At 38.5% G+C, this 144,179-nt stretch overlaps 2 protein-coding genes across 6 annotated transcripts in view; one reads left to right on the top strand and one right to left on the bottom strand.

Annotated features, from left to right (window-relative positions):
* The window catches only part of LOC121872821 (glutamate receptor ionotropic, delta-2-like), a 10,004-nt gene extending 9,931 nt beyond the window's left edge, over positions 1 to 73 (top strand). The window contains exon 6 of the mRNA XM_042375871.1: positions 1 to 73. This exon is cut by the window's left edge and continues 787 nt beyond it. The gene's annotated coding sequence lies outside the window, so the exon portion shown is untranslated.
* A 61,957-nt stretch (positions 74 to 62,030) lies between these two features.
* LOC121872920 (polyamine-transporting ATPase 13A3-like) lies at positions 62,031 to 138,434 on the bottom strand. 5 transcript variants are annotated; one of them, XM_042376035.1, is made up of 25 exons: positions 138,332 to 138,434; positions 135,599 to 135,658; positions 125,228 to 125,496; positions 120,319 to 120,479; positions 119,525 to 119,677; positions 117,810 to 118,014; positions 114,116 to 114,200; positions 113,132 to 113,263; positions 112,645 to 112,781; positions 111,213 to 111,395; positions 104,106 to 104,294; positions 102,749 to 102,958; positions 96,236 to 96,655; positions 90,926 to 91,054; positions 90,113 to 90,266; positions 89,060 to 89,187; positions 83,066 to 83,183; positions 82,013 to 82,185; positions 79,753 to 79,983; positions 79,218 to 79,424; positions 77,297 to 77,391; positions 75,082 to 75,210; positions 66,163 to 66,317; positions 65,425 to 65,603; positions 62,031 to 64,042 (listed from the first exon to the last, which is right to left on the bottom strand). In XM_042376035.1, exons 2-25 carry the CDS (start codon positions 135,630 to 135,632, stop codon positions 63,884 to 63,886), a joined length of 4,035 nt encoding a protein of 1,344 aa, XP_042231969.1. In that variant the 5' UTR covers positions 135,633 to 135,658; positions 138,332 to 138,434; the 3' UTR covers positions 62,031 to 63,883. The 5 variants fall into 5 exon arrangements, with proteins under 5 accessions (XP_042231969.1, XP_042231971.1, XP_042231970.1 ...); XM_042376037.1 differs by lacking the exon at positions 138,332 to 138,434 and adding an exon at positions 138,262 to 138,323; XM_042376036.1 differs by lacking the exon at positions 138,332 to 138,434 and adding an exon at positions 138,060 to 138,235.
* Positions 138,435 to 144,179: the final 5,745 nt, after the last annotated feature.

Here is a 144,179-nt window from a genome sequence, read left to right as displayed (position 1 = left end):
TCAGTTGGTCGAAAATGTTCAAAGGAGGGCCACCAGACTGGTGCCTGCACTTCGGCACCTCAGCTACCCTGAGAGATTGGAGCGCCTGAACTTGCCTAGCTTATACTACAGACAGGCAAGGGGTGACCTAATTGAGGTGTACAAACATCTCAAGGGGCACTACTCAGTCGAGTGTCCTTACTTGGAGCTGGCGGACGCTCGCACCAGAAGGGGTCACAGCTCAAGATTGAAGAAGCCGTAAGTCCAGATAACTGTGAGGGCAAACTTTTTCGGAGTGAGGGTTGTGAACTCTTGGAACAATCTACCAGAAAGTGTTGTGACTGCACCGAGTGTGAGCTCTTTCAAGACAAGACTTGACCAACACTGGAGCGGGTTCAGGTACATTCAGGAGCCGGTGCATGCCCAGTACTTGCCAAGAGCGCGTAACAGAGACGTGACCGATCGCCCAAGCGGCTAACGAGCCGATCATTTGGTGAAGAAGATAAAAAAAAAAAATATGGGCTTAGTCACGTCGGTTGCTGGGCAAAGCTATCGTCGTGGCATCTGATACAGGCCTACATCACCAAGACAACGTTACCAACCATTTAACCAAGACAGCGTTACTAACATCTTCACCAAGCTGCATTACTAGAGCACGTCACCAAACCAGTGTTAATAACATTACCAACTTACGTCGCCAAGCCCAACCAGAGCCAAATCACCAAGACAGCGTTGCCAGCTCACGCCATCAGGTCACACAGATCATGGAATTAGATCACCAAGAGAAGCATCACCAATCCACGTCATCAAGGCAGCTCAAGTTATCAGTCACCAAGCCAGTGTTACCAATCGTGTCACCAACCCAGCGTTACCAACAGTTTTAAGATTATTTTTATGTCTATCTGTCTGTCTGTCTCCATTATGCTTAACTGTATTTCAGCACTTAATAAAGAAAGGCATAGCTGAGTATTTTAAGACCTTCTTCATACATACATACATACATACAATACATACATACATACACACGTACATACATACATACATACATACACACACACATACATACATACATACATACATACATACATACATACATACATACATACATACATACATACATACATATACAATTGAATTGAATTGAAACAGTTTATTTAGCCAGAAAAACACAGATACAGGGTGGATAATAATAACAATATTAACATGGCTGAGCCAGTTGAGAACCTGAGCTCTCTTTGAGGCACCTGATATATACTATACATTTATCTCAAGGAAGTATTATGCAACATTTAGTAACATCTGGAATAGTACAATAGCATGGTGGTAATAAGATCATCTCATAATGTTACCACGGTTATCACTTCAATATATATTTATTTTATTTATTTATTATTTATTTATTTATTTTTTATTTATATTATACGTATATAAATAAATTACAGTGGAATTGAAAAACATAAGTATAATGGGGGAGCAGTACAACCTGGGTGATACAGTATTAAGGTGGAACAAGAGGACAGAGCTGTCAGGATTATGTCTAGTTGGCAATTATGTTTATTGCAATGGTAATTTCTTATCTATTTACATGATAATTTCCGATAAAACGGTTTTGATGGTACAATAATAGCAGGTACTGTAAATATAGTAGGTGTTACAAGAAATATTAATACTTAGACACTAGATATTTTTTAAGAGATGATTTAAAGGAATGGAGCGTAGTCTTTGCATACATACAGTACATAAATGCTAAGAGATCGATAGCACTTAAACAAACTTCACTCATTAAACTATATATTCAGACACTCGACGGCGTAAGCAGAGGACCAAAACAGAGCCATCTGACACCCTGCACCCCCACCAGAAGCCCAGAACCCCCTACAGCACCTCTACCATTGTTGGAACAGATAAGTCACTATATTTAAGACTAAGCCTATTTATACCCAGTAGCCGTATAAAAATCTTAACTCAGAGAAAATAGTTTCCCTCTCCCAAGAAAGCTATAGAGTCGGGTGACACAAGCACAGACATTAACTATAAGCTGCAGCAATCATAATACCCGCTGCGGCGAGACCAAGTATCGGTCGGCATGCTACACACGATAGTTAAGGCAATACGAACAAAGTGACTCGACGAACTTGCATGGTTCCCGCAATGAGCCTTCAGACAGCAAATGAGGGATCCTTATATGTCAACGCTGTAAGGCAGAGTAAATGAATCTCAGGTTCTGACAACAAGCATGACATGTTTCTTTGAGCGAGATGTAGGAAAAAGGTTAAGGAAGATTAAACAACTTGAGACATTATGGGTAAATCATCACTCACAGTGGTTCAGACTGATAGAGTGACACGGGCTACGTAACTCAAAATCTCTTTAAGATGAGATGAAACAACAATTAGATGAACAAACGCAAGGACAATCAAATTATAAAGAACCTGGAGAGGAAGGGGGGTGGGACAAACGATCAAGCAGTCAGATGGATGCTGAGATATGTATTCGACTTTGAAAACGAGTTGCACATCCCAATGTGTAAAGATTAATAAACGTACAGTGCAGTCTGTGAAGATCACCATCCCTAAACACAAGTACTGTACAGAAGGGATGTCTTGAAGAAGGCACAGAACCTCAAGCAATTAACGGAGTACTGTACTGTACAACAATGTATACGCAATTCCCCACCAGACAATTCGCAAAACAAAAAAACCATAGAGCTCATAAGTGTGACAATTCAAAATAAAAGCAAACTGATAGTAGGTGTGTGCTATAGGGCTGACTCAGCGTGAGGGAGGTTGGGGGGCAGCAGATCTCCATAGTCATCCAGACAGCTTCCAGACCACAAGCCCTCGTCAAGAGAGATTTTATTAACGCGGCAAGAGACTGGGTAAATCTCACCTCACATGCTGAAGGGTATCATTAAAGATTCATTTCTTTCCCAACACCTTTTTGATTGGTTGAAACAGTTTATTTAGCCAGACAAAATACAGATACAGAGTCGATAATAATAACAATATTAACATGGCAGAGCCAGTTGAGAGCCAGAGCTCTCTATACCTCAAGTACTATACTGGATGTTTATATATATATATATATATATATATATATATATATATATATATATATATATATATATATATATATATATATATATATATATACACTTGACTCGTGAGGACGGAGTACACTTGTCTCGTGAGGGGGTAAAGACGTTGTCTGCATCCCTGGAGCGTGAAATTGTCACTCCAAAGGGGGGGTTTCGCCAGTAGAGAGAGGTCGGGGAAAGTGGGAGTCAAAAAACAAGTAGGTCCTGGGAAGTAAAATTAGTTACTCAGGACATGGGGTAAAACAGGACCAGGGAAGGGTAGGTTTAAATGTATACTATACAAAGAGTAGGAGGGTTAGAAATAAAATAGACTTGCTGAGAGCGGTTGTATGTACCGAGAATGTAGACGTCATAGCAATCACCGAAACTTGGATGAATCTGGCGAGCAAAATTTTTTTATCAGAGTACCACATAGAAGGGTACAACCTTTTTCACAAGGACAGGGAAGGTAAGAAGGGGGGAGGGGTCGCACTCTTCGTCAAGGGTACATTAAAATGTTGTATCAATAATTCAATAAAGGGTGAAATAGGAACCGAGTCTGTATGGGTAGAAATCACGGAAGGAAGAGAAAAACTAATTATGGGAGTGATTTACAGGCCCCCAAGTCTTGGGAAAGAAGCAGCTCAGCCTATATGGCAGGAAATGAGTAGGGCAGCAAAATATAAAAACCTGTGCATTATGGGGGATTTCAACTTCAGAAATATTGACTAGGACAACATTGTAGGTGACTATGAATCTGAAGACTTCCTAGACGCAGTACAGGACAATTTTTTGAAACAACTAATTACAGAACCTACTAGAGTTGACAATATATTAGACCTAGTATTAACAAATAAAGAAAATATTATCAGAGATATCACAGTAGGGGAAGAACTAGGTAACAGTGATCACAGAGAAATCAGGTTCACCCTAAATTGGGAAACAAAAAACAATGACAATATGGTCAGAGTCCCAAACTTTCGGTTGGCGGATTATCAGGGGTTAAGAAGGTACCTAGGTGAGGTTACCTGGGAACAGTCACGTCAGTCCCCAGTAGGAAGGGGTGAGGTCATAGATGACACAACAATTGATCATGACTATAATATATTCACTAGTATACTACATAAAGCACAAGAACAAAATATACCATACAGAAAAATTAGGTCAAATAAGAATGAGCCAAGGTGGATGACCAGAAAACTTAAACATGATATAGAAATAAAGAAAGGAATATATAAGAAATTAAAGGGAGGGGAGGAGCAGTTCAGAAATAGGTATAATGAACTATCTAGGAATGCTAAGAAAAATGTAAGGAAAGCAAAGAGAGACTATGAAATCAAAATAGCAAGAGAATCCAAGGCGAATCCCAAGGGATTTTTCCAGGTATATAGGACAAAGGTCAAGGACAAAGTTGGGCCTTTAAAGTCAGGGAGGGGAGAAGTGATAAATGGCAGTGAAGAAATAAGCAAAGCATTGAACAGCTACTTCTTATCAGTTTTCACAGAAGAAATTTGAGATGAAATTCCAGAGGTGGAACTGATATTTAAGGGAAAGGAAGAAGAGAAATTAAAGAATATCACTACCAGAAAAGAGGATGTTCTTAAGAAGATAAATAAACTAAAGAAAACAAAATCCCCAGGGCAGGATGAAATTTTCCCTCGAGTCTTGAAAGAGTGTAGGGAACAGATTAGCGGACAGCTCGTAAACTTATTTACAAAATCATTAGACACCAGAGTTGTGCCAGACTTGTGGAAACAGGCAAATGTAGTACCAATATTCAAAAAGGGAGACAGAGCATCAGCGTCAAATTACCGGCGGATCAGTTTGACCCTCAGTAGTGGGGAAATTTCTTGAATCAAATATAGCAGATAGCACCCGATCGCATCTAGAGAAAAGCAAATTAATCTACGACTCTCAACATGGGTTTACAAAGGGAAAATCTTGTCTAACAAATCTGCTGACGTTTTTTAGGAAAGTCTTCGAGGTAGTAGATAATAACGAAAATTACGATGTTATTTACTTAGACTTTAGCAAAGCATTTGACAGAGTACCGCATCAGAGGCTTCTCAGAAAAATTAAGGCTCATGGTATCGAGGGGAACGTTTTAAATTGGATAAAATCCTGGCTCACCGATAGAACGCAGAGGGTCAGCGTAGATGGTGTTAAATCTGAATGGGGTCGTGTAACCAGTGGGGTTCCCCAGGGGTCAGTACTAGGCCCACTCTTATTCATAATCTACATAAACGATCTAGATACTGGGATCAGTAGTGACATAAGCAAGTTTGCGAATGACACCAAAATAGGGCGGCAGATAAATTCAGGGCAGGATGCAAATGCATTACAGGAGGATCTAAATAAACTGCAGGGGTGGTCTGAAAAATGGCAAATGAAATTCAACACCAGCAAGTGCAGCGTACTTAATATTGGAAGAACAAATACTGATAATGTATACAGCCTTAACAACATCAACCTAGAGAAGTCGACTTGTGAAAGAGACCTAGGGGTACTTGTAAGCCCGGACCTACGGCCTAGAAAACAGTGCGTTAATGTTCGAAATAAGGCAAACAGAGTATTGGGTTTTATATCTAGACGTGTAAGTAACAAGAGTGCAGAGGTCTTATTGCAACTATATCTTGCGCTAGTCAGGCCGCACCTCGATTATGTGGTTCGGTTCTGGTGCCCCTATTATAGAATGGATACAAATTCACTCGAGTCGGTGCAGCGAAGAATGACAAAAATGATTCCGGGACTTAGAAACCTTCCATATCAGGATAGGTTAAAGAAACTTAACTTGCATTCCCTAGAAAGACGAAGAGTGCGGGGAGATATGATAAAAGTATTTAAGTGGGTGAAAAGAATCAATAAAGGGGCTATAAATAAAGTTCTTATAATATCCGAGCAGGATAGGACTCGGAGCAACGGATTCAAGTTGGATAAGTTTAGGTTTAGGAGGGAGATAGGAAGGAACTGGTTCACAAATAGGGTGGTGGACGAGTGGAACAAGCTTAGCAACTACCTTAACTTACCTAACCTAAACTAACCTAGCCTTACCTGACCTAACCTAACCTTACTTAAACTAACCTAAACCTAAGCCACCCAAATTAATCTAACCTAACCATATATATATATATATATATATATATATATATATATATATATATATATATATATATATATATATATATATATATATATATATATATATATGTGTGTGTGTGTGTGTGTGTGTGTGTGTGTAGAGAGAGAGAGAGAGAGAATTTCTTTTTACAGACACGAAAACAACACACTATTATTTTTTATATAGAATCTCACATAAAAATGACCTTCGTGATACTTCACAATAAACCTGTCGGGATGTCACATTCCTGGAGCCTCGCGCAATGATTGTTGTGAAGCCTTGCCTCGTGGATGATGTGAAGCTTCGCCTCATGGTTGTCGTGAAGCTTCTACCATGGTTGTTGTGAAGCCCCTCCCCATAGTTGTTGTGAAGCCTCGCCCCATGATTGCTATGAAGCCTTACCCTACAATTCTCGCGGCGACTTGACCCCACAATCCTCCTTGAGGTGTTGAACGGCTGACTTGTACCGTGTCGCAATGATCTCTTTATTTATAGATGATCCTGGGAAGCACCCACCTGTCTTCACCTCCACACTACCTTCCATCACCACCACCACCACCTACCACCACCTACCACCACCACCACCACCACCTACCACCACCACCACCACCACCACCACCACCACCACCACCACCACCACCACCACCACCACCACCACCACCACCACCACCACCACCATCACCACACACCACCTACCATCACCACCACCACACTACCTACCATCACCACTACACCATGTACCATCACCATCACACTATCTACCATCACCACCACACACCACCACTACCACATCACCTACCATCACCACCTAAAATCACCACACACCATCACCACCACCACACACCTTAAACCAAGAGTTAATAGTCCAAGTTTATAAGAGAATATGCTTACTTAACTTTACTTACTTAACATACTTACTTATGTCTTGTATTCTTATTTACGGTACTTAATTATTTCTCGCTTACATTACTACTTACTAACTACTTACTTATCTTCTTACTTATTTACTTATTTATTTAATACTGTTAAACTGATCTAGTGCGGAGAGAAACCACGTGCCAATTGGTGGCAAACTTTACGAGTATTTTTTTTTTTTTGGGGGGGGCACTCCCCTACAGCAGAAGCGTTTACAACGCCCAACAGGGAAGTATGCTAAGTTCATGCTTGCCTTTATGTCTCATGAGTTAAGGGCGTAGAAGCCTGAAGAGTCAAGGGCGTAGAAGCCTGAAGAGTCAATGGTGTATGTCATCAAGTTATTGGAAGCTCCAACAACTTGTCCCTGAATACGAATTCGCAACTTTCGACTTACAACAGGTACCTACTTTACTGCTAGGTGAACAGGGACTAATGGGGGCTAGGAAGTATGTCCAAACAACTTCCACCGGCCCGGGTTTACGAGTATTACATAATTGTTGTTTTTCTTTTCAAATTGGCGTATAAAATGATAATTCGGCCATACATACATACAAACGCCCACACACACACATACAGATCATTGTAGCTAGTTCCATGGCCACTTGACATGTACACATAACAGTGTACAAATACCATCCTCTCATATATCCAAAAATCCCTAAGCAGATTCACTTTTTTTTTACCCACCAACATTAAAAAAAAAATTGAATAACAATCCTATATCTATTGATTTATTTAATAGACTTGCGGAAATGTGGTGTTTAAGATTGAGTCTTCTTAATTGTTAGTGTTAGTAGTCACGAGGAACATTAACATAGTATTAAAATATTTATGCGTTGGTGTGGTTTGGGGTTATCTGTCCTAAGGCAAGGCAGTGGTCTTGTTTTATCATTACTGTCATACTTACTTAGGTGTCAATATATCAGATACTGTATATAACTTAATGTAGCATAACCTAATCTAACCTACCATAGCCTAACCTAACCTAATTTAGCCTAACCAAAGTTAAACGAACCTAATCTAACTAATTCCAACCAAATCTAACTAAATATAACCTAATCTAACTAAACCCAAGTTAATTTAATTTGACCTAACCTAACCTAACTTAACCTAACCTCCATCAGATACGGGTCACCCTGGAACTTAAATGAGTAAGGGGTAGTAGGTATGTCCTCCAAGCCAGGGTGTCGTGAAGAAAACTACCTTTGTATGTGTGTGCGTGATGTTTGGTGCGTGCCCTGGGTGACAGGAGTCATTGGGTAGGTTGTGAAATCCTGCTCCTGTTGAATGATGAATGAACACAGGAGGAATCGACGTCACCACCACCTCACCCCATCACCACGACATGCGTATTCCCTAGCTGGTATACTAACACAGGCAATATTATTCTCTATATGCTTTAACCTCCCTATGACGAACTGTAGAGCAACGCTAACCACGAACAAGACAGACTCCCCCCATCATCCACTTACACCGGTCAACACAATTTTTCTGGCACAAGGTTTTTAAACGGATTTTAAGTAAATTTGGGGTGCAGAATCCAAATATGACTTTGGTTTTGTCTATCACATCCATCAGGTTTTTGAGATATACCATATTGCACTTTTGCTGTGAAACGTAAACTTTTGGATCAAAATTGACGGTTTAAACATGTATACATAAATTTTTTCAGCATTATAATTTGTATTTTTCTATAACCAAAAATTTTTAATATCAAATTGGAAAGTTAATGCACATATAATATTTAAATGTAACATTGAAGGGTGAAAAAACAATTAATGTACGGTAGAAATAGTGCAAGTATTAAGATCAAGTTACAGTTACATAAACTTCCTCTTTTTGGCCGATCTCTTATGTACAGCTTCTGGAATGTCTCTCATCAAACTCCAGCAGTAGTCCGCCATCATGTTCGAGTCCCATCGACCTTGGTAACGTTCTTCCATTACTTTAATGCCTTGATGAAAGCGCTCCCCTTGCTCCTCGCTCACTTCTCCCAGATTTTCTGGAAACTCGTCCAAGTGACTGTGTAAGTAGTAAACCTTGATACTCATTCTGCATCCAAGTGCTTGTAAACTCAAGAGCAGCTCTTCCACAATTTCTTGATAGTTGTCCGCTTTTTTGTTCCCTAAGAAGTTCCGCACCACATTAGAGAAAGCATTCCAAGTTCTTGCCTGTGCCTCAGTCATTGTTACAAGGAAGTGTGGATCTCTGAGTAGTGTTCTTATTTGAGGTCCATCAAAAATCCCTGCCTTTTTCTTCTCGTCGCTAAGACTTGGAAAGGTTGAGCATATATATCTGAAACACTCTCCACTATGATCAAGAGCCTTGACGAATTGCTTCATGATACCAAGTTTTATGTGCAGAGGAGGAAGGACAATGTTTTTCCTGTCAACCAGAGGATCGTTAATGATATTCTTGTCACCAGGCGTCAAACTATGTCTTGGTGGCCAATTCTTTTTCACCCAATGGTCTGCTGTAGCCCTGCTGTCCCAGTAGCACAGAAAACAGGGGTATTTTGCGTACCCTCCTTGCTGGCCCAATAGAAAGTTTACCATTTTCAAGTCCACACAAATTAACCATTCATGAGCATGGTATTGCAACCTCTCTAGAGCAGTCTTAATGTTTTCATACTCTTCTTTAATTTGTACAGAATGTCCGATTGGAATTGAACCATACTTGTTTCCGTTATGAAGAAGAACACATTTCAAGCTCCTTTTAGAACTGTCAACAAAAAGTCTCCAATCCTTACTATCATATGCTGGTAGTCCCATGGAGAGAAGAAGTCCTTCTACATCATTACAAAAAACAAGCTGGTCATATGAATGAAAGTACTTCCGCAGTTGCTCTTCTCTGTTGCGATAAAAGGAGACACTCGTGCCAGGTTTTAAGAGTCGTTTCTCTTGAAGCCTGGAAGCTAACAATTCAGCAGACTGTTTTGGCAAATTTAGATCTCTGACCAGATCATTCAATTCTGACTGAGTAAACAACGTTGGCTTTTCACAATCTTCACCAGATGGCTTGAAAAGATCAGTCTCTTCATCTTCATCAGTAGAAACAGGTGAATTCCGGTCTATATCCTCAATCTCTGGTAGCTCAGTAAATTCTGGCACGTTACGTGATGGAGCAAATCTGAGATCAGATTTGGATTCAGCACCTTAAAGTTAGTAAAAAACAGTTAAAAGGTTTCATGCCAGAAAAAAATATATTTTTTTGTAGACCAGTGTTATCAATCCATCTCTCTAACTGCTTTAACTTATTTGTGCAATTATAGTGCTCTTCTTCCATAACAAAGCCACAATGATATCCCTCAGGTGTTAAGCCGAAGCCACTATCACCCATGACTACCACCATACCACATAAACCACCAAACACATCACTGTCCTAGGCCCTTAACCGCGTATCTGGAGGTGGTGTTTCACGTGAATACTAAAAAAAAAACTGTACGACTATCCACATGGACTACGGTAGATATAATCACCCTTAATGATGACTGATGGTCATGTGCCAAATACTAATCGTCAAGGGTATATTTTCTGACTTTTTTTTGGGGGGGGGGGTTATTTCTCATATTTCTCCACGTATTTTCTCTTATATTTTTTTATTTATTCGTGGTTATTATTATTATTATTATCATTACTATTATTAACTTCTACCGCCAGCTTCTTGCATTCGATCTTGGTGACTTGCGTTATTTTAGAACATAGACACCAAGTCAAAGGTAAGTGAAACGTACAAATGCAACCGAAAACTCTATTGCATGAAGAATTACAACTAGATCTCTCTCTCTCTCTCTCTCTCTCTCTCTCTCTCTTTCTCTCTGACACGCACATCACCATCTAATTGTAATCACCCTCTCTACCCATTACCAATCATTACTCCCCATCACCACTCATTTCGACCTATTACCACCCATTAATACCCACCACCCATCAATTCCCATTTCCACCTCACCTCGTACCCATTACCACCGTCTCCCACTAATGTATACCCATTTCAAACCTCCCTACACCCATTACAACCTTTCCAATCCATTCCCATTTCTCCCCACGCCTCTATTACCCATTACTAACTGAAGCTAGTCATATGGTGTAGTGATTATAGGCTAGAAGGCCATTAGTCCAGTGATTCTTGCCCTTGCCCTGATGTATTCTCTGCGTAGGGGACATATAGAGGAGATATATCAAGGTATATCGTGGTTTTCTAGTATACAACTCTAATCTGTATGTGTGTATGTATGTATGTATGTATGCAGGGTATGTATGTATGGGATTAAGTTCTCACATCCCTTCCAAAAATAAGTTTTCTTTCTTACTAGTGATTCGGGCGGTACATTCAAAAGCACTTTGTTAACGCGTCCGAATTACTAGGAAAGTAATCAATTTAATAATCTATTGCTTTATCTAAAGAAATATTTACATCAATATTGACATTTATCGCATCATTTCTCGCGACAATCGTTATTATTGTTATTATTACAGGTATATCTTGATAACCGAGGCATATAGGGGACTGTGGAAAGTCGTTGGTTAGAGAATCAACAGTTGTCGAAGCAATTAATCCCCCCAAAATATAATAAATTCAGGGGGTTAAGGACCGGCCAACCCCAAAAAACTCTCATCCACCTTTGATATATCTCTGTCGTGCATAATGTCACGCAAGAAAATAAAGCAGACATATAAAGCAAGCATAAGAAGTATTAAATAAGGAATGTAAAGCATAAATTGAGACTTATTTACCTGACCTGACCTGACCTACTCTAACCTGGTGATGACATCACAACCGTTGGTGATGACGTCACAGCTGTTGGTGATGACGTCATTGCCTTTGGTGATGACGTCACTGCTGTTGGTGCAGACGTCACAGCCGTTGGTGATGACCTCAGCCGTTGGTGATGACGTCACAGCCATTATTTATGTGAAAAATAGTAGTAGCAGTAGTAACTTTTGTTGTTGTTGTATTCAATACTTTTACTTTTATCCTCTTCGCCACTGATCGGCTTGTTAGCCGCTTGGGCGATCGGTCACGTCTCTTTTCCTTTTGTTTTACCAGTAGCAACACTTCCACATCCACACACCTGTTTTAACAGGTGAAGCGATATGCCATTCTCACTTAATAAACAACGTACAGTTCCTGTGATTATTGGTTGGTGAGTTCAAGTGAGTATCTTGGGCGGTATTAACCTCTTTATCAGTTATTGGCCTCCACTTATTTTCTTTATTTCTTAATAAAAAATGTATTTAATATCTATTTATTATCTTTACATTAGATTCTCTTCACATACTAAGGCTTTGATATATTATGATTCTTTCCATAATTTATATAATATAATTATCTTTACACTAATCGGTCATTATCAATTTATAGTTTTCTTAGTTATCAAAACTGTTTACACTAATCTAACTTTATATTGGCCATTCAATTTTTTTTTGTTTTTCGTATCGCGATAAAAATAATAAAATTATATATATATATATATATATATATATATATATATATATATATATATATATATATATATATATATATATATATATATATATATATATATATATATATATATATATATATATATATATCACAGGAGTTAAAAAGTGTAGTATAGTCCGTAGTAGACATGAGTGATGAAAGGAGAGCGTCAACGTGTGTGTGTATATGTACAGTATGTGTAAAGTGAGAGAGAAAGGAGAGAGGTGTCGCTAGTTTGTTGCGAAAATTAACTTCTATAATGTTAAAATCAATGTGAGCAAATAGTGGAGAGACGGGGGGGGGGCAGAATGGTGCAAGAGGCAGTGAAAGGTATGTTGAAAGAGAGAGAGAGAGAGAGAGAGAGAGAGAGAGAGAGAGAGAGAGAGAGAGAGAGAGAGAGCAAACTCTAAAGAAAATCAGATAATAGAAATTCTTTCAATATTTTCTTAATTTTTAACAAACTCTTATACAGAACATTTTAATAACCCATTTATTTTTAACATAAAGTAAACTAAAACGCAAATCTCTGAAAGTTATTAATTTAGAGAGCCGTTAATTGCCTTCAGTAGCTAAAATTGTACTATTCTCAATTTGTTTTACTTATTCTCAAATACACTAAAATTCTTATCCATAAAGTTCTTGTCGGTATGGACACGCATATTGAAATAAGTAACTTAAGTATTGGGAATCACCCTTTTGTTTAAATTCTTCGAATTTCACTTAAATTTGTCACAGTTTGCAGCGACTTTTTGGGAAGCATGGACGTGCAGCTGTTCTTCGTCCATTGAGGAACCCGTGCCAAATATAGGCGCTCCGGTGTCAATAACGCATGTGTCGTGAACATGCAGTAGATTGTGACATCTTAAACAATGTGACAGTGTAAACAGATTGTGACGCCATAAACATAGTCTGCGAGATTTAAACACAGATTGCGATATAGTGCAAATAGAATATGCTATCGTTAGTGCCGGATTTAGACCTGTGGAGGCCCATGGGCAGCCTCTTTGTGGAGGCCCCCCTCATTATAACTACCCAAGAGGGTGGGGTGGCGAGTGAAGCGAGCCTAAACATCTGGGAGTTCCGGGGGGCGCTGTAAGCCCCCCGGGAAAATTTTGAAATTAGAACACTTCTTTGGAGAATTTTGAAGCCATATGCAGTTATATTGAGGAAATTAGAACACTGAGAAATTTTTAATTAACTGTATATTTATTGATAGTGTACACATTCCCAACACACACACACACAAAAGTGAGACATGACCGGAATTATTCATGTGGTTTCAAGTCGTGGTTTCCATTCGTAATGGAAGTGATAATGAAAAAATATTTTATTTGTTTTTTTTAATCTCAATTTCGTTATTCCATGTAGTTCATTTTTTATCAATATATGTTTGTGGAATTATAAATATATTATTAGCAACACAAACAATAGCATTCATTAAAATATACGGTTCACAGGAAAACCAGGTATTCATGAATTTCAAGGAGTAGCTAGCCTAATTTCTATCACGCGTCTTGCTGAACATAGTTTTACGTGATGGAATAGATAAACATGAATTTTAAAAAATGAAAATAAAAATAATCCAAATGAATAAACAAATAAATAAAATATTGTAATATGTGGAGGCCCCTGGGCAGCTGACCACTCCTGAATCCGGCCCTGGCTATCGTATCGCAGATTGTGACATTGTAAACAGTTAGTACACAGGACGCCGAAGCACCGGTAATCGTCATAAACATTAGCACTTTTCTTTGTGGGACAGTCATTAACTAGGCCTAAATAACTCAGACCAATTATGGAATGAGACATTAAATGGGGGAGGAATTAAAAAATGAGATAATCAATAGCACGATAACACAGAACGTAGCTACTATTTTTATTCCTGCTCGGGCGGTTGGCCTTCAACTGAGCTATACTGTACATATATTAGCTAGTCGAATGTTTATTTATTCATTTCGTTTTTCTGTATCGCCAGGGTCACCAGGAACCAAAAAAAATATATACGCTTCCATAGTCACGAGTTTCTGAAAGAGTATAATGAATGATACATGCCTTAGGGTGGCTTGTGAAGAGCTACAGGGATTAATATTCTCAGTGACTTATTGAAGCCGCTAAACACAGCTCTGAAAACAATAATTTAGCACCTTCGATCACTTCCTTCCACTTCGTCTATAGCACCTGACAAAAATGACTTATTCGTTAATTACTGGTAAATGTTCTCTTAATTGGTTCCCTTTTGCCGGAATCTTGACTCAAAGCGACAAAGTGAAGCAGAAAAATATAAATAAATTATGTGGATGGCAGAGATGTGAGCTACGTCTGGCAGTAGCATCAACAAAGTCTGCTCGCTGATTGGTCGAGGCGGCAAGTATGACTGGCCACCTCTTCATCAATACACGAAATAAATCTCTGTAGTTCTTTCATTACTAATATCTGACTGATTTTTTTTTTAATTGTAGGACGAAATCCCATTCAATCGAACTTATCCTAATCTATTATTAATTAACTATGGAACGATTTTTTTCAGCTGACAGACTTAACAACACATGTTAACCTAACTAACACTTACAACCAAAACTGACGATCTAATCTATTCTAACCAAACCAGTTTAACCTAATCTAACAACCCATATTAACCCAATTTACTTTAAATTAGTCTACCTGACAAACTGACCTAATCTAACTTAACTAACCCAGTTTAACCTAATCGAAAAATCTAAATTAAAGGAATAAATCGTAGTACACAAAGGGATTTTCGTAATCAAGGGTTTAAGTTATCGAACTCTAAAGGTTAGCACATTGAAGAGGTAAACGGATAACAGGAAGGAGAACCATACAGACGGGCAAATGGACGGACAGAAAGACATACAAAAGGACGGACGGGTAGAGATATGGACGGAGGGACGGATTTCGATCAACCTTCACTCATCGTCAGGCAACGCAAAGCCAAACTATGTGATGATGACCACTACCTACCTCCCTGCATGCCTGAGAAGGGTACCTATATTGACTGACGGAGGGGGGGAGGTGAGAATCCGGAGGGGAAAGGAATGGCGGTAAGGTTAACGTTAGGGGGTGAGGTTGACCTTGGGTGAGGGAGGTGAAAAACAAATGAGTGTCCTGTCAATCGCTCATATCCCTTCTAGAAATGCTTCAAATAACGGTGAGAATAACGTTAGGCTCACGCGGCCACTGTACACATGAATCGTCACCGTTTAGACTCATACGTTGGTATTCTTAAAACATTCTTTCCATTGACAGACGCTGAGAAAGAATTATTTAGCGAAATTTATATACCATTATGAGGCTTCGACTGTAGATACACTGCTTCTCGCGGCGGAACAGGGATACGAATAATAATAATAACAATAATATAACGACATTCCAAAAGTATCTCCAGTGATAACTGTAAACGGTATTTAAGATACACATTAAAGCCATTTCAATTTAGTATTCATGAAAAATATAGAAATTCAATAGTATGACAGTCGTACCTAAGAGCCCAGTGGTATTCCAATGATATCAACCCCAAAATACACCCGGATAACAATAACTTTACTCCCCTCTTTCACTCTTCTAACCTCTCCCTCCCTCCTCCCCTCTCTTCCCCCCTATCTCTCCTTCCTCCCTACCCCCACACCCCTCCCTTCTTCCAATATGCATAGTGTAAAACGCCACGGTATTACAATGCTCACAAAGGGGTACTTCAGGGTCTCGTATAAACCTTTGAGGAGAGAGAAAATGGCCACCCATCTAGAAATCACGGTAGTTCGTGACAATAATTATATTTTATTCATAGATATTCCCACGAGAAAAGAAGCTTTTTTTACATATAATTTAAGGTCGTACTGGGATAGTACACATGTGTGTGTGTGTGTGTATGAGAACCAGAGAGAGAGAGAGAGAGAAATTACTTGTCTGTTCTATTATTAATCAGGTGTTGACCGTCACTGATCAAGTAATCATTAAAATGATGGGCCATTTGTCTACGGATTTCCTCACATTAATATCAATTAACTTTAAATGGTCTGTCATCTAGCAATCATAATTAGCGCCCCTAATTTTTTTTCACCTTGTGATTAAACAATTATACGTTTTTTTCTTGTGAAAAAGAAGTGGAGACAGTAGAACACGTTTTATCGCAAACAAGAAATATTACAAATTGAATCGAGTAGTTTCGTCCCGATCGCCAGTTGAATAGTTCCTTCCTGGAGACAAAATCCCCCAGGCAACTAATCTACCCAAGACCCCAACCCAACCGTGTGTTACTTTTTTGTTTTTTGTTTTTTTGTTTTTGTTTTTTACGGGGAATAGCCCACCCGGGCACAGGTCATCGACCCACAACGGAGCCTAGAGGGCGAAAAAAATAAGAACTAAAATAAATTAAAACTAGAAAAGGAAAAGGTTATATTAATCTACTCCACGAAGATGCCGGAAAACCAGCTTTTTAAAGTCAATGAATAACAAATTGGTTTCTTATTTGTCATACACACATATGGACAAGTTTGTGATGGCCTAGTTGGGCATTATGATGGATAAAATACATATTTTGGTCGCTATAAACATTAAAATATTCTCTAATATATAGATGGTCAGGTAATATTGCAGATCTTATCACGTCCACGAGGGAAAAAGGTTGTGTGTGAGAACGTCTCTGCCACCAGAAGCGGTTGCTCGATTTCGTTCATTTTTCAACAGATTTTCTTATCATTAAAATAAGTATTTTAAATTTGGCGACATTTACTAGAACCTAATAGAACCTGACCTAACCAACCAAGGAAACCTACCTAACTTCTCAGCCGAAGGTCTCCGTCCCCCGGACCTCCTGCCATATTAAACAGTACTTATATTGATATCTGGTATCAATAATGAAAGTAGCATTGTTGAATCGTCATGGTGTAATTTTACGTTTTTTTTTGTGGACGTAAGAGTACCCCGGACCAAGCGGATCGATTATTAAACACTAACAAGCACTGACTCGCAGATTTTTCAAAGGAACATTTACGGTAAATAATTAATTTCTTCGTGTACAAGGCACATAGACACATCATTTAAGTGTCACATGATCAGTTTTTCACCGAGTTTTACCCCGCAATTTCCCTCATCCTTCATGCCCTGCCCGCTACAGATGATTTATGATCGTAGACAGAGAAAAGCTAATAAGAAATATAATAAAATAAAAATAAATGCTTAAAGTAGAATTAAAATAAAAAGTTGTCGCCTTTAAAATACTTACCGTGGAAAAAATGGACGAAATCGAACAACTTGTGGTGGTAGTGCTGTTCTCTAAAATTACCGCGAATAATCATAATTGGTGTAAATATCTGATAAGAAATGTATTTACTGGGGTGTCCCCCTGACCGACAGTTTCTCATTTGAATAATCAATGTAAAGGTTTACCAAGAAAACTATGTCCTTGCTTAAAATTTAGGTAATTATTTGGATCTTGACTGTTGCTACTTTGGCGGACAATTTTGGTCTCATTTTGCTCAATATTTAATGCAATGTAGATAGTCTTTTTTGTGGAAACGCAAAAAAAAAAAAAAATTACTTCAGAGTTGAGAATCACGAAGTAAAAAAAAAGACGTTTCTCTACGTTACTACGACCGTTTTCCATTTAAAGGCAACAGACCCGTAATGCTTGGTAGTGAGGGTCACACTTGATAACACCCTTCTCTCATGTCTCCGGGTCAAACAGGACTCAAACCCTTGACGTAATGGTGAGAGATACGCGCGTTACCGCTGTACCAATTTCTACATTGCTAGAAGAAGTACTCCACATTGCTGGGAGAAGTGTTACATGTTGCTAGGAGGAGTGTTCGACGTTGTTAGGAGTGTTCCAAGTTGCTAGGATTGTTCGACGTTGTTAGGAGTATTCCAAGTTGCTAAGAGGATTGTTCGACGTTGCGAGGAGGATTGTTCCAGGTTGCTAAGAGTTCTAAGAGGAGGACTACCACGGAGAGAGCTAGTCCCAGCCCCCACAGCATGAAGGCTCCCAGCATCTGTCCCACTTGTAGGCCGCTACCACCAGACACCTGCATCAATACACCTGCATCAACACATCTGCATCACCTACACACCACACCTGCAACGTCAGCACACCACACCTGTATCACCATCACACCACATCTGTATCACCAACACACCACACCTGTATCACCAACACACCACATCTGTATCACCAACACACCACACCTGTATCACCAACACACCACATCTGTATCACCAACACACCACATCTGTATCACCAACACACCCACCCATCACCAACACACCACACCTGTATACACCACACCAACACACCACATCTGTATCACCAACACACCACACTGTATCACCAACACACCACATCACCAACACACCACACCTGTATCAACACACCACACCAACACCAACACACCACATCTGTATCACCAACACACCACACCTGACCACACACCACCTGTATCACCAACACACCACACCCAATCACCAACACACCACACCTGTACACCACATCTATCACCACCACCCACCACACCACATCTGTATCACCAACACACCACATCTGTATCACCCATCACACCACACCTGTATCACCAACACACCACACCTGTATCACCAACACACCACACCATCACCAACACACCACACCTGTATCACCAACACACCACACCTGTATCACCACACACACCACATCTGTATCACCACACACACCAAACCACCAATCTGTATCACCAACACACCACACCTGTATCACCAACACACCACACCTGTATCACCAACACACCACATCACACCAACACACCACATCTGTATCACCAACACACCACACCTGTATCACCAACACACCACATCTGTATCACCAACACACCACATCTGTATCACCAACACACCACATCTGTATCACCAACACACCACACCTGTATCAGCACACCACACCTGTATCAGCACACCACACCTGTATCAGCACACCACACCTGTATCAACAACACACTACACCCAAACTGCATCATTAGCATCACGAAACCTCAAGAACATATTTTATTCAAGACGACACACATCTTATCAAAGTCACTGCTAGGGGTGCCTGACGCCTTCCTTATTTGGCAACTACAGTATCTACTATGTCCAGAATCCTTCAGAGTTTGTACCATAAGGTGAGGGAGGTGTTCAACAGAAGCGTGACTCACCTTATGTCTATTGTAACCGTGTGTGCCGCTGCCCTGAGACTTCTCCATGTGGTCGAAGTAGAGGCGGTCGACAAGACCCGCCTCCAAAAGGCGGGTGAGTACCTCAGCGAGGCGGGTCGTGTAAGGACAGTTCCTCCTCAGAATCCAAGACAGATAGCCGGGATACACCTGTAAGAGCCACAGACGAAAGTGATGGATGTCCAGATACGAGACAACACTGTCAGCAAAGTCGAATTATGGAAACATGAATCTCTGGGAGCTTTGGAGCTTTGGACACACATCCTTGACCACCGAAGGGTCAAGACGTACCTGGCGCTCCTCTCGGAGCAGCCAGGTCAACTGTTAAGTTGGCCCATACCAACCCCCTCCCCTGAACCCTCCTCCCCACCGGAATATCAACAAGTTCTCGCCAGAAGTTACAATTTCATTTAGGAAAGGAACGGAACCAGTGTTAAACAGAGGTGAACAGTGCTTAATTAAGTCAGTGAGAACAACTCAACAATAACAGTCGTACCCAAGTTAACCTTCACACAGTGAGGTCCCAGGTACCCAGTGATAACGGCCCGTGAGACCCAACAACAACCAGCGATGTGTTAATCCGTCTATGATAGGAAGGCCTAAGACCAAACCTCACTCATATAACACCATCTGTGAGGGAATTACTACACCACATGTCCCTCATAACACCATATGTGAGGGAATTACTACACCACGTCAAGTCCCTCATCACACTATCTGTGGGGGAATTACTACACCACGTGAGGTCCCTTATAACACCATCCGTGAGGGAATTACTACACCACGTCAGGACCCTCATAACACCATCTGTGAGGGAATTACTACACCACGTGATGCCCCTCATAACACCATCTGTGAGGTAATTACTACACCACGTGAGGTCCCTCATAACACCATCTGTGAGGTAATTACTACACCACGTGAGGTCCCTCATAACACCATCTGTGAGGGAATTACTACAAAACATGAGGCCCCTCATAACATCATCTGCGAGGGAATTGCTACACCACGCCAGGTCCCTCATAACACCATCTGAGGGAACTACTACACCACGTGAGTTCCTCCTAACACCATCTGGGAGGGAGTTACTACACTACGAGTTTGCTGTTCAACACCTACATTAATCTGTATGTTCCTTTACCTTTCTCTAATGAAGGCTTTTGTTAAACCACCACTGTATGTAATAAGTCATTTATGTCCAATGTATATTTTCAGCCTTCGGGCTGCAGAATTTTTTCAATAAACCGTTAATTATTATTATTATTATTATTATTATGGACTCGAGCTCTCAAAGGTCTTCTCGTATATGTAAAATTATCACCTTACCTGTAGATTTAACTGTATCATATGGACACGAAGTAGTACCTTAAGCTGTGTATCCTTATATTACTCTTATTAATTATGTATAGTAAAGTATTACAGAACATGTATTAATCCTACTCACTGCGCCATCTATGTTCGTCTTTGGTACCCCCAAAATGTTCTACACTACTGAGGGTATACACAAACACGTGTTATCTTAAAAATAGGTTCTTATTCTCGTACGGGAGATATACAGAGGTGGACAAAGAGACTCGCTTCCACACCATAAGGACTGGTGGTCTCCACTCCATGTATCACTGCACGCTAGCATGTACAGATGTCAGCATTCACAAGCTGAATACATAAAATATAAATATGATAATTCATATACATAAAATGGTGCATAATAAATGGAAATATTACATAGGATTAATACATGTTCTGTAATACTTTACTATACATAATTAATAAGAGTAATATAAGGATACACAGCTTAAGGTACTACTTCGTGTCCATATTATACATTAACACTCGCCTATTTCACTCAATATAGTAATGTCTTCTGTCATCATCTTCTATCCCTGTATTAAACTTTCCCTAAACTATACCTTCCAGGGGTGAACACATTCCACCCCCTCCCCACCTCTCACCGTCTCCTTCATGATATAGGTGTTGGGGGTGATGCCATAAAGCCCCACCAGATACGCCAGGTAGGAGTAGGTCTCAACAAGGGCGTGGGTGCCGTTGGTCACCCAGTTGAAGCCGACGTCGTACTGCAGGTAGGCGTACGGGAACAGATCCAGGTTGTTTCCTAACTTGAAGAGGGATGGATCCTTGGATACCTTAAGAGTGTCCGGCACGAAGCTTCCGTAATCTTGCATGCATAACCTTAGGATAAAGGATAGGATGATGGCTTTAAACCGAGACCAAGGGTATAGAGTACAATAGGATTATATACCTTTTAAAACATGACTAAGAAAGGGAGGGATATATTACTCAATCTTTATGTAAATGAAGACCTACTATTGTGCTTCTAATTAACAGCAGGTGATTCCATTATGACGGCCGTTCAGTGTTTTATGGCCGTAAGTAACTATGTCGAAATAATGGTTTACTGTCAAGAGTCGCTGGAGAATGAATTACACACACTCAAAACTTACAGTAATTACTTTCTATGATGATAAATATTGATCAGCTCTCAGTGTAACTCAACACCCGGTGCTTATGTGAGGACCTTGTCGCATCATTATGGAAGGTTACTGTCTGGGTGAGCAAATACTGGCAACGGTGGTGATATAACAAGATCAATTGGAGTTTTAGGACAGACAGACAGAGAGACAGGCAGACAGATAGTAAAATCGTCATACAAGTTTACAATTGGTTCATCATTTGTACAGACAATGCAAGTATCCGTGAATGTAGATAGTTCAGCAGGTGTGTAAATATTGCAGGTATACATTTCAGCATGTATACAGACAATACAGGCATGCATATAGACAATGCAGGTCTCCACCTCCTCCGCCGACTCAAGTCCCTCGGAGTTCCCGCACACGAGCTCCTCAGTGTATACACAACATTCATACTTCCCAAGCTCACCTATGCCTCCCCCACCTGGTCTTCCTCCCTAAATGCCACACAACGTAAACACCTAGAAAAAGTGCAAAAGAGGGCATGCAAGATTATTCTCTCCCCTTCCTACTCCACATATCAAGAAGCGCTCAACACACTGACCCTTTCGACTCTCACTGACCATCACCACGGCCTCATCTGCAAATTTGGTAAGAAGCTTCTACACCATCCCCGACACCGGCCCCTACTACCACCTGAGATCCCCTGTCCGAGAATTGCTGTTCGACACCACAACCGCATCCAGCCCATACGTGCACGAACTGATCGCTATAAGAACAGCCCAGTCCCAACCATTGTAAAAATTATCAATAACATGTAATAAATCAGTGTATTCACTCCCAGTAAACACTGCTCCCTACACTGTCACTATGTTGAAATGAACTGTAGTTTGAGCTGATCCCCATCTAAGTTACTATATGTCTTATTTGTGTCACTTATGTCACTTGTATATTATTTGTAATTCGTAACCCATTCCCCAAATATGTAACTGTATATTTTCAGCCTTCTGGCTGCCAAGCTCTTTCAATAAACTGTTAATTATTATTATTATTATTATGCAGGTATACAGTGTCCATAGATCATACACACATTGCAAACACCAAGACGAAATCAACAACGACAATAAAAAAAACTAATATGTTTGACAAGCAGTAGAGACGACACAAAGTTAAACCACACCTAAGAAAAAGTTAACCCACACCTAATAAAGAGTTAAACCACACCTAATAAAAAGTTAAACCACATCTAAGAAAAATTTAAACCACATCAAAGAAAAAGATAAACCACATTTAAGAAAAAGTTAAACCACACCTAATAAAAAGTAAATGACAGGCGAGTGGCATAGCATGTTTCACCAACTTACTTTACGTAAAAAAAAAATAACAGGGTTTACAATACAAGTCAATATTTAGGATTATTTACGATCCTGTTAAGTCTATAATCTCTGGTGTATTAGACTTGGAAGGTAACGCAACGATTCTGGGTTTAATCTGACGGAGTCTTGTATAAGATAGTCACTAACGAATGGATGTTGGATTATCTTAGTGAAGAGTAATATACAGATACAGGTGAATACATAATTATACAGGACAACTCATAACTACAGAAGTGAACTCGTGATTATAGAGGTTCATACACTCAAAACTCTCACATACTATCAAGGAAGTGTTCGCACTGTACAGGGTATGTGAATAACCTGAGGCCAGATGCTGCCAGCTGCTCCACCGTCTCTATACGTGTCGGGTAGACGGGCACGGTGAGGAAGGCGACTAAGTTACTGGTGTAGGCGGTGGTGATGATAACACAGGCTAGCCACCACCACCCAACCCATAGTCTGGTCCACGACGCCCACAGATTGTGCTTTACACCTTGGCGTGCCGCTCCGCTTATGATCTGCAAGGCATATAGTGTAAGGCAGCAAATTCTGGTATGTATACGGTGTGGGGTGTATACGGTGTGGGGTGTATACGGTGTGGGGTGTATACGGTGTGGGGTGTATACGGTGTGGGGTGTATACGATGTGGGGTGTATACGGTGTGGGGTGTATACGGTGTGGGGTGTATACGGTGTGGGGTGTATACGGTGTGGGGTGTATTGGGTGTATACGGGTGTATACGGTGGGTGTATACGGTGTGGGGTGTATACGGTGTGGGGTACGGTGTGGGGGGGTGTATACGGTGTGGGGTGTATACGGTGTGGGGTGGGTGTATACGGTGTGGTGTACGGTATACGGTGTGGGTGTATACGGTGTGGTGGGTGTGTATACGGTGTGTGGGTGTATACGGTGTGGGGTGTATACGGTGTGGGTGTGTGTATACGGTGTGTGGGGTGTATACGGTGGGGTGTATACGGTGTGGGTACGGTGTGTATACGGTGTGTGGTGTGGGTGTATACGGTGTATGTGGGGTGTATACGGTGTGGGGTGTATAGGTGGGGTGTATAATGTGGGGTGGGGTGTATACGGTGTGGGGTGTATACGGTGTGGGGTGGTGGGGTGTATACGTGTGGGGTGTATGGGGTGTATACGGTGTGTATACGTGGGGTGGGGTGGGTGTATACGGTGTGGGGTGTATACGTGTGGGTGTAGGTGTACGGTGTATGGGGTGTATACGTGTACGGTGGGGTGTATACGTGTGGGTATACGTATACGGGTGTATATGGGGTGTATACGGGTGTATACGGTGGGTGTATATGGGGTGTATACGTGGGGTGTATTCAGTGTGTGGTGTATACGGTGGGGTGGTGTGGGGTGTATACGATGTGGGGTGTATACGATGTGGGGTGTATTCAGTGTGTGGGGTGTATACGGTGTGGGGTGTATACGATGTGGGGTGTATACGATGTGGGGTGTATTCAGTGTGGGATGTATACTAGGGTGTGTCATACGGAGGCGAATTTTTTTTTGTTTAGTTTGAAAAATAGGCCCATGGTATTAATGATGTAGTTCTATGTGCAGAATCATGTGATATCTTCAGATTTGAAAAGTTTTCATATTTTGCTAGGTAAATTTTAACTTGAAATCTTATGAAAATTCAGTATTCCCACCCTTTTACCAACACCACTAAATAGCTTATTTAAAGTAAAGTAAATGTATCAAGTAAATTTATTAGGATGAAAATGATCCAGAATAGTGAAACGAATGATCTTGACACATTTATTAAATTTAATATTCCTTTAGAAAACAAAATCATCAAATACAAAAACCGGTTTTACTACTACGACCCGGTGTTGCTGCACACCATAGAGAACATGTCTTTCTTTCTTCTGTTTCTACTCATCACCTCCCTGCTGACCACCTGAGCTCGGATGTAGCCTTCCCTCCTCTCCTGGCTGTACACGTGACTGCTGGCCTCGCTCACTTGCTGTACACAACGCTCTATACTCTGGGTGTGCGAGGGCCAGGCAGGGACATGCATGGGGTTGTCCAGGAAAGCTCTGACTTGAACATTGGTGAGGCTGCAGGTAAGAGGGGCTCACTGCCAGCCTGGATGTTATCCAGATCTATGAGATCAGTGAGGGTCTTGGCACCTAGATTGACTTCAGGAGTCTTCCTGACCCTGAAGGAATCATCACCAACTGATTCGTCATGCCCAGATCCTCTCATAAGTCTCATATCCAAGATCTTTTTGACTGCCACTCTTCTCTCCTCCTCATCCTTACTGCAGAGCATTGTCTGCAGAACTGCCTCGGGATGAGCATACCAGGAAGATCTCCTCACAGTCTGCTCCACAATCTGAACAACCTTCCTTGGCTGACTCCTCAGGAGCTCAAGCTGGAAGAGAACATGCCTCGGACCTTCGGAGAACGATGACTTGACCTTGGTGTTGAACCAATTTGGCAAGTAGACACTCACGATGAATTGGACAATAAGTCTCAGGTTGTGAAGCTGGTTCCCTTTCAGTTTATGATGAGCGACCCAAATTCTGCAGAACCTGAGAGCCGTTGTGAGCCACCTAGAATGTGAGACTGGACCTATCTGCAGGTAAGCAAGTCTATCAGGCATGACCCCAGTTTTGATGGCACTGCAAATCATGTAACCATAGTACTGGTCAGTACTCAGGTCGTCAATGACAGTATGTGCAAGCTCAACGAGTGGAGGGCTAACTGTGATTTTTTCAAAGCTCGGATTCATTTCTAACTCAGTGGCAGAGTCCAGCATCTTGCCAAGAGGACCAGACCATCTGTTGTTTGAAAGAGTCTTGCCATCCAGCTCCTGGATCAGATGTCTGAGTGGCAACTCGTTGGTGTGGAGGTCACAAACAATCCAGACCAGCTTCCTCCCAATCTTCCGCTCTATCCATTGTATGACCCCCCCTTGCCACCCTGTGTTCGTGTTGGTGCTGTCCCCTCCAATGGCCTGCAGGGTCTGGTTTACGTTCCTCTCTCTGAGCCAGTTCACAATGTTATCTGCCACTATCTCAGCTGGTTTCCTGATGTCATCTTTCTCTGGAGTGAAATGCCACAAATACTTCCCTCCTGGTTCACTGCAGCAGGAGTAGTGTTCCTCCTTCACCATGGCAGGGAACAACTTGTCAGAATCTCCAACTTTCATGAACACTTTAGTGTCATCCCTTCTCCCATCAAAGAACAAACAATTGATTCCATTTTCTCTTATCCCCTTATCAAACTCCTCTTCTAGGTTACTGACAAGTTTCTCCTGAGCTCTCCTTACTTTGTTATGATCTATCACCAGGTGAACATCATCAGGTGTTATCAAACTACCGTCAATCCAGGCAGCTGTTGCTATCTCTGCAGTTTCTCTGAGACCAGTGTGGTGTCGCATGCTGGCCAGAGCTATGCTCGGGATATCTTTCCTATTTCGAATCTTATGCCTGGAAGGTTTGGGATCATTATTTTCTGGGTTAGGGACAAAGTCACCATTTTCCTGGTCAGCACTCGGATCAGCCATGGGGAAGTCATTAAACTCTGAATCAGCTTGACTCCAATCATCGGCCTTTTTTACCTCACCCTGGGCCTTCTCAAGTCTCTTTTCCTCGGCAACTCTTCTCCTCTTCTGTCTCTCTGTGGCAGCCTCCTGTCTCTTGGACTCCGGAATATCTTGGCTAGAAATCATGAGAGCCCCCATACTGCCAGTCTTCTCTCTCTGTGCTTTGACAAATGCCAGTTCGATCACAGGAATCTTCAGTTCACGCTTGCAAATACAGGAGATGTGGGCCTCGGATTTACAGTCACGATCGCATCCAAACTCAGGACAGAGAACAATTGGACACTTGCAAGTAATTATGTCAAATAACTGGTCCAGTTGCTTGGCAAAGCTGTCCTTAACTGCAAGTTTTCCTCTCCCAAGAGAGATATTTCTTGCCTTTTCCCAACTGGCTAGCAGTCTCTCACTAATCTTCTTCTGACTTGTTATGACTGGAGGCTTGAACTGAGCGTTAGCCAGAGTGTACTGTGCCAAGACAGCTTTGGTCATATCACTGGCAATGTCTTTGTTTGTGTAAGTTCTTTGGTTCTTTTCACTGATTTGCCTGATTAAAACACCGTATCTCAAAGCATCTCTCAATGTAGGCAACTCCGACTTCAGGAGCTCTCTCCCAGACCCAAGATAGTGACTGAGATGGCTGGATTTTTGGTTCCTCGTCCTGACACAAGCAGCCATCGCAAATATTATCAACTTATAAATGCATCAGAATCTGAAACAGAAAAAAATATTGTTAGTTGGGTTGTTAAAGAATGAAGTCAGAAAGCAATGTTCACTATTTAATTGTAATGCACTAATGCAGCTGTACGTTAGATTTTCGATAAATTTCACGCTAAAATTTACCTAGCAAAAGGTTGCAAAATATTGAAACTGAAATTATTTTCTGTTTATATACACTAAAATCTACCAAAAAAGTGATGGGCCATTAGTTTTAGCTGATCTTCCCTCCTATGACACACCCTAATGTATACGGTGTAGGGTGTATACGGTGTAGGGTGTATACGGTGTGGGGTGTATACGATGTGGGGTGTATTCAGTGTGTGGGGTGTATACGGTGTGGGGTGTATACGATGTGGGGTGTATACAGCGTGGGGTGTATACGGTGTGGGGTGTATACGATGTGGGGTGTATACGGTGTGGGGTGTATACAGTGTGGGGTGTATACGGTGTGGGGTGTATGTATACGGTGTGTGTGTGGGGTGTATACAGTGTGGGGTGTATTGTGTATTCAGTGCGTGTGTGGTGTAGTGTGGGGTGTATACAGTGTGTGGTGTATACAGTGTGTGGTGTATACAGTGTGGGGTGTATACAAAGTGTGATGTATACGGTGTGGGGTGTATAGTGTGGGGTGTATACAGTGTGGGGTGTATACAGTGTGTGGTGTATACAGTGTGTGGTGTATACAGTGTGTGGTGTATACAGTGTGGGGTGTATACAGTGTGGGGTGTATACAAAGTGTGGTGTATACGGTGTGGGGTGTATAGTGTGGGGTGTATACAGTGTGGGGTGTATACAGTGTGTGGTGTATACAGTGTGTGGTGTATACAGTGTGTGGTGTATACAGTGTGGGGTGTATACAGTGTGGGGTGTATACAGTGTGGGGTGTACGAGTATAATAGCTGGCGTCACCTGTTCAATACGTATAGAGATATTAGCATTTTTCCCTTGTGTGCTTGAATATTTGTGACCTAAATGTTTGTTTTTAAAACTAATGGTTACTAGGGATCACCTGAAGATTAGACACCCGCAGGTTATTCCATTTGATGATTAGAAACACGCTATCTGTAGGGGTGTTTAGTTAGTCTAGGTTAGATTAAGCTATTACCTTGGGTTAGGTCAAGTTAGTTTAGCGTTAGGTTAAGTTAGTTTAGCGTTAGGTTAAGTTAGTTTAGCGTCAGGTTAAGTTAGTTTAGCGTTAGGTTAAGTTAGTTTAGCGTCAGGTTAAGTTAGTTTACGTTAGGTTAAGTTAGTTTAGCGTTAGGTTGAGTAAATTCAGCTAACCTAGCTTAGCGCTAGGTTAGCTTAGATTAAGTTAGATTAAGGTGTGTGTCATCATCAGGTGAAATAAGCTGGGTGTGTGGAATCAGGTAAAAAAAATAAGCTGGGTGTGTTTAATCATCAAGTAAAAGATAAGCTGGGTGTACGCAATCATCAGGTAAAAAATAAGCTGGGTGTGTATAATCATCAGGTACAAAAAATAAGCTGGGTGTACGCAATCATCAGGTAAAAAATAAGCTGGGTGTATGTAATCATCAGGTGCAATAAGCTGAGTGTGTGTAATCAGGTAAAAATTAAGCTGGGTGTTAAATTTTGAGTGGATTCATAGCGAGTAAATAAGTGCCACTAATAAGAGCTTTTAAGTCAATGGTCGGAATCTACATGAACTTGGCGTGTGTGCGTTTAGTTTTTCAGCATTATTATATCAAACACTATTGTTCTGTGTACAGACCATTAAATTTGTACAACACGGCCACAGAGGAAAATGCACGTTCACCACAGATCAGTATATTACCTGTTAATACCTGTAAGTGTTAATACCTGTACCTGTTTAATACCAGTACCAGTTAATACCTGTACCTGTTTAATACCAGTACCAGTTAATACCTGTAACTGTTAATACCTGCACCTGTTAATACCAGTACCAGTTAATACCTGTAACTGTTAATACCTGCACCTGTTAATACCTGTACTTGTTAATGGCTTTACCTGTTACTAGCTGTATTTAGTAATAATGGTCCTATAATAATAATAACAACAACAATTATAATAATAAATAATAATAAAGTACTTAGTGGGCATTGAAAAAAATAGAGAGAGAACAAAGGACTGACGGCAGCGTAATAAAATGGCCTTAAAAGACGTGATACACAAAAATGATGGCGGTAATTTCACAAGGTATACTAAATTTACCACTGGGAGAGTAAACACACACATATATCTCAAGAGGTGTCAGAGGGTAACGAGTAAAATTAGGTCCGAGTGTTTGGGGTGAACTAAAATTGTGATCATAAGTTGATGTTGTTGACATGCTTAGTTGACGGCGGCTTATCGGGGCTGACATTCACAGAGCTAATGACGCAGAGGAGATGTTGGGCAAACGAGAAGAAAATATTTGCTGTATTAGGAACATGGAGATGGTGGCATACGCAGGCTTGAGTGAGTTGAAATGAGAATGATGAAATGGATGTGGAATGTGACAATGAAAGGCAGGAAACCCTGCTCAGAGCTACGAAAGCAGCTGGATATTGAGAGAATCGGCAAAAGCTTATTTACAGGGTGGGTTCAGATGGTTTGGGCATGTGAAGAGCTTGGGGGTGATAACTGGGCCAGGAATTGCATGAAAATGAATGTGGAGGAGGAGAGCCAAGCTTAGACGAATAATGACATAGTAGAAGTTGAAAGAAATGACTTCAGAGATAAGAACCCGACGAGAGAGGGTGCAAGAGACCGTGCAGCACAGAGATCTACCATCAGCTTCATGGCTGACGCACGCAAGTGTGGAAAATGGCTGTAAAATGATAGTGATGAAGCATGCCGTGCAGATTAATCAATGCTCGGAACCGAGACTTGCCCAGGCTAGGGACCGGGTAAGTGATTTTTCATTTCCACGTGACCGACACTTGCCCGGCGTACAAGCTAATATTTTGAGAGGAAAAAACTAAATGGAAATTTGTCAGATGCTGCTACACCCCACCTTCCCGTACATGTCATCAGTGACCTATATCAGGTGCAGGTAATTCACCTCTACATTAAGCCGCCAACCCGCCTCTAGTCAGTCGGTGTCAAGTGTCAACATTTCAGAGGAACCACCAAGCTGACAAGTTGTAGACGTGTGGTGACAAGAGTTATGACTTCACAACTGTTACCACCACTGACACCATTTAGATAGATAGATAGTGGAGCCTCTACCAAAATGTCAATAACAAGGGAAGATTTACCAGGAGGAAGACCATGGAGGGGTCCTGTTGGTCGGGCACCAGCAGGAGGCAAACAGTGAGGAGGACAGTCACCAAGACGATGGTAAGGATGATGGCCAGCCATACCGTCGCCGTGAATGAGTAGCTAAGACCCCGCCACTGAGGTACAGGCGGCGGCACCACCAGGAGGAACACATAGCTCTCCACGTGGTAGGGGTACGAGATGTCGAATTCGGCGAAGATTTCCTCCGTCAGCTGGAATACGTTGATCACCAGGTCTGCGTCATTATAGATGAGATCCCCCAACATACCCGTCCACGTGCCATTTTCCTTGGACCCCCAGTTGTGGTCGGCAGGTTCCATCTGAACATTGTAGGTAAAGTTCAGTTTGGTGGCCATGATATGGAGGAGGTCGAGGCTGGAGCCCACACATACACCCTTCTCCGGGTACAGGAAAGGGAAGTCGTCGCACCAGGAGCCGAGGTGGAGCTGCGTGCCATCGAAAGTGGTGAATCTCTCGGGGAAAAGGTCAGGCTTAAGAGCAAAGTTACGCTCACTCCAGAGGCCGAGGGGGAACTTAACAGCTGGCCCCTGCCCTAGTGACTTGTAAGGCATACTCGTGAACACTTGAAACCTCGGGGGAATAAATCGCTTCGCAGGTTCAATCAGCGCAATGTGTCGACACCTTTGAATCCTTTCGTCTTGGAGGAGCACCTTTGAGTCGAGGGTTGCGTTGAGGTTAAAAAGAAGGAGAAACTGGGGGTTCCAGCGGTGGTCGAGACTATTCAGGAGTTGTTGTGGACTGGCGGTGAGGACCAAGACAGCAACAAGAAGGTTGCCTCTCAGGAACTGTGGGGAAGTCTTAAGAAAAAAGTCTTCAGCATCGTCAGAAACCACTATTACAACACTCCGCTCCGCTGTGCCGCGCCTGGCCATGATGGCATCAGTGTTCAAGGTATTACGAGCACCAGAATCGAGCGCGAGGAGGATGTGGTCCTTGGCCAGTGGTCCTTGTAGCAGACTGTGGAGGACGACTTCGGCTTTATTATGAAGCTGGACATCGACCGCCGCTACCAGAGGACACAGCCACACCCAACCCCTGTAGTGGAGATCAACACATCACTGTACCCAGCCTGAGAGATTAAGCTTTCGTTAAAACGTAATAAGAGTAGCTCACCTTAGGAAAATTAATGTTCGCTTACTTTATCCCTTTTCGGGTGAATCATATGAAATCAACTAAGATATCAGAGAAATTAACAACTGAAAAAGAAAAAAAAACATGAATTTTACTACAGTATGGTGTGCGACCCATGGGCCAGCCTTATTTACAACAAACAATTTGAATGATCTAAAATAATTTATATTAAAACGCTTTATCCAACAAGACTTACCAAACCAATCCTGTCATCAAACTTAAGTAAACTTTACACTTTTTTTAGTAATCTTCATAAGTCTTGAGTGCTCGTAGATCTTAACGTAGGAAAAACATTAAAAAAAAAAACTGGCCCTTAACCACACATCATAAAGTACAACTTACATCAACTGTTTAGTGATTTACATATAGATACAGAGGATATACGTCTTTGTATACTAGCGGTCATGGTTATACTGACGGTCATAGTATGCTGAGTCATAGGTATACTGACGGTCATAGCTATACTGACAGTTATAGGTATACTGAGTCAGGTATACTGCGTCTCTGGTATAATGAGTCATAGGTATACTGAGTCAGGCATACTGACAGTTGTAGGTATACTGAGCCACATGTATACTGGCGGACATAGGTATACTGACAGTCATACGTATACTGACGATCATTGGTATATTGACGGTCATAGATATACTGACGGTCATAGGTATACTGAATCATAGGTATACTGGCAGTCATATGTATACTGAGACATAGGTATACTGGTAGTCATAGGTATACTGGTAGTCATAGGTATACTGAGCCATAGGTATACTGATAGCCATAGGTACGCTGACAATCTCTAGGAATACTGACACCACTCATAGGAACTCTGACAGTCATAGGTATACTAACACTAGCTATACTAACATGCATTAGTATACTGGCGTTTTTATAACTTCATTATTATACAACAACCTATAATGGCGTTTACTGATTACTAGTCTACCTACAGTCGCTAGGTGTAACGGTAACCCTACAGTCGCTAGGTGTAACGGTAACCCTACAGTCACTAGGTGTAACGGTAACCCTACAGTCGCTAGGTGTAACGGTAACCCTACACTCGCTAGGTGTAACGGTAACCCTACAGTCACTAGGTGTAACGGTAACCCTACAGTCGCTAGGTGTAACGGTAACCCTACAGTCGCTAGGTGTAACGGTAACCCTACAGTCGCTAGGTGTAACGGTAACCCTACAGTCGCTAGGTGTAACCCTACAGTCGCTAGGTGTAACCCTACAGTAACCCTACAGTCGCTAGGTGTAAGGGTAACCCAACAGTCGCTAGGTGTAACGGTAACCCTACAGTTGCTTGGTGTAACGGTAACCCAACAGTCGCTAGGTGTAACGGTAACTCTACAGTCGCTAGGTGTAACGGTAACCCTACAGTCGCTAGGTGTAACGGTAACCCTACAGTCGCTAGGTGTAACGGCAACCCTACAGTCGCTAGGTGTAACGGTAACCCTACAGTCGCTAGGTGTAACGGTAACCCTACAGTCGCTAGGTGTAACTTGGTAACCCCTACAGTCGCTAGGTGTAACAGTAACCTACAGTTTGCTAGGTGTAACGGTAACTTAACCAGTCGCTGAGTGTAACATTAACCCTACAGTGCTAGGTGTAACAGTAACCTACAGTCGCTAGGTGTAACAGTAACCCAACAGTCGCTAGGTGTAACAATATTAACCCTACAGTCGCTAGGTGTAACAGTAACCCTACAGTCCTTTAAGTGTAACGGTAACCCTACAGTCGCTAGGTGTAACGGTAACCCTAGTCGCTAGGTGTAACGGTAACCCTACGGTCGCTAGGTGCGGTAATCCTACAGTCGCTGGAACAGCGGTAACCCTACGGTCGCTGGGTGTAACGGTAACCCTACGGTCGCTGGGTGTAACGGTAACCCTACGGTCGCTAGATTAACGAAACAGTAACACTACGGTCATGGAGTGTAGCGGTAACCCTACAGTCGCTAGGTGTAACGCGGTAGCCCTACAATCGCTAGAATGTAACAGCCAACCTACAGTCTCGCTAAATTGTAACAGTAACCCCCGGTCGCTAGGTGTAACGGTAACCCTACAGTCGCTAGGTGTAACGGTAACCCTACGGTCGCCAGAGTGTAACAGTAACCCTACAGTCGCTAGGTGTAACGGTAACCCTACAGTCGCTAGGTGTAACGGTAACCCAACAGTCGCTAGGTGTAACGGTAACCCTACAATCGCTAGGTGTAACGGTAACCCTACAGTCGCTAGGTGTAACAGTAACCCTACAGTCGCTAGGTGTAACTAGTTGTAACAGTAACCCTACAGTCGCTAGGTGTAACGGTAACCCAACAGTCGCTAGGTGTAACGGTAACCCTACAGTCGCTAGGTGTAACGGTAACCCTACAGTCGCTAGGTGTAACAGTAACCCTACAGTCGCTAGGTGTAACAGTAACCCTACAGTCGCTAGGTGTAACGGTAACCCAACAGTCGCTAGGTGTAACGGTAACCCTACAGTCGCTTGGTGTAACGGTAACCCTACAGTCGCTGGGTGTAACGGTAACCCTACAGTCACTAGGTGTAACGGTAACCCTACAGTCGCTAGGTGTAACAGTAACCCTACAGTCGCTAGGTGTAACGGTAACCCTACAGTCGCTAGGTGTAACGGTAATCCTACAGTCGCTAGGTGTAACGGTAACCCTACAGTCGCTAGGTGTAACGGTAACCCTACAGTCACTAGGTGTAACGGTAAACCTACAGTCGCTAGGTGTAACAGTAACCCTACAGTCGCTAGGTGTAACGGTAACCCTACAGTCGCTAGGTGTAACGGTAACCCTACAGTCACTAGGTGTAACGGTAACCCTACAGTCACTAGGTGTAACGGTAACCCTACAGTCGCTAGGTGTAACATTAACCCTACAGTCGCTAGGTGTAACGGTAACCCTACAGTCGCTAGGTGTAACGGTAACCTACAGTCGCTAGGTGTAACGGTAACCCTACAGTCGCTAGGTGTAACGGTAACCCTACAGTCACTAGGTGTAACGGTAAACCTACAGTCGCTAGGTGTAACAGTAACCCTACAGTCGCTAGGTGTAACGGTAACCCTACAGTCGCTAGGTGTAACGGTAACCCTACAGTCACTAGGTGTAACGGTAACCCTACAGTCACTAGGTGTAACGGTAACCCTACAGTCGCTAGGTGTAACATTAACCCTACAGTCGCTAGGTGTAACAGTAACCCTACAGTCGCTAGGTGTAACGGTAACCCTACAGTTGCTAGGTGTAACGGTAACCCTACAGTCGCTAGGTGTAACGGTAACCCTACAGTCGCTAGGTGTAACGGTAACCCTACAGTCTTTTCTTGTTTTATGTCATCATGACTCAAGTGTAACAGTTAGTAACTCACCAAAGGATAGTGGTGGTGATGGTGGAGGCTGATGACGCTAACATCACTACGTCTTGTCAAGGTGGTTACTACGCCACCACTGAGTGTGCTTAGCAACCAGGGCTGACGTGTCCGACTCTTGTTTACCGAACACGCTGATTGGTTCAACTGCTCGCGTTGTGGTTGGTTGCGAGAACGTGACGTAATATTACGATTTTATACAATAGAATGTGTGGTGAGGGTAACGAAGATCCCAGATACAGTAATTATATCAGAGTAGTCCTCATACTCAGTGAATTTCGTTGTTCCTGTCATTAGTTTTATAAATTTCTGAATATTAAACACTGCATTATACACCATTCAGAGTGTTATATGAGATCACATTAGATTTGTATTTTATCATTGTAATTTGTATTACTTTTCGATAATACTGAATAAAAAAATAACCAAAACATTCCAACAATTTTATTTTGATAATACATAAAAAATACAAATATATAAACATTTAGAATCATAACTAAGCACAAGAAATATATACATGACCTTATTTTACACATTGTAACTCTGCAGCGGAAGTCATGGAAAAGCTCTGAAGACCAACATGGAGCAGACCGTTGGCTGCCTTGTCTCGACTCTCGATATTGCTTCGTGTGTGACTCAGCAGAATATATTTCTGCTAAAATATCGCTAGTAAAGTGTAGGTAAGGCAATTAAATACATCTACAATTTATTTATGTGTATTCTATATGGTATTTTAGCCATGAAAAAGCATATTTCCTAAAGTCGGTAATTTACCGACAGTCGGAGCAGTGACGTCACGGCTTACCGACTACGTCATCAATTTACCGATTAGCAGACAACGTACCGGATTTGAACCAATCAGCGTGTTCGGTAAACAAGAGTCGGAAATTTCGACAGCCCTGTTGGCAACCCTCTTGTCATTTGACTTCTTGCTCACTTGAGGGGATTATGGAGGTGAGGTGGGGGGGGGGGTTGGAGGAAATTCAGGTGGAGGGCAGGAAGTGGAGGCCGGTTGGTGTTGTAAGGAAAGGGAAGGACAATATGATTTGATGTTTCTTATCAATAATTCCACCTAAAATAATTACTATTTTTTAGCAGCCGACTTTGTTTTATGGCTTAATCTAAATATGCAACTCACATCTTTAGTCTCAACACCATTCACATCTATAAGCAAGAGGAAAACAAATTCAATATTTTTCCTAAATTATATGAAAATTTAGACATCGATCTCACCTTTAAGAGCTAATTGTTGTAGCGTTAATATTTGAACCGACAAATGTACAGAACTACCAATATACCTGTCTAAACACTCCTTATACGCTAACGGGAGTCAGTCAACCATAACAGAGTATTTGTACTTGCATTACGTCACACACACACACACACACACACACTGCGTCTATCAGCCAATCAGAAATTATAGTGTATGTGTGTGTGTGTGTGTGTGTGTCAATATATTTTACTAAGGTATACCGACTGTGTTTGTGTATAAATTATGTGTAATGCATGTAACATATACCCATGTATTATGAACATGACCTCAAAATCTATATTCATGTTCAGTATATATGTTTTACTATAAATAAGAGAAACACCTTTATTGTATTCACTTGTATATCCTCATAATTTCTGCCCAAGTAAGTCAACATGAAGAGCAAAATACTTGGCGAAAATACAACTACAACAATCTAGTACCTCTTTTATATCCACTACCGGTAATAATTCATAAGAACAAGGGTGATTTCTACAGCATAGTGTAAAATGAAGGTAGTAAATAAAAGAAACAAAAAATCTATAACATTAATAATTTTATCAAGTTGACAAATGTTTACCAAGTACATGTTTATGGTGTAATTGACAGGCATTATTTTAAAGGGTCCCGCACTTTATACACAAACTGCCGTGTTGCTCTTGTTATGCCCCAAACTGATCAATTTTAATGTGTTTTTTATTAATTGAACTGCAATTAGTGAAAGTGTGTGTGTGTGTGTGTAGTCTTTAAGTTGCACGGGTGTGGACAAGATTCCCTGAACATTTTTTTTAATGGGGATTAGCCCACCCGGGCACAGGTCACTGACCCACATCAAGGCCTGGGGGGGGGGCAAAATATAATAATAATAATAATAATAATAATAATAATAATAATAATAATAATAATAATAATAATAATAATAATAATAATAATAATAATAATAATAGCTATTATTATTATTATTATAATTAATAAAAAATGATAACCAAATAATAAAAATAAAATAATATTAATAATAATAATAATAATAATTACAAAAACGAAAAAATAAATCAGGAGTGAGAAACGATATACATTATGTATGTTGTGTTGTCAAAGTAAGAGAAACAATTGTGTGTAAATGAGGCCGAAAGTCAGATCAGCAACCTGGGACTTGGTCACAATTTTTGTGCCATATGGCAGCAGGGTCTACCATTAGACAATACATTTTGCTTCCAATATCTTCCCAGGCGGTAGTACCTCCCTGTTTGATAGCCGCCTACAACCTACTACCTTGGGTAATATTTGTCATTTAATTGTGAGTCATATAATTATTAGATGATTTTCATAATAAATTCTATAAAAATAACAAAACCAAACTATAATACAAAAAAATATCGACTAGAGTGCCAAAAACACACCTCACCTACATGACTCTCAAGCTGATGCCAGATAATGCCAAGTGTCCATTGATTTTTGTCGACAAATGAGCTTGATAAACGGTCAGGACAGAAACAGCCTACAGGAACTCATTTATAGTGTGGGTTTTTTTTTACTAATTAATTCCCAGCACCCTACAAACCCCACAATGGAAATACGATTATAATGGCTATCTTGAGCTATGCTAGGTTGAGTTGACTTTGTTTATCAGTTTGTATATACTTTTATTGTCTATGTACATTGTTTGTATACCTGCATTGTCTATGTACATTGTTTGTATACCTGTATTGTCTATGTACATTGTTTGTATATCTGTATTGTCTATGTACATTGTTTGTATACTTGTTTGTATACCTGAATTGTCTATGTACATAAGGTTAAGTAAGTTGTTCGGTTAGGTTAGGACCCTCCTGGAAATAAGCACCTGACAGCTTTGTCAGCTATCCTTGGTCAAGCTGCCTTACTGTTTACCATTGTTGTTTACCTGTACTGTTTCGGCACACAGGAAACTGTATACTCCCACGGCCTACCTGCACCGTATACCTACGCTGTCTATATTCAAGCTGCACTGCATAACTGCATAGTTTATAAACATGATTATTCAATTGTAAACCTGTATGACAATTTTACTGAATCATTATTATTATTATTATTATTATTGTTGTTAATATTATCATTATTATTATTATTTAGGTTCTTATGTTAGGTTGTTTGGCAATGTCAGGGAAGATAAAGTTAGTGGTAGGGTGGTTAGGTTAGGAAAGAGTAGTTAGGTTAAACTTGGTTGGATTATGATAGCATTAGGTTAGGTTGGGTTAGGCTTGTGTTCGATTGTTAGCTTAGCTAAGGGTAGATTAGGTTAGGGTACTTAATCTTAATGTGAAATAAGTTGGAGTTTAATCTTTAGGTGAATTGTTACTCTGTAAGTAACAAAATGCAGACATATTGCTGTCTACGCAACCACTGAAAAAAATGGTCACAAAATATACCACAGGCACTTAGTGGACGAAAAAGTCAGAAATAAATAAAAGTTATTGATTAAAAATTGCAGGTATTACAGTGATGTGTAAGACTCGTAAAACACCTGTCGCTGTGGCGGCTGGTAGAGTGCTGAGAACTGTAAATCTTTCATATATTGTTCAGTTGGTGACCCTGACGGGCTTAATACACTATCATTGAAAGAAAATGAGGTGCAGTAAGAGCAAACCTACTTACAGTAAAGTAAGAACTAACATAACTTAAGAATAAATGTAGGAACTCACTTACTGTAAGAGCTCAGAAAGCACTCGACACCATTAACTTACACATTAGACCCATTAACCTACACAGCACTAATTCCATTAACTCACATTTGACCCATTAACCCACACAACACTAGACACTTTAGCCCACACAAAACTCTATCCATTTATCCACACAACACTCGACCCATTTAACCACACACTAGACCCACTAACCCACACAACACCCGACCCATTAACCAACACAACACCAGACCCATTAACCCATACAACACCCGACTCATTTATCCACACAACACTTGAACCATTAACCTACGGAAAATACAAGGTGAGCTAGAATCAACTGACACACAAGTGTCTCGTCAGCACTGTGTTTGTGACAACAATAAATGGCCCGCCCTGTATTACCCTGTGAGGCAGGGTCGTTTGTCAGGGTAAAACGCCACAACTGTGATAATTTATTGTGCAAACGACGTAAAACGTGTGGACACCGGCATCCATCCTATATATTTAGTTTATGTACTAGTTAGTATAACCCAAATAAAACGAGCTTTCGTCTTTATTCAAGACATCTTCAGAGGCAACTGGATTACATGGACAGAGAGAGGCTTAAATATACAGTGTGACCTAAAAAACATGAGGTCAGGTCATAATGATGTCATCAACTAATCCCCACACCAACACACACGTAGAGGAGCTAAAGAGAAGGGGGGTGACGTGACTAGTCAGGTCAGGTCAAAAATAAGGGACCCACTAAATAACTACCATGTCTTGAATAAAGACGAAAGCTAAGGTGCTCCGTTGTTTCCCTTTTCCCGTGTGATTTTATAAAGATTTATCTTATCCACGTTTTCATTGTGGATCTACATGAAATATATATATATATATATATATATATATATATATATATATATATATATATATATATATATATATATATATATATATATATATATGTGTAATATTCAGAAATTTCAGTGTAATTTCAAACGCCGCGCCATTGGAGAGACTGAGTTCAAGGTCGTCCGAGGGAAGACCGCGCTCTGCACGTAGCGAGAGTTTGTGGAACTAGGCCTATGTGATACTTAATGTAATTTACCGAATTAATATGGAGGCAAATTATGAAACTAAATATCAGTTATTAAATTAAAAGTAATGATAGATCGTTTATCAGTCTGAATAATGTTACGGGTGTCCCAAGAAAGTTATTAGTTAGGCGGAAAATATGTCACGTAGGCCTAAGCTAACGCCTTGAGAGGACACAAGGCTGGCTAGTCCTCAGTCACGCGAAAGCATTCGGACCAACAAGACGTCCCTGTGCGTCCGTCCACAGAAATAGTCACGTGGCCTAGTCACCTGTGTTGCGCTATTGCAGAATAACAAGTAAGTCTCATTCGATCTCAGATAGGGGTTAGATAGGGCAGTGATAGAGTTATCAAGAGCTAACAGTGAGTTAATTTCAGGGTTTCCGTCAGAACCCACTAGACTGCGAGAATGATGACTGTGAGAGATTGACTGCCGATGATGATTGAGGATTGGCGATTGTCGCCGTTGGACCGATCAGTGTAGGTCTGTCACTGTTTAGCAGGGTAGCAAAGGATCTCTTGAGGGAATCTAGCCGTCTGGGTGCCCAGCTGACGATGGGACGATCGTTGGGGTCATCAGCTCTCCTCTACCTCGGCTCACAATACCACATATCTCAAGCAGCTTAGTGAAACCCTTTTGCTAACGGGAAGCTAAAGCTTCTCTCAACTGTACAAGGTCTGATTGGCTCACTCCCTTCCGCTCCATGGATGTACTGGGGTAAAGTGAAGCCAGCTGAGTGATACAGGGTCGCACACTGGGGCCAAGAGTCAGTGGAGTTTAGAGGAACACTTTCCAAGGTGGAGAAAGGCTGATTTGGGCCTTAAACTACGGGTGCCTGTTGGTTGTGCCTTAAACGACTACGGAGTGCAGGTGGAATCTGTGTGTGTGTTAGGTTTGGAAGCATGGTTCACGGGTATTGGTGGACTCAGTAACTTCCTTATAATAGTGACAATATTTTTGTGTGTAGTTAATACTATTTTTTCAGTTACTAATGTATGCTGTGTGCATTTAATATTTCTTTATAATCTCAATCTCAGGTATAACCTTTGTTCCCCAGAGTAGTGTTTAAGTTAGGTTAGGAGGTGTGCATCTGTTGGGTAATATAATTTTGTTGAGCGCCCTGAAGGCCTATTCAGGGTGGAGTTAATAAGCTCTGATTTTTATACCATTTTCTCAGTGCTGGATATAATTTTTGAGAGTGCCCTTAAGGCCTATTCATTGTAGAGTTATTACTTTCTTATTTTTTTAATAGCCTACCATTTTCTTAGTGATTGATATTTTGTTGAAAGCCCTTAAGGCCTGGTTCATGTGTGCAAGCAACATTTCTTAATACTTTAAACTTATTATCCTCTAATGAGGCATTGCCTGAGTTTCTAATAATTTCAACATCATGTATAACTTTTATTCCCCAGAGTAGTATTTTAAGTTCAGGTTAAGAAGTGTGCATATTGGTGTACCATTATTTGGTTGTGTTTGTAGTGTTGGAGGGAATATAAGTGTAAATTTTACAGTGTGTCTCATTCATCCCAGTCACAGACGCTATCCTTCCACGGGTCACGGACAATTCATTTTGTTTAGTAGATTTAAGTGTTCTTGTGCTAGTTCGGGATTTTTCTCAAAGAGGCGCTTCCACTGCAATTACCATCTAATAATCTTTAATAAACCCCAAGTCAAGTGAGAAATTAAAAGTCCAGTAAATTCCGACCGGTTACACACACACACACATATATATATATATATATATATATATATATATATATATATATATATATATATATATATATATATATATATATATATATATATATATATATATATATATATATATACTAAGTCCAAATGCATGCGGCCCTCACCAGGACTGAAATACTAGACCTCCACATGAGGACAGTGTACGCTATCACAACGCCACAAGGTCGTTGAAATCTAACCTATACTTCGTTGTTTTCCACACAAAGTCTGCTCCTTCGTCTTATTAAACAACGGAAGCCTCCCCCGGGATTTTCCCGAATCATGTACTGTATAAGGCCATAGTAGCAATTTACAGAAACCAGCTAGAAAGGGCCAATCTACCGAGGGCTGGTACTGAACTCCATAATCCACTGAGGATTGATACAGTCCATGCCACTTATAATCCAAACAGACTGGCGACCTCAAAATTCCTAAAAAGCAACTTCCAGAAACACACAAATCAGGCAATTAATCGGTTTTCAGCCTAAGTGTAAAGTCAAAGCTTATTCCCGAACTATCTACACGTCCAGTACTGCCCCCTAAGTCCCTGCCACAATTTATGCTCTCACACTAATATTGAAATTAATCCAACGCGCCTGTGGCGAGTTACCAAGTGAATACGAAATCACGAAGGGACGGACAACATCATTGCTATATATCCCCAAACTCTTGGTCCGGGAGGAATACTGAGGGAAAGAAATTTAACGCCCGTCAGCAAGGAACGGCGCTCCCAGTTCAGTAAAACGAATGACTTTTTTCTTCATAAAACTTAAAAAATTGGTGTTTGATGCAATCTTAGAAAAAAGTAGCATCCCTAAAAATTATATGGATAAATACTTTGATGTTCTTGAAACAAAAGGTGGTGGTCAAATGCTCCCGAGGTTTGAGGACGCTCCCACATATCTAAAACGGGAGGACACCCAACTCACCGAAAACTTTGGTCTCTGATGCTGAGCTGTGTCAGGGTCAACACTGAAAATTTCAAGCTCAAATGGTTCTGTGCCCAAAAAAGACCTTAATCTTAATCGTCTCTGAGGCATTACGGTCCTGAGCATTTCGGTTGGAGCCCATTAAAATTGGGATCCATTGGAATTCATACTTACTGGGATTGGGACCCATTAACACTAAGCTCCAATCCCAATGGTTAGGTTAGGTTGTTACCAATTAGGGCTGGGACCTGTCTGACGAATCAACAACTGATAGAAAGGACATGATGCCTCCAAAACACGGAGCCGATTAGCTAAAAGCCTGTAAAGCAGGATAGTAAAACCATAACAGCATGGCGATGGACATTTTATTTTAGTGTAACAAGAGGTTTCCAGGAGATATAAGGATGCCTCTAAAACAAGTCAAGGGCGGATCCAGGGAGGTCCTGGGGGTCCGGACCCCTCCTTTTCACCAGGAAATTCCAGTACTTTTTCTCTAATGCAGTATTGTATTCAGGCGTTTTTGTATAGTAAAAAGTATTTGCAATTGACTATAGAATATCTCCTAATATCAAGTACTCATGGCTTCAAAATGGCCTCACTGCGCTCGCCAGGTTCCTGCGCCTACAACTTCTTGGACCCCCTGCGCCTACAACTTCTTGGACCCCCTGCGCCTACAACTTGGACCCCCCCCCACTTTGATATTCCTAGATCCACCCCTGCAGGTGAGTGTGATCACTGAGCCCACTTGAATGGAAGAGGTGAGGCTATGACGGGAAGAAGGTGGGAGGGGAAGGACTCTGATACCCCTCACAGACGGCGTGAGGGAAGGGGAAGATGTTCATATAGATATTTAAGGGACCACAAAGACGGTGAACGAGTAGGGTCTTCACGTTGACTCATTGATAAGGAAGGGACACCAACGTCCTCAAAGATAGAAAGGAAAAGTGTAATGTTCCTTTAAAACTGTTGTGGTTTGCGAAGGACTTCAGACTTAGCTAATGAATAAAGCGATAAAATCAATGAATACGATAACTTGGATGTACCTGAGATATGGTGTGTCAATGTCCCTCGAAGAGCTTTTTTAACTCACACGTACCTGGAAAAAGAAAAGGAAAATCTAGTTAAGGTTACCTGCCGTCTATCCCACACGCACACACCTATATGATTATTCACACTCAACTTACAGGTTACAGGAATAACTAAGGCAGAACCAATGATCTTAAGCAATAGCTTATGCCAAATGGATTACTAAGAGAACTTGTTCAATATGTCAAGAACACTACAGTACGTAGCGGGAAAGGTGAATGAGTGGGTTAGTGAAATCCAAGCTCTGTCTGAGATTGCTAACACAGAGCCACATGCGGCCTTTGCTGCATTCACCCATGGAGTCAAGCATCGTTGGAACTACCTGATGCGTACTATCCCTGATATCGGACCCCTCTGGAAGCTATCAGTGTCAAGTTCATTCCCAAATTAGTGAAACACCCTGACTTAACCCCAGCAGAAAGAGCACTTCTTGCACTTCCACCAAGACTGGGAGGGATGGGACTAACAAATCCAGAGGAGATTGCTGCCACTGAACATCAAAATTCACTTAAGCTCACGGCAGCCCTCACAGACCACATAATAGCCCAGAATGCAACAGGGGAAGTGGATACCAGCGAAGTAAATAAGATTCGTAGGTCCATTACGACAGATCGACAGCACTGCCAAAATGATAAGTTGCAGCAACTATTGCTGCAGGTACCAGAAAATCTGAAAAAAGTAGCTATAGCACAGGAGGTGGGCGCCTCGAACTGGTTAACTATGTTACCGATAAGGGCAAATAGTTTCAGTCTTAATAAACAAGAATTTACAGATGCCATTGCTCTAAGGTACGGTGGGCCAGTAGAAGGTTTGTCCTCCCAATGCATGTGTGGCTCTTCCTATGATAGCGATCACGCCATGGTGTGCAAGAAGGGGGGCTTCATGTGCATGAGGCATGACGAGGTAAGGAATCTCACAGAAAATATGTTGAAGGAAATCTGCCGGGATGTCATGGTAGAACCGACCCTCCTTCCATTGGATGGTGAGATCTTCCAACACAGGACTTCAAACACATTTAACGAAGCCCGTGTGGACGTCAGTGCTCGAGGATTCTGGACGCGGGGACAGCGAGCTTTCTTCGACATCAGGATTTTTGATCCCATGGCTGCATGTCACCGTAACCTAGCTCTCCATGCTGCACATAGGAGGAACGAGAACGACAAGAGAAGGGCATATGGGGAGAGAATTCAAAACGTTGATCAAGGCAGCTTCACTCCTCTAGTGTTCACAACCTCTGGTGGGATGGGACCAAGTGCAAGATGTTTCTACGCCAGACTCGCGGAGTTGATCTCCGAACAGAAGCAGCAGCCCAGAAGTTATGTTACAGCCTGGATGAGATGTCGACTGTCTTTCTTTCTCCTTTGGTCGGCTTTGCTCTGCCTCAGGGGAACGAGAGCTTCTGCCCCAACTCAGACAACTGCTGCAGATATTGACTATGAGGCTACTGTCACTGAATGCCGCATAGATCTGCGGCTCAACTAATTTAACACAGATAGGATAGCTACTTATGTATTAGGATATTTAATATTAAGGTAATTAAATGGTGGCGAAGGTGTGGCTATTGCGGGAGGCTGGAGGCCAAAAATTAAAAAAAAAAAAAAAAAAAAAGTTGTCGTAGTAGTTACCTTGTGCTGGTGGTCGCGGAAGCCGTGGCGCTGTACAGGGTCACCTCCTGGCACCAACTTGACACTTTTATGACACCTCATGGCACTTGACGATCCTTGCTGTACTCCATGACACACTTTACACATTGCAATAGTTCAAAACACCTTGCAACACTTTGTGACATGAATGGCACTTTATTGAAACTTTACTACAATTTGAGAGACTTCACAGCATCTTACAACACTTTTCGACACCGTATGACACAATTGCATGTTGCTTGGACACTTTATAACTATTTGAGAATTTATGCCACTTTATGACACTATGAAACTATATGCCATTTTACAGCAATTTTGAACACTGACACTTTAGGGCACTGATACTTTAGGACACTTCATGACACTTTAGGACACTTCAGAACACTCCATGACACTTCAGAACACTTCATGACACTTCAGAACACTTCATGACACTTTAAGGACATATCATGACAATTTAGAACACTTCAGAACACTTTAGGATACTGCATGACACTTTAGGACACTTCATGACACTTTAGGAAACCCAAGGATATTTTGACACAAGGACACTTCATTGAACCTTTTTCATTGTTTTTAGTTTTACTTCACCACTGATCAGCTCGTTAGCCGCTTGGGTGATCGGTCACGTCTGTCACGCAATGTTGGCAAGTACTAGTCATGTACTGGCACCACATCTTACGACATTATACGTTACAGTACTTGTTAGACTTAATGGCACTTTATCAGACCTAATGACACTTAAAAGCACTTTCAAAACTTTTTGAATATTACATGAATCTTTGTGACATAGCGTGACACTTTATGGGAGTCTAACACCTTTTTAACTTTACAACGCTTTATATCATTATTACGACACGTATGGGTGCTTTGGCGCTCACAATTACTTAGTGTCGCTTACAAGTCTCCACGACACAAACACTTTACATCACTTATAAATCTTCATAACCACAACACTTTACAACAATTATAAACACTTTATATACGAACACGTGATCACTTCACAATACTTATGAAAACTTTACGACACTTAAAAGCATTTTTTTTAACTTAAGACCACTTTAAGGCACTTATATTACTCATTTACGACACTGTGACACTTGCAAACACTTTACTACACTGACGAACGCTTTACGATGGTTGCAGACCTCGTCAATTTCAGTCTCGTCACCGGCTATTTGTTTTTCTGTAAACCTTCGTCTACTTCCCTACCGGTCTTGCTGGCACTAAGGCAGAGACAGAACTACGTAAGACGTGTCTTCTTAGAGGCCTCTGTTGAAAATTAATCCGAAACCGCGAAGCGAGGCAGATAGGACTAGAGCGAACTGGACAAACCTCATTCAGTGCTATTAACGAATGAGTATGGTCATGTTATATTCATTCGTTTCTCCGCACAAATAGTTTTAGAGATCTGTGTCTTTATCTTTATATGTTATAATTATAAAATATAGAGCAATGTATTGCACAAGATTATATGCTAATACTTTAGTTCATATAATGGCTCGTTTTGGGATGATTGTGTGGTGACAAAAAGTATCCTTAATTGTTTATATTGTTTATCCAGCTTTATTTGATTATTAAGACAAACAAACAACAAACGAACGGGAAACAAACGGAAATAAGATGAAACTGTAATAACATAGTAAATAATGGTAGAACGCATTTAAAATTATTTTCTTATTTCGAAAAGTCAACGCTTTCGAAGACGTGTGTTTTGTCTCAGGACGAACAACCACTATTAACAGTCTCCACGCATGTCGCATGTCTGGAATATTGTGTAGTGTAATATTTTAGACAGACTACAGACAAACCAAAGAAAGCCATCACCCCGAAACTTAATTCATGAAAGGTGTTTCTTAATTTACCTGTGTAATTAACCAAACTATTGACTACTGGATGGCAGTTTGTAGCAGTAGTTTACCTTGTGATTGTCAGTAATGTAATATTATTATATTGTCATTATCATAATCATTAGTCATTACCAATATTGTTAAGTTACTATCAATACATCATTATTATTATTATTATTATTATTATTATTATTATTATTATATCACTACCAGTCTACTATTGTTATCGTTCCTATTGATTCTCGTTATGACCACTATCAATGTCAATTAATCATCATCAATGTCATTATGATTAACATTATCATGTTATTATTATGAATATTATCCTCAAGAAAGTAACCACCATCATCACCGTTATAATAATTAGACTTGTGGTTAAAAGTTGTCGTACTCAAGGGGTTTGAACAGTCACCGCCAGAATTTTGCATCCAGACACCCTGTGGCACCGAAAATGGTCAAGGGTAATTTTAAAGGATATGCCATTAGGTTATTTGCGTGTCTCTGGAGGTGGGGTGAGGGCGTAGACTGTGCCTCCCCAATCCACTGAGGGCTGGCAACTCATTAAAATTAAGTACGTAGAACAGTAGAGGGATGATTATCGATGTGGGAAAATTACGACGAACACAACACTTTTTCTAACCAAATGACCCAAATCATTTCTAACCACACATAGCCACACATAATAATTCTTTAATAATTTTTTATTAATTCTGTATATGTTTGGTCAGCTAGTATTACTTCAGAATTTCAATAATTTCGTGTACCGATTTTTACGATTCGTGGCACTTTTTTGACATCAAGCATGCCTCATAAACATGGACTTATCAAGATAATGCAGTATTACACAAAAAAGTACACATAACGCTGTCCAAAATGGGATTACCGTCTGATGACATTTAGTTCATTTTCGTTTTATGACAAATTTGCAACTATATAAGTATATCAATAGCTGAGAAGGTTGTCCCCAGAGTGTAATTATCATACGATTAACATCATTACCACAGGCAGGAATAATTTACAAAAATGAAGACGTAAAGATGCGTCTACCTTGAGCTGGTCTGCTTGACATGACCTTTAATTCTCAAGCAAGGGTTTGACAGCACAAAAGTGGGTCACATAGGCCTGGCAGTGAAGAAACGGCCTTTGGTAAACAAAGAGGCTGCTTGGTTGAAACTGTACTCTACTGCCTTCACTTCCTCAATTGTAAAGTTAAATGCCCATTTACAGCTGGGTGGACTGGGTGTGCCCTGGGATCGGCCTAGTGTGTGTGTGTGTGTTACACGTGATTAAGGTATAATTACCGCTATTGGCGGCCATTAATCTTAAAGGAAGAAGACAATGTCAGGTAACCAGGCCAAATTAAGGTTGTGGGGGCCTAAGGGTGGTAAAAGGGAAGGGCCGATATATGAACTACCGTATATTATATGCATAAAAGGGGGTATTTAATCTATTATATATTAACCTAAGGGCCGAATAAAAACATAAAAGTAATTTACTTTGCCACCTTGTGAAGTTGTGAACTTGTGACAAAGATTTAAGAAACGCAAATTAATGCCCTAAACTCGAAGACCGAAATATCACGAGGGCTACAGCCCTATTAGCCTTCTGGGGTTAATCCAGCCCTGTAGATAACACGTTCGCCGCCAGCAGGGCCGGCGCTACCCACTAGGCGAACTAGGCGATCGCCTAGGGCGCCAACATCTGGGGGCGCCACAAATTCAGGGCAAACTTGGGTAAAATTAAAAATGAAGGGAAAACTGTGGTGGACACTGTGGTGGAGCCGTGGAGGGTCGGAGCAGGATGTTAGAAGGGGGGGGGTCGGAGGGAGGCGAGGGTAGGTAGACGGTAGCCGACTGTGTTTTCTTTTTTAATATTATTCGTTAACCCCCCGGAGGGACTAACCCGGGTCCTTATCTTTGGCGGCCTGGAGAACTGTCGAGCAGTGACCTGAAGGCTGACATCTGAGGAACCCTTCACCCAACCCCACCATCCCCTCCCCTCCCTTACTGCCAGGGCGGCTGAGCCGCCCCTTCCCTGCCTTTGTCGGGATGAGGCAAGGTTAACTGACCTCTGAAGTTTGACCTCGCATAACATAATCCCACTGAGACTGGCCAGCGGCCAGAGCCGCCAGCCGCCAGGCAAATAGTAACCTGGAACAACTTGATTAGTTGGCGATCAAGATTCAAGCTGTCCAGACTACTCACAGACACCAGTGACCAGGCCACTTCAGTCCGAGTCCGTCATCTCCAAAAGAGTGGTGCAGTGGCAACAACTTCAACAGCTGGCTATCCTGCTAAACAGTAAGTTGAAACTGTCTTATTATTTTTATAATGTATGTAGTTATTTGATTTCTCTTGTACTCTGTCTATAATGCTGTATACCTTAGCGAGTCTTTGTTTATATCTTAGTGCTTCTCGTCATTTCGTCAAGTTTTATCATACGTGTGTTACGATGTGTACTAGTGGACGTATGTACTGCGTGAGTGTGTACTAGTGGACGTATGTACTGCGTGAGTGTGTACTAGTGGACGTATGTACTGCGTGAGTGTGTACTAGTGGACGTATGTACTGCGTGAGTGTGTACTAGTGATTGTATTTTTTTCAACAATAATTTGATATATGTTTTGTAGAATATATTTGGTTATGTATCCATTACAGTAAAAGCTAATCTCCAGTTTCACGATTGTCAACATTACAAATAATTGTCCACTAAATTTTTATTACAATAAAAGACTTATTTATTTATATACTTATTTGTTTGTCATATAATATCGTCTACAATAAGCTCCTATATAATGTAATTTCAACACATACACTAAATAAAATTCACCTAACAAATTAATATGTTTTATATAGGTAGTAATGGCGTACAATAGGAGCTCAAAACCAAATACCAAGAAACAAACCAAATGTATTAAAAAAAATTTTACATCATTAAATATAAAATGGGTGAACGCTTATTGTACACGACGTAAATGTAAATAATTTTTTAATGTGGCTTGGTCAGAGTTGCAATTATTTTTATTCATAACTGTTACATCTCTCCATTAAGCTTTTTCTATTTATACTTAAGATGTCAATTTAATATATTGTCCGACCAATGACTGGTCACAACTCACAAGTATCTTATTTTGCACTACATGTATATAATAATGATGTAATAATAGTAGGTTATAACTCGCAGGAGGCTGGAGCGAGCTAAATGCTTATATGTTATTATTTTTTAAAGATTACCCTAAAATAAAAAAAATAACTAAAAATTGTTTCATTGACATTTACGTCAAGGATTTATTGACTTAATGTAATAACAATAATTGGTTATTTGCATGGATGAAGTAATAAAGCCACAAGATGAAAATTATGTTATCAGTGGTGTTTGGAGAGTTAGAAACAATGTACCTACATTAGCTTATCAAAACTTTCAAGGGGGAGCACATCTAAAGGCTTGCCTAGGGCGCCAAATCATCTTGCACCGGCCCTGGCCGCCAGGATTCTCTGTACACACTTGTTGTAGAATCACTGATAGTTTTATTTCTTGCCAGCAAAGATTTAAAGGGTGGAAGTATATCTGAAGGCAATATTTACATCGAGATCCTGGCTTATTGAATTAATAACACTAAGGTTTAATACTTAGAGCAAAGCTATATACAAGTACAGTATATGGTTTACTTACAGTATATCCAAGGCTGATTTAGCAAAAACCAACGAAAGTGTTACCTGACATTGTCAAATGTGACCGCTGCCGGGCGAGGTGAAGCCAGATGGAGTTCATATGATGCAAGTGTAAACCTCTGTGAGGTGACGTCTTGTGTACTGGATATAAGTTGTTTTTGTAGTGATGATTGTGCCAGTCCTTTGCTGTAACTCATCTGAGGAGAGCGACAATGAGTTTTTTCCCTAACATCTAATTAGTTTTATGTGTGGTGAAGAGTCTGCTTTTCAAAATGCTTTGTGGTTACTGGATTAAAAAATTTTGTGTTGGCTGTCAAGCAGAAAAACCAGGCTGCTGGTCACGATATACCAAGTGACATCTGACACTCTCTCCAGAGCATTGACCCAGAGCCCAGCTCTACGCTTTTAGGGGGCCCTAGGCCAGATATGACCTTCCGGCCAACCCACAAAAAAAAACATTAAAAATCCGCATGCCCCACCCCTATGTGTAACTGACAGCCTTACTTAATATTTTTTTTTTTCTCATTTTTTGGAGATATTTCCATTTTGTTATTTTTGCTTGTGTTTTGATTTTCATGGAAATATAACTTGTTAACAATCTCTTAATTTCTTATTTGTATCTATCCTTTACTGTCATAAAATGCACGAATAAGATTACTGTATTCTACAATTTTCTTATGGTGTACCCTTTTTGCATTTATCAAGTGTTCTTTTATTACACAATTAGATGCCCTTTGGACTTTTGCCCCAGTAGTGAAAAATCCTTAAAAAAAATGGACTGAATATTAATTAAGCATCAAATGATGCCACATAAATGCTTATATTGTCATGGAAATGGTGCCACACCTATCAACAAGTGATGATAGGTGTAAAGATCCATGTAAAGATTCTCGAGAAGCACTATAGATACGACCATCATCACATCTATAGGTTATGAGGAGGCATGCAGTGGATACCTCACCTGTAACACCTGGGGGCAGGGCTCCATCCATGGTGTGGGCAACATGACATAGAATGTGTTCCTTTCATCACTTCGAGAAAGGCATAAGAAACAGTAAAAGACGTTCAAAATTATGTGGATCGTTTTAGGCTCTATCATGAGTGGTTTAAGTGAGGGATTGCAATGGTGGTATCTGTGGGCACAGTCACATAACACCTCAGAGCCAACAGGTGTCTGTCATTCATACAGATTTCGAGCTTTGTATTAATCAATAAAATTATAGATACCTACTTTATTAGGTCATCTTGGAGGTGGGTTAAGAGAACATATGGAATCTATCCATGTCATTATACCCATCCTACTCACATTTAATATAATAATGCCTCAAAATCTGAGCCAATATCCAGTGTGTGGGCAACCAATTTTTTTTCTCGCCATATTGCCGCTTTGCCATACAGTATATGACTTTGGCAATAATATTGTATAATCTCTTCTCAATACCCTCATATCATTTCATCTGGCAGATGATATAATGTAAGTTGCATTCTAGCATACAACAACTTCATACAAATGCCCCAGATATTGCCAAAGACAGGTTGCAATAATGTGTTATTATTGTTTCCCAACTAAAACAAACACTACTAATTATAAAGTATCTTCTTAACCCTTTCCTACCCTTCAAAACCCCTCACACTCTGATTCTCCTCAATCGCCCTTTTATCCTGTCACCCACTCACACACCAGCCCCATCATAAGTAAATGCTTTGGATCCACATGTCAATACCCCCAGGGTTCACACTGGACAGGGAGGGAAGATTGATAACTCTGACTGTACAAGGTGGAAGTGGAGGGGGCTGTCCATGTGCAAGAGACGCCAGAGGATATGAAGGTAAAGAAAATGTACAGAGGCAGAGTAACAGATTTGGTAGGGGAAGGAGAAACAATACCTTAAGTAGAAAGTGAAGGAGAGGAGGAGGGCAGAGGAGATAATGTAGTGATAAGGATGGCCAGAACATTTTATGTCTTTACTGCTCTGTCAGAGGTGAGCTAGGCAGTGCAGATAAGAGCTGCTAAATACACAATATATGCAAAGTCTCTTTTTAAGAACTTCAGTCATATCCCAAGTCAGCTAATCTTAGGTTTCTGATAGATATTAGGAAAAACAATTTCATGGATAGAAAACATACTCAAGCTTCCCTTAACTTGATAATAATTTTATTATTTATTATTACATTCAAAAAATATATATGCTGCAGTATGTCCAATTAAATTTTTATGCATAATAAAAGTAATCTCTATAGGTTTCTGGGCATTATGATAAGAGGTAACCCATCAAGATCCAGCTCTCAATTAATTTTTGCTCCAATCAGGTATGCATAAACCCTGTACACAAAATAAACAACCTTTGCACACTGAGGCTAGTTTGGCTAGTCCTTAAAATGTTGAGGCTGATAATGGTGATGCATGCACAATGATCTCCAGCCATGGGTCTGATTGGCTCATCTCTACTGTCATTAAGTTATTTTGTATACAGGTTATGTACACCCACTAAAAAATTATTCGGCACCCTTACGTCATGATACAATATGACACGGGTGCCGAATAATTTTTTAGTGGGTGTACACAGGTACCCTCATCTATAGGAAAGATATATTGAGCAGACTTGAGTCTGTCACAAGAGAGTTCTTTAAAATGCAGGTTCTACTCAGGCTAGAAACTGTATGAGTCTTGTCATTCTCTTAATCTTTTCAGCCATAATACATCCTAAAATATCTTTAGAGGTGTTTTACAAGAAGTAAAAAAAAAAATCATATACAGGTATTAACAATGCAGTATTTCATTGTAGAGTACAGTACAGGTATATGAGTACAGTAAGTCCCTAAGTTAGGAACAGGTTGTGTTTCAAAAAAAATTTTCGAGATGTTTGTTTGGAACGTCTCATAGACACAACGTTATAAACAGTAGTTAAGTTCCAAAGGCAGACCACAAAAGCCTATTTAACCCAAAATTATGCAGAAATATTGTATAGGTATTTGCACTGAATAATATTTGATGAAAATTGCTGTAATATACTTTAAAAAACAAGAGAGAAAAATAATAAAAATTTATAAAAAATACTTCGTTGCCCTGAGTGATTCTAGCCAATCACACGGCAGATCTGTCGGTGTTTCTCCCTTCCCTGAATTTTTATGGTGTCCTCTTTCCTCTAATATTGCAGCTTTTCTTTAATAGCACAAGCACCACGTTTAATCTTGTCACCCATGACTTGCGTCCATTTTTAGTTCACTTAATATCAACAATAGAACTCTTGTCTTGCCAGGAAGATAAAGAACAGGTAAATAGGTGTGGCACTACCAAGGTCCACAACTAAGGGGGCCAGGGAGGGCTTGGCCCTCTTAAGACATTATGAAAAAGTTAAAGTGGGTCCCATAAACATGACTACCCATTAGTGACATTGTGAACACAGTACAGTACACTGTATGAGTATACTAAGCTTTTGGTACACAAGGAGGCAGCATGGCCAGTACTGCACTCGACCACATTCACTTCCGGAATCATAAACTTAGGAACCTATTTAAAGCTGGGTGAACTGGGATTGATCCACCAACCCATGGAACATGAGGAGGCATTGTATCCACTCGACCAAAAAAAAAAAAATACTTACTGTATATATATTTGGGGACATTAAATTAATAACCAGTTTAACCAGAATTTAACCGTTTGCCCCCAAGACCATAGATAAAGAAAAAAAAGGGGGGGGAAGGTTGATGGAGAATTCATTAGCCAGACATTGGTAACTGAGGGACTCCCTGTATAGGCACTAAGACATCAACTATCTCGGTGATATCCTCCACACCATCAAAGTTTTATAAATGGAAGGCAGTATCCTAGGCACATGATTCTTCCAAACTTAGACATAATATCATAACCAAGTTACTTACAATTAAAGTTCATAGGTTTATTCTCCAAACTGTGACACAACATTTATACTTACTGGTAACAATATCTCCTGCAGTCATATATGCTGGACCTCAGGGCAAGAAGGACAATTGTAAAGAAAATGCAATTTTTTCAGGTGAGGGGAAAACAGATTGTGTATAATCAAAATTGATCCAGAAAAGGAGAATTTTTTTAAATTTCAGAGTGTAAACATGCTTGTCTGGGACATAGCTTGTAGCACTCACACCTGTTCACCTGTTCATAATAACATATTGAGGCAAGAAGCTGATCTGAACTCACTGATATTAGTAATCTAAAAAAAATATATATAAATTCATATTAGCCTTTGTAACAGTCTAGATATAGTATGTGTTTTGCCTAAACATCATATATGCCATTATAAATAATAACATTGTGACATCCCACAAATAGAGTCAGTCACATTCTTTTCACAGATGAACTTTAGGGAGGAAGTACAGTACCATAGTTCAAAAAGTTATGTAGGGTTTAAACTGTAGTTTTGAGATGAATGGTTAACACTTAACCCCTGGGTTAGGGTGCCACTGGCAGTATCCACCACCCAGGGGTAAATAGAGAAAAATCAACTTTTCCAAAAATAATGTTTAACCTTTTTAAATGATAAAACCATAAAAAAATGTAAGAAAAAATATATATTGACCCTTTGGAAACTTCCCTGGCAGTACGGAGGGAGGGAGATACGGGGACAGCTTGTTGTGATGGCGAGCTCTCGTGGTCACCAACTCACTTAGCAGCTATTTTTAGCTTGCCTTTGTGTCCGTGATGGCCAATATATTTACAGATCATAATACTTATGTGCTATAAATAATTCATTTAGAATATTTTATTTGCATTATTTTTCATTAAAATTGCTTGGCAACACACACGCAGTCGATTGCCAGGCTGTCTTTGTGTTTGGTAGCATAAGTAATGCAGAGAAATAATTACTGGAATAATAATTCCACAAATAAATACATTAATAATAACATAATCATAGCATTATTTTCCAGTAATACCCATACTACACTACTTTTAGCAATACAGTACACTATAACTTTGATACAACATGATAAAATGGACAAACAATGAAAATGTAACAAACAAAAGTAGGTACAGTAATTACATTCAGGAAGCTTCCCTGTGGCTGAGCATGTAACGTGACAGAAAAAAAGTCACACTGGAACCTGATAACCCGCGCTGGGCATTTAAACAGTGGTGGGAAAGGGTGCGCATGCTGGAACGTCACCCGGAGCGCACTAGTCAGGTGTTCTGGAACGTTATCCAGGGCGTAAGGGTTAATAGTCATTCATACCATCTTTACCCTTTATGATCTCTGGTTCTCATTACTGTACTGGGTTTAATATTATTATTTGTGGTATAGTATGATGGATGTACTATATCAAGATATCTTTGACAATAATGGAGTACGTACATGTAATTAAAAAAATTTCTTGTGTACACACATAATAGGAATGGAAAAAGTCATAAGAAACATTTGGACCACAGTTATGATCATAAGTCAATGTAGCACCACTAGGAATTCCCTCAATACAGTTGTAGTTATATAATTTAGATCCTTTAATGACAAGTCTAGCCAGTAACTGCAGGAGTTTACATAGCAACTGTACTGCTTAATACACTACACTTATAATCACTTTAAATATTGATAAGAATTAAGACACCTGAAACTTCTACCCATTTAACACTTACAATGTAACACTTTTTACCCTTAAAAGCTGGATCAATATATACTGATTACTATGCACAGGATACATGATGGTAATCAAGCTAAAGTCTCACCACTTTCCATAAGTGTATAGTAATTCTATTACAGTATTGTATTAAACATATCTTAACCTGAAGTTCTCGGATACAATCTCATCAGTTTGCATTAATTAATTATCTTTAATACTTCATTCGTCAGTTTCTTGACCAAATTGAAAGGTTTATATCTTTTCCAAATGTTCTAAGTCATCATTATAAACTGGTCAAAGAATACCTACTTTAAAACAGTTATTTTTTCTTTGAAGATTCTTACACCTATGGAGTCTCCCTGTCATCTATCTAACTCTCCTAACAAACATTAGTAGTGGGACATACTAATGGTGTGGGAGGAACTCCATAATTTTCTAAGGCTTCACAGTTGGCCACCCAAGCACCATACTAGCTCAACACCATAACCAAAGTCCACCACCACCATTCACTGTAATCTCTTACAGTACTGTACTGTATTTAAAAGCTGAAATATTTTTGGTGTGAATTTTGTTATTTTATACAACTATTAATGTTCACCTGCCTTTAAAACACTGGCAGCACTAATAGTGGATTGCTGGACACATGAAGAGTTGCCATAGTTATTTAAAAAAAATACATAAAATATAATTCAGTGATATGTGTTAGAAACTAAACAGTTAACATATACTGTAAAGGTAGAACCCAGGCAACATGTAAAAATATAAATAAAGTCATCTTAACACTGCCAGGAGATGGAAAGAGGAAAACAGTAAACAAGTGGGTTAAGAGTACTGAGATACATACAACCAGGAAGTGAGACAATACTCTGGACAAAATGTGAAATCAGATATTGAAAAGAAAAAAAATGAAACATGTTCCTCATGAATATTAAACTCTTCATAGATTTACTTTGCCTAGGATGATAAAGGCCAGCTAATTCACTATAGTGATCCCTCACAAGTGTATGATTCAATGGTTAATGATTGATAAATATCCAATAAATTAATCAGTATCCTTATTTCAAATAAATGTGAGTTTTAAAAGTAAAGTATCCAAAAGATTTCCATCGGTGTAAAAATTAGGAAAAGTTTTCTGCCAGTCACCTACAATGTGCCCACCTGCTCAAGACCAGAGCAACAAACATCTCCCACCTCTGAGCCACACCACTTTGATCTTCCAGTCTCTGAGCCACAGCAACAAGATTCTCCAGTCTCTTAGCCACACCACCATGATCCTCCAGGCTCTGTGACACACCATGATCCTTCACCCCAATCTCCAGAGCTGAATATACTTGTCTGTAATGTATATCATTTTACTTAATATTGAATGGGAAAGTTTACCAACTTGTAAAAGCCTGTAGTTTTGTTTAATAACTTGTATTGTGGGAAGAACTGTGCATGTTTCTAAGGTATCACAGCTGGCCACCTAAGTACCACATTCACTGGACACCTTAATCACAGTGCAATTAAGAGTTGAAATATTTCTGGTGTAAATTGGATTATTTTATACTGAATATTAATGTTTACCTGACTTTAGAAGCATATGTTTTTGTTAATAACTCATACTGAGGGTGGCACTGCATGTTTTCAAAGTGCCTGTAACTAATCTTCTTTTCTCTAAGGTAACTTTACTAATACCTGTCCCGGTATTTCTATTTTGAACAAACTTTAATCATCTATGAGTGACAATTGTACCTACTGAACAAATATAATACAATAAATTAAATCTCTACTGTAAATAAAGCAACTTACACTAAATATCTGTATATAAACATCACATAATATAAAAATACTGATGAAAAAAAGATTTGATTTCATAAATAAAAGCAACAGATCACAATAAAAATTCTAAACTTAATATGGTTGGATCAAAGTATTCCTGCCAAGTCAACAATAAATAAGACCTGCCTTCTTATGTGATAACTCCTGCTGTTTATTTTACAAGGTGATCAAAAAGTCCTTGTGCACCTACAATAATTATCAATGTAATTGTTCTCTGTTATAATGTACTGGACCTACATGTATATTGTCATGCACTTTATTCTACTTAGAGTAAATACTGTACTAGAAATGGTATCAGCTTCCTACATTTACTGTGACCATTTCCAATATTTACCATAAGTAGAACAAGGTAAATAACTTTTTGCTCACCCTGTACTTAAAGGTGAATAAATCACACGGGTAGATTCACATTATGGTAATGTATAAAAATTTACTGCTGATGAAAGAGCCCATTTATAACAGTATGTCCCATCTTTATGAACTTGTGCCACAATAAAGAGGCTTAACTTTAATATTCCCTTTATTTTCATTCGTCATCATCTCCACCACTTATCACCTTACTAGCCATTTGGGCAGTTGGTCTGTTTTTTGTCACTTTGTTACAACCTTCATTGTCCAGTGTTAGTATAGGAGGAAACCAAAGTACCCAGAGAAAACCTGCCATGTTAGGGTCACAACGGAAAACAACATTCTCACATTTGACTCAGTGATTTGAACCCAGAACATAGTTGTGAGAGGCAAGTATACTACTGCTGTACCACTAATACCCACACCATGATGCTATTTGATTCAGTATTAAACAACTGTACTTATAAAATGGCACAAATTTATACCCTGTACTTCACCAACACATCATTGCCAAATCTGTGGCCCCTTTCCAAAGTACTATTAAATTGTATATGACTAATACTATACAATTACCTTCTTGTTTAAATAAAAGAATTAGTTCTCTAACTTGACATCTGGGAAACATCTAACGGTATCCCTGGCCAAGGAATTTGCAGACACTATTTGTACCAGTCACTGGACACCATCAGTGAAGTTAAAACATTATTCCTTATTTTACTTTTTAATGTAAACCATCTCCATAATTCACAGAATTCCTGTACAAACTACTTACAGTAAGCCCTCCTCCAACACATGGTTAGTTTTCTTAAAAACAGTGTGTTGGAGAAATCTGCATTGGAGGAATTTATTATCTTATGAGATTAATCGGATTTGGGGAGTGTGGCCACGTAAATTCTCAAATACAGCTAGACCCCGACTTACGACGGGGTTAGGGACCCAAATCCAGGTCGTAAGTCCGAATGGTCGTAAGTCCGACATAGATAAAAAAAGAAAAAAAAATTCTATTTTTTTTTAATAGAAAATCTACAATGAAATACAGTACAGTAAAAGTAATAAATAATGAGGAATGGATACAGTACAGTGAAAGTAATAAATAATGAGGAATGGATACAGTGTGACTGAGCACTTACCTTTAATGTAGTCAGCTGAATGCACATGAGGCCCCCATAATTTTCTAATTATACATGGAGACTACATTAACTGGAAACGTTTCGGTATAGAAAATGCGTGTGTCATTTGAAGAAAAAACAAAAAATTTTGAAAAAAAAAAAAAAATTGGTCACAACTGCGGCGGTCGTAAGTCCCGACAGTCGTAAGTCCAAGCAGTCGTAAGTCGGGGACTACCTGTAGTTATATTGATAAGTACATCTTTATATAAACAGTACCCCTAAATAAAAAGCCCAACATATACGTACTGTGTTGTATATGAACTAAAAATATAATAAAACCAAACAAAAGATATTCCCACACGATAAAAAGAAAATATATACATACGTACATGAAATTCATTTTGTCCTTGGAAACTTAGTTATCATAGACAGACTACAGGTATTTAATATGAAGCAAATGAGAATAGTTTCCAGTCCTAACTAATTTTGTATTTTGTAAATGCCAAAAAATTAACAAAATATACTATAATAAACAATAAAAATGATACATGGCAAAACAAAATTAAATATTGTATAACTTATGTACAAAAACTATCTCCTTTCGCTCTCAAACCACCCTCCAGGTGATGCCAAGAGTAGGTGACAGTTCAGCCAGGCAGCCAGAGATGTGTGTGTGTGTATGCCATGACGTCACATTGGGGGAGGCAGGCAGCTGGACTGGCGACACTGGTTATTTTTAGCTTAGCTTAAATTTAAATAAATTTAACTTGACAATCAATAGTGAAGAGGAAAAAGTAAAATTATATCCAAGGTGAGGTGCTCGTGTTTAAACTGAAATAAACTTAATTAGCTAAGTTGCCAGGTGCACTATTGACAAATTGCCCACTGACTTCACACAGAATACACACCCAAGCTCTTTATTTTTCTTATTTTATAGTTTTATATTATATTTTTTATGTCATATTAGAGCAGTGGCATATACAGAGTATAAGTTTCTGGAAAGGAGGGGGGAGAAGATTTGAAGATTGGGAATTATTTAATTTCCGTTCAGTGGTGCAAGTAGGGACATATTTTATGATCAATATTAGCAATTTATCCCATTGACATATAATTCAATCACTCCAAGACCCGCACACGTACTATATTCTAGATTGCCGTCTGTGGATCCGGTGAGGGGAAGCTTAAGCATAATTTACCTCTAGCCATACTAAGTTTTGTGTGTGTGTGAAACAATGAACAATATATTGCAATCTGATCAATGCAGAAATATTATGCCGGTGGAAATCTCTGTTCTGGTGGAGGCTTTCCTCTATGACTATGGGCCTAAATTAATTTCCAAGTACTTACGTCCTCATGAAATGATTGCGTTGAGTTGAACGAGTTAAGGGCAGTAGCAAAAGGGGGGCCATGGCCACATACCCCCCTCCATATAAGCCACTGTATTCATGTTGGATTCCACTTTTTTTCTGAACTTCAATAAAAAATAACAGGGGGAAATGAACTTCATAATAAAGAGGCTGCACTCATTCTTCTTTGTAGCTTATCTAGAACTACATTTTTCTCTTCTACTGTCATTACTTCAGGCTTTACTTTACTGCACCACCACTTGAAGTTGTTTTATATTTAAAATCCATACTGTTTAAGAGTTAGTTCACCAAAAAAAAAAAAACAGTACAAAGTAGATAAATACAGAAAAAGAGTATTAGTGCGATTACAGCTTACAAGGGAGGGAGAAAGTGTGTAGGATGCTAAGTGAGAAAAAGGCATGGGAGAGTGATAGATTTAGAAAGTACAAGAACATGCACAGTGTACCAAGGGTAATGTCCCTGGGATCCCCACATAAGTAGCAAAAGATGCTTGTGTGAGAGCGAGACCCAAGTGTAAGGGTGGTTCAGAGGGTCTGCCACATGTAAGCAGGGTTGTGTACTATGGATACACATACTGTGAGACCATACTGTACAAGTGAATCTGAGCTGGAGAAATATGCATTGGAAGAGGGCTTACTGTATCGAAAACAAATTGAAAAAATCTTAAAATATTGTATTTTATATTAACCTGTACCTTGAGTAACATAGGAAAAAAAAGTGGTACTTTAGGGAATGGAAAATCACATACTGTATTTTGTTAGATGTAGCTAACTCTGATAACATACAATGTAACTGTCTACTGCCCAAGATATATGTGGAAAGTCAGCACTTATGAAGAGGCAAAATGAGAGAGAGCAGGATAAGTACAAGTAAAATATAATGTGCCAAAATTAGACTAATTTGTAACTGGTCAGATCTGTTGGTCAAAATGGGGTGTCTGTAGAGGGTGTTGAATCCCCTGATCTTTATCATATTTTTGGGCTGTTGGTGTTAGGCACCATTAGGATGGACTGTACACTAAACCTTTTTACAAATTTGTATCCCTAAACAATGATGCTACATTGTCATAATCAGTGTTGTACGTTGACGCCGTTAATTTAACGCCATCAATGGACGGCGGCAACTTTTTGTTAATGCTGACGCCATCAATTTTTTTGGGCAGGTGACGCTACAGGTGACGTAGTCAACTTTTCACCCGAGCGGAGCGTCAAGCATCAATTTGTTCGCCAACTTTAAAAATGTTTATTTTTCCAAGTTCGATTTTCAATAACAGTATCTTGTTATAAAGACAAAGGGGAAAAATTTTGCCGTGCCCGCCGCCAGCGCAGCTTTCTACAAGCATTTTGAGATGCTCGTACTCTTGCAGGGGAACAAATGAATTAAAATGATATAATATAAATCATAATAACTGATTAAAAATGAATGAATATTTTTTATTTTGCATATGTTACTCCCATACACAGGAGAATACGCATTTCAGGGCTGCATTTGTATGTCACTGAAAACTCGTTGCCGCAAGGTGTTGACGCTGACGTTAATGGTGTCAATTTATGAAATCGTTTACGCCGACGCTGACAGCATCAAATTTATCGGCCGTTTACACTGACGCTGGCGCCGCCACTTTTTTCGTTGACGCGTACAACGCTGATCATAACTAATGATCATCAATTTAGTATACATGTAATAATGTTTTGTAATGTTACATCAGGTACAATAAGTATTAAAAAATATCATAATGCATAAACCATTAAGTTTTAGCTCGTAATAAAGTGTAGATGTCCACCATATGTTGTATATCAATAACACATACAGAGGTCAAATAGTTCCCATCCACTTTCACTTCAAAATATAATACTATAAATATTTTCATGTTTGCATCTTTATAATAAAAACATCTTTATTTGAAACTACTTTTAAAAAAATATTATTTTTAAATGCTATACATTTCTATATATCATATGTGCCTTTGGCTACAATAATAACAAGTTTGCTACCATACATTAATTTGTAAAAAAGTAAATTTGAATTATTTTGATTAAAAAAGAGATTAGCACTACAACCACTGATCACATAAAAAATAATGTACGAAACCTTACCCACAACCTATTTAACATAGAAACTACAAGTACTTCACTTAAACTGTCATGTTCCCTGAAAACTAAATACAGGTGTTCCTATAGGGGGCCAGCTGGGGTCCTCGTCCATGTCCCGCAACACAGTCTTATACTTATTCTTGGGTTCACGCTTACACATCAACCACTGGAAACATTTCTTCAGGCTGCGACTACTTGCTAGAAAATACTGTTGATAAGAAAATTAATAACTATGTTAACAGCGCTGAGAAAAATTGTGTAACAGCTATGAATATAATTAATCAATAATAAATGTTTATGTGAATGTACTTCAATACACATCTCCAATGCCATCTGCTTCCTTTAAATGTAGACATTATCAGCAACATCTCTTGATACCATTTCTTCCTTATGTCTTACGGAGTTATTAGACAAACCCACTCACTCTGACGTATAAGGAGTTTTCTTCCTTCTTTACTACTGTATAAAGTTAAACATTTTACCCATCTTTCATCAACTACTATAAGTTCTGCCTTTTTTCTCAAATTTCTTATTTTCCTAACAAGTAAGATGAAACAGTATCACTGAGCTTCTCAAGGAATTAAATGAAACCAATCACTGTATCCTCAAATTTGGAAACTTTTATGTTATTACACTTTGGACTAAAATCCTACCCCTCCAGTACCTCATACAGTACATTCAGTAGTTCTGTAAATTATTATTATTTTTTAATAATCTATTATATAAAATGATACATTCAAGAGTCGTATATGTATTCCTCGCCACTATTTGTGTTTCCTCTACACAGTTTCTTTTGTTGATTCTGTTCAAACTCTCACTAAAAAATCATAACCTACTATGAATCACATGAAGACTAGTCCCCAGCATATTTCATGTGAAGATTAACCACCCTAATGCTAGCCAAGCCAAGAAAATCTAACCTAATCTAACCCTTCCCACAGTAATGCTAGGGTGTTTAATCATCAGGTGAAATAAGCAGGGAGCTAATCTTCATTTGATTTGCTCCTACAAAAATTTCCAGCAGAACTACAGCCATAACTTTGGCGATATAAAGGTGGGAAAACATTAATAACTGAATTCTGCCTGAGTATATTAATATTTCTGATTTTCCATCTTTACTTGTCTTAGTTTCCACAACAGGCCAATATGTGTGAAAAGTTTCCACCCCAATGACAATAAAATCAGATATTTTAATATGATTGTTTGGGCATCATGGTGTGCTTCACATCATTCATTTTATTAACAACACAACTAGATACTGTATATGTTGGGCTCAGAAACCAAAAAGCGACCACAACGCATTGTGGTTGTTTGGAAAATAACCAGAAGCGAGATTTTGCTATAGGTTAGGTTAAGTTAGTTTGGATTGAGTTAGGTTAGTTTGAATTGGGTTAGGTTAGTTTAGATTGGGTTAGGTTAGGGGTAAAACCATGATGCAAAATTTCGCTTTCTTGTTATTTTGAAAACAACCAAAATGCGTTGTGGTCACTTTTCAGTTTCTGAGCTCAACATATGTACTGTACTGATTACTGCATTTTTCATTGGACAGATAACTTTTCAGACAACTGGTACATACAAGCTATACTGTACCTCTGCGCTGATGGAGACGACAAAGTGTGTAGCAACAATGAGGAGAAGAGCAATCCTAAACATCATGTATTTATCTGACGAGTACTTTATCTTCATTAAGGTCATCAGCCATGACCACGGACACAGCAGCATCAATAGGGTCGTCACTGTCAGTATTAACAGTGATACTGTCAGCCAAACTGTAAAGACCAAATAAATCATTATCTATTAAAGATTAAATTTATATACCCTGTACTGTACCGGTAATGCAATGAAAGAAAGTGAGATAATAAGGCAGTAACAATGATCTTTCACATGAGGGGCCCTAATTTGTGTTAAAATCCCTGGGGATATATCTTATAGGAACACCAGGTCATCACTCACTCCAGAGAGGATGGCAGGTCCTTAATGAATTTTATAATTATTACAAAGAGTGATTGTAATCTTGTTAGTTTAATTTTGAGCATTTGGCCTAGACCTGGACAGACTGGTACTCTGTCCATCTGCTAAGTTTTAGCTTTTAATCAAAATATCTAAAGGAGGATTTGAAATCCCCCCTCAAGTTCACACCATGGATGGATAGCTTCATCTAATGAAACTCTCAGATGTGTTTATTTTTAAATTACCTTGCCAGACACACTGCAGCTACACTCCCTCAGCAAATGCCTTCTGTGCCAACAACATATGTGGCCAAACTTTTCAGAGTCAGAGGTGAAATTTAATAAAAAGAAAAAATATATATTTCTCTTGTGTACTCACCATTAGTGACAAGTGGTTTCCTAAAAGGTCGTCCAGGGGAGTATGTAATACAGAGTGTCAGATACTGGAAACTTGAAACATAGAAGATGGTGGCTGTCTCCCAGCTCACTACGTTATCCACCTCTCCAATCTCAGTAGGTTTGTTAGGCACAAACCTTCCATTGTGAAAAAAAAAATAGATTAACCAAATGTTCAAAGTAAAAGTATTTAGTGAATTGAATTAAAAACTATCCTCTTTTTTCACTCTTTCAAGCATTTTCCTGCATTAATACATAATATTCATTTTCAAGAGCAATTGGTGCTCTTCATTCATGATTGGATTAAAAAACAATTGCAGTTCCCCTCAAACACTGTTTTTCATTCATTTTTGCTGCTAAAACAAGATGCTCAGTGTTATAGTATTCTTCTATAATAAGTCCCACCAACATATATATCTGGTTTGTTGCAGCATCACCAGCATCTTCATCCCCAGACAATTACTCAGTGTCAAACTCCCCAAACATCACTGTAGCCTGGGTTTTCCTCTCTCCTTCCTGCCACTTTCCTCTGAACTACAGTATACATCATTTTAATAATCTTTCACTTCATGTCCTTTTAACTTATACATATTAATTATTATGCACATAAAATTATATATTTTGTTGTATATATAAAATTCAGTCAGTGTTTATTTTCATCCTGAATACATTTTTGCTTTATAAATCAAATTCTGATGTTCACATGGTATTTGGTAAGCCATATGGATACCAAAATGAATAAAAATATTCTTTGGTGGTGAGGTTCACTCAGCCAGTATATTCAGATACTCAGGGTCAACTGTGAGTTCCCCTAATACACCTGTCATCAATATACTGTACTCGCTCATTATCACAACAAATTACTGTACTCAGCTATGCAATGATGTGTTTAATTTATTTATTATTTAATAGGCATTAGCCCACCCAGGCACGGATCACTGACCAACATCAGGGACTGGGGGACAAAAATATAATAGTAATATCTTCATTAGTCAAAATCCCTCAAACCCGGACCACTCTGATAGGCGGAACTGAAAGTTTCTCGGAAAATCGTTCCATTAAAACCATTTCATTTTAATATACTACGGTATTCATTAAAGGGAAATATATGTCCATTTTGGATTAAACTGTCAACAGGAGCAAATTACAAGTTTCTCAAACTTATATTTGTCATTTCCATATGGATTACAGTATCATAATCTTTCTACATTTTTCTTAGAATATTAATTTTTGTACATTTGGGGAAAATTGTCCAGGTACAGTATTACAAATTTTCAGAACAATTTCAATATCAACAATCTGCATACTGTACGGTACTGTGAACTGCTGGAAATTATCACAGACAACTATGTACACATTTGCTTAGAAAATCCTGCAGATAACACAAGCTTGTACAGTAGAACGTCGATATAATACGAGATATGTTCCTAGAGAGGTCGCTTTAAGCCGAATTCACACTAAATCGAAGTGTATTTCAATGGAATAATTTAGCTTGGTACTTGAGAGAAACACAAAATACTAAAAAGACTGAGTCTACCAAGATGCACCTCAGCCCATCTCCTAGAATAAACAAAACATTGTTTTTTGTAGTATTATATTAAAACAAACAATCATAAATCAACACAGCTAAAATTATGGGACGTGAAATTGTCTGTTTACTAGCGATCAGCTGAGGGGAGAGGTGATATGTTTGATAGTTGATGCCAAGGTCTAGTGCTTATTTATTTATCTGTCCTTAAGAGTAACTAAGTTTTTCTCTTATATAATGTCACTGAACTGACATGGGAGAATATAATTAACATTGCTGGAATTCTTATAAGATAGTGATTAGTTTTCATATATACATGCTATAGTTCGCATTAGACATACAGTGAGTTCTGCTATTACGCGTGTTTTGATAACGCGAATTTGCTCTAACGCGATTTATGAATTCGGAACAATATTTGTATAACGCGATCGCTTGTTTGCTATAACGCGATTTTTGCTTACTATTTCTCCAATTTTGTGGTATTAACTGTGAATATGGTAAAGAAGAATATCTCCAAAAAGCATTCTGATGATAGAATTCCCGGTGATTATCGTAAAAGAAAGGATATAACACTTGAAGAGAAGCTTGATGTTATCAACCTCAAAATCACCCTTCTCCCCCATCAAGTTACATTCATATTTTTTCAAGGTAAAGTGTTAAATTTACTGTATGATTTCATTATTAGATATGAATGTAACATTTATTTAGACTGTGCTATCCTTTGTGTTAGGCTAACTACTAAATTTTTTCGATTTCGAGTAAACTGCACCTAACCCTATTTTCTCCATAAGCCCTGTTATTTCTATTACGCGATTTTCTATAACACGATATTTTACAAGAACACAATTATCGCGTTATAGCAGAACTACCTGTACAAATTTTAGTTCTAATTAATTTTATTACAAAGGGCTAAAATTTTTATCTCTTGTGCAAAATATATGACGTTTATATTCAAATTATTCGCTGTCTTGCAAGGATTCCGGCAATGCAAATTATATTCTCCTAACTTTAGTCTGTGATATTATATAAGATAAAAACTTGAAGCCTATAACCACCAAACCCTTGTTGGGAGGGAGGGAGGGAGGGGCTGGAAGTGACAGTGACATGTTTGACAGTTGCGCCGAAGGTCTAGTGAAGTATTTATTTGTTTATTTATGTTCTTTAGATTGAGTTTTTGTTTATAAAATGTCACAGAAGTGATCGGGGTGAATATAATTTACATTGTTGGAATTCTTATAAGATAGTAATTAATTTGAATATAATCATGCTATAATTTGCACTAGACAAAAATTTTAGTAATCATTTAGTACATGTACAGTACAGAACAGCTTTGTCCTTAGGACAGTGTAGCGTGTCCAGAGAAACATTAGGCGCAAAATTTTAAATATGATGCGCCAGACTGACTCGCGCAAAGTAGGAAAGATTCGCTTGAATTTAAAACATTGTCCTTAATTGTGGGTGTCGCTTTAAATCGATGTTCTACTGTATTCTACCATTTGACTAAAGGTAAGATCCATCCCTATCTTGACAATGGCCAAAACTGGTATTTCATATGTACAGTTGTAGACAAAATTCCCTGGACACTTGGCAGTACCTGGCATGCATGTGGTACATTACTTTCTCCATTACCCGGAATTTCTGAGTAATTGAATCATGCCCCAATGCATGAGTGAGCTAGCTGCATGGGGAACTTAGATCATAGGCTCATGCTGTGATTGGCTACTACAGGGGATCTTCATTATATGTCAGAGATGTATTTCATAATGACAAATTTTTCCCCATAAGAATCAATGTACAGTGACCCCTCGTTTAACGAACACCTCGGTTAACGTAATTTCGATTAACGAACTGCCTTCCATAATGATCTTCAATTCGGTTAACGAAAAAAAATTCGGTTAACGAAGTTCTTACGAACCGACCTCAACATGTTTTCGCTTGCACTGACCGGGCAACCAGCTTTAGTATCAGTCCGCCAATACATTAATCGGTTCTAGGGCTTAAATTCCTTACGGTTCTAGGGCTTAAATTCCTTACTATTTTAGTAAATATCAAGAAGTTTATACTATTCAATAATTTTAAAAGTTTAATATTCAATTTTTTAGTCATTTTAACAATTACTGAACATAATTGAAGGTAAAGTTACTAGTTTAATGCGCGGCATCCAGCCTCTTAACACAGCAAATAGGAGTTAGTCTCTCTCTGTTTTCACTGGAGGTAACATCTTGCTTGAGACTCTCTTCAACTAAACGCTTTTTTTCTGTGTTTCCAAGCAAATTATTGGTCATTTTGAAATATATTTTACATATTGACAATATATAATGTAGTGCAGTGTTGATTTAAAGAAAATAATCTTGAATTACACCAGAGAGCTAAAATTTTATGGGTGAAATGGCGCCATGGGGTGACTTCTCTTCCGCCCCAATGCCTTCTCTTCTTCCTTCTCCATCCCCAATCTAAATCCCATCATCATCATCATCATCATCCAGGAGCCTTCTACATACACACCTCAAAGTAAGTGAACTTTTCTACCATTTTTGTTGAATTTAGGAAATTTTCGGTGAGCTGGAACCAATTACCCAAAAACCCATTGAAACAATGGTTTCGGTTAACGAACTTTTCGGTTAACGAACGACCTTCTGGAACGGATTGAGTTCGTTAACGGAGGGGTCACTGTAATTAGGGTTATATGCATTCCAACATGTACAGCAAATCAGCTTACAATGTCATTATATGGAGATACATTCCTAACAACATTATTTGTTACCTTTGAGTGACATACGATTGCTCGATACGGTTACTTGTTATACTTAGACAACTAATTAATGTATAAATACACTACAATACGTATTATTTAAGTGCCGATAAATACACACACTACAATATTATTTACCAAGTGTTGAAGACAATTGCTGACAGCAGAGATGCAAAAGAGAAGTAGAGCATTGGCAACACTACACAGAGGAGGGTCTGCTGGTCAGATTTGTAAACAAGCACCAGAAATATAATGCAGCGTAATAATTTATCTGGCGTTGCATGAATTTTAATCCCTCAAAAATACTATGTGTATATACAGTAGTTCAACTACTTACTTTTTGCAAAAAAAATTATTAAAAAAATCACACTACTGTATACTCAAGTGTATAGTACAGTACATTTATGGTACTGTATTTATATATAACATTTATTTTAATGTTTTACCATGTTTATGTTAATTTTTATGATCAAAATTAAGGGATTCCAAGTGTCAATTACTCACACCGCAATTTATAATGGAGTTATTAACTACAACCTCCACAAATTGCACCTGAAATAACATTTATATTCCTCATATCCTCGTGCAGGTGGAGGGATCACTGCAGAGTAGATAATTCCCTTATCCCATTACTAACATGACTACAGTGTCTGGGAGTCAGGATAAGACGATCTAGAACTACAAGTAACATCTAAAGCTAAATTAATAAAAAAATAAGCATGCAGGGGATAAAAATAAATAAATAAATAAATAAATAAATAAATAAACAAATAAATATATAAATACATAAATAAATAAATAAACAAATAAATAAAAATTAAACTCTGCATATATTACTGCAAGAAATTGAAAATTATTTTACTCAAACTTTCAAATTAATGCAAAGCTTTTCACAATACTATATACTACAGGTTGTACCTCTCTAGTCCGGCATTCTGTGGTCCGGAAACTCCCGTGGTCCGGAACGATTTTAGTTTGTCCAATAGGTAGATAGGCAGCTTTTTTTTTTTTTTTTATCTGAATTATTATTATTATTACAGGAGTATTAAATTTTTGCCCCTCAGGCCCCAATGTGGGTCAGTGACTTATGCCCGGGTGGGCTAATCCCCTTAAAAAAAAAAAGCCGCGGGAAATTAAGGTTTGTTTACATCCGGCAGTTCGGCTGCTCTCTCTCTCTGCTTTTCTATACAGAGTACAACATTTAACCCTTCAATATATATGAGCAGTAAATAAGTGTTGCTTTCATATTCTTATGTAGAGTAATGACGATATGTTTTCACATGTGCACACTTACATACGCGCAGTCTCACTTTTTTTTTTTACCATTAATGGTTAGCTACTTATATTGTTCCATTTATTAACATTAAATAACATTACAGGTACTTCAAACAACCATATTAATTTTTTTACATTAATTTTACTACAGCTAAAATCAGGGTCTTATATTCTTCAGTTTTATATGTAGAACCAATCAGTCACTGGTTTTGTAAGCTTTAACATAAACAATGCCGGCAGCCGTCTCGTCTCCTCTAATAATCCACGTATTATTAATAAATTGTATTGTTAATTTTGCACACATAAACATTTATTCAATAAAAAGAAATTCAGAAACATTAATTAAAATATATATGAACAGTAAATAAGTGTTGCTTTCATATTCTTATGTAAAGTAATGACGATATGCTTTCACGTGTGCGCATGCGCACTTACATACGCGATCTCTCTTTTTTCTTTACCATTATCGTTAGCTACTTCTATTGTTCCATTTATTTCCATTTATTAACATTAAATAACATTACTTAAAACAACCATATTAATTTTACTACAGCTACAGCCAAGGTCTTATTTTCTTCAGTTTTATATGTAGAACCAGTCAGTCACTGGTTTTGTAATCAACGAAAACAATGCTGTGTCATTTCCTCGTGTGTTTTAATATTCTACGTATTATTAATGAATTGTATTGCTCATTTTGCACACATAAACATTAATTCAATAAAAAAGACATTCAGTAATAAACACTAATGAATCTTTTGTACATAAGAGAAATGACGCTGTTTACACGATTATGCCCGTCGTCTGCACGTTGGCGGGCTGTTCAAACCCGTCGAAATTTAAGTTTCCGCCGTCAAAATTTTTATTTATTTATTTTTTTGTGTGTTCCAATAAAATATGTTAAGAATTAAAAACTCGCGAAATTTGAGAAGCTACTATACGACATTTAACCCTTCAATATGTCTTCAAAGAGACCATGATGCAGAGAAAGTGGTGCTAGTGCTTCCAAGCATGAGCACAAGTCACTATCTATCCAGGAAAAGCATGAATTTCCATGGTCCGGCACCGGTCAGGTCCCGAGGTTGCCGGACTAGAGAGGTACAACCTGTACGTTCTAATTTTATATTAATTAATTCAAGAATGTGACTAACAATATACAGTACAGTGAGTTCTGCTATAACGCGTGTTTTGATAACGCGAATTTGCTCTAACGCGACTTATGAATTAGGAACGATATTTGTATAACGCGAACGCTTGTTTGCTATAATGCGATTTTTGCTTACTATTTCTCCAATTTTGTGGTATTAACTGTGAATATGGTAAAGAAGAATATCTCCAAGAAGCATTCTGGTAATAGAATTCCCGGTGATGATCGTAAAAGAAAGGATATAACACTTGAAGAGAAGCTCGATGTTATCAACCTCAAAATCACCCTTCTCCCCCATCAAGTTACATTCATATTTTTTCAAGGTAAAGTGTTACATTTACTGTATGATTTCATTATTAGATATGAATGTAACATTTATTTAGACTGTGCTATCCTTTGTGTAAGGCTAACTACTAAATTTTTTCGATTTCGAGTAATCTGCACCTAACCCTATTTTCTCCATAAGCCCTGTTATTTCTATTACGCGATTTTCTATAACACGATATTTTACAAGAACACAATTATCGCGTTATAGCAGAACTATCTGTACTGTAATTCCTAAATGCCACTGGATTATATGAGGTAAATACAAAAAAGATTGATGTTAATATAATACAGTGGTCCCTTGGTTAACGAAAGGTTCGATTAAAGAAATTTTGGTTAACGAATTACCTCCCATAAGGATCTTCAATTCGGTTAACGAACAAAATTTTGATTAACGAAATCCTTACGACAAACAAGTTTTATTGTGAGCATCAGCTGATGGGCTAGTCTGCCAATTCAGTAATCTGTTCTATGTTTACATTCGTTTCCTGGGGAGTAAATATCAAGACAGTTGTGCTCTTTAATATTTTTGCATTTTTTATATTGAAATTATTAATCATTTTAAAATTTAGTTAACATATTGATAATATATGCACTACAGGGAACTAATTTTTTGTGCGCCCATCAGCCGCTTGACTCACCTGCCAGGCGTCAGTTTGGCTTTGTTTATAGTGGAAAGAACATCGATTTTGTTGGTGTCTTGAATATTTTTGCATTTTTACATTAAAATTATTGGTCATTCTGAAATTTAGTTAACATATTCATTATATATACAGGTTGACAACCCTTTATCCGAAATTCCAAAAACCGAAAAGCTCTGAAAACCGAAGGTTTTTTTGTGGAGCAATTTTTTTTTTTTTTTTTTTACCAGCCGGGCACAGGTCACTGACCCACATCAGGGCCTGGGGGTGAAAATGTAATAGTAATAATAATAATAATAATAATAATAATAATAATAATAATAATAATAATAATAATAATAATAATAATACTGTAATAATAATAATAATAATAATAATAATAATAATAATACAGTAATAATAATTATTCATAGTAAATAAAATTTTTAATAAAAAATACACAAAAATAGAATAAGAATGATAACAATAATAATACTGTAATAATAAAATAATAATAATAATAATAATAATAATAATAATAATAATAATAATAATAATAATAAAAAATACAAGAATGAAAAAAAGATCAAAAGTGAGAAACACGACCTAGACCTATGAATTATTATTATTATTATTATTATTATTATTATTATATTATATTATTATTTTTTTTTTTTTTAGCCCCCAGGCTAATGTGGGTCATGACCTGTGCCCGGGTGGGCTGATCCTGTAAAAAAAAAAAAAAAAACCTAACCATTCTGAAAACAGAAAAATTCCAAAAACAGAAATGCATCTAGTCCCAAGGATTTAGGATAAGGGATTGTCAACCTGTAGTGCAGTGCAGTGTTGATTTAAATAAAATGATCTTGAATTACACTAAGTGAACTTAAAATTTTATTGGTGAAATTACTGCATCAAGCATGGGTCCCCGAAAGGTGATTTCTCCTCCATCCCCACATCTTTCTCTTCTCCCTTCTCCTCCACCCCTACTTCTAATTCCCATCATCATCAACCAGGAACCTTCTACATACACACCTCAAAATAAGTGTACTTTACTGCATTTTTTTTTACTTTGTAGTACTTTTCTGTCAGCTGGAACCAATTCCTCAATATCCCATTGAAACAATGGATTCGGTTAACAAAATTTTTGGTTAACAAAAGACTCTGCGGAACGAATTGTGTTCGTTAACCGAGGGACCACTATACTGTACAATTTACCAAACATTAGCTTCTTGCACAAATACATGCTTCAAACATACCAGGACTGTTGCAAAAGATAAAAATAAGCGATGACTTGGAAAAGGATGACAAGGAAGATCTGGGACAGGATGGAAAACATGTTGACAGCCCCAAGCAGGTTGCCGAGTGGTTTTACTGCCACGAGCTCACTGGAAGCAACAAAATACGCTGTCATGTCATCCTAATGTGACTCTCCTAAGAGGAGTAATGCCTTGTCTTTAACATGAATGATCATCCTGTACTATTTCAAAACACTGTGCAAAATTCTGACCTGTAAACATAAAATACTGATCAATCTATAATCTCTATACTGTACTGTAGTGTTCCCCATATCTGAAGCATATAACCCTCTGCATACATTTCATATACCAAATATTGCCACAACTAAGTGTACCTGTATTGAGGATGAAGACCTTTGTTCAATAAAAACACGATATAATGTTTGGCTGTTGGTGTAAGATACATAAAAAATGTAAATTGAGCAGATCATAAGAATAGAGTGATATTTGGAAACTAAATTAGTTCAAATAGAAAGCTGCACTCCCAAGACAAAATGGGATCCAAAATGATATACAGTCAACCCTCGCTTTACGCGGTCCCACTTTACGCGTTTCCACGTTTACGCGGTACCCTGCTGAACACGGAATGCTCACTTTCCGCGGTGTGTGTACCCTTTTACGCGGAGAGCGGCGCAAGCAGGGTGCGCACAAGGTCGCCCAGTCATCAAAACATTACCGAGTTCTTCACCCGCCACCCACCACAGCCGGCCCAAGTCAGTGATAGTGATAATGATAGTGAAGATATGGACTTATATGGACTTTGAGGGGTTTGACAAAGAGGTCCTGTGGTGGAAAGTGATACAATTGATACAAGTGATACAGGTGAGGGCCAATAATCTGCCCTCTGCCTCGGAACCAACCCCCCATCCCCGTGTGCCCAGCCATCTTTTCTACTAATGTAAGTGTTAAAAAACCTAATATTATTGATATTTCTCTAAATTATTAATTGTGTGTGCATACCATCATAAAATTAAGAAGTTATTTTTACTACAACGTAGATATTGTGTCTGAAAAAGTGGAGTTTGGGGGTCGGCCCGCTCTCTATTTCAATTAATCCCATATGTTATGTTGTTCACTTTACGCGTTTCTCACTTTACGCGGGCCGCCGTGGGTTCAATTGATCGCGTAAAGTGAGGGTTCACTGTACACCCAGGTACAGTACGTATACCACGTCCTTGGCTAAAACAAAGAATCAAACTACAGGTATTCACATCCCTTCATCTCTTCAGCTTCTACAGGAAGCTCACACTGGCTGTCACTGGAAAACTTGATACAATATTTCTGATTTAATCTATGTTTGATCCAATGAGAGGAGTATATTGTTTTGACACAACTAGGGAGAAAGTGGTCAATTTTGTGGACTGATATATTCTTGTTTACTATTACTGTACTTACAATCGGTGGTGGTTAGGGATCTCAAAACACATAGGATTGTAAATGCAGTTAAAGTGAGGATAGAAATAGACTCTGAACAGTTTTGATTACTATGAAACATGGTCTAAACGTATCTAATGATAGACCTTAGGCAATCTTACAAGAGACTGTCATTTGTAAGTAAAATATAAAACAAGAAAACATGGCTGACAAGAAATAAGTCTGATTTCAAGGCTGTATAGAATTAAACCATTAAAACTGGAGTAATTAAATGTAATTGTGGAAAAACTAGAGACCAGAGGAATAAATATTCTTGGATCACATGAAGAATGGGAATTCCTGCTTATTTGACCTAATGATTAAATACCCTAATGCTAACCTAACCTGACCTAATCCCTCAAGATAGCTTTAGGGTGTTTAATCAAAAGGTGAAGTAAGCTGGGGTGCCTAATCTTCAGGTGATCCAAGTTTTCTGACATAAATCCACCTCAATTCTCTTAACTGCAGTAACTATATAACTAAAGTACTCAAATCCATCAACTTATTTTATCTATTTATCAACCAAGTTCCATTCCCAACACCATAAGGAGGCAAAGATGAAGTACAGTAGGGCATAGGAAGAAGAGAAAATTATATAAAAGAGCCTTTGGAAAATAAAAGTAGGACTATACCTTTTCAGTACTAAACAGGATGGATACTACTGTAAGCTCTTGCACTAGAATAATAATTTACAGTCTGCACTAATGTTAAGGAGAAAATTTTTGAAATAGATGAAAATATTACAACAGTACAGTATACTTACAGATTGGGTCCAGTGTAACCCATGAAGATTGCTATCACAGTTACAATGAAGAGATCAATATAGAGGAACTGAGGGTCGGAGAGATTGGTGTAAGCCTGCAAACACATACACAGTCAGGTGTTGTACAGAATTATTACTACTGTATAGCATAGTCAAGCATTATCAAGTTCATCCTAAGTTACATGAAAACAGCAAAACACAAAACAACATTCTCTTAAAGGATTTCTTAACTCTTAAACTGCAGCTGTCATCAGTGAATATTTCATGTTTCTTGTATTCCATTTTTGCACATATGAGGGCAGAGTAGGTAAACCTTAGCCGTTGGTTAAGAGTTAAACTAAATGTTCATTATTTTTCCTACGAAGGACTAAATGATACACTGGAGCTTAGGAACAAATACCTTCAACAAATAGTTGTTAAAAATAAACGTTACATAATGTACAGGTATCCCTTGCTTTACAAATATAGGCGAATCAAAATTTCGCTCATTCGAATTTCCTAATTTAACGCTTTTCTTATTTAACGAAAGCTACCGTCGTTTATATAAAGTATGGATCAAGCAAAAATTTAAATTGTGTATCCCTGGGAGTCAGCTGCTGCAGCCATCTTGGAAAGATGAGCAGAGATGCATTCTCCCTCAATGATCATGACAAATCCCTCCTCCCTCCAGCATCTCCCCCCAGCCTGCATCTTTTGTTCCGCCATTCCCCAACCCTTGTGATGCGCCTTGACTGCCTTCCCTTAAGGTAATCACTCCCGTCATTTAATTCGTTTGTTTGAATTCACAGCTGAAGGTGGTGGTGTGCTTATTTAAATGTTACACTTAACATCATTGGTGGCATTGTTGCCAAGTTAGACTCATCACTGTAGTCACATCCCCCTTAAGCCCTCTCATTAGCTGTAAGATATGTTATGGTTATTTTTCAATTTGCAATTTGGGGATAAACTTAACTTTCTTCATATATTTTCACTCGGTTACACGCACACATAATCCTACATACAGAATGGGTATAAAAAAAAGTAAAAGAAATAACTACCATAAGGTTAAAAACATAAAAGGAATAAACATTTCTTTGTGATGAGTTAGCAAATTGAGCAGGGAGCAGGAAGGGGGAACAGAGTGTGGGAGCCCCATTGCTAAAGGTTGGCAGAGGCAACGTCCTAGCCGGGCTGCGTTGCTATGGTGAACGTCTTAGGTAAATGGTAGTTGTGTTAAATTTTCATTTAGCTTTTCCTTATTAGATTTAGCTGCATATTTTCATCTGTATTGTATTTTATTAATATTTTTGTATGTATTAGGTAGTAAGTCACAGCATTTGGGTATTATTTTTCAATAGTTAGGTAAGTTTTTTGTTTTTCGTGAAAAAATTTCATATTTTTGGGTTAGAATATTGGGGTTTTCTTGTCGTTGGAAGGCCGAACCCTATTTTTCCCATTTTTTCTGTTATTTGAGATAGGAAAATTCACCTAACAAATGGTTTTCCAGGAGCTTAATCCATTCGTTAAGTGAGGGATACTTATATAATAATGGTGTTTGTTTAAATTTATTAGGTGTATTGTCAAGAAAATTTAAATTTACAGGATGAGATGCTTGTCCTTAATCACCAGTTGTATAAACCCCCGCACTACAGGGAATTCACTTTTAATATTTTATTTGGCTAACACCAGACGACTTTATTCAACATACAGAGACCCCCGTACACAAGGGGTTAAGTATCCAACTACATCATCTCACTCCCAAGTCCAAAGGAACCACCACCAATATAAAAAGTATCTACATTTTCATGCTTAAAAGTACAGGTTATTAACACACAAGAAGGTAATAACAGGGCCTCAGAGGAGAATAAAGTTCTCTGGAGCTGGACTGCATAATCCTCCCCATAACAAACTACTGTATTACTAATAAAGAAGCGCAACTTACCGAGTACAGGATAAGAACAGAGACAAACTGGATGATACTGTAGAGAGCCATGTACTTGAAGACTGAGAAGTTGGTAGTGAGAGCACATCGACCCTCACATATAACCTGAGGCACACACTCAATGTTGTTGGTGTGGGAGGTGAAGGGGGCAGCCACGCTTGCTTCAGCCTCCGACAATGATATGCCTACATGAGCAGCTTTCAGTGCCTGCAAGACAGTTATTGTACACTGATGAAATTAATAAAATAAAGCCAAATCCAATATAGCAATTCATAAGTTATCATGAAAGGCTCAAATTTGGGGTAATATATCTTGTTCATAAATAACTTCAAGAGAAAAAATGACTTGAGAGAAAAGGTTCGATATAAAATCAGTTACCTAACTCTTAATTTAGGTTGATCCTCCAGGATATATCTCTAACAATTTAAAGTCTTTAATTAAGAACAGATAATAAGTTAATTCATAAATTTCAGATGCCATTTCATTGATCTTTACAATAACCAACAAATAAAAGAAAAAATTCCAAGAGACTTACCCCACAGTCATTTGCACCATCACCACACATGGCCACTATGTAGTTAATGGCTTGTAATTCCTCAACAAGCTGAGCTTTTTGGTCAGGTGACATCCGGGCAAACACTGTCCCTCGTGCGATGATTCTTGGTACCAGGTCTGGGAAGTGCTGACATATCAAAGCCCAGGCTTTGCCAGTGACAGCAAAATGGTACTTTGGACTGATGCTATCCATGTTAATGGACATTATACTCTGATATAAAAGAAAAACCAAGTTTATGCATAAGATAATAATTCATTAAATATGGGTAAAATACATGAAAAGATTATTCATTAAAGGGAATAAAAAAATGAATATTGAAGACTGATATCAAAGGTGGAGGAATAGTCATGTTGAGCTGCCAATAGAGATGAATAACACTATAACACGTTTCTCAACTATAGAATCTTAGTTTCATTCAGGGATGCTTTGAGCTTTTTCTACCTCCGACCTTTACTCTTGCCTGCTTCCCTAATGCATGCTTCATGCTCCTATTGACTTTCATTCATATATCTGTGTTTCCTTGAGTACGAGAGTGGCAAGAGTTGAAGAGAATAAGGATGAATGAGGACAATCAGTCAACTACTTTGCTAAAATTAGGTCTGCATAGCCTAAGCTAATACTAACTCCAGCCCAACTCCAACCCAACCTAACCTGACCTACTGCTAATTTATCTTAACCTAACCAAATTTAACTTAACCTAATGCTAACCTATCCTAACCTTATTTACTCTTTCTAAACTAGACTCATAAATAAGGTGATAAAGACAATTATTTCACCTCAAGTTCACAGATGTCGAGCAAGGTTACCAAGAGGAAAGTTTAGTTTGGTTATCAAATACCTAACCAACCACCAACTGCTCACTAAATACAAAATGTGCAGAAAGAGTAACAGTTGGATCAGTAAGTAAAAGATATTAAAGAAAAAAGAGCAGAGGCAACATAAAATTGATTCTTTAATAAAATACATTGTGTGTTCTGGGAAGAAAGACACCCTCAAGATCATCAACACCACAACATTCTTTAATGATTGCTGTTTTTGAGTTATTCCCTTTCTCACTGCAGTATTTAACTATATACATGTATGTCCCTTTTTCCCCCTAATATTGCTCCTTACTTTTTTTCTGGCAATGCCCAAATAATTACCTGTAAATTAAATTAGTTCTAAGGAAAATTCTGATTTTTTTAGGTTGTAGCCTGGTCAAAAATGAATATTTTGGTTCAAGTAAATAGATAGACAGTGATAACGGATGCCAAGTGGCGATTTTAGTGGCAATTGTGGAGAAAAATGGAGATTTACTTTACACGCCACAATAATGCCTATTATTCACAAAATAGAACTCAGAAGCACATAGAAATGAAAGAAGCACTTATAAACACATAGAAATATACTGATAAGCACTGGGAAATATTTATTGCACTTTGTTGTGCAACAAAGATGGGTGGAAGGGGCCTCAGCACTCGTTGCCACACTCCACATATAAAAGAAAATTTTACCATTCTTCCCATGTGGTGTCCAATGGGTAACTAAGACTTCCTACTGCATGGCAACTGTATCAGTGACATGTCTTATGACAGGCTTCCTGCTCAAGCATGGTGATCCCATTCAAACAATACTGCAAAACCTAGGACCACCCAGGTGGCCTGGAGTAGTCTGTGGAGCAGCCACCTAAAGCAGTCTAAGGGTTAATCATAATTTATCCAAGTCTAATGCAAGTACAGTATTTAGACATTTCTTCCCCTATCAGTAACCAAATTTTTTTAGAATTCTCTTAACTGAAACAAAAACAGTCACACAAGATAAAGAGTAACTGGCAACTCTGGAAGGCAGTGCCACCAACAATGCCATAAATCATAAGTGTCAGACTTCTTGATCCAGTATAACACCATAAAGGTACAGAATGCTTTTTTGTTAACAGTACATGTTGGAAGACAGAAACCCCTAATTACATTAATCCTTAAAGGGAAAAATTCTTCATTATAAAATATTTCACGATAAGTTGCTTTTCTCTGGAACACATCCCCATCATATAATAAAGACACCCTGTATATATGAGCTATTCAAAGCTTCAGCATTTTCTATGGAAGAGTATATACAGTATTCATATGGACAGGCATTTAATGATACTAAGTAGCTGTGGTGATAAGCAAGGGGTTCTTCATGGGTTACACTTGTGTATGCTACAACATGGAATTAAATTCACTGATAAAGAATAGTCCAGTTAAAAATACAGAACACTAACCACATCCTGAGCAGCTGGGTGAACTATCATGTCAGGGGAGTCAGCTGGCTCAAAAGTGAGTGATGATGGATGGTCACAAGTTGGTGGTGTTACTTTGGCCTCATAGACGTGGTCAGTGACACCCACCATGCAACAGTCTCTGGCTACACTGATGGCTGTTAGAATATTGTCTCCTGTAAAACCAAAACATTTTTGAGGGTCTGAAGCTTTGTTATTATTACTGACATACATGCAAATCAGGCCTCTTAAAATTTTCATGTTATCTATCATAAAAGTCTTCAAATGTGGACATAACTTAGGAATGTAATGCTTGGAGAAACTTCTTCAAACATGCTGCAGTTGAAAATAAGAAATAAAATTCCTGTATATAGGATGTAATAATAATACTGTAATGGGAAACTGTAAGAGGTAATATCACATGCCTCAAGGATAATGTCTGAAGCATTTGTCAGTTATACTTAGTCAAACTGCTTTACTGTTTACCAATGTTTTATACCTGCATTATCTAGGTACACTGGAAATTGTATATCTGCAAAACCTACGTATGGTACACTGATTACCTGCATTGTCTACGTATATGCTGAACTGCATCAGTCAGAGTGTGTGTGTGCATGCGTGCGTGCGTGATTGCGTGCGTGCGTGTGTATGTGTGTGTGTGTGTGTGTGTGTGTGTGTGTGTATATATACAGTATGTGTGTGTATATATACATATATATATATATATATATATATATATATATATATATATATATATATATATATATATATATATATATATATATATATATATATATATATATATATATATATATATATACACACATACTGTATATATAGGGGCAGCAGGTTATGTATCAGCACACAGTGAAAGGAGACAAAAGCAATAAAATTATACCCTCTCACAGTTCACATCAATACTCATTTCCACATCACAGTCCACAACAACACACATTTTCACATCACAGTGCACAACAATACACATACCCACATCACAGTCCACAACATCAACTCAGCAGAACCCACATCAATAAATATTTATGGTATTGGACTAACCTGTGACCATAACTGTCCTTATATTGGCCTTCTGTAGCTGACATATGACTGGTTTTGTCTCTGGCTTCAACATGTTCTGTAGTATCAACAGCCCCACAAATGTTAAATCACATTCAACCTGTGTATCATAAAAATTTAATTCATTACTGTATATTCAACCTGTATACAGTATTATAAAAATGAGTTAGTTATACTCAACTTGTATACAGTATTGTATTACAAAAATGAATTAGTTATATTCAACCTATATATTATAAAAGTTTATCAGTTTATTCAATCTGCATACTTTATTGTAAAAAAAAAAAAAAAAAGAAGTGTTACCTCTCTATTCCAAAATAATTGGTGAGCAGCCAATTTAGTATAGGGAGGTTTTAGGTATAATGTACAACGAATCCAAAAAAATTGTCCAATGCTAAACTTTGTTTGGTATAGTACAGGGGCTCCCCTACTTACGAACTGGTTAGGTTCCTGAGATCTGTTCCTAAGTCCATTTGTTCGTAAGTCCAACATTACTCTTGTCAATCCTAAATACTGTATAAAGCATTGTAAAAAAAGGTTGTACAGACAGCTATTACCCCAATAATACTCGACAGTATGTCTTACTAGCATTAAACGGTATTTTAAAGTATAAAAAAAATGTATGGGGGAAGTGCTGAGGCGTATCATCGGATAATGCATAATGGAGGTGGTAAAGGATGATGTCAGGGCAGCAGCAGGGAACCTACAAGTTTGTGCTGGCCACCAGGCTGGAGGGGAAGCTGCTATTCACGCCATGAGAACAATATTTGAGCAGCGTGATTGTGAGGCCGTTCTCCTGGTGGACGCTTCAAACGCATTCAACATACTTAACCGCAAGGCCGCACTGCACAACATCAAGATCAAGTGTCCAAGCTTTGCAATGTATGTTGAAAACACCTATAGGAATCCATCAGACCTCTATATAGTAAACAACAAGGCTCTAAGAGGTGATACCATCATACAGTCAACTGAGGGAACAACACAGGGGGACCCTGTTGCAATGGCAATGTACGCAATCGGCCTATCCGTGCTCCAACACACAATAAAATTTGAAACAACCCAGGTCAAGCAAGTGGCGTACGCTGATGACCTTATAGGAGCAGGAAAAGTGGAGGACATCAAAAAGTGGTGGGACCTGGTAACATCACGAAGTCCACAAATAGGGTACCACCCAAACGCCAGCAATTCCTTGCTCATTGTGAAGCCAGAACATTATGAACGGGCAATGGAGGTGTTCGGTGGAAGTGAGGTCAAAATAACAAAGGATGGCCAAAGACACCTAGGCGCAGTAATCGGCACGACGGACTTCAAGACCAGGTACGTAACGGGAAAGGTGAATGAGTGGGTTAGGGAAATCCAAGCTCTGTCTGATATTGCTAACACAGAGCCACATGCGGCTTTTGCGGCATTCACCCATGGAGTCAAGCATCGCTGGAACTACCTGATGCACACTATCCCTGACATCAGACCCCTCCTCCACCCTCTGGAAGAAGCTATCAGCGTCAATTTCATTCCCAAATTAGTGAAACACCTTCACTTAACCCCAGCAGAAAGATCACTCCTTGCACTACCACCGAGACCGGGAGGAATGGGCTTGACCTATCAAGAGGAGATTGCTGCCACCCAACATCAAAACTCAGTTAAGCTCACGGCAGCCCTCACTGACCACATAAAAGCTCAGAACGCAACAGGTGAGGTGGATACCAGTGAAGTAAACAAGATTCGAAGGTCCATTACGACAGAACGACAGCACAGCCAAAGTGATAAGTTGCAGCAACTGATGCTGCAAGTACCAGAGAATTAAAAAAAAAAGTAGCTATAGCGCAGGAGGTGGGCGCCTCGAACTGGTTAACTGCGTTACCGATAAGGGCAAATGGTTTCAGTCTCAATAAACAAGAATTTACAGATGCCATTGCTCTATGGTACAGTAGGCCAGTAGAAGGTTTGCCCTCCCAATGCCTGTGTGGATCTTCCTATGACGTCGATCACGCCATGGTGTGCAAGAAAGGGGGCTTCATATGCATGAGGCATAACGAAGTAAGGGATCTCACAGAAAATATGTTGAAGGAAATCTGTCGTGATGTCAGGGTAGAACCGACCCTCCTTCCATTGGACGGTCAGAATTTCCAACATAGGACTTCAAACACATCCAACGAAGCCCATGTTGACGTCAGTGCTCGAGGATTCTGGACGCGAGGACAGCGAGCCTTCTTCGACATCAGAATTTTTTATCCCATGGCCGCATGTCACCGTAACTTAGCTCTCGATGCTGCACACAGGAGGAACGAGAACAACAAGATAAGGGCATATGGTGAGAGAATTCAGAACGTTGATCGAGGCAGCTTCACTCCTCTGATATTCAAAACCTCTGGTGGGATGGGACCAAGTGCAAGATGCTTCTATGCCAGACTCGCGGAGGTGCTATCCGAACAGAAGCAGCAGCCCAGAAGTTATGTTAAAGCCTGGATGAGATGTCGACTGTCCTTCTCTCTCCTTAGGTCTGCTTTGCTCTGCCTCAGGGGAACGGGAGCATCGGCCCCGAAGCCGACAACAGTTGCAGATATTGACTGTGAGGCAACTGTCACTGAATGCCACATAGATCTGCGGCTCAACTAACTCACAGTTAGGATAGCTACTTACCGGTATGTATTAGGATATTTAATTTTAAGGTAATAAAATGGCGGCGAAGGTGTAGCTATTGGGGGAGGATGGAGGCCACGTTAAAAAAATAAATAAATAAAAAATAGCATGTATAGCAATAATAAATAAAGGTATTTATAAGGTTACTGTACTTACTTTATTCCTGGTGCTGCCTTGCTTGCTGGGACTGATGTTGCTTACAGGGGTGTTGGAGTTAGTTGGAGGACAGAGATGAGGGTGGAGATGGAGGATCAACAGGGTCTGAGGTACAGGTATCTGGTTCTGGGGCACTGGGAATGGCTTTAAAGGTTGTATAACCTCCTGTAGATGTAGATGGCATTGGATCTTGATTTTCTGTAGATTATAATTTCCCTTGCTCCTTGTGTCCCATCTCAACTCTCTTGAAAACCTTATTAAGAGATGTCTGCACAGTTAATCTCTTCTTTTCTTCATAAATTATCTTGTAACAGGCAATAGCATCGTGAACAACTGCAGACACTTTTGTAAATCTTTCAGTGTTTGGGTCCTGAGACTCAAAAGAAGCTGTACCTTCTCAATCATGCTGAAATCTTCAGCCAGCTGCTTAGAATTGAACTTTTGGGGTTCCTTAGCCTCCTGTTCCTCCTCAGGAACTTCCTCCTGGACCCTGAGTGACTCCAGCTTCATCAAATCTTTGTTGGTCAGCTCCTGAGTGTGGCATTCCAACAATTCGTGGACATCATCTTCCTCCATTTCCAAATGTAGTTGCTTGCCCAGTTCCACTAGGTTGTTGGCCACTGAATCCACATTCTCTGCAAATCCCTTGAAGTCATTGGCAAAAATTGTGGGCAGAGCTTCTTCCAAACACCATTCATGTTGGAAGTCTTAACCTCACGCCAGGAAGCATCAATGTTCTTAATGGCCTTGTAGATGTTGTAGTTCTTCCAGAACTCTCTCAGTGTCACTCCACTCTCCCCCTTCTGTCTCCTTCACAGCCTGTGTGAAAGTTCTCCGCATGTAGTATGCTTTAAAACTTGCTGTGACACTTTGGTCCATAGGCTGCAGGACAGAGGTGGTATTGGGAGGCAAGTACACCACCTTGATGTTGGCGTGGAAATCGTCCAGGAATGATGGATGACCAGGGGCATTATCTAGCACAAGCAGGATCTTGAAGGGCAGGTTTTTGTTGTTGCAGTACTTTTCCATATCAGGTACAAAATTATGGAAAAACCAGTCTTCGAAGAGGACTTGAATCATCCATGCCTTAGAGTTAGCCTTCCACACAACAGGAAGTAAAGCTTTGACAACACCCTTGAGGGCCCTGGGGTTTTCGGAATGATACACTAACAAAGGTTTTTGTTTGCAGTCACCAGCAGCAATTCCACCAAGCAGGAGTGTAAGTCTATCCTTCAATGCCTTGAAACCAGGCATAGTCTTCTCTTCTTTGGTGATGTATGTACGATCAGGCATTTTCTTCCAGTATAAACCGGTCTCATCCACATTAAACACCTGCTCTGGTAGGTAACCCCCGTCATCAATAATTTCCGACAAAAGCTTAGGAAACTCCCTGGCTGCTACCATGTCAGCACTGGCAGCCTCAGCACTCACTCTTATGTTGTGCAGGTTTGAATGAGCCTTAAACCTGTGGAACCAACCATGGCTAGCAGTAAATGTTTCTTCAGCAACACTCTCATCATGTTTAGCCTTTACGTCTTCAAAGAGACTTACCGTATGGCCTTCCGCTGAATTAAGTTAAGGCTTAAAGGCATGCGGTGCTGATGCTGGTCTTCCAGCCACACACTCAAAAGTTTTTCCATCCCTGCGGTCACTGAGCCTCTTTTCTTACTGATGATCGTGGAATGCATTGGCACAGAACCTTTCACACGTTGCATAATGCGCTCTTTGTCTTTCAAAATTGTCCCAACAGTCGAACGATTCATCCTAAGAGCATTTACTATGCTTATCATTTTCTCACCTCTTTCACAACGGTTTATAATGTCCACCTTAGTTTTCAACATAATAGTGTGACGCTTCCTACTACCACCATCACACTTCTGAGACATGTTGGGGTCAATAATATTCGTCAAAACCACAAATAACCACAAATAACCACAAATAAAACCGTGAGGCAGCAGAGAAACACAACAACAACAATGGCGCTAGGGATACAGGGTGAGGCTGAACAGCCAACGCCATCTATCGAGCGGCGGCTGAACTTACGACCCAGCACGGTTTTCGAACAGGAAATTGGGCAATTGGACATACGGACAGGTTTGTTCATATCTCTGAAAGTTCGTAAACTTGAATGTTCGTAAGTAGGGGAGCTCCTGTACAGTAAAAAAAAACATGAATTTTTTTTAGTATTTTTAGTCCAGGTAAATTGTCACACCATCAGAATTTTTTCTAAAAGAAAATATAGTTTGGTAACACAAGACAAAAACATCATACAACATCTGTATGAATTTATCTTGTGTGAGTTAAGGTAAATACTGTACAGTACTGCAGTTTGTTAATTTTCATAATATCTGAGATAGGAGAATAAGTCCCAGTCTGACATAGGTTTGAAAATTTTTTTAAATAAACAAAGAAAACTAATGGAATTCTTCAAGAATAAATAGCCACGCCATGCTTTGTTATTAATAAAGCCCGGAGTGGACTTGAGGGTAGAATCAACATTTTTAATAATTTTTTTCTGATTATTTGTGAAAGGATTTTCCCACTATTTTTTATTTGTATGTGTTTGTGTGTGTCTACATACACACACACACACACATGTACACAATACAGGTAGAAGAGTAATTGTCCTAAGGGCAAACATACAAAGGAATATACATTTCCTTGTACACAAGTAAAAAATGTACCCCCCGATCAGCAAATGTTATTCGCGGATTTGGCGATTTGCGACCATTTTGAGAACCTAACCCCCACAAACTTGAAGGGCATATTGTATAGCAAATTTCAATATCTAGAAGTTCGGTAAAGAGAGGTAATACTACTATTATACTCAACCTGTATAAACTGTAGTAACAAGAATCCATCAAATTATACTCCATCTTACATCAACATTTAAACAAATTCATATTAATTCACAAGACAAAAACTTACACAACAATAAATCCTACAAGATTATTATCCATGTACAGATTAGTGATCTCCTCAAGACCAAATCCTCTTATAAATTTAGCCCTTATGGATCACCTGGGCAGTCGCCCCCCTCCAGTTTAACTACCTTAAAACCCCCAAAATATCTGGAGCTAATCTTTAGGTGATTCATAAAGGCTAAACTTAAAAAAGGTCTCTCATTTGTGGTCTTGATCTATGTCATGACTATATCCAGTCACAAAAAATTCAACTTACCTGATCCCTGGAAATTCTCTGAGCAGCGTGCCAGGATAGCTTAGTCTTTATTGTGCGGTAGGCAAGAGCTATGACACGGAAACCTTGCACCGTGTACTGGGTTAGGATAGGTCCCAGGTCATCTGGTACTGTTAAGAAGCAATTAAGATGAGCATTCAAATTATGCTACAACCAACAGTCAAGCTTAATATACATGATGTACTGTACTCAAATATTAGCACTAACTACATGACTTACTGAAAAATAACCTATGGTACTGTACTATATCTTATAATATCCACACTCCTACCAAGAAAAAGAAAAAATTATCTAAAAGACAATAGCTCATGTGTTGAAGCTCATTTTTTCTCAATTTTATAGATGGAAGGATGGGCTGGACAAACTACAAGAGAGGTGAATGGAAATCCAGAAAGCAGCAGTGTCCAGTACATAAATGAGTGCAGGACATGATTTGTAGGGAAACATGTACTTCTGATGGGTGAAAATTATGTGAAGTGAAAAGGTAAGCCAGATGGGTATTTGAGACTTTACCAGGGAGGGGAGGACTTCACTTCTTTTCCTCTTTTCATCTCCTACTTAAAGTCTTCCCCTCTTCCTCTCACCATCCACCTGTGAATATCACTCTTATAGCCAATGACATTCAAATACAGGAACTACATATATATATATATATATAAAAAACTTCTTCACGTGGTTGCAATTTACAGAATAACCTTACTGACCAAGATGTAGATGTAGTTAATACCTTTATGATGGACTACAAAGGCAACTGTAAAACAAAGGCACTAACCCACCCCACATGTGTAAGAATTTGATTTACAAACAGTGTGATAAAACAAGCCTGAGGTTCATATCTTACCATACAATGTAAGAATTAAATACAGTACTGTACTTATTTTCCACAAACAATATGACCAACTGCTCAATAAGAACTAAGTACCCGGTACTATACATGACCTATATGAAGTACTGCTGTACAAGGTATACTGTACATACTACTTTGCCACAAATAACCACACAGTAATAAGATGTACAAACTCTCACTTTACTAACCTGATTCAGGTCGGCAGAGAGACTGAATCACCTCAGGAGCCCCTTTAGCATACAGATCCATGTGTTGTTGGCCCAGCATCCTCACTATGACTGACATTCGTTGACTACTGCTGCTGAACGGAAACTGGCGCACAATGCCAATCTCATAAGGAACCTGAAATTGCCCCATATAACTCACGTGAATACCACACCCTATCCTTCACACTGATCATGTGTATCTACTCTATCATTCACAAGATCATTCAAAAAGTTTAACTATGTCAAAATGCTAAAACAAAAATTGTGCCACCATGCAACACTGTGCACAACTACAGTATTGATACAAGAGCAAAAAGCAACCTTAAATAGAAAACTATACAATCAAAATTCTTTTTAACGTTGATTATAAATTGTAAATACAAATAAGACAGCCAATTTAAGCAAATGATGGTGAATAAAAAATATATAAATACAGATTGGTAAAAAATAATGAACTCATGAATAAGATTACTGTAAAGCAAATTATTAAAAAAAAATGTGTTTCCCTTTATCAAATTTCTTTGTGATTTATCACCCCAAAATAAACATATTTATAGACTGTCAGAAAGATGACTTACACTAATATTTTTTAGCAAATCAATCTACCTGTAATACTAAACAAAAAAATGGCTTACTCACAAATTCTACCATTGTTAACTATGAGGAGAGACAACATGTGCTGTACTGTAATACACACAGAAATAGATTGAAAAACAAAATCACAAGCATACAAGAATAAAAAGACATTACAGTATTAACACAACATTTAACAAAACAATAAGGTAGTTGTATAACCTGGAATGGTGTCTCGACAATGTTTGTGATGTTCGGTGGATCCATGTACATTTCTCTGTTACTGGGCTTGACCACAGCAGGGGTCATCTGGTCATAGTTGGAGCTGCCTTGGGTTGGTTCTTCCAAACTCTGTCACAAAACTCCAAAACTTGCAACTTCAAAAATAAACAAGGAAAACTAGCATACAAAATTAAAAATAAACACAAATTACAATAATTCTATGCAGAATAGAAACTTGGTCACAGTTGGTTTCACATGACTGGCAAAAACAGATGCATAGTCATTCAAGCAGAGCACAATCAACTGAAAGAAGCAAATATGAAAGCACTACAGTACAAAAACCATGTTCAACAATTTCAAAGACACGTTCCAAAGACACCTCGAATAGCCTCTCATGCACATATGCTATATATTATCAGGAGATGCCCCGTAAAATTTCCACAAGTACCATATTAATTTGTATAAGAAATTAATTTGTTTCATATGCAACATCTCATATATGATTTTCGGCGAATAAATGTAAAGCATACAGGTAAATAAGCTGTATATATCAACCACAGTCTTCTTATACAAAGAAACAGATGACAGAACTAATAGGTGGTAAAATGAGAAGTGAAAATGCAGGGTATAAAGATGAACGAACATTTAGGATTTAAGAAGAATTGAGTCAAATTAGCTGATGTTTACCTAGCTAGGAATGTCCATCAATGACATTTTATAACATAAAAGAATATGGTGTGTGTGTAGCAGCTCTTGACCCCAAAAAGGAATATGAATGTGTGCATGTGTGTGTGTGTGTGTGTGTGTAGCAGCTCTTGACCCCAAAATGGAATATGGTGTGTGTGTGTGTATGTCTTGACCCCCAAAATGGAATATGTGTGTGTGTGTAGCTCTTGACCCCAAAAATGGGGTGACCCAAAGCCGGAATATAGTGTGTGTGTGTGTAGCAGCTCTTGACCCCAAAAATGGAATATAGTGTGTGTGTGTATGGTGTGTGTGTAGCACTTGACCCCAAAATGGAATATAGGGTGTGTGTGTGTGTGTGTGTGTGTGTGTGTGTGTGTGTGTGTGTGTGTGTGTGTGTGTGTGTGTGTGTGTGTGTGTGTGTGTGTGTGTGTGTGTGTGTGTGTGTGTGTGTGTGTGTGTGTGTGTGTGTGTGTGTGTGTGTGTGTGTGTGTGTGTGTGTGTGTGTGTGTGTGTGTGTGTGTGTGTGTGTGTGTGTGTGTGTGTGTGTGTGTGTGTGTGTGTGTGTGTGTGTGTGTGTGTGTGTGTGTGTGTGTGTGTGTGTGTGTGTGTGTGTGTGTGTGTGTGTGTGTGTGTGTGTGTGTGTGTGTGTGTGTGTGTGTGTGTGTGTGTGTGTGTGTGTGTGTGTGTGTGTGTGTGTGTGTGTGTGTGTGTGTGTGTGTGTGTGTGTGTGTGTGTGTGTGTGTGTGTGTGTGTGTGTGTGTGTAATAATAATTAACGGTTTATTGAAAAAAGTTCTGCAGTGAAGGCTGAAAATATATTGGACATAAATGACTTATTACATACATTGGTGGTTTAACAAAGCTATACGTTAGAAGCAAAGGACATACAGTGAAATATACAGATTAATGTAGTGTTGAACAGCAAACTCATGTGTAGTAACTCCCTCCCAGATGGTGTTGGAGAGGACCTCAAACTGGTGTAGTAGTTCCCCTCACAGATGGTGTTATGAGGGCCTCACGTGGTGTAGTAATTCCCTCACAGATGGTGTTAGGAGGGACCTCACGTGGTGTAGTAATTCCCTCACAGAAGGTGTTATGGGGGACCTCACGTGGTGTAATTACCTCACAGATGGTGTTATGAGGGCCCTCACGTGGTGTAGTAATTCCCTCACAGATGGTGTTATTAGGGACCTGACGTGGTGTGGTAATTCCCTCACAGATGGTGTTATGAGGGACCTGACGTGGTGTAGTAATTCCCTCACAGATGGTGTTATGAGGGGCCTCACGTGGTGTAGTAATTCCCTCACAGATGGTGTTATGAGGGGCCTCACGTGGTGTAGTAACTCCTTCACATATGGTGTTATGAGGGGCCTCACGTGGTGTAGTAATTCCCTCACAGATGGTGTTATATGAGTGAGGTGTGGTTCCAGGCCTTCCTATCGTAGACGGATTAACACATCGCTGGTAGTTGGGTCTCACGGGCCGTTATCACTGGGTACCTGGGACCTCACTGTGTGAAAGGTCAACTTGGGTACCACTGTTACTGTTGAGTTGTTCTCACTGGCTTAAGCACTGTTCACCACTGTTCACCTCTGTTTAACACTGGTTCCATTTCTTTCCTAAATGAAATAGTAACTTCTGGCGTGAACTTGTTGATATTCCGGTGGGGAGGAGGGTTCAGGGGAGAGAGTTGGTATGGGCCAACATAACAGTTGACCTGGCTGCTCCGAGAGGAGCGCCAGGTACGTCTTGACCCTTCGGTGGTCAAGGATGTGTGTGTGTGTGTGTGTGTGTGTGTGTGTGTGTGTGTGTGTGTGTGTGTGTGTGTGTGTGTGTGTGTGTGTGGCTGTGTGTGTGTGTGTGTGTGTGTGTGTGTGTGTGTGTGTGTGTGTGTGTGTGTGTGTGTGTGTGTGTGTGTGTGTGTGTGTGTGTGTGTGTGTGTGTGTGTGTGTGTGTGTGTGTGTGTGTGTGTGTGTGTGTGTGTGTGTGTGTGTGTGTGTGTGTGTGTGTGTGTGTGTGTGTGTGTGTGTGTGTGTGTGTGTGTGTGTGTGTGTGTGTGTAGCAGCTCTTGACCCCAAAAAGCTTATTATAATAAACAGGAGAGAACCTTTAAGTGTGTGTATTATATGTCCTGAAAAGTATCAAAATGTCATAGACAGAATAAGGACTATTGACAGAGATTAAGGGCCATAAACAGAGAGAAGGGGCTGTAGACAGACTGATTATGTGCCACAGACAAGAGAAATTAAGGGCCAAAGACAGAAAATAAGGACTGTAGACAGAGAGAATAAGTGCTGTAAACAGAGATATTAAGGGCTATAAACAGAAAGAATAAGGGCTGTAGACAGAGATTAAGGCCCATAGACAAATGATATGGCCTAACTTAGGCATCATCAAGGTCGTGGAGTGTAGACTGAAATTTCTGAAAGATATCTGAAAATAAAGCAGCTTTTAGAGCCCTACGGAGAGGCACCTTCGGGGACATGAAACTCATACTCATAAATGATGCAATAGAAACTTTTACACACAGAGACAGTGAGTGAAGGAGGGAACATAACTCTCTGAAGGTAAGAAACACTATAACAAACATGAAGATCAGTAAATACTACTTCTTACCATTCCTCATACATACTGTAGCTTACTAGTTTCATGCTTAATGTTAAATCTGGACCCTACAAGAAACAAGCATCTGATGGCTTTGTTGGTTACCCTGTTTACCACCGTTTGTGTACATTGGATATTACATTCCTGCAAGGTCTATGTACACTGTACAGTACAATAAAACCTCCATAATTCGTACCCTCAAATTCAAAATCACTCATACGGTAATTCATAATGTTTTGCTGTTAAGAAATATTTATTACAAATTTTGTAATATATGGTAACATTTTAAAATATGAAACATTTCAGATTATGAGACATTTATGAATATATATATATATAGCATATGTCATTCCTGAACAGATGCTTTAAGTTTATAAGGGATTCATATGTCCTAACTTGGAGTACAGCTCTCATATCTGGGGTGGCTCTTCTTCTGTCCAACTGTTACATAGGGTGGAATCAAAGGCATTTCGTCTTATTAATTCTCCTCCTTTAGTCAATAATCCCTCTTCCCTTTCTCTTCACCGCAATGTTGCTTCACTCTCTCTCTCTTACAGGTACTTTAACGGGCAATGTTCGGTGGATTTGGCATCCTGTGTACTGCCGGCAAGGCCTTGGGCTCGTAACACCTGTCTTGCCTGCGGTGCCCACCGTTTCTGTGTGGAGTCGGTCACACTAGAATAACCCATTATATTACAGCCTTCTTTCCTCACACAGCCAAACTGTGGAATGCACTGCCTTCTTCTGTGTTTCTATACTTATGCAATCTGTCTCACTTCAAAAAGCTTACAGCATATTTGTGGTGTAGATTAATATAGTGTTTTTTCTCTTCTATTTTTAATTTGTTTTTACTCTTAATTTTTTGGCTTTTATGAACATTATCGAACCCAATATGTCTGAGAAGCATTAAAGTAGTGCCAGTGATGAGAGTGCAAGTAAGAAAAGACACACAATTACAATAGAAATGAAACTAGAGATAATAAAGCATGTGGAAAGAGGTGATAAGATGACAAATGTGGCTCTTGCTTTTGAACTGAATCGTTTGACTGTATTTAAAGGACAAAGAAAGAATTATGGAGCATGTAAAACATTCTGTGCCTAAGTAAGAAAAGAGGAAAATTGCATGATGAGAAGAAAAAACTTCTGTGTTTGTGGCTAGAGGACCAAAATCAATGTCGTATGATGTAGTACTGTGATCTAGGTGTGCTATACAAAAGGTATTTTTCATATTTAACACATTGTTTGCAAGCGATAGAGGTGAATTTGGACTTGTGAACAGACCTCTGGAACCAATTATGTTCGTAAGTAGAGGATTGCCTATACTTAGCAATTTTAAAATTTTGACTGGGGCAGATAATGGAAAAATACCGGGGTTTTTTAACTCTCGGGAGGTGTCCCTCATACAGTATTTTGTAAAATCTCATAATTTGTAAGAGCTAGAGCCTCTATTATTTTGAATTAGGGGGGTTTTACTGTATACCTGAAGTGTCTATATACATTCTGAGTCAATACTGCCTTATATGTACAAATTGTCTAACTTTACAGATAATAAAAGTAATCTTCCCATTAATTGGAATCTTTGATCCTGTACCTCTCCATGCCATGATATATAGAAATTGTATATCTGCATGGTCTACTGTAAGTACACTGTATAAGCATTATCTATATACTGTACATGCTGAACTGTATACCTGCAATCTCTATATGCTAAAGTTCTAAACTGTATGCTGCATTGTCTATATACAGTACAGTACTGTATATACAGTACATGCTGAACCAATTGTAAACTTATACCTATCTAAATTTCGATCAATCTTTCTAAATTATAATCTTACTCTCATATTCTCTACCTGTAACATTTATTAGTGCTGCCATTAGATTTACATAGATATCCATTTTATAAACAAGATTAACATAAGAATCAGTCTACTTGTAGGATCAACAAAAAGCAAACTTGAACAAAACAAAACAAAAAACAAGAAGCACATATAGATATTATACATCCAGAAGCCCTTATCACCTGCTGCAATAAGCTGACATCTTGTAGATCAACCAAGCCATCAACAGAAATAGTACCACCACCACTACCATCTGTGAGAGTGTGGACGACGAGAGTGGAGCCAGCAAGTGGAGTGTGCGCGGAGACAATGGTGCCGGGAGGAGGAGAGATGGTGGAGACAGTGATGCCGGGAGGAGGAGAGGTGGAGACAGTGCTGGGAGGAGGAGGAGGAGGAAAAATGGAGACAATAGCACTGGGAGGAGGAGAGGTGGAGACAGTGGTGCCATGAGTAGGGGAAGTGCTGATACTTGGTGGGAGAGGAGGTGGAATGGAAGAAACGGAGATGGGAGAAGATGGGAGAGACGATGCAGGAGGACGAACAAGAGTGGGAATTAGGTTATCAAATCGGTGTGTGTCGTCTTCAACCGGCTCCTCCAGCGCCTGACATGGGTTTAAGTTATGTTAGTTTGACCTGACATCCCACCACCTCACTTGACTACACAATAATAAAGAAACAATTTTGCAAGCATTAAATTTCAGAATAATGTAATTGTACTGTTATGGCTACTATCTAAGTGCAACAAGTAACAAAAAACAAAACTCAACTTTTTTTTAAGCATAAAGAATTTACAATATTTAAAAGTTTCAATGACTGACACACACACACACACACATACATATAATGCTCCCAACCAGTGTAGCCTTGCAGATTAGTAATTTTATTGTCACCATTATCATCACAAGCATATTCATACGTCAGTATTTAGTTTGAAGAAATATTCTATTCTCTGAATAAGATGAAAAGAACTTCTGAAAAGGAAAATCATTAATCACTCTATGCTTACTGTAACACAAATAATACAGTACTGTACAGTACTGCTAATTCATAAGCCAGTTACATAATACATATTAGTGAAAAGTTAATCTGAAATAATTTTTTTTTTAATTTGGAAGTTGAATAAGTAATTAAAACCACTCTTACATGCACAGTATAAATTTACATATACAATGAGTGACTATTGGTTAATACAAGATAAATCTATGTTAACAAATATATGGCTATAACTTCTATATTACTCACATAAAACCTCCCCACAAAATATTTGAGTCAAAAACTATTATTAAATCTAGAGGCACCAGCTACCCTGGAGGACACACACACACACACACACACACACACACACACACACACACACACACACACACACACACACACACACACACACACACACACACACACACACACACACACACACACACACACACACACACACACACACACACACACACACACACACACACACACACACACACACACACACACACACACACACACACACACACACACACACACACACACACACACACACACACACACACACACACACACACACACACACACACACACACACACACACACACACACACACACACACACACACACACACACACACACACACACACACACACACACACACACACACACACACACACACACACACACACACACACACACACACACACACACACACACACACACACACACACACACACACACACACACACACACACACACACACACACACACACACACACACACACACACACACACACACACACACACACACACACACACACACACACACACACACACACACACACACACACACACACACACACACACACACACACACACACACACACACACACACACACACACACACACACACACACACACACACACACACACACACACACACACACACACACACACACACACACACACACACACACACACACACACACACACACACACACACACACACACACACACACACACACACACACACACACACACACACACACACACACACACACACACACACACACACACACACACACACACACACACACACACACACACACACACACACACACACACACACACACACACACACACACACACACACACACACACACACACACACACACACACACACACACACACACACACACACACACACACACACACACACACACACACACACACACACACACACACACACACACACACACACACACACACACACACACACACACACACACACACACACACACACACACACACACACACACACACACACACACACACACACACACACACACACACACACACACACACACACACACACACACACACACACACACACACACACACACACACACACACACACACACACACACACACACACACACACACACACACACACACACACACACACACACACACACACACACACACACACACACACACACACACACACACACACACACACACACACACACACACACACACACACACACACACACACACACACACACACACACACACACACACACACACACACACACACACACACACACACACACACACACACACACACACACACACACACACACACACACACACACACACACACACACACACACACACACACACACACACACACACACACACACACACACACACACACACACACACACACACACACACACACACACACACACACACACACACACACACACACACACACACACACACACACACACACACACACACACACACACACACACACACATTAACATCAACAACATTATATTACCATTTCAATAGGGATCAATATTCTTATCATCTTCATCTTTAATACAGTATCTAAACCATATTACAGAATTTCCATCTCTCGAGAATTTGTTGCATGGTTCTGCACTTTTCGTCAATGTATCATCCTACTCACCCTTATAATTCTTCAGTCACTTTCCACATTACTTTCAGCCTACCTACATAAACAACTGGCCAAGAACTTTTCACTTTTTTTGTCTGTTATGCTGTCTGTCTCACTGTGTACAATTGAGGACAAAATACCCTGAACACTTGTAATGTCTAGCACCTGTTGGTACTTCTGGGTCATATATATATATGATTAGTTTATATTTAATAATGCTGCTTTTCATCACATATGTTAGAACCACAAAATGGAAAAAATAATGATAAAATACTAAAACAATCCTTATGACGAAGAAAATCTGAGACAATACAATAAAATACCAATCCTCCCTTATGATTCTGAATTACTGTACTTACACGTCAGATACTGCCAAGTGTCCAGGGAATTTTTTCTGCAACTGTTCATAGTGAACAACCATACATCAAAATACTGTAAACAAGTCTATTAATATATCTACATTCAAAAGTTAACTTCGGTGAATAAGAAATACAGTACAGTAGCATTAACGCGGTCAATAAAACCCACAGGGTACCGTGTTAAATGAAAACCACGCTAAGTGAACAACAGAACATATGGGATTAATTCCAATAAAAACTGGCCCGACCCCCAAACTCCACTTTTTCCGACACAATACCTATGTTCTAGTAAAAATAACATCTTAATTTTATGATGGTACATGCACACAATTAATACTTAAGAGAAATAGAGAAATACAGTCGCCAAGTTAATGTCCATTCAAATAATGGACTCCACTCCCTCCCCCTCTTCTCACACTACACTCGCTGGCTCTTCCCTCTGAGAAATTTTGGGGGAAAAACCAGGTATAGTAATAAATAATACCTCAAACTAAAGTTAGGATAATATAATTGACATTGCTGGATTCCTTGTAAGACCAGGAATATTTTGAATATAAATGTCATATATTTTTCACAAAAGATAACATATTTACTCAGAGTAAACATTATATCTAAAATTTGTATGTCTAATGCAAAATCTATGATGTTTATATTCAAAATGATCACCAAATTTGTAAGAATTCCAGCAATGTAAATTATATTCTGGCCGGGTAATTTGTATGAATTTTATGAGCTAAAACAAATATCTTCAGTTAATAAAAAAAAAATATTCTTCACGACACTATCTGTCAATCAAAGTACCCCACCTTGCCTCCCCCCTCTTCCAACCACGCGGTCCGTCCCAACCCTCCCCCCCCACCCCCCACCAATCCTCCCTTCAAGAGATGTTGAGTGAAAAAACTAAATTTTAACATTTAGTATTAAATAATACCTCAGATTAAAGTTAGGATAATATAATTGACATTGCTGGATTCTTTGTAAGACCAGGAATATTTTGAATATAAATGTCATATATTTTGCACACAAGATAACATATTTACTCAGAGTAAACATTACATCTAAAATTTGTATGTCTAATGCAAAATCTATGATGTTTATATTCAAAATGATTATCAAATTATAAGAATTCCAGCAATGTAAATTATATTCTGGCTGGGTAATTTGTATGAATTTTATGAGCTAAAACAAATATCTGCAGTTAATAAAAAAAATAAATATTCTTCACACGGTAACAGATGGTCGGTCGGTCGGTCCCTCCCTCCCCCCCACCCCCCACTAACCTTCCCTACCAGATGTGTGGGAAAACCAGAATATTTACCTTTTTAGTAATAAATAATACCTCAAACTAAAGTTAGGATAATATAATTGACATTGCTGGATTCCTTGTAAGACCAGGAATATTTTGAATACAAATGTCATATATTTTGCACAAAAAATAACATATTTACTCAGAGTAAACATTATATCTAAAATTTGTATATCTAATGCAAAATCTATGATGTTTATATTCAAAATGATCATCATATTGTAAGAATTCCAGCAATGTAAATTATATTCTGGCCGGGTAATTTGTGTGAATTTTATGAGCTAAAACAGGCAGGCAGGAAGTCAGGCAGGGTGGCAGGTGGGGCGAAGCTAAAAATAGCTCTCGAGCCGGACACTGCGTATACGTGGAAAAAACCCACGTTAAGTGAAAGTTCAGCTCTGGTGAGGCACTGCCAGATATGTGAAGTCGCTACTAAGCTTAAACCGTAGCAGCTTAGTATTACTGTACATAAAATAAAATGCTGTACTGGTAGAAAAAGCAACAAAACAATAATGTAGATGTTTTGAATAAGAAGAATAATTAAATGGTTTATTTTGATTAATATTGTACCTGTAGAATATGAAAATCCTGCAATATAATTTAAAAATTTTCAAGATTTTACAGATTACTGATTTTGGACTATTAATGAATACAACTTAGCATACAGCAACCCAGAAAATGACTTTGTGATATGCCAGTTTGAGCCAGCATAAAGTTGTGATTCTGCTGCAATATTTTGTCATAAATTTGCAATTTTTGCATTCAGAAAGTTTTTTTTATACCGGTAATAAAAACCTTTTTGATATTTCACACTTAATATAATACCAATAACTACTTCAACCTCCTGTATAGAGCCATAACATTACGACGCACTACCAGCTGTTGAGTATCAGCTACACGTACACGTGTTTTTTCGAATCGCCAGTTAAACTGTTACATCACACGTTATTTTTACCTAAACTGCCCTGAATGAATATATTCTTGGAAATAGATAGTAGTTTTGCTGAAACGTGATGTATTTCAATGTAAAATAGATAAAATACATGACAAAAAGACGACTTTACCTAAGCTTCCGATGTTCTTGAGATGTTATTCGTTTATAGTAGTTTTCGTTAAAATACTGTTATATTACAATGGTATTCTATTCATACTGTGCTTGATATAATACATTCACGGAAATGTAATATTTTTGCTGAAATTACGTACGTATTACAGTGGAAAGTGGGATAAAATCGTGACGAAAACAATGACTGAAATATAATGCAATATTAACTCCTAAATCGGTTAATTCGGACAATCGGCTAAAACGGACACCCTTCCCCCCCCTATTAGTCCGAATTAACGAGGGTCGACTGTATTTACGTTTTTAAAAATCTGACGCACGCTTTCTCTCTCTGAAATGTAAATTCTGCACACTTGTGATGTCACATAGAATGTCTCAAACCATGATCATCAAAGGTATATAAAAAACACATTAATTTATGTTTATTAATATTATTTAGATACAGCATTTCTTGTTATCATTGTTATTGTTCTTAAACATTTACCATTTCCCCCCTCTGTTCAGTCATACCAAGAACCTAACCCCCTTTACCCCATTGAACTAAGTTTTTTTACATTATGGTTTCTGTATTAGCACCTTTTCAAGAACTTAACACCATGAATATTGAGAGTCTACTGCATCAGGTTTCAATAATTTAGAAATATTCTAAATAATTCTCTATATAAATGGAAGCCAACAGGGAAAGGTTAGTTTGGATTTGGAAGTAAAAAAAAAATTTTTTTTTTTTGCTTATACAGTAGTTTGGAAAGATAGCCATCCCTAGCACCCCACCCCCCCCCCCCTAAAAAATGGTATAAATAAATAATTTGTCTAACTTCCTAGTCCTAACTAACCCCTAATCCTAACTCATTTGGTTCCATTTTTACAGAAAACCCTATATACTCCTCAAAGATTTATGCCAGATTATTCAAAACATTCCAAGTACTATAACTCTCTGTCATAAACAATTTCTTGGAAACTTCACTAAAAACTTTTTTATCAATCAATTATACCATACCAGAGAAGAGATCAAATCAAACTTACCCATTTTGTTGCCTCAAACATTTTAACATCTAACGGGTCTCCCGTTAGCTGTCCATTGAGGTAGGTGAGGGAGTGACACGTGGCCATAGCAGCAACAAGGTGAGATGTGTGCTGAACACTTGATACATCCATGACAGGTGTTCCCATGTGGCTGCCCTCTACCTCCACCACACCCCACACTTCTAGTCCATCCTCAGTCAAGGTGCCAGTCTGGTAAAATGATATAGCTATGAAATATTCAGAAGACTCAGAACTTTATTACAAAAAATAAGGTAATGTGTAGTTTAAGTACAGTAATTCTCATGTGGCAAGAAAATTATAGTCAGTGATTCAGATTCAAATATAAACATAATTGTGCCTAAATACTGTATACTGTACTGTACTGTATTCTTCACATGTGAGACTTTAGTGTGTACAACAAAATACTGAACTCTACATTTTTCTGTATGCCACAAGACCTGGGCTGTAATAAAATTAATAAGATAATGCATCTAACCTTATTATCACTAAGTTCCTTTTCTCAAAAACACTTTTAAGGAGTCAGTAAAATAAGTATCGACCACCCCATAGTTGATGGAATAGAAAATGAGTGATACCAATCAACTGACCACAGGTATACGTTTACAGTTTTAGCACGATGTTTCATATCGTTACGCATGTCAGGGCATAACATATGGTACCAGCACAGCTTAGGGGAGGAAACTGAAGGACAGTGGAACTCCACCAGCATTTTGGTACTTTCTGGAAGCTTCACTCGCAAGATCATGCAGTCATTTATGATAAACGAAAATTTGATACAATTGTCTTGAACAGTTTTTTGGTTAATTTTTAAAGCACTATAATGATGCGATTTGCACCACCAACGTAATGCTACTCAATGATTTGACAAGATTCACATCATGATGCACGAGAGGGTTAATAACCAATTACTGTATAGTATACGTTTTTATGTTGAAGTAAATGTAAGGAACAAGTAAGTTTAATTCTTTTATATAGCCCTCACAGCTGTAATCACTGCAAAATTCCGACTCATTACTCACTTTATCAGCTATGATCACACACCACTACTTGTTATGATCCTTAGTTGGTGAAAATAAAGAAATTTGTAGACATTTAAGTAAAAGGGTAGGTTAAGTGAGCAACAACATGACACTGCCAACCTGGTGGATATACAATAAATAACTCTCTCCTTATAAGACTTATTTTTGGAAATTTATTTGGAAAATTTAGATGAAAAATGTCCAAGAAAATACCTGGGTCTGGTCTACATACCTTAATTTAGTACATTACAATATGCTGGAATTAAAGATTGAAACAGACTACTGTACAATGCTGAAACCATCACCACATTACATACCTTGTCAAAACACACAAGCTTGGTTTTTCCCGAGACATTTATTCTTGGTGGAGATATACAAAATATTCCTTTCTTCTTCAGTCTACTTTGGGCATAGTAAGTACCAACCGTCATGGCTGCAGGAAGAGCTGGGGGCACCACGATGGTCACAATATCTAGTGTTCGCACGATGGTCTTCACTATACCCTCCTATTGAACAGAGGACAGCTGTAATGAATCCTCTCTGGTCTTTGTACAATAATTCAATTTCTTATGTATAGATTGACAGATAAAAAATTTCCCAAAACATTTCAGCAGATAGCACCATTTCATCCTCAAATGTGTACAACTAGCAGCAATTATTAAAACAATGGTGAAATAATAGGTGTTGAAATATAATGAGTTCAGCAGATACCAGTTCCATACACTGATACAGGAACAAGAAAAGATTGGTACCATTTACAGTTTTAGCCTTCATGGATCACCTGAAGATTAGCCCCCATATAGTTTTGGGGTTGTCAAACTTCAGGTGAGCACTTAGGGGGCTTATCTTCAGGTGATCCATAAAGGCTAAAATTATGAATGGTCTTGGTCTCGACTATATCACCGGGATTTAACATATGAAAGTTTACACGAGAAAAAATTATGGATTGATCCTGAAATCCAATTTTATGACCAACTGTGAAACTTAACAAAATATACTTGAATTATAGCCATGAGTCCTGGGTTGTACACCTGAGTGTAACCCTTCAACACCATAAACTGTGACTACTTCATGACATAATTATAAAACCATATTACAGTAAACTCTCAGGATAACAGACTAACAGGTAAAAAAAAAATTGTGTTATAGCCGAAAATTTATTAAAACCAAGTGTTGTCTGTTCAGGTCACTAGATTCACCCCAAAAAGTAGCTTTAACTGTACACTATAATATTATAACTAAAAATATTGGGCACATAAGCAGCAATAACAAAAGCATATAAAGCAATAATGAAAGCAAAAAAAAGACCCTCTTGACCTCACCACACACTCGCCACATAGCTTCATGGTGGAAACCCGATGACACAGGACACTTAAAACTTTATACCTTATGATAATTTCCCCACTCAGCCAAGCAGGGAAGTTCAGGTTAAAGGAGCATGTAACAAGTGTGGTGACTAGAACAAAAATGCATCATGTATAATTCTGTAATAGTTGTTAATTGCTCAAGTTTTTCAATAATATTCTTTATTAAATACAATACAGGTTGCACCTCTCTAATCCGGCAACCTCGGGACCTGACCGGTGCCGGACCATGGAAATTCACCCTTTTCCTGGACAGATAGTGACTTGTGCTTATGTTTGCACCACTTTCACTGCTTCATGGTCTCTTTGAAGACATATTGAAGGGTTAAATGTCGTACAGTAGCTTCTCAAATTTCGTGAGTTTTTAATTCAACGTTTTTTATTTGGACACACAAAAAAAAACACTACATAATTTAAAATTTTGACGGTGGAAACTCGAATTTTGACAGGTTTGAACGGCCCGCCAACGTTCAGACGACGTGCACAATCGTGTAAACAGCGTCATTTCTCTTATGTAAAAAAGATTCATTATTGTTTATTACTCAATGTCTTTTTTATTGAATTAATGTTTATGTGTGCAAAATGAGCAATACAATTCATTAATAATACGTAGAATATTAAAACACACGAGGAAATGAGACAGCATTGTTTCCGTTGATTACAAAACCAGTGACCGAGTGGTTCTACATATAAAACAAGAAAATAAGACCCTGGTTGTAGCTGTAGTAAAATTAATGTAATAAATTAATATGGTTGTTTTAAGTAATGTTATCTTATGTTAATAAATAGAACAATAAAAGTAGCAAACCATTTATGTTAAAGAAAAAAGTGAGACTGCGCATATGTAAGTGCGCACATGTGAAAAACATATCTTCATTACTCTACATAAGAATATGAAAGCAACACTTATTTACTGTTCATATATGTTTTAATCAATGTTTCTGATTTTTTTTATAATTAATGTTTGTGTGCAAAATGAACAATACAATTCATTAATAATTCGTGGAATATTAAAACACACGAGGAGACGAGACGGCTGCCAGCATTGTTTTCGTTAATGTTTACAAAACCAGTGACTGATTGGTTCTACATATAAAACAAGAAAATAAGACCCTGGTTGTAGCTGTAGTAAAATTAATGTAAAAATTAATATGGCTGCTTGAAGTAATGCTATTTAATGTTAATAAATGGAACAATATAAGTAGCTAACCATTAATGTTAAAGAAAAAAGTGAGATCGCGTATGTAAGTGCGCACATGTGAAAACATATCGTCATTACTCTACATAAGAATATGAAAGCAACACTTATTTACTGTTCATATATATTGAAGAGTTAAATGTTGTACTCTGTATAGACAAACAGAGAGAGAGAGAGAGAGCCGAACTGCCGGATGTAAACAAACCTTAATTTCCCGCGGCTTTGTTGTTGTTGTTTTTTTACGGGGATTAGCCCACCTGGGCACAGGTCACTGACCCACATTGGAGCCTGAGGGGCGAAAATTTAATACTCCTGTAATAATAATAATAATTCAGATAAAAAAATAAATAAATAAATAAAGCTGGTTATCTACCTATTGGGCAAACTAAAATCGTTCCGGACCACGGGAGTTTCCAGACCATAGAATGCCGGACTAGAGAGGTACAACCTGTATTACAGTTCATCCAGTTAATATTTATGCAGTCACGAACTATCAGACAACTCCTCTGTTATCCTGAGGGTTTTCCCAATAGGTTCAAGGTGTCTGTTATAACCAGGTTCCATTATAGTGTCCATTATACAAAGGGTTTACTATACAAACACACTCCAAAATGGATCATCTGAAATAACACTTCCCCATTTACTGTGAGAAGCAACAAGTCATGAACACCAGCCACATTTTTGGTGTTCAATTATTCAGTCCCAGTAGACATTCACACTGTCCAGATGACTCCCTGATAGCTGGTTCTCCTACACTTTTTGGGGAAAAGAGAGATAAGACCCAGTCTATTATGTCTAAAAGTTACAAAGCAGGTTTCGTGGATAGCTTCATAAATCACCTAATGAAAGGTGTCAGCCACAAAAGCTGGATTTTTTTTTTTTACGGGAATTAGCCCACCCGGGCACAGGTCAAACGACCCACAACGGAGCCTGGGGGGGGGGCGAAAAAAAAAAAGAACGGAAAGAAATTGTAAATATAGAAAAAAAGGTTATACTGCATTAATCTACACCACGAAGATGCCGGAAAACCAGCTTTTTAAAGTGAGACAGATTGTAAGAGCATGGAAACACAGAAGAAGGCAGAGCATTCCACAGTTTGGCTGTGTGAGGAAAGGAGGTACCATAACGGGTTATTCTCGTGTGACCGACATCCACAGAGAAACGGTGGGCACCGCAGGCAAGACGTGTGTTACGAACCCATGGCCTTGCCGGCGGTACACAGGATGTCAAATCCACCGAACATTGCCCGTTAAAGTACCTGTAAAATAGAGAGAGTGAAGCAACATTGCGGCGAAGAGAAAGGGAAGAGAGATTGTCGACTAAAGGAGGAGGGTTAATAAGACGAAATGCCTTTGATTCCACCCTATCTAATAGTTGGACAGAAAGAGAGCCACCCCAGATATGAGAGCTGTACTCCAAGTTAGGACGAATGAATCCCTTATATACTTGGAGCAACTGCTCAGGAGTGAAGTAGCTGCGGCATCTGTACTGCATTCCCAACTTTCGGGAGGTAGCTTTAGATATACTAAGGATGTGTGATTTCCAGGACATATTGGCGGAAATGGTGAGGCCTAACATATTTATTTCAGAATTTGGGAGGATGATAGCGTCCTGAAATGTAATTGGTGGGAGATCGTCTAATTTACAAAGTGTAATTGGTAAATATTGAGTTTTATTACTATTGAACTTAACCAAGTTTGTACCTCCCCATTCAGAGATGCTGCACAGATCCGCATTGATAGAAGTAATGATATCAGTTCTAGAAACAGATCTAGTTTGAGAGTTAGGAGGAAGGGGAAAATGTGAGGAAGAGTGAAGAGTAGAATTATCAGCGTAAGAATGGATAGAATTAGTTGTAGTGTGAAGTAAATCATTGATAAAAAGAAGGAAGAGAGTTGGTGAAAGAACAGAACCCTGTGGGACGCCACTACTGGTAGAGGAGTGAGAAATCGATCCCTCGCCAACAACTGCCATGGATCAGTTCTCAAGGAAGCTAGAGATGAGAAAACAAAGTGGGGGAGAGAAACCAAAAGGGGGAAGTTTAGATTGCAAAGACTTGTGCCATACCCTGTCAAATGCTTTGGAGATGTTGAGAGCCATGACAAAAGTTTCCCCATAATCCCTAAGAGAGGATGACCAAAGATGGGTGCAATAGGAGAGCAGATCACCAGTAGATCTCGCCTGGCGAAAGCCATACTGGTGATCCGACAAAAGAGAAAGGCGTTCAAGGTGACGGAGAAAATGGGAGTTCAAGATAGTTTCGAAAATCTTAGAGAGGGATGAAGTTAGGGCAATGGGGCGATAGTTAGAGGGATTAGAATGGTCACCCTTCTTCGGGATGGGCTGAAAGAAGGCATGCTTCCAAGAAGAAGGAAAAGTTTGGGTTTTGAGGCAAAGGCAAAAGAGGCGAGCAAGCACAGGGGCCAGGGCTTCAGCACACTCCCTCAGAACACGAGGGGGTATTCCGTCTGGTCCATGCGCCTTACTCACATCCAACCTGGATAACACACCGGCAACCCTGCGAGTGGAGATTATAGGAAAGTGCATAGGTTCAGTAGGAGGTGCAGGGGTAGGAGGAATAGAGTGGGAATCGTCTAAGGTGGAATTAGAGGAGAATAAGGTGCCAAAGAGGTTGGCTTTGTCAGGGGGAGAGTTGGCTATAGAGTTATTGGGAAAGAAGAGGGGAGGAAAAGAAGGCGTGCAGAAGTTGTTACAGATGTTTTTAGTTAAGGACCAGAAGGATTTACTAGAGGAAGAATTAGTCAGGACAGCGGTCTTTCTTTTAATAAAATTCCACTTGGCCCTACGAAGAATAGCCTTACAAAGATTCCTAGAAGTAATGAAAGAGGTGTGGGTAATAGGAGGAGGAGATAGTTTCATAGCTCGATATGCCCTATCTCTCACCCTGCAAGCAAGAGAGCAGGAGCGATCAAACCATGATTGTAATGTGAAAGTTTTGGAAGAAGATGGGATAAATACACTCATACCGCCCTGTATAACCCCAGCATTGCTGTCAGCACATACCGAGGCATCCCGAGTGGAAAAGCAACATTCATCCCAAGGAAAGTCGGTGAAGAATTCTCGCAAGGATTGCCAGCTTACCCTCCAATAGTGCCATAGTTGACGTTTAGAGGGGGGTGGGGGAGGTGGTCGTGCCCAGTTTGATTTAATAGAAATATAGTTGTGATCAGAAGACCCTAAGGGGGCAAAAATTGAGTATGAATAGTGTGAGGGGTTAGAGGTAAAACAAAGATCAAGAATGTTAGCAAGTTGATCGTGTCGATCAGGAACGCGTGTAGGGTGTTTGATTATTTGTTCCAAATCATTAAGTAAGGAAAAAGAGAGTGCGTCAGCTCCACCTGGGTCATCCCTTGCAGAGCCAAGCCACTCTCTGTGATGTACATTGAAATCCCCTAGGTAGACGATCTCGGTGTTGGGGTGTGTGGATAGCAACGACTCATGGCAAGAAGTGAGATAGTCAAAGAGTTCGAAATAGTTGGAAGAGTTGGGAGGACAGTATAGGAAACAAAGAAAAATAGTCACAGTAGGTAGAGATATTTTGAGCCAGGTGACATCATAAAGGGTAGATTCAAGTTCCGTGAGTCGGGCTATAGGTGTACGTGTATTGCAGTAGGCGCATACACCTCCCATAAAACGGAAGTAGGTATAAAGGTTGTAGTTAGAGACTTGAAAAGGTTTGGGTGAAGCTGCTTTGGTCAGTTGAAGTTCGGAGAGTAGTAAGAGGTTGGGGGAAGAGGTTGATAGATGGTGCTCCACAGAAGAAAAATTGGATCTCAGTCCGCGAATGTTGGAAATATGAAGTGTGAAAAAAGCCGATCCTCCAGCAACCGCGGTGGCATCAGTTGAGGCCCCAGTAGCTTGATGATGATCAGGTCGGCCCTGGGGTCCACAACCTTCCCGACCAGTGGGACCCATCCAAGAAGGCCCCGCTTCAGTATTAATATCAACTGACATAGAAGAATAAAATAGAATGAATAAAGCAGATCAAGAATGAGTATGGTTTTATTTGTGGTGTTGTCAATAGTAAGAGACAGTTGAGACCCTGCAATTGTGTGTAAATGAGGCAAAAAGATAGATCAGCAACCTGGGACTTGGTCACAATTTTCGTGATGCCATATGGCAGCAGGGTCTACCATTAGATAACACATTATGCTTCCAATATCTTCCCAGGCGGTAGTACCTCCCTGTTTGGTAGCTGCCTACTACCTGGTCTTTTGTTTCTCAACAGCGCCAGTTTTCCAAAGAATTCACTAGAACTTGGAATACTGTACTACAAAGTCAAGGACCCGAGAATAAAAAAGAAAAAAATACTGTACTACAATAATGATCAAAAAAAGTGACAGTTCATATAAAGTATCTTCTTTTTTAAACAATATGGTAGAGGATTTATTCAGGATCATTACAGGACAAAATTCATCTTTCTAACACAATTAGAACAGATGCTATGGAAAAAAATTATACACTTTTTTGCTTGCAGTAAATACACTCACAATGTACGTCAGCAAAAGTAGAGCGGATGTTATCGTTTCACTGCTAATTTCATTGACTGTATATAATGTGCAGTATTTATATTTCTTAGACACTTCACTTAAGTGCTCCTCAGCAACCACCTCTACCACAGTGGCAGCCCCCACTTACACAAACGTCCCCCTGTACTATCTGGATTTGAGTTGCATTTTTCTGGGTTGGGGATAAATGTGTCCAGTGCTGGACCCCAGTCTGGTTTGCAAGGATCCGGATTAAGTGAGTCCGGGTTAGAGGGAGTTTACTGTATTTTAATTATGAGCAACACAGAAACAATATAATAGTTACAACAACTTACCAAGTATCTTTGGTCATACCTTGTGTAAAATGTAGATGTAGATAGAGTATGACATGCCAATGGATGCTATGAAAAACAATAACAGGATAAACTTCATTGCATCTTTATAAAACTTAAAATCCAATGGCCTCGGGTATAGGATAGACCGCACTAGTTCTCCCTTTGCCGTATTAAAGCCTGTTCGCACCACAACTGCCAGAACCTAGAACAAAAATCACATTCTCATAAGGTCATATCGGCTCACTTCTACAGTACAGTATACTGTATATACAAGGCGAGTCATAAGTCATGCCCAATGGGAATTTTCATCTCTTGTTTATGTTTCAGATAACTATTAGAGGTGGCTGACTCCAAGAGGTAAAAGCTGTTGAAAAGAGTAGAACCACATGATTTGGCTTTGGCTTCTTACGGTGCCAGTGATGGAACTCTTCACATGCCTCTGTTTGACTCATTCCAGTAATGCGCATGAGTACTACTGGCAGTTCCACTTTTTCAAATGGTTTATATCTCATAGGGTTAGCCATTTCTAGTAGTTAACATAAATATATAAAAAAATAATGAGAATTCCCATTGAACATAAATTATGAATCACCTTGTGTAGAACAAGAAATATAAAGAATCTTCAAATCAGCAGTAGACAATAATTAAATTCATAGCCAGGGGTCTGTCTTTTTTTTTTTCCAGACAATTCAAATAATAAACTTATAGAATTAAATTAGGTATGCAGTGAATTAATTTTTTAATATTCATTTGTTTTTAAACAATGATGGAGAAGGTGATGATGTTCACAAGGATTTTACCTCGGGATAGAAAAAGAGAACATCTCAAATAAAAAACCTGTCTTACATATTAATCCTTTATGGAGAGATCATCACTTGAGGGCATTTTTACCACATCTGTTGTGGGATACATCCAAAAAGGGCTAAAGCACTATTGACCCCTCAGAAATACCACCCAACAAAATCTACTGTCTCAGTAAATTACATACTGTACAGTACAAAACATTATAATCATTATCACTGATTTCAAATTTAAGAACAGGAAGGAGGGGGTGCTGGCGGTAGAGTGGTACCGCTCTTGCCTTCGCAAGCGAGATGTCACAGGTTCGATTCCCGGGCCGGTGGAGGTTGTTTGGACACTCTTCCTAGCCCCCATTAGTCCCTGTTCACCCAGCAGTAAAGTAGGTACCTGGTGTAAATCGAAAATTGCAAATTCGTATTCAGGGACAAGTTGTTGGAGCTTCCAATAACTTGATGACATAAACCATTGACTCTTTAGGCTTCCATGCCCTTGACTCTTCAGGCTTCTACGCCCTTAACTCATGAGACATAAAAGCAAGCATGAACTTAGCATGCTTCCCTGTTGGGCACTGTAAACAGGAAGGTAATTATTTTTACTAGAGGACAGTTTGTTTGATGGTAAGTGTACAAAATGGTAGATACTGTACTAACCTGAGCACTGCCGTAGTACCTTGTCTGGATGACTGATGTTCCACAGAAGAGTGTGTGCCGTTTGTGCTTCTTGGGTAAATAGATCTCATTCTCCTCAGACAATGTTATTGGCGTTTTAGTAACAGGAACACTCTCACCTAAACAAGAGAATCTGGTGATAAACAAGTGGCTCATATCTACTATGTATTTCTGAACTGAAGAAAACAAATTATCCAGTGAAAAGTTTAATGCATATATCACAAAAAAATATTATATGTTTACATCTATATGTTCTCCAAATTCAGGATTCTACTCATTGTTCAACGAGGTGAAATAAAATAAGGATCACCTGAAGATTAGTCCCCAACTTAATTCAACTTAAAATTAACCACATTAATGCTAACCTAACCTAAACCCCCAGGTAGCATTAGGATAATTAATCATCAGGTGAAACAAGCTGAGGGCTAATATTTAGGTTATCTATGAATTAGGTAAGTATCAGTTGTACCTGTGAGCATGCTTTCATTAACAATAGCATTGCCAGATATGAGAACAGCATCACAGGGCATAGAGCATCCAGTAGAAGGAAGGACCACAACATCTCCTGGAACAAGTTCTGTGGCATTGACCTCCACTTCAACTGTAGGGAGTAAACAAAAACATGACATTACCAGCCTTGAAAATGTAATACTATTGAACTGGCCTCTGGGTGCTGACAGACTTATTGCCACCACATTATTATATCACAAGACGAAAACAGGATCTATAACACAAAGTATTTAAGCCCATTCATGAATTATGGTGAGAAAAATAGATCATAAATAAATATACAGCAGCCTCTGGTTATTTTGTGAGACAGTGACAGAACATTCTCAAAACAACCCAAGGCTTCTGTCAGGGCCAGATTTATGGGTGGGCACATTGGGAACCAACCCAGAGGCCACCACCAACCTCTGGGTCAGTGATTCAATTCCCTGGGCACTCCCAGTTCACCCAGATGTAAATGGGTACCTAAGTTTACAACTTAGGGAAGGGAATGTGGTTGAGAGCAGTACCATCCATGATGTCTTCTTAGTATACAATATGCTGCATCCACACTGTCCCTAATGAGTAGTCATGCCTATGGGACCCACTTTCACTTTTTCATATGCAACAGACATTACATCAATTATGTTGACTTTATAGTATCCAAATCTTTTCTTATTTGTGGTCTAAACAGCAGCATGGAGTACAGAGCTATATTAAAGTTCCTGTGTGGGTGGCATCAGCTGACTAAGTGTGAGACTCTTTACATCAACAGCTAACTCTCGCAGTCAACAAATAGCAGCATCTTCCAAGTCCCCACAGGCATATTGTGGCCTAGGGAATTGTGGAGCAGCTCAGGCTGTGTAGATCATGTTTAGTCAGGAAATTATTTTTTGTCCACACATTCATTTTACACAGCAAAGGGTTAATAGTTGGATAATTCTTTAAAAATCCCAAGACATCATACCTGTGGTTTCTTCAGGAGTAGCTCGTAGTATTGATATATTACTGGTGTTGGAGGCCTCCACCATGTCATGCACAGACTGACTTTGCTGAAAATTATAAAGTTCTTTTAAATGATAGAAGAAAACTGATGAGAGACTCTTCAGTTATATACATACAGTGGCACCTCAAAACCATGACATTCAATAACCAGGAAATTACGCAAATGTGGACGACTTTACTGATTCCTTAATATTCAATGTTGTGTCCCCCTTAAACATTGATCAGATAATTGATAAAATCAGCCTGAAAATCTTTTGAGTAGTGGGCCATAGTCACCAACCCTCAGATATGAGGTTGGTACCTTGACAGATTAATTGAATCGGTAATGAGTAAACAAATAACAAACACAGCTAACAAGCAATTTACTAGTGTATTCATTAAAAGATATTATTTACATGACTGTCGGATACTTCTAAATGTGGAAATTGTGATGGACAAGCATAACCGCCCAAATGAATAATGTCATGATTTCCAGAAACTATTCAATCACAAGTGGTATTTGGCAACACCCAGATTCACTTTATTTTTGCTTTTACTTTTTTGAGGTGGAACAGAATTTGGTGAAATACAGTACAGGTAGTAACAGAATTTAAGTAATAAATGCCAAAGCAATTTTTCATAAGAATATTGTAAGAACAAAAATCATGAAGTTAATTTTAGTATACCCTGTATTTGAAAATGAAATAATATAACATATGAGATTACTGCTCAGGAACATTCAGGAATAATTTGTAGAGTTAGAATTGGATAGCAAAGTGAAAAGGTAAACCGGTATTTCCATATTTACGATGGGGTTACATTCCTGAAAACTAAATGCAAATTGAAATATCGTAAATTGTAATCATTACAGCATGGGGTTCAATGGGTTACATTCCCAGCCAGTCCAACACCCACATGTATCACCGAAAATAAAATTCCTACAATAATAATAACACAATTAAACAAAACTCACCACATCATTAAGAACAAGCCTGGTTGTTATCACATGTCCCCTTCGAGGCTAAGGGGACTCTTGAAGGTGGAGTGGAAACGTTACTCTGACTCCCACACAGCTTCACAATGTCAAGCTTAACCTCCAGAGACACAGTTTTCCTGGGTGCTTTGGCCTTCCCTGACCTTTTCAAAGATACACTTCTCACTTGACAGTCACAAATAGAGAGCGAAAGCGCTTGTCACAAAAACAAAATGAACGATAACTTTATTGCCGCCAACACTGCTCACATGTTAAAAAAAAAAGGAGCAAAGCTATTTACTGTCACAAAAAACATAGCAAAAATCACTTCACAGTCACCAAAACTAAGTACTGTACTACAATGTTTATGTTAGTAATGTCTTCTCACTGTAAGGTAAAAAAAATAAATAAAAAATTATCAGTAACAACACCAGTACTGACTATTAATAGTTGAGCTACACGATCATGGGCATGTGCGCTGACCATGGAACAAAGGTTGGGACTAGTGCACCAGGTGGTGGCACGCGGGTAGACCACAGCTGACAAGTGCACCGAGAGATGCGTTCCATATTCCGATTTTGGCTGGACGATGACTATTGTTCATGCAAATTTTTTTATCGTAAATAGGGGGGTGGTCATAATACATCACCATCGTTCAAGAGAACTATCATAGATAGGGAGATCATAAATTGGGGAATACCTGTACATTAATTGTGTAAAGCTGAAATGAATATTCAATAAAAAATATGAAGTGAAATAATATTCATACTCAACATATTTTTGCCATATCTTCAATGGATAAGAAAACAAATATTTTCCATATTTAACACCTCAACTGACGATGACATACAGTATAGTCTACATTTACGCGGTTTTTGTTTATGCGTTTGGTCATTTACGCGGTGCCTTGCCAGAATGAAAATGCTTTAATTACGCGGTAAATTTGGTCATTTCCGCAGCGAGCAGCTGGAGAGGTCCAGACCGCCACGCCATTTTTTACCCACACGGTCCATTCTTGACCATACGCGGGAAGCGGCGCGGTGAGTGGTACGCATTAGGCCACTCTTACGTTATCGCTGACGTCATCTGACATATCGGACTGTGATCGGGCCACGCATCCTTACCACCCACGCATTCCCTCCGCTGCTAGCTGTGATTGGTCTAATATAACATGACGTGCCCTGCCACCATAGGGTAGAAATCGCTGACCTAGCAGGGCCTGTCTCATTGTTCTCAGTCCGCGTATACAGTTCTCTCTTGTGCCCGCTATTCCCCTCACAACTCACAATGGCTTCCGCGGGACCCCCACCACCAGAGAAAAACAATGAATTACCTGGACCAAGCCATGATAATGTGAAGAAAATCATCAAGTTGGGGAAGAAAATTAAGCTCATCCTTGACAAAGACCCAGTCAAGCATTGGTGTGAAGTGTCTAATAACCATCTGACGAAAGTTATGGAGCCGTATATCCAGAACTATCTCGACAACATCAATGCTAGTCGTCAACGTAGTATTAAGGACTTCTTCGCCCGCAACCCACCACAGCCAGCCCAAGTCAGTGATAGTGACAGTGAGGATATGGACTTTGAGGGGTTTGTCTGGGAGACCCTACAAACCTCTGCGAGTAGTGAAAGTGATTCACCGGAGGTCAACTAATCTGCCCTCTGCCTCAGAACCAGCCGCCATCCACGTGTGCCAACCCAGCTTTTCTACTAACGTAAGTTTTAAAAACCTAATATTATTAATAATTAATTATTAAATGTGTGTGCATATCATCATAAAATTAAGATGTTATTTTTACTACAACGTACGTATTGTGTCGGAAAAAGTGGAGTTTGGGGGTCGGCCCAGTCTCTATTTCAATTAATCCCATATGTTCTGTTATTTCATTTTCGTGTTTCTCGTTTTAAGCGGGCCTCCAGGGGTTCAATTGACTGCGTAAATGCAGACTATACTGTACAGCAGGAAACATTCACCAAACAAAATTTTGAGCTTTAGATAAACTATATGTTTAAATAAATGTTTCATTTCTTCATACCTTTTCCCAAGAAATGAACTGTCATTTATATGCTGAAGGTACAGTATTGTATTATTTAGCACCCTAGAAAAAAATTTAAACATTTATGATTCCCATTCTATGGTTCATTCATTATGGATGAAAAAGTAAAACTTGGTTAAATTGCTAGCTTCTACTGATAATTATATTAGAGTAACAAACATCTTTCATATTGTTGTAAAAATAAGCCATATGCAGAATATTCTACACACAGAAGTAAATGTTATTGCCCCGTGTTGTATCATTTCAGATTGGTTGTCCTTTTTTTTTTCCTGCACACATCTTCTTCACCTTTCAAGCATGGGATTGGGATATAGCTCTTTACTTTTCCTACCAGCCTTGAAGCCTTTTAACTGCAAGAATATAAGAGAATGCCAGGAAAAGTTATGCAGTGAGAAATTTGGCTCAGAAGATCGTTAATACTGTACACCATCTTACTACAACGGTGTCCAGCCCACTCACTTGGTTCCCATCAAATTGCCAGATACCATTATTTGAACGAATTGTACTGAAACCATGACATAATTTTTAAGACCGACTGTACAAAATCTTACAGCACCATTAATCCTTTACCACAGAGGACAGACTTTTTCAAAAAAATATGAAGTCCTAATTACAAACACAAAGAAACTACAGTAAGTACATTACCTTACGAGTTTCATGGAGAGAGACAATGATGGAAAGGCAAGACACCAGGAAGATGCACGTGGCATAGAGGACGTAGTTGTCAAAAGACCACAGAGTTATCGATGCAATTTGGAAGACGTAAAATGGGTTTAGAATTTCCGTTACTAAGAGATGCCAATAAGACTTGACCTCCACACTTATCATGTTGAGTCCATAAAGTATTTGTCTGGAAAATAAAACATTAATATACAGGGTAAGATACTTATTAAGAACACTTAAAATCTATTCTTTTACAAAATGTCATATTACACTAAACTATAAACAACTTGTCAACTTAAGCTAGTACAGGAATACCTCACTATTTGCAACCCTGATATTTGCAATTTATATTTTAACACCCCTATTTGACATTTTCAAAGCATACCCCACTTATTCGCAAATGAAAAATTATAATACCCTACAGTAATATTTCAAACCGGCGGTCTGGCCGCAGCTTTCATATTTCAATGAAAGGCCCACTTCACACAAGCAGTTTTTCCGCGTGTACGGACCCGCACGGTTTAGAAATTAATGAAGTTCAATGGGACAGTTCACACTGAGCACGCATGTGAAAATTCACTTGCAGGAAAATTCACGTGCAGGAGATGCTCACCCCACGCCTGTATCTGTAATTCCAAACCTTGGCATGAAAAAAATATGCCGAGCATTCTAGAATTCTTCATATGGCAATGGTAAATGCTAATTTAAATGTTTACACTCATGCATACACACTCACTCAAATGCTGTTCTTTTATATTGTTTATAGGGTGTTATTGTAGTTATTTTATTGCCTTACATGGAGTGTACCTGTACATAAAAAAATATTGTATGTTGTATATAAAATAAGGAATATGAAGAGTATGTGTGTGGACTTGGCAGGTCACCAAGTTAGATTGTCCCTGTAGTTATAGCCCCCTAGCTCTCCTATCAAGCGAAGCTGTGTTTGTCTTATACTTCAGCTCATAATATTAATTATACAGTATACCGGGGTATACGTATTTTTAGTCTTTCTTTTTTTTTTACTGTTACATGCACCCATAATCGTTCATACAGAATGTGCAACAAATAAAATTATCATGGTCAAAAACATTGAGAATAAAAATTTATTACATCCGCAGGATTAAGCGTGCAGATTGTGGGAGAGGCAGAGGGGAGCAGTGAGGGAGGTGCAGGGCTGGGATCTCATCCTCCCCCTACTGGTTCATGCTGTGAGCTGCATTATTGTTATGCTTCAACTTATAATTTCAGGAAGATATACATAATTTTCTTAACTTTTTTTATTGTTATATGCACACACAGTCATTCATAGAGATTGTGGGAGGAGGGAATATTCTTGGAGATCTCAGCTGCTTCGGTCTCCTGCATGTAGTGAAACTATTGCCAAACTGACAATGCAGTATTTTTTCTTTTATTTATTTATTAGTGTAGTATAATTTTTATTTATTCCTCACATTTACTGGTATTAAAGTATATATGCAACCCTGTTCCTTAATACCCCTGGATAATGAGGAGTACACAGTAGATAGAAAAATATGTGGTGAAAGTTGCCAAGTGGAAATGCATCCCATTATTTACATTAATTCTTATGGGGAAAATTGCCCTGATATTTGAAAATTTGTTATTTACAATGACATTTTGGAATGCATCCCTTGTGATAACTGGGGTATCCCTGTACAGGTACATCAGGTTTACATTACCTTTGCATTTGCTCTTGGGCAGTAAAACCTCTGAAGTCATTTAGTAAAGATTTGATTGGAGTATTTTGATCATAACCGTAAAGGCGAGTAAATGTCATCTTCTCAGGAGTCCAGATGTACTTGATGTGTTGAAATATAAAGTAACGTAAAACTCTGAAAATTAACAGTGAAAGTTAGAAACCACATCATATTTAAGTGTACAATTTGCCTATGTAACTGAAGCAAATATCAGATTGTGAGCTGTGACGTAAAGGCCACAAATGAGACCATTCACAATTTTAGTCTTTAATACCTGAAAAACAGCACCCCCTCCCCCCAATAGTTTTGGGGTGGTTAAACTTCAGGCTGGTTGAGAGGCAAAACTTCAGGTGAGCACTTAGGGGGTTAATTTTCAGTTGTAAATGGTCTCAACTACATTAATGATATGCATATACTGTACAGGTACACATATTTATATATTGTGCTTTGCTAGAGTTTTGTACACTTTAATGAAAAAGCGAATCAAGCAAAAATTAAGTGTCTGACAGGTCTTCAAGTTAAATATCACATACAACAACATCAACATTAACATCTAACATGTAAGACTTACCCTACCTATAGAAAAAAAAATTAAATAATGCAATCACACTAGACAAAATTATTTTGAAAAGGATTGTGTGTCCATTTCTATTTTAACTATACAGTACAGTTAAACACACACAGTTTAGATGAAATCCAACTTAATGCAAATGGAATTACTGCATCAGAGTCCAACTTTATTCTCAAATTAGACAGGAAGAACATAAATCATTTACCTGTGAAGTGGCTGAGTGAGATGAGTGACATCTGATGCTCCGTTATGGGCCCCATTACACACACCATTAAAGGAGTGAGAGGACACCACATACTGTGATGGGAACCCAGACTCAACGGTTTCTGATTCAACTATTGCTACGTGAATTTGGCCATCAGCATCCTGGTCAACATAAAACTCTTTTTAAGTTAAATTAGGATTTATTCCATGAAAAACATGAGTGAATTAAATTCTTTTTTATATCTATTTATGAGTAAAATTTGTCTGTATGATATGTCTTCTATCACCTGGCCTAGTTTAACTTTGTACAATGTCATGGGAATGTGATTCTTTTAAGTACTGTACCAGTATTCATTCTATGTTTTTCATTTCCCCACCTCCCACCTTCCTACCAACTGTTGAAAGCCAGTGGTGAGTTGCCTACTACCATTTGTGGATTTTGAGGAAATTTAATCTAATTTGTCATTATAATTTGATTGTTTCACTTTAGTACTAATATGCTAACACCACTGTAGCTGGCATTTCAACTGTTTAACTGTCAATCTAATTCAGGTTTTCAAATTCTAGAATCAGGCAGGATCAAGATGAAGTCAGAGAAACTCACATTCCTTGTTTATATTTTAAATGTTTTCATTGTATCACTTATATTCAAATGATTTTTGTCACTCCTTTGAGTCAATATTCTCTACCTTCCTATATTATTGTCTTGTCTCTAGACTTATTAATTAGTTACTTAGTAATTGTGTGAACCTCTCAAAGCATTTTGTGACGGGATTTTTCCTTTTATCGTTGACTTTCTGTTGTGACGTACTGAAGGAAAGACATGGTCTCCTTCCTTCCTCACAGCCACCGTATGTGGCTAAGTTTGTTTGTGCTCCATTGTTAGGGATGATTGGTGGGACGATAGTTGTGTTAGACTGTTCCCCAATTAGGCAGGATGTGCTATTTTATTATATTTGTGTAGAGTCAGCAAAAAAATTCGTGAACGCTCTAAGCGTCATAAAATACGACAAAATACAGTAAACAAGAAATGTGAATATTACTCTCTGACGAAGGTTTATTGCAAATTAAATTACAATAGTTTTTCATCTGTAAATATTATAAATATGAGCAACATATATTATGAAGTATTGAGAGTCACTTCACAACCAGGCATACCAACCATTCTGAGATGACAAGAGCCCTAGTGATCATTCTAAAATCTGTCTTGCCCAGCTGTTCGAGAATTTTTTTCTTTGCCGACTGTACATAATGTGTATATTTCTGTAAATACTAAAGATCATTTATGGAATTGTACAAAAGTACCCCATGAGCTTACTTTTGCTATCCTTTATAGGTGAGGATGATCCTTTGAGTTGAACCTATAAGGAACATGACAGTTTATGGTCATGCTTCAGTGTTTATACCAGGAAATAATTAAAATATGTTGGATGATGGTTCTCATTTCTAACTTTGTCCTGGGTTAATGCAGAGGGGAAATTATTTTTGTGATTACTTGTTCTCTCTCTCCCCTTGTGAATCAAGACAACACCATGTGACTTACAAATGATTTTCATATTTTGTAAGTCATTATACTCATGTTTTGTATCCCTAAGCAGACAGTCACATGTTCGGTGCTTGTTGTATCTTGCAAGGTATAATACTGTAATACGTAGTCAAATTACCCATTCCATAGTATTTGTGTACCATGTACAGTATTATTATAATGTAATTATCATTATACAGGTTGACAACCCTTTATCCGAAATTCCGAAAACCGAAAAGCTCTGAAAACCGGAATTTTTTTGTGGAGCATTTTTTTTTTTTAGGATTAGCCCACACAGGCATAAATCACTGACCCACATCGGGGCCTGGGGGCAAAATGTAATAGTAATAATAATAATTATAATAATAATTATTCATAATACAGTGGGGTATGCTATAACGAATCTAATTGGTTCTAGAACCTTGTTCGTTATAGCATTCGTTCGTTATAGGATTAATCCGTTCCAGGCCCCCAAATACAACCACTTAACACTGAAAAATATAATATAAAATTGTAAAAATTGTAAAAAAGTGCATAAATATGCATATAAACCCCTGAAATAAAGAATATCATTAATGCTTGTAATAAAAAAACAATAAATTAGTAAAAAAAAAAAAAAATTTTTTAAATAATGTTCGTTGTAGGAGTTTCGTTCGTTATAGCATTCTCAATTTTATAGGTAAAACCGTTCGTTATAGGAATATTCGTAGTAGGATCCGTTCGTTATAGCATACCCCACTGTACTGTAAATAAAAATTTTAATAAAAAATACACCAAAATAAAATAATAATGATAACAATAATAATAATAATAATAATAATAATAAGGAAATACAAGAATGAAAAAAGATAAAAAGTGAGAAACACGACCTAGACCTATGAATTATTATTATTACAGGTAGTATTATTATTATTATAATCATTATTATTATATTTTTGCCCATACCAACTCCCTCCCCTGAACCCTCCTCCCCACCGGAATATCAACAAGTTCACGCCAGAAGTTACTATTTCATTTAGGAAAGGAATGGAACCAGTGTTAAACAGAGGTGAACAGTGGTGAACAGTGCTTAAGTCAGTGAGAACAACTCAACAGTAACAGTGGTACCCAAGTTGACCTTCACACAGTGAGGTCCCAGGTACCCAGTGATAACGGCGGCCCGACCCAACAACCAGCGATGTGTTAATCCGTCTACGATAGGAAGGCCTGGGACCACACCTCACTCATAGAACACCGTCTGTGAGGGAACTACTACACCACGTGAGGCCCCTCATAACACCATCTGTGAGGGAATTACTACACCACGTGAGGCCCCTCATAACACCATCTGTGAGGGAATTACTACACCACGTGAGGCCCCTCATAACACCATCTGTGAGGGAACTACTACACCACGTGAGGTCCCTCCTAACACCATCTGGGAGGGAGTTACTACACTACGTGTTTTCTGTTCAACACCTACATTAATCTGTATGTTCACTGTATGTTCCTTCACCTTTCTCTAATGAAGGCTTTTGTTAAACCACCAATGTATGTAATAAGTCATTTATGCCCAATGTATATTTTCAGCCTTCGGGCTGCAGAACTTTTTCAATAAACCGTTAATTATTATTATCGCACGCACGCGCACACGCGCACACACGCACACACGCACACACACACACACACACACAAAAAAACCTAACCATTCTGAAAACCGAAAAATTCCGAAATCCGAAATGCCTCTGGCCCCAAGGATTTCGGATAAGGGATTGTAGTACTATACTGTGTTTTCTTTTCCTTCTCACCATCATTATTAATATTATTATTGTGCTACCTTATTATAATGTCAATACTGTATTCAAGATGCAGCTAACTAGGAAACACAGATGCAGGCACCCTTCAACACATGAAAGGGTTGTGTTCCTGGAAATCCATTCAGTATATGAAAAAAATATATACAGTATTACCCCGCTTTACACGGTTTCACTTTCCGCGATTTCTCATTTACGCGGTACCTTGCCAGAACCGGACTTTCACTTTCCGCGGTGCATCTACTCATATATACATGAAGTATAATTTTTTTTTTTTTATTTAGCTCATAAAATTCATACAAATTACCCGGCCAGAATATAATTTACATTGCTGGAATTCTTACAATATGATGATCATTTTGAAAATAAACATCATGGATTTTGCATTAGACATACAAATTTTAGATCTAATGTAATAATTTGGTTTACACAAAGCAAGTATTTTATCTTTTGTGCAAAATATATGAAGTTTACATTCAAAATATTCCCTGACCTGCAAGGAATCCAGAAATGTCAATTATATTATCCTAACTTTAGTCTGAGGTATTATTTATTACTAAACGTTAAAATCTAGTGTTTCACCCAATCATTTCTCAGAGAGGTAGGGGCCAGTGAGCTGGGAAGAGGGGGGGGGGATTTGAGTCCATTATTTAAATGGACATTAACCTGGCAGCTGTATTTCTCTTAAATATTAATTGTGTGAGCATACCATCATAAAATTTAGATGTTATTTTTACTACAACATAGGTATTATGTCGGAAAAAGTGGAGTTTGGGGGTCGGGCCAGTCTCTAATGGAATTAATCCCATATGTTCTGTTGTTCACTTTACGCGGTTTTCACTTTCCGCGGTACCCTGTGGGTTCAATTGACCGCGTAAATCGGGGTACTACTGTACAGGTATAAATTTAATGGTAGAGCCCATGTATTATTGGAGGTTATGTTCAAAGGAGGGAAAATGTAGGTCAACTGGGGGCTTTCACACAAGTTCACCACTGTATGTCCTATAAAAATAATACTAATGTCATGATCGTGATGACGGCTAACCTAAAAACCTTAAGGATTCATATTACGCTCAAACGTCCACAAAACCTTCTGAGTCTGCAATAAGCCCAGGAGGTGAGCCTGGTAGTTATACATTAATAATATATCTTTTTCCCTTTGATTTCATATTAATAAACTTATTCTTAGAGTATTTTAGGTGTATTCATTTCTCCCACAGTATTTCACTTTATTTCCGTCCAAGTGACTTGATACCAGAATTACCATACCCATGTGCCTAGACCCTCGACCATGCTACCAAAAGAATCCCACCGCTACCAATGGTTGTAAGTATTAAAGTAAAAATTGTTATAAGAGGCAGGCCCTTATACTAAAGAATAAATACCCATGAAAATGCAGAACTTTGTGCAGATTAATGCATCACTGCACAAAAGTCAAAAGTGAGTGCTAATCATAAAAGAAAATAAGTTGCTTTCGCGTAAAGAAAAAAGTTGTCAAATTGTGACTTTTGTTAAGACAAATCTTTGTTTACCAGGCAAACATATATAGTATCAGTAGAAACCTGTATACTGTACTGTGTCAAGACTCCTACCTTTAATATAAGAGCATCAGCATCTGACAAAGCAGACTTTCTACTCTTCCAGTAGACCCGCCACTCTGGCTTCCAGTAGGAGATGAGATAAAAAATTCCAAGGGTGATGAGAGTCAGGAGATAGAAGAGAGCGGCCTTACATGCAGAGTTCTGGTAGCCATAAAGGGTCAGCTCTTCCTCCGTGCCCTGCTGGATGACTCTACAGTGGTTGGGCGGTCCTCTCTCCTTGTCCCCTACCTCACCTAACCGATCGTACGTCATATTTACAGCTGTAAAGGACAACCATTATGAAAGAATTTGTTAACTGTTTCTATAACATGTTTGGTTAAAACCATTGCTTAATATATATATATATATATATATATATATATATATATATATATATATATATATATATATATATATATATATATATATATATATATATATATATATATATATATATATATATATATATATATATATATATATATATATATATATATATATATATATATATATATATATATATATATATATATATATATATATATATATATATATATATATATATATATATATATATATATATATATATATATATATATATATATATATATATATATATATATATATATATATATATATATATATATATATATATATATATATATATATATATATATATATATATATATATATATATATATATATATATATATATATATATATGCTGATAACCACAAGAAAACATGAAGTTCCCAAAGCTTTCGTGTAATTCACATCTTCAGGGGTGAGTACAGACTAGAGAGTAATACAAATCAAAGGTGTATATATACAGAGGTGAGACCAGGTCCAATATGGTCAGGTATTAGTAATGACCCTACTAATCTTTAAATAGCACACAGCGGTTGGTGGTCAGGTCAGATGGTCAAGTGACCGGCCTTCTCACCTGATCACAAATCTTCTTAATTACAAAATTGTCCAGCTTGTACATGCCGTTACTCAAATTCATGTTGAATGCTTGGTATGTTTAATAAGACTAGATTCTATGATGTTCCTACTGTCAATTGACTTACATGGTAATATTAGGAGGCATTATCAGTCAATGCAATGCTTGTTATCCCTCAAATGAACAAACAGAGCATTGGATTCCTGTCCTAACACTGTATTTGTGTTGTTTAATTCTAGTTGCAAGATCTTTTACCTGTCTGGCCTAAGTAAAACATATTACATTCCTTGCAAGGAACTTTATAAATGCAACCAATTGTGTTGTTGGGGGAGTTCTTGATTAACATTTGTTTAACACAATTGGTTGCATTTATAAGTTCCTTGCAAGGAATGTAATATATTTTTACTTGCCAGATGAAATGTCGCATAGACATTGGCACCTACAGTGATTTACTTGCATATATATATATATATATATATATATATATATATATATATATATATATATATATATATATATATATATATATATATATATATATACAGTATATATATATATATATATATATATATATATATATATATATATATATATATATATATATATATATATATATATATATATATATATATATATATATATATATATATATATATATATATATATATATATATATATATATATATATATATATATATATATATATATATATATATATATATGGACTTTTTATGAAGAGAAGAACAGGAAAACACAAATATTTAGATTAAGTTGGGTTTCTTTAATTACTAATCCTTATTTGTATAACCATATCCTTATTTCCAACATGTACAGCAGCTAAAACAACTACGTATCTGTGCAGGTGGGGGTTGATATTCTCCAAAATTTTACAGTGACTAGTGACAGCCATCATATACCCAAATTTATTGTCCATGGTCTCATATTGTTTCCCACAAAGTATGCAGAATACAGTTGTTGTTTTAGCTGCTGTACATGATTTTTTGGGGACAGAAAATGCAGTTACAATAATTATTATGAGTCGCAATAATCTCTTGGATATTTTTAGTATGGATTGATTAGTTATAATATAATGTACTGTACATGAGTATCCTATATCAAAATAACCAAATTTCATAGAAACTAATGCCTCTAAATTGCTAAGGTTATGATCATTTTCATGATTACTAATAATCATGACAATAATTTTATTATCTGATTATAGCAACTTAATCCTCATTATGAAGCTTCAATTTGATACAATAATGATTGCACTATCACAATTATTTCAGGAGACATAGTGAGTTCATTTCTAAACTTTAACCACATTTTCTGGTGTTTTAATTTTTTGGGCACTTACAAAGTTATGGTCAACACAGCCTCATATACAGTACACTCGGCCCTTCACATAAGCGGGTTTTAGCATACGGATTCGCCATCGCGGTTGCCCCTGCCGGAATATTCTGTACATTAAGTAATTGAAGTACATTCAAATCATGTGACACCGCCCGCCCGCACCCACACACACACACACCGCCCGTCATGCCACCGCGCTCCCTCACTTAGTCAGTCTCGCTGTAACCCACTTGGCGTGTGTTGACATCAGCACTGTGGAGTCGACCCTGATTTTTTGACCAAAAAATCAGTTAATTTATGATATTCCTTGTTTATGAGTCGACCCAAGTTTTTGAGGGTATTAGTACAACAAAACCTTCAGTAAAACACTCACGTCCTATAAACTGAAACGTGCCTGAAACACCAGTACCGCAAACCAGAGGTGTTTACCATTTATATTTCTGACACTTTACACCAAGCCAGGAAGTTTCAACAAAAATATTGTATATTTCTATTCAGAAGTATTTATTCAAGTCAATTAGGAGGAATATTATTGTAATAATACAACAGTTTTTTAACTGAAAACCAGTACTGTGCTCTAGTGCAACAATTTTTAGTCTCTTGAGCAAAATAACATAGTTTATATTCAAATTGTGGCTGTGTCTTGAGGATTCAGCAATGCAAATTGTAATCTCCTAACGATACAGAGATATTATACAAGGTAAAAACATAAGCCTAAATAAAACTGACTGAGCAGATTAGGAGGGAGGGGCCAGACCAACCAGCCAACAGGTGGGGGGAGGGTGGAGGGGTGGGGTGGGTTGAGGTGATATATTTGACAGTTTGAGCCGAAGGTCTCTGTGTGTTTATTTAACAGTCTCTCGCTTCTCCATTTTAAAATGCCACAAAATGACCTGGGAGAATATAATTAACATTGCTGGGATTGCATAAAGACACTGATTAATTTGAATAGCAACATGCTCTAATTTGCACTAGATATAACAATTTTAGTACCGTAATGAAATTAGTACATGTACACTCCAACTTTGCACTAGGTCATTTATTTTCTTGCAAAATGCAGTGTGTTGCATGTAAATGGATGAAAATAAATGAAGAAATTTATGTAAATCTGCAAAAATACAGTTGAAAACTTTTATACTGTATTATAAAATGTACTACACAATCATTGGCCCACACTATTATTACTACATTTTTTATATCTTGAGCAAAATATATGGCGTTTATATTCAAATTATTGGCTTATCTTGCAAGGATTCCAACAATACAGCTCTCTAACTTTAGTCTGAGATATTATATAAAATAAGCACATAAGAATAAAGCTATCACCAATCTTTTTGTCTGGGAACACAAGGTAGCCAGGCAGAGAACAGGGAGGGAGGCGGGGCGGGGGTGGGAGGCGGGTGGGAGGTGGGGTGGGAGGAGGTGGGGTGAGAGTGTGGTGTTTGTTTTGTTATTTGAGATAGATGTGACAGTTGGCGCTGAAGGCCTACTGTTTATTTATCATTCATAGAGAGTGACCAAGCTCTTCTCATAATTTGCCACCCAAAGCGACCTGAGTGAATAACTTACGACCTTAGGATTCTTGTAGATAGTGATTTATTTGAATATCTGTATAAACAATCTATATTTTGCAATAGACATAACAATTTAAGGACCGTAATCATCTAGTACATATGCGATTACAGGTTTGTTCACGGTAAAATTTTTGAACAAAGAAAGCAATATTCATTGTTTGCATAATTTTATCTCCACTTTCCACTGTAATGCACTTCATTTCAGCAAAAATATTACATTTCCATATTAATTTCTGAGAATATATTCATTCGGGTCACAGTTAAGGTAAAATATACTCTGTGATGTAGCGTTTTAATGAAAATAAATACCGGTATTTAGACATACGGTATCGTAGTTTTTTGTTTCAAATTTAATTAACAAAGATTGATGTTTCAAATGTAATGAACAAAAATTTATGTACAGTATTACCCGCCTAAGCTGTTTCACTTAGCGCTTTTACCATATACGCGTGTTCCTCGCCAGAGCTGAACTTTTCACTTAACGCGGTTTTTTCCACATATAAGCGGGAGTGTCCTCGCCCGAGCTATTTTTTAGATTCGCCCCCACCAGCCACCCTGCCTGACTGCCTGTTTTGAAATCATAAAATTCGTCCAAATTACCCAGCCAGAATATAATTTTCATTGCTGAATTTTATAATTTGATGACCATTTTGAATATAAACATCATAGATTTTGCATTAGACATACAAATTTTAGATGTAAAGTTTATTCTGAGTAAATATGTTATCTTTTGTGAAAATATATGACATTTATATTCAAAATATTCCTGGTCTTACAGGAATCCAGCAATGTCAATTATATTATCCTAACTTTAGTTTGAGGTATTATTTATTACTAAAAGGTAAATATTCTGGTTTTCCCACACATCTGGTGAGACGCAAGGTGGGGGTGGGGGGAGGGAGGACCAGACCATCTGTTACAGTGAAGAATATTTTTTTTTTTTTATTAACTGAAGATATTGTTTTAGCTCATAAAATCCATACAAATTATCCGGCCAGAATATAATTTACATTGCTGGAATTCTTACAATTTGGTGATCATTTTGAATATAAACATCATAGATTTTGCATTAGACATACAAATTTTAGATGTAAAGTTCATTCTGAGTAAATATGTTATCTTTTGTGAAAAATATATGACATTTGTATTCAAAATATTCCTGGTCTTACAAGGAATCCAGCAATGTCAATTATATTATCCTAACTTTAGTTTGAGGAATTATTTATTACTATACCTGGTTTTCCCCCCAAAATTTCTCAGATGGAAGAGCCAGCGAGTGTAGTGTGAGAGGGGGAGGGAGTTGAGTCCATTATTTGAATGGACATTAACTTGGCGACTGTATTTCTCTATTTCTCTTAAGTATTAATTATGTGCATGTACCATCATAAAATTAAGATGTTATTTTTACTACAACATAGTTATGCGTCTTCAAAAAGTGGAGTTTGGGGGTCGGGCTGGTTTCTATTGAAATTAATCCCATATGTTCTGTTGTTCACTTAACGCGGATTTCACTTAACACGGGACCCTCTGGGTTCTATTGACCGCGTTAAGTGGGGTACAACTGTACAGTATTTCTATTAATAAACTTTAAAAGATGAATACTTTATGTTTTACATCATCCTGTGCATACCATACCATGCATTTGGCTACTTTGGGCTTGCTATGATGACGCAAGAGATCTGCCCTGGCAACTGTACCGACACTCACAGCTGGTGGTGCGTTGGTGCGTCGTTTCCATTGTTTACTGGTAGTTACTGGTAAATATTTTTCAACCTAACGAAACTATTACCCGTTTAGAGGTCTACCCCCAATTTTTTGCCAAATCATTTGGTCTTAAAAACTCGACCTACACACGAGTATATATGGTAAATAAGGACATGGGGGGCCAGGGTTTTTTTTTGGGGGGGGGGGGGAGAGCAAATGTACACGGATTTTTAACATTCACGGGTATCTCTGTTACCTAACCCCCGCGTATGTTAAGGGCCGACTGTATACAGTAATCATCCCGTTACCTGGAATAATTGGAGCAGAGCTCTTCCATGGAATGAGAGATTTCCAGGTAATGAGACAAATCTGTCAAACCCGGAAAAAATCCAGAGTCTATAAAGTCAGTTCTAATTAAGTTGAAAACACCTTTTTTATAATAAAATAATCCTGAATAATTTACCTAAAAGTTTGTTCAAATAAACAAATATACGGGAATACTGTATATAAAAATTTACATGATACAGGCGTACGAGGCGTGAATGGAGCTGTGTATCACAGCTAAGACTGAAAATTTTCACTCTGTACTGCACTAGGGAAAGTTTTCCTCTGAGTCTAAACTACACATCTCACACAGAGCTGTATTTATATACACAAACATCTCTTAACATGTACAATATATTGTAAATCAACAAAATAAAGTACCCTACTAATGTACTGTATATATACTGTATTCACCAGAAAATGCTGTCATCTTGAGCCTACAGTAGGCATACACTGTCCACTCTGCTGAATCTACAGTACTGTACAGTCAGCATAACCATAATCACTTTTTACATCTTAAAACTTGCGATGGAAGTAGGGTTGAGGATTAATGGTTCTCATGTTACTAACCTGTCCTGATGAAATGTCAGGTCACCCACTGTACATAAACTCTTCTCTCATTTGCAGTGGAGGTGAGGTGAAGGGATTAGTGGTCTCATGTTACTGACCTGATGCAATGTCAGGTCACCTATTGTCAGGGTGGGGGATTAGTGAGTCTCATGACCTGAAAATGTCTTGAATGAAGACAAAAGCTAAGGTGCTCCAGTGTTTCCCTTTTCATGTACATGCAGGTATGGTACTTCCACACTTACTGAACGTACTGCACTACAGTAAAGTACTGTATATGTAATTGTAACTTATTTTTTCGTCTTAACACCACTTTAACACTGTATTCTTGGCTATTTGTATCTTGGTACAGTAATGTACAGTACTACAGAATGCAAATTTATGCAAAAACAGCAGTGAGCAAGGGATCAACCTTGCATAATGGCAGAGGACCATGAACCAAGTGCGCCATGATGCTAGGCTCAGAGAGGCTGGAAAATGCATCAACCCAAGAACGGAAAGGTTTGGTGAGATTTTCTTTGAATTTTTCAAGAAAATGTGCTTGATTTTCATCCCTAGACACTCGTTCGCATATCTGGAATTGAGAGAATTAAAAAAAAAAAAATCCACGCTGATTTCCATTCTAGCTGTTGGAGAGTTCCAGGGACCTAGGATTTCGGCTAACGGCGAGATTACTGTATGTATATACAAAAATAACCCCTTCACACTGGGGACACCACTTTTAATATTTTATTTGGCTAACGCCAGACAATTTTGTTCAGTACAGAGGGGAGCCTGTACACAAAGGTCTAAAAGACTATCTGTGATGATGAACACTTGTTTTATAATACATTAAAGAATTACGCAAGATTTTGCAGTTCTAACTACATAATCTGCCAACTTTTATTCATTCTTAAAACCTGTGATATACAGTATTATCACTGATTCTGACTCCTCAGCAATTGGCTGAATGACCTCAAAAAGTATACCGTACAAGTACAAGGACACACTGATCAAAGCAAAACTTACAAATGGCTAAATATAAAGAGGAAACCAAAGTATAAAGAAGAAACCAAAGTATAAAGAAGAAACCAAAGTACAAAGAGAAAACCTGCACATTAGTACAAGAGGAAACCAGAGTACAGTGCAACAATCTTTTCACATCCAACCTAACTTGGAACTGAACCCAGGTTGCAGTAGTGAGAAGAAAGCACACTGCCACTGCACCAACAACATCCTCTGTTGTGCTCCAGACAAGAAGTAGTTCAATGATACCTAGCTGATGTACACCCATCTTTTTCAGTGGGCATACAAAGAAAAACAGCACAAAAAGACTAAATACAGCAAAAATAGAATTATCTAAACAGAATCACAAGGTACTCCAACAGAGAGAAGACTATTTCAAAATATTTACTCTCATCAGTCAGAAAAACATACCAAGATGATCTGCACGACAGTCTTCGTGTCTTTTCATGAACTGTACCCTCCTTCAACATCTAAGTTTATATAGTACAGTAATATGACTATTGCTTATCATCTACTGCTGTGGTTAAGTTGGCAGCATTATAAAATACAGAGAATCTACAATTCAAGACTTAAAAGTAAATATATTGCATTACTGTGCTACATAAAAATCACATGAGTCCATTCAACTAACTCAGCGCTTCTATTTTTATAAATAACACGACATTATAACTCATGGACACTGAGCCTATTGGTCGAACATACAATATTAGTGTACTACCAGCTTGACAAACAGGCCATTTACTCCCCTGTGTGAAAAGATAAATAAAAAACTGATTTCCACTAAGTAATGTACAGTAACATTATTACCAGTTCAGTATATACTGTATACAGTACTTGTTTCTCTCACTTAACACACAGCTGGTTCTTTCCCATGTTCATTTTACAGTAAATGTTACAAGATGTTGTGGAAATTAGCCATATAATATATATGTAGTATTCATCACATACTAGATACAGTGTTTTCAAAAACTGCAGTATTGTATTACAAAATCTCCAAGATCAATAAATATTCACACACCTCTCGCACAATCTACACTGAACCTTGAATGTGGAGCACACTTGTTCTATACCATGAATAGATGTACAGGTGTGTGTGTGTGTGTGTGTGTGTGTGTGTGTGTGTGTGTGTGTGTGTGTGTGTGTGTGTGTGTGTGTGTGTGTGTGTGTGTGTGTGTGTGTCTGTATGGGTGTACATGTATAGGTGTGTGTACATGTATGTGTGTACATGTATGTGTATATGTGTACATGTGTGTACATTTGTGTGCACAAGTGTGTAAGAGCACATGTGTGTGCTATCTCCTAACAAATATACTTATTAAATGAACGAGCAATCTTTGATTACCTGAGGGAATGGCGATCCTGCCTTGCCAACTAAGAAGATGCTCTGTCAAAGTGATAGGAAGTGATCCCATACAGACACAATACTTAGTTCATATTTACCTGATGGCATCCAAGCCACAATGTCATTACTTCCACTATACAATCAAAACAATATCGAGATCCTGTACTATCTGCTTCAACACACACATCACCATGGTACACTACAGTATACATCAACATGAACAATAAACATCACAACAACATATAAAAAGGTCTCAATTTCACAATCGCAGATAGTGGCACAAAGACAGAAGTCCTACTGATGAATATACAAATTCCCATATGATGTGTAGCATTAAAGTATTGTACTGTACATATAATAATATAAAGATTTAATGCCTTGCCTTTTAATTGACTTAAATAGTGAAATCTCTCCCACTAGAGACCAAGATCCTTCCTCACAGTAGGTACTGATGTGAACACAAGTGTCAAGGTGATGTCACACCTTATCATATCATCCTCCCAGAGACATTTTGTACGCTCTATCATGTATGTTCACCAGATAATGAACTTCACAACAAACTAGATTATCATATTTGCACTAGGCATAGCTTACATAACCTTTAGAGAGCGATGCAGTTTTTCATTATTCAATTTTATAAACAAAACCAAAATATCTTATCAAAATGCTGAGGGTAAATAGGGAATTAGAAAGGTCAGGCCTGGCCATCATGCACTCCACCTAAATCTCACCCACTGAAATTACACAGTAAATTAGACTATACATTACACTGTAAACTTGAGGTTATAAAACAACTGTCAAATAAAAACGAATTACCAGGTAGGGTACTGTACCACATTCCACAAGGACGGAGGAGCCACGAATTCAGATATACATAAATAAAAAATGTATACAGACAAAACATAGATACTGTATAGACAATATACAAGTAAAAAACAAAGAGAGAGATGAAAAAATAGATGCCTGGTACAGAGAGGTAGAGAGAGAGAGAGATTCTAGGAGTCAAGAGCCCTAACACCTGTTCACACTTTGCAGGTGACAGCTATGCACAGCCACCTGTACTGGGCTTGGGTTTAATGATATTCCAGAGATGAGTGGAGATACAAGTTTATCAAATCTTTTCTAAGCAGAGTTACTTGATTACTAACTTGATTTAACAGTTCCTGCTTAGTCTTCCTGAGTTGAGGTTACTTGTTTCGTATTGTACTGTCATTTGATTTAACAGTTCTTGCTTAATTAAATAGACATACATACAGATTAGGTAAAGTTAGGAGACGTGAAGTTAAGTTAGATTACAGGTAGATTGTATTAGGTGAGGTGAGGGTATGTTAGATTATTAGTATTTTAGGTTGGAGTAGATTAGGCAAGGTGAAGTGAGATTTTGTATGGTTAGGTTAAGGATAGATTGGATTAAGTATAGTAAGGTGAGGTGAAGTAAGATTTGATTAGATTAGGTTAGGTACGATTAGGTTTGGTGAGATTAGGTTAGGTTAGCATAGATTACATTGAGTTGCACTGAATAATTTTCACAGTACAAAATTTCAGCCACTACTGTATTATACAGTACTTACTAGATGATCTTAAATCTATCCTCCTGTGTGTCATCTCTGCATTTTCTGTTCTGTGCACACCTGAAGAAGAAAATGGTACAGTACAGGTATAGCTTTTTGTGCATGATGAAGATGATGATGACAATAATTGATGATGATGATGTGGATGATGATTGATAATAACTGATGATGATAACTGATAATGATTGATGATGATGATTGATGATGATGATTAATGATGATGATTGATGATGATGACTGAAGATGATGATAATAATAATGATTGATAATGATGATGATCATAATAATGATTAATGATAAAGATTGGTGATGAAAACTGATGATGATAAAGATGATGATTGATAATGATTGATGATGATGACTGATGTTGATTAATGATGATGATGATGACTGATAATGATTGATGAGTGATGATGATTGATAATAATTGATAATGACTGATGATGATTGATGATAATTGATAATGACTGATGATGATTGATAATTATTGATTCATAATAATGATTATAAAGAGTGATGATAATGAGCACAGGTGAAAATACTTCCACAATGGGCAAAAGTTATTAAAAAAATCTCTACTCATTTGTATACTGGAATACTATCAGCACGGTTGTACCTGAAGGGAGTAGAGTAATTGGTCCATCACTACATTAGCCAAAAAATAGTAATTTTCACTATTTACCGGTACTGTACATATATGTTTAAGATTTACTCTTTTATAACATGTCTACCAAGTTTTATGAATTCTATTTTCCACAATTTTTAGCTGTAATGAATTACAAGTTAATAAAAATTATAATACAGGTACGTACAGTACTAAAGATACAGTACAGTACATGGTTCCGCTTATCAAGTTCCATCATATAAAAATCTTAAACTCTGGCTTTTGGCCAAAATTGTGGATGTTACCTATAGTGGGTGACCATTAGGTAAATAAGGTAAATTAGCAATTGTTTGTGGAAGAAAAGATGTTCCTTACCTAGCAAATAACTCACATCTACCCCCAGAAATTGCAATTCATATAAAGTATTGTACAATACAATATACTGTATTGGTTTTCTGTGCTCTTCCTCAGGCACTGTGTCAAAGTCAACTGGTGGGTAAGGACATCCAGACATAAAATTTGGTTCATATTTACCTGATGGCAACTGGGTTACCATGCTATCAGGTAATCACGGCACACCCACACATGTATGAGAAATGGTCGTAAACAGTGATGATATACTGTACGTACCACTGCAATGGTTGGATGGATATATGAGCAATAGGGGTTGGGTGTAAATGGGACTGCCCAGTATGGGCCAATAGGCCCGCTGCAGTTTCCTCCATTCTTATGTTATGTTCTTATGTTCTTAATGGTTGAACAACTGTTGTTTAGGCAGAGTTGCCAGTGAACAAGATCTTTCCCAGTACATTATATCATAACATGTATAAGTGTATACTGGTAGTCCCTTTCAGTTAATATAATTAGGGTTGTCTTCAATACTGTATTTCATTATTACTTTCCAAACTCTTACTTCTTAAATATACAGGGTAAACAAAAAACATACCATTAGCAGCATATATAAATACTGTACAGATAGCCCAACCAAACCTAACGACCTTAGTTAAATATTTTAATAACTTAGTTACCCGGTAAGCTTGTATTACGGTAGTTCATTTATTCTCTTTTAGAAAAAAGTGAGCTTAAAGTCTCAAGAAGACTATCACATAAAATTAAAACATGTTAACTGCAGATTCTGAGGTAAATATGGACTAATCTTAAGGCAAGCAACTTTTCTTCCATACCAGGTAGCTACAAAAAGTTTCTACAATACATACTGTAGTTAATTTTAGTGTACATGAACAAGTTAGGTAATAACAAAATTGTAAAACTATTTTACCTGTTTTAAAATGGGTAAAATAAACTATCATAATTAATAAGCTAATCTGAAATTACAATTTGGTTGGGTATTCCTGGAGCAGATGGCTAACACCAGAACACGTTCAATTTCGTTCATTTTTTCCACAGATGTTCTTATCATAATGACAAGTATTTTAAAGAGGTGAAATTTAATATAACCTAAATAAAACCTGACCAAGCCAAGGAAAGAAACCTATCTTACCTAACTTCCTAGCCAAGAAACCTATCTTACCTAACTTCCTAGCCAAGGACCCCCTGCCAAATTAAACAGAAAGTACAGTACTTATTGTTACATCTGGTACCAATGAAAGCAACTTTCTTGAAGAATCAGTGTAATTTTATTTTTTTATTTTTTTATGGTAAATAATTCATTTCTTTGCATACAAAGCAAATAAAGACATCATTTCAACATCATATAATCAGTTTTTCACTGTATTTTACCAAGCAATTTCCCCTACCCTTCACGTCCTACCCACTACAGGCGATTTATGATTTTAAAAATATTTAAATAACAATTAAATTAAAATAACAATTTGTCATGTCGTATTTATTACTTACTGTGATCCAAAGAACATAAGTGGAAAAAACGAACAAAATCAAAGAACTCCTTCTGTAGTTCCTCCCACAGAATTATGAAAAAAGATTCCGATTGTAAAAATATTTAAGTCAAATTCTGCCATAAAACTTGTGGAGCAATATTACTTCTCTGGTGCTATCACTCACTCACTCGATCACGTGCTTCTGTCAACATGTTACTCACAGGTTTCTTATTTACGTGTTATGCTCAACAATATGTCAATTTAAGAGAGGCTCATGCCAGTACCACACACCTTAGACATTTTAAGCTGTGACTGACGGTAACAACCAGCTGGAGTTTGATGTCCCAACCATAATAAATATTACAGACAATAAGTTGCTTCATGTTAAATATGTACCACGAATAGAACTAGAACTTTATTTTCTTATTTTCATTTTATATCTACAACCCTTTTTAAAAATCTAAAAAGAAAATAAAATAATTTAATTTTTATTTTTATCACGCCGTTATGTAATATATGCATTAGGAATGATTTTTGTCGTAAATATATTTTAACATTAATCATTGCGTCCCGCTAGCAGTCATACATCTGGCAACTTGACCTAGTTCCTGACACTTGGCTCAACATGTGAATATTTTTATTCCAGGATAAACAATGCTCACCTGGCTACATCCACAATATTGACATAATCTTTCGAAAAGTAACTATTTTTTTATGTAAAACAACAAAATGGTAAAGTATTTACAACACTCAAGTACTTAAATAATCTAAAACAGAAGATTTATCTAAATGCGATACAGAATATCAGTTTGGAATGTCAGCCATGTAATTATCACGAACAGTGATGAGGATGGACTCTCCAGAAGTACAACATTATATTCTATTTTAAATGACTCTAGAGTAAATAAAAATGGACAAAGCCAATTTTATTTGTGGTTGGCATTATCGTTGTTCTTCATATAGTAAAACGTCGTAAAGATTGAGTTACTCTGAATACTTAACCAGTTTATGTAGTAAGATGATATATTAATGTTTATTCACTACATTATATGTTTCATAAAATATCCTTAAAATTCACTAGTACAGATATTTATTCCTATTCAATGACGTGTGAATCTAAGCTTAAATGTTAAGGAGTCTGAATTCATTGAAAGTACCGCGTTAACCTTTCACCGTTTTTTCAGCGCTGTATGTGCAGCAATCTTCGACCATCACAAACTGGACTCGTTCACTCTCGAGTTACACAACTTTTCAATGATGACACTGAGAAATGTGGAACCTATTAAATATAAACTTTTAACACATTTCTTTGTCTATCCTTTGTTATATTGACACAACACATGCTTTATATTTTTTAATTTGAACATAGAGACAGGAAGCTTGCACGGCATCATGGTGAGGGAGAGACAGGCCAGCACAAATTTGCACGAGAATATATACAAATCAGTTTATTGGCACACGAATCTATATTCAGTATTTGTGGGCTGAGGTATGTCTGGGGTAACTTTTCTCACTTATTTCTCTAATGAAATTAAGAAATAGGTACACTGTCATGTTCTCTGTACCTCCTAAAGATAAATATCTAAGTATAATATTATACAATAAATCTTACTTGTGTTATAATTTCATAAAGCTTTTTCTACAGAGGCACAAAAGATTTAAAAAAAAGGGGGAACGGGTTTGTAAGCTACTTATTTAGTTACTCAATATCATCCCCATAACTTAAATATTTCATGTGTTAAGTTAACAAGATTAACACAGACAGGAAGTCCTATTGAGTCATCATCCCGACTCTCCTGAGGATGTGGGGTTATGAGATATTGGTTCATACACAGGATGGGTTAGAGAAAGGAAACTCACAATGTGCTCTCTGTATACATATTGTATTGGATGTACAATGCAGCTTGGTGCTGGGAAGTGGCAGCGTGGGTCCAAGCGTGGTGTAGAGAGAGCTGGTTGGTGAGGGTGCTCAGAGGAGGACACGCAGCTTGTGGGGCGCCATAGTCGCCGGAGGGAGCGGGAGCCACCAGGCAGGAGCAGAGGAGGTGTTGCTTGCTGCAGCTGAGCTAGAAGAAAGAGGGAGGTCACGGCGGGGTGAGGTCTTATATAGCGGGGATAGGCGTGGGTTGATAGTTGACTTGGCGCTCGTTGCTGACCTAGACCACGAGGCGCAGGCTGAGGAATTCAAAGAGGGTCGGCTAGTCAGCGACAAACGGCGGTTGTAGGGGAGGTTTCCACTACAAGGATACAGTTGGTCACAAAAGCTCATTCAAACACGTATTATGAAGTCCGTCTTATTTCTTTTACTTCAGGTATGAAACATAGTGTAATTTTTCTTTGATATGCCAGTATCTTATTAGTAATATATTTGAATAAATTTGTATTAACTTAAACTTAGCAGGTGTTTTGTTTGTGAAACATCTGAGAATTTATACACCAGACTGTAACATCAGTCATGAACAGCAGATGCGAGGGACTAACAGAGTGACTGTCAACTTTCAAGGTCAGCAAAGCTACTGGACCTTTAGAATATGGCTGCCGTCCTATTATAATACGTATCTTAAAATAATTATTTAAAAGTGAGCCAGTAGCCTCAAAACTGAAAGATGTGGGAAAACAAGGGCGGTCGACAAAGTTAAGAAGAAAACCCAGAAATTCAAGACGTGGATTGGGTCAAGCGATGAGCAGGACAGGAGGATGTATGCAAGAGCCAGAAACCAAGCAAAGGCAGAGTGTAAAAGGGCTGAAAAGGAGTTCCAGAGGCTGATTGCAAGCGAGGTCAAATCAACCCAAAGGCATTTAACCGCTATGCAAAGTCGAAATTTAAAACGCCAGTAGGAGTATCAGACCTGTGGATTGAAGATAGTAGTTACGCAGATTCTGACCGGGATAAAGCTGAGGCATTAAACAGCTTCTTTTCCTCGGTGTTCACGAGAGAGGATGCAATTGGCCTTCCTGTGTTTGAGGACAGACTGTTCGACACAGCACTGACCCACATTGTGTTCACAGAAGAGGGTATTAGATATAAACTGTCAAAGCTAAAGGTCCATAAGAGTCCCGGCTCTGACATGGTGCATCCCAGAGTGCTAAGAAAGTTGTGCAACGAGCTTGCCGAGCCTCTGAAAAATCCTGTTCTGTAAATGCCTGTATGAACAAAAGGTCCCCAGTGAATGGAAAGTGGCTTATGTGAGTCCTATCTTCAAGAAGGGCGATCGTCACTCCACGAACAACTATAGACCGGTGAGCCTGACCAGCATAATATGTAAAGTACTTGAGAGTATTATCAGAGATGCCGCGATGGAACATCTACTATGAAACAACCTTGTAAAGGATTGCCAATACGATTTTATGCTGGTGCGCTCCTGCTTAACACAATTGCTCAAGGTATTGGATATTTAGACTCATATTCTAGAATGGGGTGGTAATATCGATAATACATACCTAGATTTTGCCAAAACTTTCGACAGTGTACCCCACGAAAGGCTGAAAATTAAACTGGAAGGGTATGGGATTTGGGGAAATGTCCCAGTGTGGATAGAAGACTTTCTACATGACCGCAAGCAGTGTGTGGTGATTAATGGCACGAAATCATCATCTGTACCTGTCACAAGCGGGGTACCACAGGGCCGTGTATTGGGCCCGCTGTTGTTTGTTTGTTTCATAAATGACATGCCTGACGTTGTACACTCCTCCATACAAATGTTTGCCGATGACACCAAGTTATTTCGGGAAATCAAGAACCAAGCAGACTGTGAAGAGCTGCAGAAGGATCTCTGTGAGCTCCAAGAATGGTCAAAGAAATGGCTGCTGAGATTCAATGTCACAAAGTGTAAGAGGATGCACCTGGGGTGTACCAATGGTAAGGAAGCATTCATATGTCCCAACGGGATGAAGAAACTGCATTAATTGAGACAATGTGAGAAGGACCTAGGTGTGTATGTTGACAATGAGCTGAAGTTCTCGGGCCTGTGTGAGAAGAAGGTAAATCAGGCAAATAAATTATTAGGACTTATAAGAAGGTCGTTCAGATATCCAGACGGTCCGTCCCTCGTAACGATCTTCAAGAGTGAAGTGCTTCCCCATCTGGAGTCCTATCACCCCGTCTGGTCCCCGAAATATGCTAGGGACTGTCAGTTGGTTGAAAATGTTCAAAGGAGGGCCACCAGACTGGTGCCTGCACTTCGGCACCTCAACTATCCTGAGAGATTGGAGCGCCTGACCTCGCCTAGCTTCTGCTACAGACGGGCAAGGGGTGACTTAATTGAGGTGTATAAGCATCTCACGGGGAGCTACTCAGTCGAGTGTCCTTACTTGGAGCTGGAGGACGCTCGCCCCACAAGGGGTTACAGCTCAAGATTGAAGAAGCCGCAAGTCCAGAAAACTGTGACGGCAAACTTTTTCGGCGTGAGAGTTGTGAACTCTTGGAACAATCTACCAGAAAGTGTTGTGACGGCACCGAGTGTGAGTTTTTCAAGACCAGACTTGACCAACACTGGAGCAGGTTCAGGTACATTCAGGAGCTGGTGCATGCCCAGTACCTGCCAACAGTGCATAACAGAGAGCCAGTACATGCCTAGTACTTGCCAACAGTGTGTGACAGAGACGTGACCGATAGCCCAAGCGGCTAACGAGCCGATCAGTGGTGAAGAGGATAAAAGTAAAGTAAAAAGATACTCTCCCCTACAACTGCTGATTGGTCACTTCCCATCCGCTCCTCAGCCAACCAGCGGCGAGTTCCACAAATCAGCCCTCACTTTCGAACTGCGTGGTGATTGGCCAGTTGCCGCCTTCACCTCTTAAGCAGAGAAGACCTTCTCTAAAGAACTCCTCCACAACAACTTCCCAGCACCTGACTGCTCTGTACATATAACACTGTATATATATATAAAGGAAACGCCATTATGAGTTTCCTTTCTCACCTCCATCCTAAGAGCAAGATCTCCCTTATTTTACGTGTGTACAGTAGGCTCTCGCCAATAACGACGTCCACAATAACGTTTTCGACAATAACGGTAAGTTACAATAGATACCCATTTTCGATAATAACGTCTGGATTCTCTTGAATAACGGAAATTTCGCGGGAAGCGTCCAAGCGCATCAATGATAGCGTTTGTTTGCCGCCATGTTGATGACGTAGTTGTCCACTCCGCCTCACTCTCACACACGCTCAGTGGAATACAGCGCTGCGCCCACGTGTGAGATTTTCGCCACTATAACCAGTGGTTCTTAGGGTCGGTGATCAAGAATGGCTTCTGCATTTTTGCCTGTGGGGGCTAGGGGAGGTGGTGGAGGGAGTGATTTGCCACCTGAATGACAGGGAACTTTTAAAGTGAGGAAATTGAACTGTCCTGAGTCTACAGTGCGAAATATAACGAGGAACTTAGAGGAGACCAAGAAGAGTATTGTGCTGGCTAAAAATAATTCGGTAGTGATGGAAATGCGAGGCGAGCTATGAATGATAAAGGCGATAGAAACAGGTTGTTAGTGATAACAGAGCATTTTCTTGTGAAATGGTTAGCTTGTAGAATGAAAGACAGTGCAAGTGTTAGTGACCCTCAGATATGGAACAATCATCACACCAAGCACCTCAAAAACTCCCCCAAGCAAAGTGTTATAATACTCACTCTTTATTTTGATGATTGAATAACAATTCTTTTTATTTCAGCTAACAAAAAGTGTTAGGAGGGCTTCAAGGGGAAAAAATGGGTGAAATTCTTGTGGCGGCAGCACCAACAAACCCTTTTAACATGTATTTTAATGTCACACAAATAACGTTTTCGCTAATAACGGTGTTTTTCAGGCACCTATTAAACGTTATTGGTGAGAGCCTACTGTATGTGGCCATAACAAAGAGAATTGGCACACACAAAGAGAAATTAGACAACTGGCTACATAAACTATATTACAGTAGATCTCACAAAGATGAGGAATGCCTTTTGTTTAATTGATGATCATACACTCTTATGCTAAATGTGTGGAGGGGGGGGGATAATTCAAAGGCTTCCCTTTTTATGATTTCTGGTATTAATTAATTTGCCTAATGTCACTAGAAAGGTAGTTTATATCGACATATTTTGTCCTCGTTTATAATTTATATTTCTAGTATACTGGTATATGAACTTTATCGTGATATCGTTAT

Source organism: Homarus americanus, unplaced genomic scaffold, assembly GCF_018991925.1.
Source record: "Homarus americanus isolate GMGI-L3 unplaced genomic scaffold, GMGI_Hamer_2.0 scaffold11022, whole genome shotgun sequence".
Lineage (NCBI taxonomy): Eukaryota > Metazoa > Arthropoda > Malacostraca > Decapoda > Nephropidae > Homarus > Homarus americanus.
The sequence above is the reverse complement of the archived record's forward strand: the minus strand, read 5'-3'. Positions and strand labels throughout refer to the sequence as shown.

Excerpts from the sequence above, each read along its gene's own strand:
- LOC121872920 (XM_042376035.1), bottom strand. The coding sequence starts at position 135,632 with ATGACACACAGGAGGATAGATTTAAGATCATCTA. Across the intron at positions 79,425-79,752 it reads ATGGTGCAAATGACTGTGGG|GCACTGAAAGCTGCTCATGT; the intron begins GTAAGTCTCTTG and ends ACTGTCTTGCAG. Across the intron at positions 66,318-75,081 it reads TATCTTTTGCAACAGTCCTG|GTTTGTGCCTAACAAACCTA; the intron begins GTATGTTTGAAG and ends TCACAATGGAAG.